The sequence below is a fragment of the Lampris incognitus genome, chromosome 5, assembly GCF_029633865.1.
Source record: "Lampris incognitus isolate fLamInc1 chromosome 5, fLamInc1.hap2, whole genome shotgun sequence".
Taxonomy (NCBI): Eukaryota; Metazoa; Chordata; class Actinopteri; order Lampriformes; family Lampridae; genus Lampris; species Lampris incognitus.
Genome location: NC_079215.1, coordinates 15,294,116 through 15,438,294, shown reverse-complemented (window position 1 = coordinate 15,438,294; position 144,179 = coordinate 15,294,116). Strand labels below are relative to the sequence as shown.

Here is a 144,179-nt window from a genome sequence, read left to right as displayed (position 1 = left end):
ACTGATAAGTGGCCTTAAACAGATGGAAAAAGTCAGCCTCAGTTAAAAAGTATCAGTAGCGCTATATAAATGTAATCCATTATTATTATTAGTACATTGGGCACTTCGATAACGTAGATGTAATAAAAAGAGGACCACAATTGTGTTTTACAAGTGTTACAGCATCTTATATTCTCTACACCCCCATGTGCTATTAGTATACTTATTTTAAACTAAAAATCAATGAGTATGCTTTCAGTTTACTTTTTAAGTACTTATCAGAGATATACTAAACAAAATTATACTAAGTATACTTACAAGTATACTACTAGTACACTGATATAAGTATACTTGGGAAATATACTTGAACTTTACTTAAGTTTACTTAATAAAATCAACTTCAAGTATACTTTTTTTTTGTAAGGGGATCTCCAACGCCACGGATAGGATTTTCCATTACACTAGGACTCTGACCGTACTGGGTAGAACACAGGGAAAGACACAGTAAACCCCGTTCAAAGGTCCCAACATACACACGTAGGTCTCTGCTGTAAACGCTGTATCCAGGTGAACTGATGCAGCCTTCTTTGATCGCTCCTGTGGTTCCCTGGTGGCGGAGCGAGTTACCAAACTCCATTCGAGCCGCTGAGTCCCTCTCCATCTTCAAGGAGAAGCTAAAGACCCAGTTCTTTCTTGAACACCTCCACACCTGATGGTGTTAATAAATAAATAAATAAACTTAGCACAAAAAGTAAGGAAGGTTTGGTAGATTATTTCTTTGTTGTAACAATGGTTCTTGGCAATAAATCTTATATCAGGCACCTGATTGTCAGCGCCTGGGGTACCAGAAGCTCAAAACAAGAGTCAATAGCAACAGCAACATAAGCTGTTTGGCATTGGCAGAGATGATTTGGCAAATTTTTCATGGGCGCAACTCACATACTCAGCTCTGCTGCTCATCCCACAGATGCATGTTCCTTACAAACGTGGCACCGTTTAAAAGGGAAATCAACAGGCTTTCCAACGGTATAAGATTTATTGCCAAGAAGCATTGTTACAACAAAGAAATAATCTACCAACCACACATTTCCTTACTTTTTGTGCATAGCATATATATATTCGCTTCTATGCACCCTATGCCTTTGTGCACTGCCTGTTGACGCCTATGTCCTATCGCACTTGAACTTAGTTTTTTGTCACTTGGGATCTCCTGACTAGATCCTTGCTTGTGTTGTATTAACTCTCAGATCTACGTCGCTTTGAATAAAAGTGTCTGCTAAAATTGTAACACAGTAATGTCGATGGGGAAAACTAGTTTTTCCTTTCTTATTGGCAATCAGAGCACGCGCACACACACACATACACACACAGAGTTCTGTATCATTAGGTCTGGTTACAAGGCAACAAGATGTACTTGAGTATGTTGAAGGCTACGCCAACACACTTTGCTGGTGCCAATAATGTAGACAGTAATATACACCCAATAACCTGATGAAATTTGAAAAATAAGATTTATTGTACTTCATAATCATACTCTTACATGTGTAACACGGTACAACAAAGGTACACTTACACCAATACGTGACGAAATTTGAAAAATAAAATTTATTGTACTTCGTAATCATACTCTTACATGTGCAGCACAGTACAACAAAAGTACACTTACATCAACAAATATACTTACACTTTCTTCTATACTACAGAACGGTCATGCTATTAACTTTGCTGGCTGTTGTATACAACATTATTGGTAAAATATTCCCTGCTCCCAACTAGTATTGGTATGTGATCACAATATATATCTATATCTATAAAAAGCAACAATTATGGCATGTGCCGATATTGTGGCCCTCTGTCATATACTTTATCAAGTCAAGGTATAACCCTTCCCTGTTCCCTGGAATGATAAAGTGCTCACAAGGAAGGCTTGTACAACAGGATGAAAACAATATGACAAGAGGCCTAGAAGAAAAGGAAATAAAAAATAGAGGATAAATCTCCATTATATTTACCCAAAATAGAATATTGCAATTGCAATAAGGATACACAATCTTATAAAAACATTGTGATATGTGCATGTCATTGCACTCAGTTCCATAAGGTTTCTTCCTTCGAAGAAAGATTGAAATATCCCGGGTACCACCTGGGACCGCCTGTGTTTTTTGGCTGTGCTCCATTTCAAAAGGAGATGGACTTTACAGAAGCTGTGTAAACAGAGAGGCATTCTATCTGGCCTCATGATGCCGTAAAACCAATTTGTCCATGGAGGTACAGGGGAAAAAAAGTGGTTCAAAATGCTGGCCTGTTTCAGCTAAGCTTGTTGCCACGCAAACCAGACAGACGGTTGGATTAAGACTGGGCGCATGTAAATGTGAGAGGGGATCGAAAAGCGTGTTCAAAGTGAGAGAGTGAGCAAGTGAGAGTAATGGAGGAAGCAGCAGAAATCAATGTAGTTAGGCGGCGCGAGGGTCTTTAGTGCTGTTCAATTATCCCACGATTTGCTGTAATGTCTATTGAACTGAAGACAGGCTCAAAGGTCCAAATGAGGCTGCAGGATTTATTTTTTTTTGGCTTATTGTGCATCTTTAATTGGCTGGTGTAAATCCGTTTCTCACCCCGTCTCTCCATGAGCAGCACAAAGGACCTACAGCCAGAGGTAAACCGTGCTAAGGTCATAGGCTTTTTCATTGAGCCATCTTCAAACCCAATGGTTCTCAGTCTAGTTCTTTGTAACCTCTGGTGCTGTTGGGTTTCTGCTCTGCCAGGTAGCTCATTACAGTCAACTGTTTGGTCAGGTAGTCCAGCCACCACAGTTTTTAGACCTTGAAAAATATGTGGACCTCAAAAAAACAAAAACAGTACTGGGGTACCCTCAGGACCAGATTGAGAACCAGAACCAGTATAACCAATCCCCAACATTGAAAAGGTTAACACAAAGGTACATTCATGAATGCTTACACACAGTTGTTAAAAATTCAAATTTTTACACCTGACAGAACCTGGAATTTGCAACCGTAGTTTTCATTGGTAGCTCATATGGTGATAGTTTAACTGATACAAGATCATGTTTGTTTCCATTAATAAACAAATTTTTCAGGTCAAATAAGCTATAGAGAGTGCATCACAATGAAAGCCTCAAGAAGCTGTATCTATCACACTCTTTTTTTCGGATTTTTTTTCTCCCTTTTTCTCCCCAATTGTATCCGGCCAATTACCCCACTCTTCTGAGGCGTCCCCGTCGCTCCTCCACCCCCTCTGCCGATCCGGGGAGGGCTGCAGACTACCACATGCCTCCTCCGATAGATGAGGAGTCACCAGCTGCTTCTTTTCACCTGACAGTGAGGAGTTTCACCAGGGGGACGTAGCATGTGGTAGGATCACGCTATTCCCCCCAGTTCCCCCTCCCCCCTGAACAGGTGCCCTGACCAACCAGAGGAGGCGCTAGTGCAGTGACCATGACACATACCCACATCCGGCTTCCCACCCACAGACACGGCCAATTGTGTCAGCAGGGACACCTGACCAAGCCAGAGGTGACACGGGGATTCGAACCGGCGATCCCCATGTTAGTAGGCAACAGAATTGACCGCTACACTACCCGGACACCCATCTATCACACTCTTGCATACAACCCCCCCCCCCCCAAAAAAAAACATCCTAACAACACAGAATGAAGATCAAGATATAAAATGTACCCTACCAAATACCAACGCTTTGGTTAGATGCTGAATCATTTGCCCATACATTGTGGCTGTTCACTAACTGACAAGAGGGCGAGTACGAGCATGTGCATGCTGTTAAACTCCAGTGCCAGCTGGCTGCACAGTGACAAAAGAGAATAAAAAACAAAGACAACAACTGGTGGAATCGCATTGGCTGCTTAATGACACACTGGCTCTGTGGGTGTGCACCTCTTCAGTGTTTCTGAAACACAACATACTAGAAGATGTGATTGGAAATATCTCAGATCAAGTATTTCAACATTACTGAACCAGTCAGCATGTTGTGAGATACTTGAGGAAACAGTATCAAGTGATGATCGATGAAAGTAAAACAGAAAGGTAAATGAACAGTAATAGAACTCATTCTTCCTTTTCTGCAACAGACAACCTAATAAACAGCCAGCATCACCAAGAGACTCAACTACCCCTCTAAATTTAATCACCCCAATGCTGTAAACATGCATGTTCATTATTTTACAAAAATAGTTTTTATTTGAAACAGATTCATTTGTTGGGCTTTTGTCAAGCCAATTCTTATATTCTTATGTTATATTCTTATATAAGAATATATAATATATTCTTATATTCAAGCCAGTGGATCATTTTTTTTACCTCCACCAAAACGAAGCCAACTCAACTCTATTAGACCATCCGATTCTTTGACGTTTTATAATCCTTAGTTAGATTCCAGTTCTTGCACAGATTCAATATCGACGTTCCTTTGAATTCTGCTAACAATTTGTTACTAAATGTGGCATCTGCTGTCTAACCTAAGGGTGGGTGACACACACTAGAACCCAGAGCATGTATGCTGGGGGTTGTATCCTGTCTAGCTCAGCTGGCACTGGTGTTATGGCAGAATATACCTTGAGCATGGCACTGATACTGCCAAAGTGGTACTAACACCAGTGAATGGTCTGTTTCACAATGGTGCAAGTATGTGAAAAACAATGACAAACTAGAAGAGTGCCCTCAGTACAGTGCAGATCCCCGCCAGCATATCTCCCCTTCTCCGGTGCTCGGATTTAGGCAAAAAAAAAAAAAAACATCTGTGGAGTTAGCACTCAATTGTGGGATATAACAGGTCTTTCAAAGGTTTTAAATAAACCACAAGAGGTCCTTGATCATACAGTCATAACTGTGCACAAAAATGACACCGCTGACAGGCCCAGTAGTGTGACAGATAGTAGGACAGACACACCACACATGGACAGAAAAACCAGTGTTTTTCCTGCCATTGTAAAACTTTACACAGCGCCCAAGTCAACTGAATGGGAAATATGGGGGGAAAAAAAGTTGTTAATATGCAGCGCTCAAGCTAAAAAAAAAAAAATCTACCGAATGAAAATATCTTGTCCGTCAGGCTGTGGATGTGCAGCCTCCTTGGCGGACCCTCGCACGAATGTGACCAAGTCTAATATGAACCTGCACTTTCCAAAAAGAAAAGGTTTGCTATGCGACCATTTTGGTATGACCCTAACCCTGTCTTTATTTTCATAGTGTAGTGACCTACTTTAGGCAGGTTAGACATTCACCGTGTTTACCAGACTGTCCCTTTAAGACGGTGGGTTCAGGGGTTAGAGAAAGGGATTGTGGGCGATGCGGTGTTGCGGGGTTTCATGTGGTTATGAGCTACCATATCAAGCAGCCCGAGTTTATGATAGTGAACTGTGCACTTTAAGTTTTGGTGGAGTAAATAAACGACCCCACGGCTGTGTGGTCGAAAGGAGAAGTGGTCTCGTCTCCTTTCTGTCATCCTCCACAATAGCATAATAAAGCTGGGTAAATCAAAAAAGAAGAAGAACTAGCCGCACAGTACACTCTCTGGAGCCTGGACTGTTCTCTCCTTGGTAGGGGTATCAGTGGTTCTTCCAGTAGCCTGTCCCCTCCACTGGCTGTTGCTGGCCCTGGTCTGACTTACACCAGCAGAAAGCCCCCCCACCCACCAGTTCATGTATTGTAACTCACCCACTTGATGTGAGGGTTGACCCAGTTGAGTGACGTGTCAGTTGAGTTTAAAAACTTTCTCGTCTTTTGCCTAGTCTTACTGATAACTGTTAGCGTTCAACTGGCTAATAGTCGTCTACGGATAGAAAAAAAGAAATACGGTCAAAGACGTCCAATTCTTTATTGCTCCGAATTGGCCTTTATCTTTCCTGTTTGTATCAAATCAAAGTTATAGTGTGTGTACTTTCACATGTGATAGTGTGTTTGACTCAGATTGGGCAGCGACAAGAATATGCAACGCACGCTTCCTGTTTTGACTGCAATCTAAAAGGAAGTTGTTCCTTTATAACTTTCGCATTTTTTGGGGTTATCAAAAACCTTTTAATCACTGATCTGAGTCAAACATAGATGTGAGTTTGCACGTGCACGGCTGACTAAGTTTGGGCAGCGCCAGAGAGCGGCGTCGGCCGAGCAAGCAAGAGAGCGAGGGAAGAGCGGGAGCAGCAGTAGCGTGGACAAACCTTTTCCCAAAGCTTTTGAATCACCACAACCATAATAGGTTCTCGATCATACAGTCATTACTTTACACATAAAATGGAGGCCGATAGGTCCAGCAGAATAGATGAGCCATGAAAACACGGCTATCCGGATGGCGGGGATAATTACAATTAGAAATCTTGGCAAAGAGAAGTAATTCACATTTTGACATGCACATTACTAATCGGGCTTTTTACCCTGTACTTTTGGGTTGGTATTTTTTCATTATTCATCTTGTTAACAGTGACCGATTCCTGTTTTTCGTTGTGATACTTGTGCTACCAGCAGCAGGCTGAAAAGGGCAGAGGGTGACATCACTTCAAAACTGCATTATAGTTGCAAGCTACGATTGTCAACAGGTGAAGACACGTTAATCTAGCTGGCATTTGGTTATTTCTTCTGTACAGCACAAGTTACAGACATATTCAAGTGGAAAGTTGAGTTGCGGTGATCTAAAACTAGTAACAAGACATTTAGAAAAATCAGTACAAGTTGTACATACGCATTTCAAAGCCTTGGTGTGAAACCACTTGGACAGATTGTACAAAAAAAACAAAACAAAACGTAGGTTTCAAGTATTCACGATATAATAACCTTAATTTGGAGTTGAAAGAATGCTGGTGAGCGTACACACCAACTGTTAACTCAAAATGCTACAACAGGCTCGATATTTACCATACATATTGATACAACAAGGTATAGAGACCTCACTATGGAATATGTTGGCAGTCATTTAAAACATCCAAAGACAATACACAAAATTTGCACAAAATTAAAGCTATAGCTTGAACTGGTTAGGCCCTGCAATTCTTATGACCAGCAGGAAAGTTTGCATTGCCAGAGTTGGGGAAATGCAAACCTTTTGTCACCTTGAAATATCCCAGACCACCAATAGTGGCTCATCTTTGTGCAGGTGTCAGCTTTAACTTATGGGGACAACAACTGGGTGTTTGACAGGATCTCTGTATTGCAGAGGAGAGCTTGTTCTGCTTTGACAGTCCTTTGACAGGGGACAGATATAGGTGTTGTGACTGGCTGTTTACTATGGCGGTCAAGCTAACCAGACAGTCAGCTGTGAAGCCAGTCACACGATAAACAAGCAAATGCAGAAAATATCTGTTGTGTGAGGAGGTATCCCGTTTTCTCAGATAGACAATTTGGATACTTGTGTTAGCTGTGGGTTGTATTGCTTGATTGCCTTTCTTTTGTAAAGCAACCTTCATCAGGGGCCACACATGTGCAAAGGTCTCTGAAAGCCCAAAATGATTCGTTCCTGTCCCATTTCCCCTATTTGTGGTGAATGCTGCCATTTATTTGTCTCTGACTCGCTCAGGATTTGACCTCGTCGTATTCCTGCTCAACAGAAAGCTCTACCTCAGACATGCCCATCTCCACGGCCACAATGAAAGACGTGTTGGAGTCACTGCTGAGTGAAGCCTGGTGCCCACCTGAGGGAGAGAAGAGATCAGTGTTCATGTGTGGTACCTAGAGATGCTGCTTGACTGATCACTGAAGGAGGTAGTATCTGACCCCATAAAATACATTTCATGGGTATTATGCATGGCACAAGTGGGTGATAATAAGGTGGTAAAATCCTGTGAAAGAAACACTTTAAACTAGGTTAATTTTTTTTGGGGTGGGGGGTAGGGGGTTAAAAGCATTTCCATTAGAGAGCCAATACCACTTCCAACAAGGAAGCAGTTTGAGAAAGATAAACACGCTGGCCTTGTATTACAGCAAGAGATCAGACATTTGAAGCTCTCTAGCTGTATGAATCCACCATTTGCTTGACTGCTGTGTGAGTGATTACTGTAATACCACTGCAGACAGCATTCATTCTCAGGCTCAGGATGTGATACAACAGGCAATCAATCACTGCCAGCCCCCTCCGCCCTCCCCTCCCAGACAGCAGCAGCAATGTTGACGGATCATCTTGTTCATTTTACACACACTGTTATAAAGTGACTGTTAGCTTATTAGTGTCACAATGAATGACAGAAAGCCCGTTTCATCTCCAGTTACTGTAGACACTGACTGACAGGGATATGATGAAAGTGAAGCATATGGTACGACTCTGTGATAGCTGCAATTGAGTATCTTTTCAGGCAAACCGGAATGTGCTAGAAGTGAATAAACAGAATCCCCACAATACTTTTTCAGTGTTGGTTTGGAGGTGACATTTTATCTACAAATGAGCTTGGGGTAGTAGGACAAAAATGCCAAAAAAAAAATTCTACTTCACCTTGTAGATCAACATTGGCGAAATGTCCTATAGCAGAACAGGAAAATAAGCGCTATCTTTCATGTCAAGAAGGTGCGCAAACAATGCAAAAAAAAGAAAGAAGCAAATACAGTTTTGGAGGGAGTATAAAGGGAGCCATTGTTGGTATGAAATCCAAACTGTAACCTTTCACAACGGGGTGACAGAGATCAAATATCTGGGGGAAGGGAGCAAGGGAGAGTGTGTCGTGGTAAGCGTTTTAGGCCGTGAGGGTAGGGTGGACCAAGGAAACAATACAACAAAAGGCAAGGGCTTGCGTTAGACATAGCCAAAAGTCTTGATGTGCGCTGATGTGACATAAAGGTGATATAAAGGGGTGCAGAAGTAAAGGAATGACTCACAGAGGGATCGAAAAGAAGACTGTAAAAGTATAAGAGACCTGGCAGCTCTCACAAGCCATCCAGATGCTCTACTGATGGCTGTCCAATGTGGGTTTGCTATGACCCACAATTGACGTTTAGCATTAGGGCCGACACACAAAAAAGACAGAAATTTGTTCCCAAATACTGCCTGTTTAGCAAACGTCATGGTTAATTTCTTTGCCGACTTGGGATGGGATTTTAATGCGCTTACAGGAAACAGGCTGAGGCAGTGTTAAAACTCCTACGAGATGGTTATGTGTTATCAGATGCTACCAAGAACAAAAACTTAAATAGTAAAATCTCATCTCCTTTTATGAACTTCATCAATGTATTTGGATTAACTAATTATTTTCTGTAAAGGGAACACTACTCTTGCTATCTTGCAGTGACCTGGATGATCTCAGTCTGAGAATACTCAAGTAGGCGGCTGCTGGCCTAGTTTGGACCAAGGCTTTTACCATTTAGGTTTGGAGTGACTGAGCTAAAGAGTGAAGTGACTGTAGGAAGCCAGCAAACTATTTTCTAGTACAGACAGAACAACTGCTGTGTCCTATTTTTGAAGTAAGCTCTCTGCTATATCCTGGTCCAGAATCTTTTTAAAGCACAAGATGCACTTGATGGAGGTCAGGCCACAGTCAGAGTTTGGTTTCACTGAAATATAAGAAAAGAGGAGAGACAGAGGGAGAGAGACAAAGAGAGAGGACTGTGGCCTTAATCAATTTAATTGATTAAAAGTCAGTTAAATTTCTTGATATAAGGCAGGCTTTTTCATATTTCTGATTTGATTCAGCATATAATGTCAAGCTGGGTTTAGGGTCCAAGGAATAACGCCTCTTTGTTTGTCATTGTATTCTCACAAAGAATTTGTTTTCTGCATTTAACCCATCCTATTGTATAGGAACAGTGGGCAGCTGCAGCGCCCGGGGACCAACTCCAGTTCTTTCCATTGCCTTGCTCAGGGGTACAGACAGGAGTATTAACCCTAACATGCATGTCTTTTTGATGGTGGGAGGAAACCGGAGCACCCAGAGGAAACCCATACAGACATGGGGAGAACATGCAAACCCCACACAGAAAGGACCTGGGACAGCCTGGGGTTTGAACCCAAGACCTTCTTGTTGTGAGGCTACAGTGCTAACCACCGGGCCACCATGCTGCCAAACTGAGGGTGTTGTATGTTGCACAGTGTGCTGATTGTAAAGTCCTTCAGGACAACCTTGTGAATTTAGGCTTTACAAATAAATTTCACTCTAGGGGAAGAATCAATTATGTCATTTATCATTTGAAATGATCATTTATTACTTCCCATTGCTTTTTTATTTTTTCTACTTGTTCAGTTTACATCCCTTAGTTTTTACTGGACTTATGTTCTTTGCTTATCTTGGCAGGTTGACGACCAAGCGTCAGGTCATCTAGCAAGAAAACAACTAACTAGTTGAAGGAACCACTTGAATTTGCTGTGATAGGCAGCAATAATATTATGCTGGCTTCAGGTGAACCCAATGACAACTATCAAACTGTGCCCGTTGACCTGAACTGCAATGAAGCTGACAAGCAGCGGCAGCATGAAATATTAAGTACAAGATGGATGGACATGCAAATGAAATCTGACCCACAGCAATAGCGGTGAGCTGAAAATAGGTAAGGACTTAATTGTATGTTGGATGAGTCTTGGTGTGTGCACACAGCCAGCCTCCAATACTCACTGCTGACAGGGTTTTGGCTCTCTCCAGCCTGAGGAACACTTAATGAGTCTTCATACAGCTGCTGCAGGTCAATGGTCCTTCCTGCTGGGTCATGGACCACTAAACTCTCATTCACTGTGATCTCACTGGCTCCAGTGATGGGGCTAGTGGGGGGATCCCCAATGGATGCCTCATAGTCTGGTATAATCTCATCTGAACAGTCAATGCTGGCCTTGAGAGACACCACACAGGTATGTTTAGATGCATTATCATAAAGGCAAACACAAACTTAGCAGAGACTGAAAGCATCTTACCGGTATACCCAAGGCTTTGAGAATGTTCGTCTTACACATGGGACACGTCCGGTGGTCTTGTAGCCATGGGTCTACACAGTGCTTATGGAAAACATGCCTGACAAATACAAACCAACACAGTAACAACCTTAACAGATAGATCACCTTTTTTTAAACTCAGACATCATTTATACCTGTACAGACTAAAATTTCACTGATCGCTTCCGTGCTGACAAAATTACCGCTTTGATAAATCTTATCACTGGGTTTCAACACAGTCCAACGGGGCAATTGCTTAGGATTTATAAAACCATGATTTATCTCCTTTCCAACAAGACAACTCTGACTTCACTGCTGATGCAAGTATCGCTGGGTGTAATTGTTGTATGTACAGTTTATTGGGCTTTTCTACGGTAGCTGAGAAATGCCATGCGTGTTGTAGGATGGATGCTCTCTTGGCCACCGTGATGGCTGGCTTCTTGGTAAGTTAATAAACGTATTGTAGAAATTCTAGCCATTCAAGCCTGATGTATAATTATCCTTCCGTGGTAACCTGCAGGTGACAGTGGCTACCCCCTCAGGCACCGGCTCCTCATCCTGTTTCCAAATCCGCAGAGCGCAGAGGAAATGTGCTATAATCAAGGCTCAGCGTTTCCGGTTTTTATTTTTCAAAGCCATCCAGCATGCCGAATTTCACCACAGGAGGACACTGTTACATAACCTCACATGAACAGGAACAACTTTTGCATCCATGGAAACATAAAACCCAGGTGAAAATCAGTTTAAACCGATCTGCTCCTTTTAAAAATCTGGGTATTTTTTCGGTGAAAATCGGTAAAAACCGAAAACACTGAGCCTTGGCTATAATGCTGCTCACGCTCGTGCGCGCTCAGTTGTGGAGCGTGCCATCAGCCTCCCCTCAAATGCTGATGGCGGTCTTTAGATGCCTCAGGGGGCAGACTTTTGTACTACCCAACAAAAGTCTGCAAGATCATCGGGACGTGTGGTGGTCTGCACAACATGGCACTGAGGATCGGCATTCCTCTTCCTCCTCCCTAGCATGAGGACCCTCACCCACAACCCCCTCCCCGACAAGTAGGCTACCAACAGGGAGCAAGGATCCGTGAGGACGTAATGCGGCGTTTGTAAAAAGGCAGCAATTAAGGTTCATATTTTGACAAGCTCTTTTAATGTAGATATGTTACATATCACAGCTCTTCTTTGTTTCAGTTCGTCTGCTATGATAGTAATTGCACCGATGGTGTCTCTTTGTGTCTGTAGGACAGCGTCAGTCAGAACCCGTCCACTTCCAGACACGCCATGCGCGCTGGTGCTGGGGACAGCTGGAAGCTCTGCGGCTACAGCCCCTTCGCTGGGAACCTCCTCGCCACCGACCGCTCCCGACTCCGGAAGAACCAAAGGACACAACACATTGGCCCACTGTGCCTTTTCACATCTCTGAATTGTTCACACAGCCATGTAATGAAAGATAAAACAGTGCTTCACCGGGGTCGTCTGTGGCTTCAGCCAGGTGCGTGCCTCCCTCCTTCTCCGACACTATGCCACGCACACTTGCTTCCTTCCCCGAGAATTGAGGCCATTTGGTTTCGCAGAGGCGTGAGCTCAGGTGTGCGCTTGCCCCTACCAGTAGCAGACATGCTCTGATGGTGGGACGCAATTGCCTCCACCTTCAGATCTGACCACTTTTTTTTTATTTCTGGTTCTGTCCCCTCTGTCGCGGTCACTGCATTAACTGCTGCAGCAACAAGTTGCCACCCGCTGCATTTTCTTTTGTTTGTGACACCACTGCTGAGGCCACCAAACAATATCTGCTTTCCGACCTCCACCTCACCCACAAGCACCTCGATTTCTGGGTCAGAACATTTTCTTTTCTTCGTCTTCCTCTCGGTTGTTGCCATGATTCACCGTAACACACCACTGATCAGCAGGCTCATTTACATGCATCAGCAGTCATGTGGTGCTTTGCGTCAGCCATATATGGTTGAATTTGGGTGTGTAGAGGGCGGGATATGAGGCTGATACAGCTGCACACATTTCCAGGTGGACTGGGATTTATAAAGGGAAGATTGCCTGCAGGTGTGCGTACGGTTTTATAAGTCCAATTTAAAAAAAAAAATTTTGCTGCCTGCCATTTCCGGCTTTTGTGCGCACGTACACTTTTAGTAAGGATCCTACGCACTGTTTTATAAATGAGACACATGCCCGAAGCTGACCAACTTTTGGTCCAATGGCCTGGCGGCCTGTCCAGGGTGTCTCCCCGCCTGCCGCCCAGTGACTGCTGGGATAGGCTCCAGGATCCCCGCGACACCGAGGGCAGGATAAGCGGTTTGGATAATGGATGGATGGATATTTAAAACTCTTGAACAGGCCCTCAAAACAAAAATAAACCCTAATCCAATCCACTGACTGCTTTGTTTGGTCTCCCCCCAACTCGGAATACACCCTCTACAATACAGCATGTCATTGCCTTTACCACTCTGTTGGCCACACGTTCCGTCCTTCTCAAATCAGAATCGGAAACACTTTGTCACTTCGTTTCATGCACTTGCACACGTGAAATGAAACGAAACATCGTTCCCCCCAGCCCACAGCAGTGCAACACAAAGACAAAAACACACATCCAAAAACTACAAGAACTACAAGAACTACAAGAACACATAAAAATCCAAATTAACACATATATCTAAACTAATCAAAAGAAAATAAATCACTGTCCAGGAGAACGAACGCCAGCCAGGATGAGTGTCAGAACTGCCGGTCTACATGGGCTAGCAGTTAGCTTAGCCTGCCCCGCTTCCGCATGTCGTCAGACCGCCCTCAGTGTTTCTTCTTCGGGCGCAGCTCCAGTCAGGGCCGTGGTCCCTGCGCCCACAGGATGCAGCAGACCAGGCTCCCTCCGCTGGTCCAACGCTAGCTTTCCCAGCCAGACACCTTCAACACACCTCCCCGCACTCCACACGACGATACTAAAAACACAGTCAAGGCTAGGCGAGGCCGCCGCCAGACCGCCCTCGGTGTTATTGGAACTGTCGGACTGCATGGGCTAGCAGTTCGCTTAGCCTGCCATGTAACTGCATCCTGTCAGACCGCCCTCGGTGTTACCTCTTCGGGTACAGCTCCAGGCAGGGCCATGGTCCCTGGGCCCACAGGACACAGCAATCCAGGTTCTCCCAGCCGATCCAGCGCCAGCTCTTCCAGCCATCAAACGAAGACAAACTTAGACGCAGACGTGGACAAAGACACTGCATGGATGGTAGTGGGTGAGGCCGCCACAAACTTGAATTTGCTCCGCCATCTTCCCACACCAAAATGTGAATTTGAGTTTGCACCGCCATCAGTTGGAGGGGAGGAAACACGCCTCCCCTCCAAACCATGGTAGGTGGTTACAGGAACTTTTACGATGAATACAACTTGAAAAATTAAGATTCTCATTGAAAGGATCTTTGAAATCCTTTACTGAAGGTGCTTCCTAAGTAGAGCTCAGTGGAGAGAGGGGGGGGGGGGACCCTCACTGTTTCTTCCCTACAGTTGTCTTTTACTTATTTCATCTCATTCCATTCACTTTTTTTCCATTTATTAGTCATTTGATTGTTTATTGCAGTTAGTCGCTATTAAATCATGTTAATTTAGTCACCCTTTTATTCCAATTTATGCTTCACTATTTATTTACTTATTTTATTCTATTTTATTTTAATTTTTGTAGCCATGACCAACATGGGGTAGTGGGAGGGAATGGGGCTTTTATTAGTAAGTTTTTTTTCTACAACAGACACCTCTGATGTCTCACAATTATTGTACAGAATATGCCATGTCTGCAAAAAGGATCAATAAAAACCAAAAAAAAAAAAAAAAGCCCAGAAAAGAGATCTCTGCCTCTCGACTTATTCTTTCACGTCAGCTTGCCACAGTATATAGATTGCAGTTAACAAAATGGGCTATCCATGTTCATGCTACATAAAAACAACAGTGACCAGGATGTCTGCCAGATGGATGAAGGTCCCCGTTGGTGTAACCAGTTACAATTATGTACAAGTATCAATATGTATAAATATCAAAAGTGCCACCTGCACCTTTTTTGTGGATTTTCCCCCTTTTTTCTCTCGGTTGTACTTGGCCAGTTTACCCCACTCTTCAGAGCCATCTCGGTCACTGCTCCACCCCCTCTGCCAACCCGGGGAGGACTGCAGACTACCACATGCTTCCTTCAATATATATGGAGTCGCCAGCCGCTTCTTTTCACCCAACAGTGAGGAGTTTCACCTGGGGGACGTAGCTTGTAGGAGGATCACGCTATTCCCCCCAGTTCCCCCTCCCTCCCAAACAGGCGTCCTGACCGACCAGAGGAGGTGCTAGTGCAGCAACCGGGACATATACCCACATCCGGCTTCCCACCCGCAGACATGGCCAATTGTGACTGTAGGGACACCTGACCAAGCCAGAGGTAACACGGGGATTGGAACTGGTGATCCCTGTGTTGGTAGGCAACGGCATAGACTGCCACGCCACCCGGACGCCCCAGCCACCTGCACTTTTGACTATTTTCCCAACAACATAGATCAAAATTTAGGTCGGGATTCAATCAGCTTGACGTGATGTCATGCAAATGGGAGGTTCGACTCTTTTTATTAACTCAAGTTTTTATGAGTCACTCACTAAAGAGAGTCCGATTTTCGAGTCACTCGAGTCAGTCATCTAGAGCCTTGGGAATCCTGCATCGCCTATAGAGCACGTGCACCAGAGACTTCTGCTGGCGCTGGCCGAGCCGGCTAACTTCCGGTTTAGCCCTTCTCCACTAATTGAATGGGGTAAAAATAATTTAATAGTGCGGCACTTTTAGACTTTCCAAATGTTATTGGTCTGATTGGATCAAATTCTGATAGTAGAACGAGTCATTTTGTGGGGGTTGTGATGCTCAATAAAATGTATCCACTATTTTATAGCCGCCTCTATGAGTGCCAAACAGAGCAGAATGAATGGGGATTAATGGGACTTTTTCATATAGCCAACTCCAGAAGAGGTCATTTTTTAATTAGCTTGGTTTTGTCGATACCACATCTTAGTGTGACGATGCATCATCGCCTCAAGTTATATCCAAAATCTAGCCAGTGGTGTCTTGAGAATCACATGTGATGGATGAATGAATGAACAAACGGAAAGATGGAGACTGATCCATAGTCCCTCACCAATTGTTGCAATCATGGGGGACAATAAAAGAAAGCCTGCAGTATTGTCATATGAATCTTCTTTTTTTAAAATGTTTATTCAGAATATTGTGAATAGGAGCAAAATCCGGTTTGATCTGGACAGATTTTTTTAGTCGACACAATACATCCCTACCTGTAAACTTTAGCACTTGTGAGAGCAGGAAGCCTTGTAGGGTAGGTTACTGGCGCGTATGTCCAGAGACTGGCATAGCTGCAGTAAAGCAAATGTTTTTGGGGAAGTGCAAAATTAAGTGATTTTAACTTGATGAAAAGATGGTTTATGACAAATTTTTAATGGAACATATCTGAAGGTACTGTGAGCATACCATATTTGATGGGTTTTGAAGACTTATACGTTTGCTCCATCAGAATGTGTTTTCAAGAGAAGAAAAATATTTATCTAGTGTAGGTTGGCTGAGCATGGATGCTCTTTTTTAGCAACGGCCTGCTTTACATTCACACCTGAGAGTTACCCAGTGCAACCGCAGTCTTCTATTGTAGGCCACTGAACACTCCCCTAGAGCAGTAAGAGTTTAAGTGTTGTGCTCAATGGCGCTTCAACAGTGATGGAGAGCATCATTCGCTTCCCATCCATCTTTAGACCACCTCTGAAGCCCAGTCAGCAGATTCAGCAAAAAGTTAAAAAGTTTCTCAATATGGAAGTGATCAGACAAGTTTTGGTCTGTACGATACTCATGATGCCTGACAATGTTTCAAAGAGGTCTAGGTTCATCCATCCATTCATTATCCAAACCGCTTATCCTGCTCTCAGGGTCGCGGGGATGCTGGAGCCTATCCCAGCAGTCATTGGGCAGCAGGCAGGGAGACACCCTGGACAGACCGCCAGGCCATCACACAGGGTCGACATACATACACACACACACACACACACACACACACACACACACACACACACACACCTAGGGGCAATTTAGTTTGGACTGTGGGAGGAAACCGGAGCCCCAAGAGGAAGCCCACGCAGACACGGGGAGAACATGCAAACTCCACACAGAGGACGAATCGGGATGACCCCCAAGGTTGGACTACCCCGGGGCTCAAACCCAGGACCTTCTTGCTGTGAGACCGCACTAACCACTGCGCCACCGTGCTGCCAGGTCCAGGTTCAGAAGGAGTGAATATATCCTTTAGGCTGGGAATCCATGTTATATTGTTATATGTTAGAGTGCAGATGTGCATAACAATTATCGTACATCATAGTTATTCTCACTGTTCTCACTTGATGCCTTTATGTGATAAACAGTTTTACACTTACTTCTGAAAATGTTTTTTCCCCATTTAAAAAGAAAAAAAATTATAAAGTTTACCTGCATGGCAACATCCGCACAACGTCACTAGGTTTATATCCTTCAATGCAAACTGCGCAGTTGTCAAAATCTGATTCAGTTTCCTACAACAGAGGACACACAAGGGACATGTATAGTCCATCATCAATTTTGTCATACGTTAAAACAAAAATGGAAATACAGTGGCTACAGCTTACTCTGGATAAATGGAAGCACTTCCTGTTTGATGACTGGACAGAATCTACTTCAAGTTACCATCCTGTAACTGGTCTTATATCCTAATAAGGGTGTTTTAACAAGCTTAACTCTCCTTCAGACCAAACTCAAGTAACTGATACGGAGGAAATACTTAACTAATCTGAATAAACGCACACGGAGGATTTGTAGCATGCCTCATTAATTCCATTTTAACCAATTTTGGGAGATCTGACCTCGTGAAAGGCATAAATCAACATTCAGGGAACAGAAGAAAAAGTTACAAGATTCAAATGTAATTTACCTTATCTCCTTTTTTGATGGTGCGTACTTGGAGCTTATTGATGGCCTTCTTAGCTGCATCTCCCAGGCGTCTCTGGAGGAGATTAAAAAAACAAAATCAAACAAAATAATGGGATAGGAACGAACCTGACAAGCCAAATGACAAAATACTGACTTCAGTTCAATCTTCCGCAACAATGAGCAGAGACAGAAAATTGTATTGTATATGAAGGAAACAGTCATTTTGTGCGGTGTGTTTATTAAGAGTTTAAAAGAAACCTACCAGCACCAATTTCTTCCAACTGTTCTTCAGCTCATACCAATATATTCAATTAACACACAGTATTATTTTTACAATATCTGTCTATTTACCGCTGCATGTTTTGGGGTTTTTCTACCATTTACACCTCACTGATTCCACTACAACACAAAGGAAGATGTAAAACACTATATCATTATCCGAACCGCTTATCCTGCTCTCAGGGTTGCGGGGATGCTGGAGGCTATCCCAGTAGTCATTGGGCGGCAGGCGGGGAGACACCCTGGACAGGTCACCAGGCCATCACACAGCCCCCCCCCCCCACACACACACACAAAATCATACCTAGGGACAATGTAGTATGGCCAAGGCTCAGCGTTTTCGGTTTTTACCAATTTTCACCGAAAAATACCCAGATTTGTAAACTGATTTTCACCCGGATTTTATGTTTCCATGGATCCAAAAGTTGTTCCTGTTCGTGTGAGGTTATGTAACAGTGTCCTCTCATGGCGAAATTCGGCATGCTGGATGGCTTTGAAAAATGAAAACTTAAAACGCTGAGCCTTGAGTATGGCCGATTCACCTGACCTATATGTCTTTGGACTGTGGGAGGAAACCAGAGCACCCGGAGGAAACCCACGCAGACACAGGGAGAACATGCAAACTCCACACAGAGGACGACGCGGGACGACCCCCAAGGTTGGACTACCCCGGGGCTCGAACCCAGAACCTTCTTGGTAAGAGGCAACCGCACTACCCACTGCACCACCATGCTGCCATAGTGATGATTTTAATATTGCAAATATTCATTTTGTCATCTAGTGTCTCATCTCTATTTGCAGCTAAAGCAAGTTTTCCCTTCCAAGAGACTGGACTGACTGACCCGGCTATACCAGCCTTACTACTCAGCAGTTTGACTGCAAGAGAACCAAAGTTAAAGCCTCAGCTTTTACATATACGTACATATACACACACACACACACACACACACACACACACACACACACACACACACACACACACACACGGGGGCAGAGAGGGGGGAGAAAGAGAGATATCGCTCTCTCGTCCTTTCAAATACACCTTTGCCCAAACAATAACTGTTACTGTTTCACCATTATGACTTTCAGTTAGGTAGAAATATTTACTTGAATAAAAATACTTTTTTCCCTATTTTGGTCAATATTCAAAAATTGAAAACATGAACAGAATTTTTTTATTTTTATTTACTGCAACACAAACGGTTCAGGCAGATCCCTTTCCTCAGCATGCAAAATGTCCACAAGGCAGTGACTCGGCATAAAGAAGGCTTATATACACCCCCCCCTTTTTCTCCCCAATTGTATCAATTACCCCACTCTTTCGAGCCACCCCGGTCGCTGCTCCACCCCCTCTGCCGATCCGGGGAGGGCTGCAGACTACCACATGCCTCCTCCGATACATGTGGGCTTGCCAGCCGCTTCTTTTCACCTGACAGTGAGGAGTTTCACCAGGGGGATGTAGCGCGTGGGAGGATCACACTATTCCCCCCAGTATCCCCCCCCCGAACAGGTGCCCCGACTGACCAGATGAGGCGCAAGTGCAGCGACCAGGACACATACCCACATCCGCCTTCCCACCCACAGACACGGCCAATTGTGTCTGTAGGGACGCCCGACCAAGCCGGAGGTAACACGGGGATTTGAACCGGCGATCCCCGTGTTGATAGGCAACAGAATACACCACTATGCTACCCGGATGCGGGCTTATATACTGTAACGTGATCAGTGTGATTAGCAGAGGGACACCCTGAATTGATACAAGACTACAAGGGTACAGAAAGAGTATAAAAATCACAATACATATATCAGTATCATTAAAAAACAAGTTATTGCAAACTCCTCATTCATGCCAGATGGTGTCAAGCTCTAATAACGTTTCCATTGGAAGTAATCCCAATCAATGACCATGAAATGGAGCTCATTAACACTGTGCTTGTAAGCATGGGGAATGATAACTGCTGTAAAGCAGGAAAGTAGTGAGATCAGTACTCTCTTCCTTGCATACCACCATGTGCACTGAGTTTTCTTTACCTCAACACCCAAAAATAAAAAGCAATTCAAGTCATAATTCTTTTTTTTTTATTTTAATTTTTTTTAAATTTACCTTTACTTTTTTTATTTTCAAGTCATAATTCAAAGCAAACTCAAAGGATAATTCTGGGTTTTTTTTTTAAATTTAACATAGAATAAGCCAATTTTCACAGAGATTGTCTAAGTTTTCTACAGACTAACAGTGCGATCACAAGATATTTGAGGATAATACAATCACATACAAATTCTACACATAGTGGCTTTAAATTGCTGTTTCAACACAATGTCAACTTACAAACTTTGCAGAGGTGGAAATGACCAAACTAATTAAATGTCCAAATTAACAGTGAAATTTTTGCCGATGCCCTAATGGGTTTTATTATATTTGGCGGTACTATATTTGTGTGATCTACTGTTGGCAGTTAAGCTGTTTAAGAGTGAAGTGTCTTCGATTAAACAGTAAGAAACACAACCATAAGAGAAGTAGTCTGTGATTAAATTCTGTTTTACTGCTCAAACAAACCAAGCCATGTCACATCTGATAGGGGTTCATTCTGTCTCGCTCTAGAAATAAACAGGGAGCAGATTTGTTCTCAGTATGGCTAAGTTCATGGCAGGGTATAGTTCAACATAACTCAAACTGAAAAAGCAAACAATGGTCTCCATGGCACCTGTTCATGAGATAGTCAGCCTGGTATGATTACAGATTGGTGATTACAGACATGGAGAATAGAGTAAAAGCGGTAAGCCATAATATTTCTCCTGGCAGCAACCAAAGACATAGCAAGAGCTGCTGTTTGCACTATAGGGTCAAAATGCCAAAAATGGTGACTTGGGTTGATGGTTCACTGGTTTGCTGTGTTTCTGCTCCCCAAGCTTTCAGGCTAATTTGGGCCTCCACACTATCCAGCCTCACAAGACTCAAACCAGATGGAAAAAGGCATGGATTAGTGTCAAGACTAAAACCACAGCATTGCATTTTCAGTGCCACTTTTAGACAGGTATGTAGACAAATCAAGTCAGAGAGATTCGTTGGTTAAACAAAGAGAGCACAGTCATACCTGGTTGCGATCTCGTGCATTAGCATAGCGGAATCTCTGGATGTAATAGAAGACGAGCCAGGCAAGCGAGATGATCATGAGAACGATGAAGGAGATGGAGACAAACACTACCGACGTTCTGCTCACATATTTCTGCAGGTTCCGAGTTCCTATGGTGATGTGCAACACAACTGAAATGTTCTGCACCAGCAAGGCCACAATCTCCTGACCTTTAGGCTCTGGGATCATGACGGCCACAATGTCGCCTGTACCTGAGGATTCATGTACAACACACAAGTGAAGAAATTTTTCACAAATAGTACCATACATCACCACATTTAATTGTCGAGGCAGGACTCTGTACAGCCTTTTGTTTTTCCAAAACACATTGACTTCTCATGATGAAATGGGTAGTTTTAGTAGTTGCGGAGTAATTTTAGAGAGAAACTAAGACCTCAATAGAATTTTTTTTAAATTAATTTTAGAAAGAAACTAAGACCTCAATAGAATTAAAAAAAATAACTTTATGAAGTTTGACTGTGTGGGACAAGCCTGGTATGTAAGTCATTGTATATTCAAGACCACAATGCTAAGTTCTGAGAAAACATTGGCAGGGCTACTGAGAGATCTGGTCTTAGTTCTCCATGTCAGTGCAAAGAAAACACCTAGAACAGATTGCTTTGCAAGGAAATTAAAAGTAAGCAACGGTGGCTCAGTTAAATGTTGCTATGCTTTGTGCGGTTAATCATAAACAGTGACTGACATAACACCTAGATGTTGGTAGATAACACTTCCTTTCTTTTTCAAAGCAAAATAAGTAGTAGATTTATGTTTGAAAATACAGCCAAAGAATGCAGACAATTACACCCTGTCCTCTCTGCTATCTGTTCATGTTTGTGGTTGTGTGTACTCATAGAATGGATCCCCTTTGTAATCACACTTAACACTCAGTAGTTTGTTTACCCTGAAATCACTGCCATGGCCTCCCAGGCAACTTGACAGATATATGGCCCTGTGGGACACGGTTACAGCTTGCACTGAACTCTGACCAGGGCCAAAGTCGTAACAATACAAAACCCTTGGGTGACTCTACCTAAGGAACACTTAAGTTGAGAGCGGCTGAAAAAGATCAGGTCCTTCACCTCCTCTGAATGCAACAGGTGCAATGCAATATTAGGATGCAATGTTCATAAATGTTTTGTAAGGGCTGCACAGCCATAATGTTCTATATGACAATGGCAAAGGCAGAACAATCAGTTCAGCTGAGACCAGTGTCAATAAAATCTATATTTACAGACCTAGGAAGAATGTGCACAATGTTGACTTTTAATATAATTGACTAAGTTCACATTGGTACAGACTACAAACAGTAAGTGGCCACAATTTTTTGTCAAACGATATATTATTTAAGGGAACGGCAATGTTGTAGTTAATGGGCTCAGCTCGAACTACAAACAGAAGAGCAATAACAGTTAAAATTAACAATGCATAGCAGGCAAGAAAACATGTAAGGTACCAGACATTATGCCAAAACATTGTCTCCCAGAATACTGAGATCCCCTTCAGTGCACAGAGTATTCCAGTCGGCAAGATTTCCATAGTAAGCATTGGGTACTTAAGCTGTCCTACTGTAATAGTGACTGCTCCTTCGCTTGTGTGTATGTCCATGCTTCTGATTAAGTCACTGTTTCAACCAAAGTACTAAAACAAGACTTATATATACTACTAGACTACCGCACAAGACAAAAGTTTATTATACACTCTGAGGATGCTTGAGGGCATTAAACAGACTTCATGTCACTAGCTGTCATATAAATTTGGTGAATCATGTTAGGCCTACCCTAATTCCACGTCGTGCAACAATTTTGAGAAGTGTGAGCATCTGATATGGTGCGCTATTTGCAATAGCTCCATAACTCATGTTTTAATGTTTATGTTTTAAGACTGATGCAAAAATGATTAATTTTTCTTCCAAAATCTTTGAATTTAATCCCCACTACTAGAAAAATTACACCGTTCAATTATGAGAATACGCAGGAAGTTCACCAGTTTTCAGTTGCGTTAGACAGATTTAAGTACACAATGCTGAGTAACACATAGTCAAGGTTTTTATGAAGTGTGGCCATCCAGATTGGTTGGGCTTTGGAAGAAGAATTACTGCCAAATAAGCATTGCCTCAGTACGTGCCGGATGGGCAAACCTCCTCACAGGGGAAGTCAAACCTTAAAAGGAAACACAACTTTTCACTGCTGCAACTACGTAGATATAGGCTAGAATGCAACTAAAACTCAGAGATAACACAAAATTTCATGTGTATGAACTACTTCATAGCAAGTAGAAATAATGGAAAGGACAAAGATGCATTAAGATATGCAAAAACCTTAACTCTTATCTCCCTTTTGCCTTTATGGTGACAAAGAGGGAACAAAAATAGCTGCTTCTAAAAAAGGAGGGTAACAGCAATCACAGCAGACCGAGGCGGAAAGACGATTTCCATATTTTCAGTCACACTTGGCAAAACAGTGCAGCACACAATGCAACTGTGCAGGTGCTTTTGTAAGGCACCAACCAGATTAATGTTGAACATTTCACTTGGTTTTCTAACCTCCAGGGCTGCAGAGACTACAGCTGAGTGGAAAATACTTAGGAACTGATTACTAAAGGGTTGGCAAACTATCACTCAACAAACCATGTGCCCAGGAGGTGAACTACAGGGGAGTCACAGGAAGCTTGGCTCTCAGCGGAAAGACAGGAGCTCCCCTGAAAATGTGAATTATGAAATTTTGGAGGGTCTCTAAATTATAAATTACCAAACTTTTTGCCACAATTTTGCCATGGGCATCTCTACACTATTTTCCATAGCAATAAATTATGTTGCACATTCATTCTTGAAATAAAAACTTGTGAGTTAAATAGGGGTAACTCATCACTGGTGGTAATAAACTATCCATAAGAGACGAATTTTCTTATTTCTAGTCGGCCCTTGCATTCAACCGATCATCTTCTTATTTGATGAGAACTGATCGTGCTTTATTCTATCTGGCTGAATTGTACGATGTTTCTTTTGATATTTGTCCGAGGCACAGATCTGCATATATATACTTGCATCATGGATGTTTCATTACAATTACCTCTCTGAGGCATGCAGCCCTAAGAAAAAGTGGTATAGTTTGCACCTTACATGTACCAACTGCTCAATTTAGCAGTTGATGACCACTTCTATTACTCAGCAAAGGTCTTTAATTCCTCTTTGCTCTTTTCTGTCCATCCATGTTATCTCTCTTAACTGTATTGTCTGGGGCAGTCTTGATTTCAAGATTTAGTAATCACAGGAGGAAGAGTAAAAAGCCTCTGAATTAGCGGCCTCTCATCTGTTTCAGTAGGTGCCAAAGTGATGAGCACTACAGTGCTCCTGGATGGCACAACAGGGTTGGCTTTAAATACGGGCTGGATACATTCCCTTGATGGTGCATATCTCAAAACTCCCTTCAACTGAGCTAACACATAACATCTTCTTTTTTTTCTTTTTTTTTTTGAGATATTTTATTGATCCCCGTGGGGAAATTACACTCTGCATGTAACCCATCCTGGCTGTGTAGCTAGGAGCAGTGGGCAGCTGCCGTGCAGCACACGGGGACCAACTCCAGTTCTTCTTGCCATGCCTCAGTCAAGGGCACAGAAAGGAGTACTAACCCTAAAATGCATGTCTTTTTGATGGTGGGGGAAACCGGAGCACCCGGAGAAAACCCACCGCAGTCACGGGGAAAACATGCAAACTCCACACAGACGACGACCTGGGATGACCCCCAAGGTTGGACAAACCCGGGGTTCGAACCCAGGACTTTCTTGCTGTGAGGCCACAGTGCTAACCACTGCGCCGCCCAAACCTATAGCTCAAATTAATCCACTATAGCATTGAGTCAAATGGCCCATGTTAAATATGAAAAGCATCATATTTTGCATGGCTTGAACACCTTTTTTCCCCAATAAAACACGAGGCTGTAAGAGCACTGACCCTGGAGAATATAACAGCGTTCCAACTTATTGCAGCGCCAAGTGAACACGTCAGCCTAGATGCCGCTGGTGTTGGGATTTTATAATGAAAAAATTGGCAGGATCCTTCTTGATGCCCTTTCACCAGCGCAGGCATCTGACCTTATCAAAAGACCAACGTGGGCCAAAAAGATTACGTTAAGTTTGAAGTAGTCTAATGGCGTTAGCAAGTAACGAAATGTGATTAGTAGGAGTGCCGACAAAGCAATGCTTTTCAGTTTTGTGAGACGTACCAAATTTTACAGCTATTGTCTACGTTTAATGGATTTAATATTCAGAGTCGAGTTTTGTAATTGTAATCGTAATAGTTTGTGAATCAGTTTTTTTCTTTTTGGCCGCTTGGCTCATGGATGCATCTACCTTTAAAGCGTTACGAAACCTTAGACCACTTTAGTGAGTTTACTGAAATGTACAGGTTAAAAACCATCTACAGGTTTAAATCATGCCGGGCTGGTGTTGGCACTCTGTGAGGTAACTATTGAAGGATAAACAGATTTTTTTGGCAGTACACTGAAAACGAAGCATCACTTTTCAAACAAAAAGACATGTTTTGAACAAGAGATGAACAAAAAGATGCAGTGCGTTGTGTTTGCACGGTGCGGTGTTATTTTTGATTAATTATGAGTTCACATCAAATGCAACATCACATTTGGTGTCACTCTTTTCTTGTGATCAAAGTCAGAATAGCATGTATAGTGTAAAAATAGTTTGGTGACATCATCAGGAAGCTTGTTTGACCAGTGGTTCCTAGCTGGCTAGTTTATGTAAGCAAGCCAGTGTTCACACATTAGCATCTTTCCTGATAAATGTATAGAGCATAACATTATGTGTCGGCTTATTCCTGTAGTTGGCAAGACAACAGCAAATAGATTTTCAACCTGAACATATGGTAAGAAATTAATGGTGGAGGCGTAATGTTTGAGGGAGAGGAACACGGCAACAATTAATTTATCCTGGGAGGGACTTTCTAGCAGCCACGGTTTAAGCTGACTGGTTATTGCCTGTTTGTTACAAGCATTTTCTACTCGAGCGAGCAACCATTTCCCTCGTTTTGCACTGCCTGGGATGAAAGAGTGAATTGTTGCGCGATATCGCCTCTTACTATTGTCTTTTCCTTGATTTGTGCTGTGCAGAAAACTTGGCATTGCATTTGTTGTGGATGCAAAGTTAGGCCTTTCGATAACTCATGGACAAGCAAAGTCAAAGGGCAGGATTCTACATGGGGTAAGGCCAATGGGGGCAATAACATTCACCCTTTTTTATATGTGTGATATGTCTCTGAACCTAGCGACCTGGACACATAAACATGTGTCCATGACTGCATGTCTAATGCAGAGCTCAGCCACCAGTGGGGCAATGATAGTATTCATGACAGGAAATGCAGACATTATCATATATACAAAGAAATGTTGAAATATTATCTATGGTTGATGGCTTTCATTTAAAAGGAAACACATTAGTGTTTGACAAAAAAAAACGTATGTTTTTTGTTTTTTTTTGTGGTATATTTACTCTTTAATATTTTAACCCATAACACAACTGGTACATTTACTCTGGTACATTTACTCTTTAACGTTGTAACCCATAACACACTGACTGATAGAAAACATTTCAAGTGGGCTTTTTTTTTTAAACATCCACTTGAAACATTTGAAATGTTTTATATCAGTAAACCTGTTTTGTGTCCCAGACAGTCTGTTTACTTGTGAAAGTTATCAGTACAATAACTCTGGTTAAGAGATGGTGTTTGTGCGAGAAGGGGGACAGCACCAGCGGGAGGGATAGCAACAATGCAATACGCAATAATGCAAATAAAGGGATGTGTCCCCTTGCAGAATGTCATTACGACAACCCCAACTTGCCACAAGCAACAGCCTCTTCTTACCTTGGTGAGGCATCGTTATGGTGTCGTTGGCGTTACTGGAACCCACGTTGTAAATAACAACCGCGGAGGCGTTGTGGCTGGCGGCGTTACGGATTTTCTCTCGAAAACTGCAATTTCCCGCAGCGACCAAGGCCACCCAAGAAGTGCTGTGGGACAGAATGGGGAATCTGACGCCTGGATCACACGCCTGTCGCTCCTGAAACATAGCCGGCATTAAGACGAGTCCCCGGGCTTCCCTCTTGGGCGAGTGCTCCCCGTAACGGCCACATTCGCTTTTCTCCGTCCTGAGTTCCGAAGTGAGCGGATCGAAATAGGTGACGTTGACGAACGCGGTGTACCATTCCTCCTTCTCCGCCACCGTGAAGTCCAGGCACAGGAAATGCACGAAACAAAACGACAGCAGCCACGTTGAGAGAGCAAGACTGCGGCAAGCTCGGTTCAGGGACGGTGCCATTATCCGAGGAGGACTGTTAACTCCTCGCTAGCCTGGGGACGGGAAAAGCTCGTTCTCGCTCCTCTTCTTCTTTCAGAGTTGGACGTGTTTTTGTTTTTTTGGAGGGGGGGGGGCTTCCGTGTTAATAGGCTGTCATCTAAACACTTCGCGTAAACCCAATACTTTACACGTCTCGGGAAAGAGCCACCAAGAGTTGAGGCATCAACGCCACTGTAGTTGTTGTCAGCTGGTTCGCGTCCCTGCTCGCGATTGGTTCGTTGGCTTGAACACATGACTCGGACGCGGCTGCTTAACAACATCATAACGTGGATATTGTCCCCATCGCTAGAACTGATCAGATCGTACTACCTGATGCACTGAAGTTAAAAATGCGTTTACTATTATCCTGTTTGCTTGTTTTTATTTTGTTTTATTTTATTTTACCAGAACGGTCGGATCCCTTGCTGGTTGTTCTTTTCTTAATCCCAGCACGGGATGAAGTCCAACATCAACAGTTAGTCGAAAGCAAGATGTAGACCTTCCCCAGTCCCATTTGTGACACCTCGTAAGAGAGCGTTTTGGCACATTCAAGTACATCATCACATGGACGTTTATTGTGGAAATGCAATTCCGTTAATTGCAATTATCGCAACTACAATTAACATTTTGTCATAAATAATGCACAAATTGAAAATTGATTATAGTCAGTGACGGACTGGTGTGTGTGTGTGTGTGTGTGGGGGGGGTGAAAATAAAAAATAAAATGAAATATAAAGTCATCGACCAGAGCATCAAATCCCACAATCTTTCCTCTCCTCATTCTTCAGAGGTCATTACGTGAAAGGTGCTGTTATAAGAGTAGCGTTGCTCCTTTAAGGAAAAGGGCCGTGCGTAATGTGTGCGTAACGCTTGTGAGAGAGCGAACGGCAGAAAAGTGACGGTGAATGACAGCGGAGCAGAGGAAAAGGTTTGCATAAAATAGTCAATCTGGCAGTATGTGTACGGTAAGGCAACAGGGTTTAACCTACCAGTAAGCGCAGCAGCAAAGCCATTTTGGGCACCACCTAAACCGAGTGAATCAACGATTAAATTACTTTTCCCACATGGTCCCCAATGAACTTCTGTAACCTATTATTTTCTTGCCTGGTGCGGGATTCGATACGAGGTGAACTGCGCCACAAGGCGACATCACTAACCGCTCGGCTAAAGGGTCAGACCCGTTAGCTAGGGGCTAACGTGTCTTATTAGTAGTTTACAGTCGTCACCCTCCCCGGAAGCGCGCCCTCGCGCTTTGTTATTCCCGCGCTCCGAAGAGACTTCTGAGGACCTGCACACTTCCGGATCCCACCGCTGCCACCAATGTAACCGGTTATTTTCTTGCCCGGTGCGGGATTCGATACGGGGTGTACTGCACCACAAGGCGACATCACTAACCGCTCGGCTAAAGGGTCAGACCCGTTAGCTAGGGGCTAACGTGTCTTATTAGTAGTTTACACTTCTTTAGCAAGTTTGGTCTTTAAATGTCTGTGAATGTTCTCATTCACCCAGGTCATGGCTATCCAAAGGAATTGAATCAAGTGCAACTGGACTTGGTATATATCCGTGAAGACATTTCGCCTCTCATCCAAGAGGCTTCATCAGTTCGTGCCTTTCTGACTAGACCAAGCTAGTCTGACTGGCTGGTGATGAAACTCAGATATTTCGCCTCTTTGGAGTCGATATCAGAGCTATTGATGTCAATGGCTCTTTTGTGCCCGATGTTTAGCAACGACGGTCGTTGGAGGTGTTAGTTTCGACTTCGTTAGTGCTCCATTCAGTGGCCATGAGTCATTGGAGCCGTTAGTGACCGACTGTTGTTCTTGGAGGCTAAGCTTCTTGAGTCTCCTGGGTAGGGATGAAAGGACAGCATTGTAAGTGGGAGATAGGTGGTGTCGCAGACCTCCTCCTCTGTTGAGGGATGGTTTTTCCAGTTTCACATAGATGGCTTCCTTCACCCCTCTTTCAAACCATCTATCTTCCCTGTTCAAAATGTGTACGTTGCTGTCCTGGAAGGAGTGTGTCTTCTCCTTTAGGTGTAGATAGACTGCTGAGTCTTGTCCTGAGGAGTTTGGCCTTCTGTGTTGGGCCATCCGTTTGTGTAGTGGTTGTTTGGTTTGTTAACAAACACCGCATCCCGGTATACTTAAAACCCAGCAACACACTCCGACAAAATCTGGTTCATCCCAAAGACCGTGTACCACACACCCAGAAAAGCAATCTGGTGTATGCTGTACAATGCAATGAGGATTGCACTGACCTATACATAGGAGAAACCAGCTTGGTCTAGTCAGAAAGGCACAAACTGATGAAGCCTCTTGGATGAGAGGCGAAACGTCTTCACGGATATATAAACAAGTCCAGTTGCACTTGATTCAATTCCTTTGGATTTGGTCTTTAAACTTTGTTTTTTGGGGGGGGGGGTTGTTTATTTATTATCTGCTCTAGCTTTTTCGACTTGGTCTAAAATTATGGGGTCTTCTTGGGGGAAGACCTACAAAGCCCCTGCCAAATACGTGCACCTAAGTCTTCCACAAACCCAGGGAAAATACTCAAATGTTAAGCTATTCTAACGTGCATGAATACGGACCGGCGTGGAATGCTCGTGGATGTGCGCTGCTTCTGAAAAAAAAAATTCTAGGGGAAACACTTACCTGTGTTGGCTGCAGTGCTTATTCTACTGAATATACCATGACAATCCTAGCAATAGGCCCAGTATTGCTTGGCTTAAGGTGCCGTTGAGGTTGGCACTGGGTTTTGAAAAAGGGCTATGGAGCACAGTATCGCAAATGCCAGGGCCGTGTTTTCAGGGGCGTGGCCAGGGGGGCCACGGCCCCCATTGGTCAGAGCACGACCCCCCACCCCCGCCCCCCTTCCCCTGTCCCGAGTGGGTAAAACAAAAGAAAAAATGCCTGCACGGAAACAGTCAAATGGAAGCTGAAATACATGCATTATTATTATTAGCCTATTATTATTAAGTCTTGTCCTTTGTCACTAAAGTTATGAGCCCAATGGGCTATTTTTCAAGGGACCACCCACTGAGCCGCACAGAATGTTCAGTGTATCAACAGCTTGGGACACAGCACGACACTCAAGCGCAGGCACTCTGACAAGCACTTGGAAGCTAGGATACCTTACCAAGGCAACAGGTGAGTTGGTGGTACATGGTACTTGAAATGATTTTTGAATTGATATGGTTATATAAAGTTATTTCCACACTTAATTTAATGTCCTAGAATGTGTCGACACTGTGGAAAATGAGCAGAGTGAGCTGAGTTTAGTTGGGCTGCAGTTAGCTTTGCAAGCTTGCAAGATAGCTAACCTCTGACTAGCAAGCTAATGGTGAATTTCCAGGTGATATCACGTACAATAGCACATACTGTCACTAATTTCCACTTGGTTAATGTTACGTAAAACTTTTCTTAAAAGATGACGCAATGAAAAGGATAATAGGGGGAGAGCGGAAAATTGATGCATTTTTTGCCAGCAACAGAAGAAGTGAGGCAACAAGTACAGCAGAAAATGATAGGGGAGCAAAGAAAACGTCTCATGTTAACGAGAGAGATAAAGTGTCAGCTGCAGTCAAAGAAACGGAAGGAGCAAGTGGAGGCTTTACTACAGATGCAGAAAGGGAAGGAGCCAGTGAGATGTCATCTACAGACACAGACTGGTCAGGAGCAAGAGACCCGTTATTAGCAGAGAGAGAGCATGAGGGGGAGAAGAGTGAGTCTGGAAGAGAGCACATGCAGCCAGAGACGAATGAAGGCACACGTGATAGAGGTTGTCCTCCAGGTACGTGCTTAATCAGAGTAGCCTAAGCTGTGCAGTGTGCAAATCATTGATCTGGATCACATGTGTCAAACTCAAGGCCCAAATTATTTTTGCATAAATTCCATGATATTATATACCAATACATCACATACTACATCTGAATAGGGGAAGAAAAACATGCACAATTTAAGCCAGGGATTTTTTTTTTTTACCCAGCCCTAGACTTGGACCCAGTTTTTAATTTTGGCCCAATGCTTGTTTGAGTTTGACACCCCTGAAATGGTTTTTAAGACATCTATGGTGCAAATATCTGAAAGTTGATGTGTTTTTCAAGAGCACATCACAATGGGAAATTAAACCAAGCAGTGGTATAACATAGGCCATTTAACTATAATAAAAGTGTATGTTTAATCAATCTGTAAAATGTTAATGATTGCATGTTTAATCTTAAAAAAGCAATATAAAACAAAATCTAATTGAAAGTGGGTAGCATTTATGTTAATAGTTGATACTAATGGAATTCTTTGGTGTGCTACAGACATTTCAAAGTCCAAGGGTGAAGCTCCAGCACAACCTCAACTTAAGCATTTCCCCAAGACACTCCAGGGAGCCCGAAACAGGAGCTTCAAGAGTTAGTGGTATTCAGTCCACCCCTGGTTAGAATACTCCATAAGTGCAGACTCTGCCTTCTGTTATGCTTGAAAGCATTTCAGTTTACCTGGCCAGGTAGAGTCAACATTTACATCAGGTTCAGGTTTCAAAAACTGGAAGAAATCTACTTATACAGATGGAGGGTTTGCTGCACATAGCAGATCTGAGCATCATAAGAATGCTATGCTAGCATGGAAAGATTAACAAATGGCAGAAAAAAAATCAGGAATCTCTAATGGGACAATTAAACAAAGAGTACAACAGAATTGCAGAAGAGAGCGGGGGGTACATCAAAACTCTTGCTGAAGTGGTTCTTCATTGTGCAACTGAGAACGTTGCTCTGCGAGGGCATCGTGAATCTGTGGACTCAAGCAGGAAAGGGAACTTCTTGGGTATGTTGAATATCAATGCAAAGCATGACCAAACAGTTTTGAAAAAAATCTATGGTCCCAGAAATGCAAAATATACAAGCCCTGACATACAAAATGAGATTTTGTCATGCTTGGCAGAGATGGTGCACACATCAATAATAAGAGAGGTCAAAGAAAGTGATGCCTTTAGCATACTTGTGGATGAGACGAAAGACAAAAAAAAATGGAACAAATGTCTTTTGTTTTGAGATACTATTACAATGGTGAGATCCATGAAAGTTTTTTGCACTTTGAGCAAGCAGAGAAGCTAGATGCAGAGAGCTTGACAAAAAAAAATCATTCACCAAGCGTATGACGGGGCTGCTGTTATGAGTGGGAAACATAGCGGTGTGCAGGCACGGATCAAGGAGGTAGCAAAGATGGCTTTCTATGTACACTGTAATGCCCATTGCCTCAATCTGGTACTTGTGGACACAGTGAAAGGAATACCAGAGGCTGAATGCTTCTTTTCCTTACTGCAAAAGCTGTACATCTTCATGTCTGGATCGGCGGTGCATCCCAGATGGTTACAGGTGCAACGGCACATGTACCCAGGTGCACCCAGAGAGGTGCAAGTGTTGAGTGACACACGGTGGGCTTCCAGATATTATGCCTGCCGTAATTTGTGGGATAGGTTGCAGGCTGTAGTGCGTGTGCTTGAGGAACTGGGTGATGAGAACAGTGGTGACAGGTCAATAGGTGCCAGGGGCCTTTTGCCTCAAATTGATCTGTAATTCATTGTATTTCTTGCCATATTTAAGAAACTTTAGGGAGATGCAAAATTACTGTCAGAGTTGCTCCAGTCTTCATCACTTGATTTGGCCAGAGCAGTAGATCTTGTGGAGGCACTAATTAGTACTTTTGAATCTTATAAGAGTCAGCAGATGTTTGATGATTTGTGGAATACTGTTTTGGATGTTGCTAAACAATGTGATATCTGTACAGACACTGCTCCAAAACGAAAGAGAGCACTTAGTTCAAAGCTAGAGGCACACCATGTTATGTCTACTGTGGGCAGCCACGCAACAGACAATAGCAAAGACTATTTCAGGGCAGGAATCTTCTACCAGGTTTTGGACAGTATGCTCAGTGAGCTCAGGGACAGATTTTCACCTCAAAATTGTGACATAATGATCGGGGTACAAGCTTTGTATCCTAACAGCAAAACCTTTTGTGACAGGGAAAGCTTATTTGCATTTGCCAAGATATATGAATGTGACCTTGAAGACCTAGAGCATGAGCTCTACCAAGCCAAAAGAGTTTTAGAGTGAAAGGTCCAACAAGGGATGCAGAGGCTGTCTACAATATTGTAGACTTGGTAGGTTTTATTGAACCATACAAGGAAGTTTTCCATGCTTTCATCAGGCTTTGCAAAATTGTGCTGGCAATACCCATCAGCACAGCTGCCTGTGAGCACAGCTTTTCCTGCCTGAAACTCATTAAACTCACCTCAGAACTACCATGGGAGAGGATAGGCTCAGTGATCTCGGGGTGTTGAGCATAGAATACAGGAGGGCAGTGACTTTAAATTTAGACAAGTTTGTGGATAAGTTTGCAAGAAATCACCACAACTGGAGAATACAGCGGTTGTAAACTGTGTTGTAACTGAGGTTAAAGGTCGTATCAGCGATAGCTGCTGGATATTGTGTTTGTTTATGTTTGTTTTTATGTTTAAATAATTTCATATTTCACCTGAGGACCCAGCAACAAGACATGCAAGAGAGACAGGCAGCTCACCCCTACATTCAGTATTATTTGAAAAAAAAGAATCCACACAATGTTTTGTTGTCGTTATGTGGAGCTAGGCCTACCTGTCCCACATGTTTTGAGTGCAGTTTACGACGCCTGGGCTGCATAAAACGACCAGATTTTTCTTTTTACAGCGCACGTAGGGAATGTAGAGCTAGCAGATCATGAGGAGATATTAGCTGAACATTATAAAAAGTGTGACGTGTTTACAAGACGCCCAGGATTTCTGATACAACCTTTAAACTGGACCGACTCTTGTCTGTGAACTATTTGGGTTTATGTGAGGTGACGTAGAGAGTGTAAATGCCATATCTGCTCACTGCACCTGTATGTATATGGGCTTTTTGGAAAGGTGTGGATGAAAGTGAAATTCTTGGTACCTAAATGTGTGTGTGTGTCTCTCTCTCTCTCTGTCTCTCTCTGTGTCTGTGTGTGTGTCTGTGTGCGTGTTATGAACTGTGTAGTGTACCATTTAGAGAATTTTGAGTTTGAATTGCTTGAATTTGAATTGTTTTGAGTTTGAGTTGTATTTTGAGTTTGAGTTTGAATTGAATGCTGTTTATCACCAATAAACGGAAATGACAAGGATCAAGTATCAAGGATTTTTATTTGTCACATACATAGAAATACTAATGCTAAACATGTAGTGACATTGCATTTTGGATGTTCAACTTTTCCTCTGCAGTGGTGAAAGAAAGAAAGATCAAGAAAGAATTTAATGAGGAGTAAAAAGTGCAGTGTGTGTAAATCTGAGTGTAAAAGCAAGAGTGTGTAAGTGCAGCATGGCAAGTCCAAGTGACGTAGTTTATTTAGTTGTGTGTGTTCAGGATATGGACATGTTGGCTTCATTGTGTACATTTTCCCTTCATGCAGTTGAAATTGCAATTGAAATACTAAATGACATTTCTGTCTTCGGTCTTTACACTTTACAATACTTAAACCATACCCACTGCAATTAACACTCGTGCATGGGACATGTAGATTAGATGAATGATACCATTCCATACCCTTTGGCAATACACAATCCATGGCATTGTTAAAAGGGCTATCGTAATCTTCGAAAGTAGTTTTAAAATATTAGTTTTGACAAGTGCCACCCTAATTAAATGGCTGGCCCAAGCGCACCCCCCTAGTAAAAAAGTCCTGGCTACGCCCTTGCGTGTTTTGATCCCAGTCCATCACCAAATATAGTCCATTGTAAACTTCCATGCAATGAAAAAAGTCGTCGATTCGATCAAATAAGGCATTGACATGCTGATAACTTCGTACTGAGGAGACCATATATTTAAATGGACTTTTAAAATAATCGTCTACATGCCCCAAGCACCACATGCCCAAGGCTGGATTACGGACCAGGCATGCTGAGCGAGTGCCCTGGGGCCCCGGACCATGAGGGGCCCCAAAAGGTCAGTGGTATTGTGTTCACGTATAGTAGGGATCCCCATCATACCCTACAAGGGATGTTTGTTCCAACCTGCCCAAGCTAGTCTCTACTGATGTGGGGGCCTCAAACTACAGTTTCTATTGATGTGGGGTCCAAGCTACAGCTTCAATTGATGTGGGGTCCAAGCTACAAAGTCTCTATTGATGCGGGGCCCCTAGCTACAGTCTCTGCTGATGTAGGGCCCCAAGCTACAAAGTCTCTATTGATGCTGTGAGCTGCTATTCTCATCTCTGTTTGTTTTGTGATTCAAAATTGTGTTGTACTTTGTAGTCACCATCCAAATCCCATGCAGATTGGCATAGCGTCGACTACCGTGTTGGGTATTTGCATTAGTTTTACATTTAACAATGTTTAGTATTGTTTGCGTAGCCTATGTGCCCCGGGTCCCTTGGTGGGTTAATCCGGCCATGCATATGCCATCATCCCACCTCATCATCGAAAAATAAAATAAAATGAGAAAATATGCTTAGCCAAATCAAAAAGTCATTGTCAAGTAGTTGGTTAACAAATGGAATGAGTCTGGTTGTCAGATAAAATAAACCAAACACGGGGCGTCCGGGTAGCGTAGCAGTCTATTCTGTTGCCTACCAACACGGGAATCGTTGGTTTGAATCCCCGTGCTACCTCTGGTCTGGTAGGGCGTCCCTACAGACACAATTGGCCGTGTCTGCGGGAAGGAAGCCGGACGTGGGTATGTGTCCAGGTCGCTGCACTAGCGCATCCTCTGGTCGGTTGGGGCACCTGTTCGGGGGGACTGGGGGGAATAGCGTGGTCCTCCCACGCGCTATGTCCCCCTGGTGAAACTCCTCACTGTCAGGTGAAAAGAAGCGGCTGGCGACACCACATGTATCGAAGGAGGCATTCGTAGGCTGCAGCCCTCCTCGGATCAGTAGAGGGGGTGGAGCAGCGACCGGGGGTGGGAAGAGTGGGACAATTGGCCAGATACAATTGTAGAGAAAGGTGTGTGTGTGGGGGGGGGGGGAATAAATAAATAACGTGATTTTAACATAGTGACTTTACCGGATAAATGACTTTAACCAAAGCCTTTCGGCTACTTGGGCTACATCTCCCGGTTTTGCCTAAAAACTGATAAAGGTCAGACTGCTGGCTTTCAATAGTGACTTGCTTGCATTCAGTCACGTTCACAAGTTAATTAGCCTACATAGGGGAAATAAAGCATCGGACAAGTTGGACGAGAGTTTATGTTGCGCGGGAGGGTCATCTATATGTGTATTTTTGACAGCACTAAACTGTTTTTGTTGGGGAGAAATATGGGGAAAATACAAACTATATGCGTTTTTGTTTTTTACGTCTGTCCATTTACATGAGCACCCACAAACATTTCACTCCTACCCAAAACGACCATGGGCGGTCAAAATGGCCGCCCATGGTTTTTAAACTCTATATTCTGTCAAGATAAATACCCAATTGAGATATTAATGCTTTACATATGTTAGTTTGTCTGTTATGAAGCTGACACAAAAATTAACATTTTAACAACTTTTAATACTATTTTTCAAACAACTTAAACTTCAGAGAGACATGGTCGAACTTGAATAGCAAAATTGAAAAAGTGAAAATATTACCTGAAAAACAAAATGGAAAACACATATTGCTAATCTAACAAACGTAACATGGCCTACGAAACGTGAAATGTAAAACAAAAAAAGAACTGAAAATAAATGTTAAAACAGTCCCAAATGACAACCGGAATTTAAAAACTACTAGAACGACTGTGGGCGGTCATTTTGACTGCCGCGGCCCCCCCTTTCTCTCCAACTGTATCCGACCAATTACCCCATTCTTTCGAGCCGTCCCGGTCGCTGCTCCACCCCCTCTGCTGATCCGGGGAAGGCTGAAGACTACCACACGCCTTCTCTGATACATGTGGAGTCGCCAGCTACTTCTTTTCACCTGACAGTGAGGAGTTTCACCAGGGGGACGTAGCGTGTGGGAGGATCACGCTATTCCCCCCAGTGCCCCCTCCCCCAGAACAGGCGCCCCGACCGATCAGAGGCGCAAGTGCAGCGACCAGGACACATCCACGTCCGGTTTCCCATCCGCAGACACAGCCACAGCCAATTGTGTCTGCAGAGACGCCCGACCAAGCCAGAGGTAACATGGGGATTCGAACCGGCGATCGCAGTGTTGGTAGGCAACGGAATGGAACCGCTTCGCTACCCGCCCGACTGACGCGGTTTTTAAACTCTTTATATTCTGTCAAGCTAAATACCCAATTGAGATATGAATGCTTTACATATGTTAGTTTGTCTGTTATGAAGCTGACACAAAAATTAACATTTTAACAACTTTGAATACTATTTTTCAAACAATTTAAAATGGCCGCTGTCCAATGCTGTAAATATTTCAACGCCTCGGTGGTAGTCATGGTGCGTATAGCCAGCGCATTCTTAGTGCCGGTCCCAAGCCCGGATAAATTGGGAGGGTTGCTTCAGGAAGGGCATCCGGCGTAAAATCTATACCAAATCACATATGCGGTTCATAAATCAGATTTGCATACCGAATCGGTTGAGGCCTGGGTTACCAACGACCGCCACCGGTTGGCCAGCAGGGTGCCGGTGGAACCTATGCTACTGTTGAGCGAAGGAGGAGAGGGGGAAGGCATAGGCAGAGGCAGTGGGAGAGGAGGGAGGGTGAGAGTGTGGAGGTGTCTCGGACCCTGGCTCACGAACATCGTCTTTTTTAAAATGCCGACTACAAATGCGGGTATGGTGGCTAATGGTGACGTTGTCCCTCCGGATAGCGACAGTCCATTTTCACCTGGTTTCTGCATCGGAGGAAAACGTTTGAAAACTAAATACTTTGATGTACTCACTGGAGGCTTGGCACAAAGGCACACACCAATGTTCAGCTGTCGTGCTATCGGTACACTGAAACTTAAACTTCTTTTTCTGAGACGGCGTCGCCATTTGACAAAACTCATACGAACGAGACGGATAGCGGAGCGGAAGTGAACAAGCTGGCAGAGATTTTACCGGACGTAGGTTAGCGCCACTGTGTGCATAGGTCATTACACATAGCATGTCTGTACTGTCTGTATATTTGAATGTTTGTCAATAAAAAAAAATTGCACGTAGCATAAAACATTTACGCCGTGAGTAATACGCATGACTCAGTCAGCACCCAAACTGTCTTCTATCAGGAGGCAGGAACTCAAAAGTAGGAACTATGGACTGCTTTTACGTTTCACCTCGAACACTATTTCAAGTCGTACCCACCCTGATCTTCTCGTTGGCGTTGTCCTGTCTCGCTGTGGGTACTGTTCCAACTGTGTCTTTTTGACCAAAAAAATATTTAAAAGACGTGTACAACATATTAGCAACCATCTCGCGTTGTTTCTGTGGTGATGGGAAGGGTTGCTATCTTGTTTCTTTTGTTGAGACGGTTGTCTGTCAATTTTGTCCGACTCAGCTAACCCTAGTTATCGGCATGACTAATTCCTCCTAGTACAACTGTCAACGGTTTGTACAGAGAAGCTAAACGTATTACCTTACTACACTAAATAAAAAGGCTTGTCATGTATTATCGTTTGTTGTCAGTGCTAAAAATGCTTTGGTGGTTAGATTTAATGTTGCCATCGGTTCAAACAAGAGGCAGGTTAATTACTTAGTGAAAGCTGTGCTGATGTTAAATCCAACTGCTAAGTTAGCTTGCTCGATGATAGCCAATCTTGTGGGCTTGTTCCGATTTGCAGGCCAAGTAACAGTACCTTAGAAGAGACAGTTACATTCGTAATGCCCAAAAAGAAAACTGGTGCCCGGAAAAAAGCCGAGAGTCGTAAAGAACGAGAGAAACAGAGTCGAGCCAACCGGGACAATGTTGATGTCGCCAAACATCCCTGCAATTCTGCAATGGTGGGTTTAAAAAAAAGCAATATGGAACTCCAGTTATAGTATATAGTATAGTATTGTTGGAATCGAATATAATTTTAAGTTCTTTTGCCATATGACAACTAGACATCAAGACCCACAAAATATTAGCAATTGATAACATGTATAACATGTTCCTATATGATACTATCCATGCTCTGTGTTAATCGTTCTGATTATTGTGCTATCTATTGATTTGCAGGAGTGTGACAAATGTCAGAGGTAAGTAAAATAGTCTTCTCAGCATTTTTTCCAAATACATGTTGATGGATATTGAGTAATGAGTTGACTGATTCGTCTAATTACCCCCCCCCCTCATCCAATTTCACCACTTTGTAGAAGGCAGAAGAACAGAGCTTTCTGCTACTTCTGTGCTTCAGTGCAGAAGCTGCCCATGTGTGCCCAGTGTGGTAAGTTATAAGTGACTGGAATGCTTGTCATGGAATGTAGACATACTTTTCTCAAGCATTTTATGCCATTTCTTATAGTTGCACATCAAGCACTTCTCTACATTCAAATTTCATTATGTTTACTTGGAGTTAAGCGTTGGCTTATGTTGAGCGCAAACATTTTGATTTAACGTTTTTGTGTGATTTCTTGTGGTTCTGTTGAAAGGCAAAACCAAATGCATGAAGTCATCAGACTGTGTCGTGAAGCACCCTGGGTTCCACAGCACTGGAATGGGCATGGTGGTAAGACATTCACATGTTTGGGCTGATACAGTTGTATTATAAAGATGAGTCGTGTGTATTCAACACAGTTATCAGGTTATAGATATTTACTTACTTCGGGTCAATAAACTCATTACACCTGTGATGAGGAATGGATTCTGAATGAGCAGGAGGAGGTGCTGCCTTAGGCTGAAGCTGTTAAACTTTTTACTGAAGTTTCCAAGCTTGTCCATAAAGTCAACATGAGGAGGACCCTCTCTCTCACACTGCATCTGCACTTTTGGGAAGTGTTCACAGTCTCCTTGGAGATCTTCCTTGAACACTTCCCGTTTCCTCTGGAAGGAGTGGACAGCTGTTATCAGATCACAAACTTAATTGTTCTTGCCATGCAGCTTTACATTGAGTTCATTAAGATGTGATGTGATGTCTACCAAAAAAAAAGCAAAAACATCCATTTTGCATTCATCTTGCAAAAAAAGGGAAAATTGTGTTGCCTTCTGACTCTGGAGCTCCCCTAAGGAAGCTGCTATCTCTTTTTGGATAGGCCAAAAGCGCTCAAACACCATGCCTTTTCTGAGCCATCATACATTGTTGTGCAGTAGTAGATTATTTGCATTTGCATCCACTTCTTTCAGGAACTCGCTCAGCAGGCAGTGCTGATGAGATGAGGATGCTCTGAGGAAGTTAATGAGTTTAATCATTGTGTTCATTACTTCAGCGTACTCGTCTGATAGAATGGCACACAGAATAGTCTGATGGATGATACAGAAAGATACAAGATACAATAATAAACTTTATTTATAAAGCACCTATAAAAACAGTTTACAAAGTGCTTGACAGACACAGCAAAAGCAGAATCCCCAGAAAGAAACATAACAGACAGCAAAATAGTAAGGCCAAACAAAAGCAAGACAGAATTAAGGTAAAATCAAGATAAAGTTAAAACAAGAAGACAAAAGATGTAAAAAACACAGTAGAGAGAAAAAAGAAGGGTGTTGAAAGATAAAGATGATAAAAGAGATAAAAAGGCAGTCAAAAAACAAATATTTAAAAAATATAAATAAATACAATTAAAAGAATAAAAGCAATAAAAAGACAACATCACATAAAAGCAAGTATATAGAAATAGGTTATAAGAAGTGATTTAAAAGAAGTCATTGATTCGGCAGGTCTTATCTCTTCAGGCAGGCCACTCTAAAGCCCAGGGGCCCTGACAGCAAAAGCACGGTCACCTTTATACTTAAGTCTCAACTTTGGAACAGTCAGAAGGGCCCTACCTGAAAATCTAATGGTGTGAACTGGCTCATATGGGGTCAGCATTTCTAATATGTTGCTTGGGGCCAGGCCCAGACCTGCTTTAAGTGATCAGTAAAATCAGTTCTAAAATGAACAGGGAGCCAAAGGAGGGAGGCCAGGATTGGGGTGATTTCATGTGATGTCATGTGTTAAAACCAGTAAGAAGCCGAGCTGCTGCATTCTGAACTAGTTGGAGGTGAGAGAGTGACTTTTGGTTTATGCCAGAAAGGAGGGAGTTACAGTATTCAAGTCTAGAGAAAATTAGAGCATGAATGGCTTTTTTTTCCAGGTGAGTCTGAGAGCATCGGCTTAATTCTGGAAATGGTTCTTGTTTGAAAGAAGCAGGACTGGACAATTTTTTAAATTGTGGTTCAAAGCTTAAATCTGAGTCATATATTACCCCCAAATTTCTTGCAACGGACTTTACATCAGCAGACAAGGGACCAAGGCCACTCTCAATGAGACTGCTGGGGTTTGGGGGACTGAACAATATGATTTCTGATTGAGTCATTGAATTGAAGATAATTTTTAATAATAATGATTACTAGAATAATAAATAAATGATAATTTACAAGATCAGGGTTGTCCTATTTCATCCGTGCCACCACTCCTCTCTTCCTACCATGGTGGGGGCTCCATCTGTGGTGACTTGAGACTACCTGTTTCAGATCTACCCGCTCTTTCTCAGCATCTCCTTCATGGCCTCGTATGTGTGTGTCTCAAGTGGAGTTATACCTAACAGGTCCTCACAGAGCTCTTTCTTCTCTGTGGAAATATCTGACTTAGACCAAAAGCTGGGCATAATCAGTTACATTTGTGGATTCATTAATAGCTAAAGATAGAGTACATACAGCACTCTGTATAGCTGCATCAAGCAGTACCAGCACATCCTCTGTTAATACTTCAGCCTTTTTTTTTTGTTGCTGTCAAAGCTGACATGGGGATTTGCTTGATCTTTTCACCCAACTCATCTTTTTATTTACTGTCAAGTAGTCACAGCAATAGCATTCATGCACTCCCTTACCACTGCCCCATCAGTAAGTGGCTTTTTGCGTTGGCCAAAATTCCATGCGGCTTCCGGGGAACAGTCATTTGCACATTGCTGGGCTGTAAATGAATGGGAAAGGATTCGGGCAGACCGGTCATATTGGGCTCTAGTGCCACTGTTTTGCGTGCCCTCACCTCTGACTTCTGCGTGTATGTTTGTTCCAAAAACTTGTTTAGTTTCGTAGTGGCGCTTCACATTGCCACTATTTACTATTGCCCCGTGTTCCGAGCATATTAGACAGAGAGGTTTGAAACTCGTTGCGGGTAGAATGGAGACATAATGCTCTGTCCATTCGTCTTTGAATTCTCGATTTTCTGCATCCACTTTTTTTTACTTTGCAGCAAGCCGTCCTCTTATCCCTCTCGCACAGTCTAGCTTTAGTGTGTGTGTCACTCTGTCTCGCTGTCTCCCTCTCTCCCCTCCCATGCTCTGTAAACAACCGCTTTGATTGGCTGAGTTCAACCGAGTCATTACCGTAAGAGCTGAAATAGCTGTGCCCAGTGTTTACAGCCACGCCCATGGAAATAAACCCACTCCTTCCTTCCACATTATTATTAATTCTCATTCATTTATCAGAAATGGGTCAGGTCTGCATAGGACCATCGCTGGGTCTGGATCCGGCCCGCAGTCCACCAGGTAGTGATACATCTATTTTGGGAATGGTGCAAATATGAGAAATTAGTTTCACCTGGAGTTGGAAAACAAATGGCCTGTTGCTTTCACAGCCAACCAAAAAAAAAAATGCAGTAAATCTCAAACCTTACATCTATACATCTAAATGTGCATAGTGAATTGCAAAGACCATTACAAATTTTAGTGATGAAGATTTTCACTGGTCTGACATTGAAAACCAAGGCTTTTGCTATGTGGTGCACACCTGCTGTGTTAAGAGCATATCAGTTGGGACATAAAGAATTTGAAGTAGCTTTCAGAAACAGTAGCTTGGTAGATGACATAAGTGGTAGATTTATGTTTAAGAATACCTGTGTTGACAGCCAAAGAACACCGAAACAATTACATGCTATCCTCTGATATCCGTTTCTGTTTGTGGTTGTGTGGAATGATAGAATGGATTCCCTTTTTAATCACACTCAACACTCAGTAGTTTGTTCACCCTGAAATCACTGCCATGACCTCCCAGACATCTTGACAGATATATGGCCCTGTGGGACACAGTCATAGCTTGCACTGAACTCTGACCAGGGCCAAAGTCATATCAATACAAAACCCTTGGGTGACCCTACCTAAGGAACACTTAAGTTGAGAGCAGCTGAGAAAGATCAGGTCCTTCACCTCCTCTGAATAACCTCATGCAACAGGTGCAATGCAATATTAGGACGCCATGCTCATAAATCCTTTATGTGGCGGGTCTTCTGTAAGAGCTGCACAGCCACAACGTTCTATATGACAATGGCAAAGGCAGATCAATCAGTTCAGCTGAGACCAGTGTCAATAAAATCTATATTTACGGACCTAGGAAGAATGTGCACAACTTTGACTTTCAATCTAATTGACCAAGTTCACATTGGTACAGACTACAAGCAGTAAGTGGCCACAACTTTTTTGTCAAAAGATGTAGTAATTATGTTTTATGGGAAAGGCAGTGTTGTAGTTCACTATGTATGGGCTCAGCACGTACTACAAACAGAAGACCAATAACAGTTAAGATTATCAATGCGTGGCAGGCAAGAAAAAATGTAAGGTACCAGGCATTATGTCAAAGCATTGTCTCCCAAAATACCTAGATTCCCTTCAGTGAACAGAGTATTCCAGTTGGTAAGATTTCCATCGTAGGCATTGGCTACTTCAGACAGTCCTTGTGACTGCTCCTTCCCCTGTGTTGATGTGCTATTTCCGTATTTCAGCCAAAGTGCCAAAACAAGACTGTTTGCCTGTCAAATTAATTCCAGTATTGGTAATACTATTAGACTACTACATAAGACAACCTATATTCACACACACACACACACACACACATATATATATATATATATATATATATAATAACTTTGTTAAAAGAAGCACTCAGCGGTATGGAAAGTGCTCAGCAAATGAGCAAAAGAATCCAGTGAGTCAAGTAATTTCTTTATGAGACAGTACAAGCCATTGCTTATGGCATGAAACAGGAGTCAAGTAAATTCTTTATGAAACAGGCTTGTACTGTCTCATAAAGAATTAGAATTTACTTGACTCACTGGATTATATATCTATATATATACACTACCGTTCAAAAGTTTGGGATCACCCAAACAATTTTGTGTTTTCCATGAAAAGTCACACTTATTCACCACCATATGTTGTGAAATGAATAGAAAATAGAGTCAAGACATTGACAAGGTTAGAAATAATGATTTGTATTTGAAATAAGATTTTTTTTACATCAAACTTTGCTTTCATCAAAGAATCCTCCATTTGCAGCAATTACAGCATTGCAGACCTTTGGCATTCTAGCTGTTAATTTGTTGAGGTAATCTGGAGAAATTGCACCCCACGCTTCCAGAAGCAGCTCCCACAAGTTGGATTGGTTGGATGGGCACTTCTTGCGTACCATACGGTCAAGCTGCTCCCACAACAGCTCAATGGGGTTCAGATCTGGTGACTGCGCTGGCCACTCCATTACCGATAGAATACCAGCTGCCTGCTTCTGCTCTAAATAGTTCTTGCACAATTTGGAGGTGTGTTTAGGGTCATTGTCCTGTTGTAGGATGAAATTGGCTCCAATCAAGCGCTGTCCACTGGGTATGGCATGGCGTTGCAAAATGGAGTGATAGCCTTCCTTATTCAGAATCCCTTTTACCCTGTACAAATCTCCCACCTTACCAGCACCAAAGCAACCCCAGACCATCACATTACCTCCACCATGCTTAACAGATGGCGTCAGGCATTCTTCCAGCATCTTTTCATTTGTTCTGCGTCTCACAAACGTTCTTCTTTGTGATCCAAACACCTCAAACTTGGATTCATCCGTCCACAACACTTTTTTCCAGTCTTCCTCTGTCCAATGTCTGTGTTCTTTTGCCCATCTTAATCTTTTTCTTTTATTGGTCAGTCTCAGATATGGCTTTTTCTTTGCCACTCTGCCCTGAAGCCCAGAATCCCGCAGCCGCCTCTTCACTGTAGATGTTGACACTGGTGTTTTGCGGGTACTATTTAATGAAGATGCCAGTTGGGGACCTGTGAGGCGTCTGTTTCTCAAACTAGAGACTCTAATGTACTTATCTTCTTGCTCAGTTGTGCAACGCGGCCTCCCACTTCTTTTTCTACTCTGGTTAGAGCCTGTTTGTGCTGTCCTCTGAAGGGAGTAGTACACACCGGTGTAGGAAATCTTCAATTTCTTAGCAATTTCTCGCATGGAATAGCCTTCATTTCTAAGAACAAGAATAGACTGTCGAGTTTCAGATGAAAGTTCTCTTTTTCTGGCCATTTTGAGCGTTTAATTGACCCCACAAATGTGATGCTCCAGAAACTCAATCTGCTCAAAGGAAGGTCAGTTTTGTAGCTTCTGTAACGAGCTAAACTGTTTTCAGATGTGTGAACATGATTGCACAAGGGTTTTCTAATCATCAATTGGCCTTCTGAGCCAATGAGCAAACACATTGTACCATTAGAACACTGGAGTGATAGTTGCTTGAAATGGGCCTCTATACACCTTTGTAGATATTGCACCAAAAACCAGACATTTGCAGCTAGAATAGTCATTTACCATATTAGCAATGTATAGAGTGTATTTCTTTAAAGTTAAGACTAGTTTAAAGTTATCTTCATTGAAAAGTACAGTGCTTTTCCTTCAAAAATATGGACATTTCAATGTGATCCCAAACTTTTGAACGGTAGTGTATATATATATATATATATAGATGTAGGTACATCTATCTTATGGTACATGCAGCTAGAAAAGCGCAATATAAAATGCAGCTTGATTGATTGATTGATTGATTGATTGATTGATTGATTGATTGATTGATCTATGCTACATCTATCTTAATATTCCACTCCTCATTTGCTGAGCACTTTTATCAACAACACCATTGATGGTTTCCAGAAAAAAAAACGCTATATATATATACTCTGAAGATGCTTGATGTGATTAAGTAGACCTCTATATGTTAGTTGTGATGTTCTTGATGTTTAAAAGGTGAATGGTGAAATGTTTTTTTGTATCTTTATCGCAATGCAAATTTATTTGTGGATGCTAAACCTAAATGTCACATATTGGTTGTGTAAATGAGATACAACTACGTCAAAGATATATCCAAAATACACATTTTATATTCTAAGGACAAATATGTCTGGGTGTGTTGTCCATGTCGTCATACTGAGCTGATGAAGAGTGGGTTAAATTAAGTAGAAAGATCGCCGTTCAGTGGGGCTATGACATTTTTTGACATTTTGACTATATTCTTTAAAGCGTTGACTTTTTCTCAACATATTTATCAGATCATGCATTTTTTATTCATTTATTTCTTTAATCAGTAAAACTCCTTACGTTATTGTATGTAGGCGTTAAGGGCTCTGTATTACACAGAAGATGTACTTGTATTAAATCAACATATAAGTTGTTGGAAAAAAGACAAAACTGGTACTGATGCCTTGTTTCTTTTTTAATTCCGTTCTCTATCACAAGGGGGCAGTGTGTGACTTCTGTGAAGCATGGGTGTGCCATGGCAGGAAATGCTTGAGCACCCATGCGTGCATGTGTCCACTGACTGATGCAGACTGCATTGAATGTGAACGCTCTGTCTGGGACCATGGTAAGACCCGCCGTTAGGTGAAATTTCTCCCATTAACAGCTGTTGTATCTGATATGAACCTACTGATTCCTTCTTTGCCTCCTAAAAAGGGGGGCGAATATTTCGCTGTTCCTTCTGTCAGAACTTCTTGTGTGAGGATGATCAGTTTGAACACCAAGCGAGCTGCCAGGTGCTTGAAGCAGAAACATTCAAATGTGAGTCAGCTAGCCTGCTTGTTGAATCTTGCTAATTGTTATTCTAGTATTTTGTGGCTTCGTAGATTTTTTTTCCTGAAGTGCAGTAAAGATGTTTATATTTACAAAGTACAATATTTTGCACTTTCACATGTTTCAGGTGTGTCCTGCAACAGACTGGGGCAACACTCCTGCCTGCGTTGCAAGGTAAGGAGAATTAGATGGCTTTGTTCCCAAAAAACAAAAGCAAAACCTCAGACCTGAGCCTGCTAATTAACCTTTGGGATTTTATGCAATTCTGCATTCTTAAATTAATGACTCATGAATGACTGTATTTCTGTAGTGCCTTTGTAGTTCTAGGACACAGAATGCTTTACACTGTAATGACTCACCATAAATGTGACACATCGTGTTATAAGCGGCTCCAGTGGGAGTTGAATCTCTAACCTTGACAGTACTGGTGCCATGCTCAAGGCATATGCTGCCATAACACCATTCTTAATACAAGCACCTACAATATGTATGAAAAACATGGTTGTAGTGCTTAGCTGCATTGAGGTGGCAAATGTATTGCCTGTCACGGTGGGGGCAGGAGTTGAGGACCTAAATGCAGACATGGTAACAGTTGAAACAAAAGGTTTACCAGTAGGAAACATGAGGGTATCACGACGAGAACATGGTAGAGATATGGTAACGTTGTGATGACACGGCACAGATGTGGAACGCTCTGACAAACCAATAAACTAAACAGCCAAACTGAAATACAGAGACACTGAATTTAATAATCAACAGCTTTGGGATAAGGTGAGAGGTGAAAATTGGACAGGACTCAGGATTGGGATGGTGTTGTCAGAGCAGGACAAGACATGGGACATGGAAACCGGGGCTAGAGTGGCCGGAACCTGGAGCGGCCATGACAGTGCCAGGGGAAAAAAGGGAATAGGTGAATTTGAATACCAGGACCACTTCAGTTGTATGCTTTCTGGAACAAAGACATCAGGAAATTTCCCCTGCTGACCCTATTAAAAATCACAAATGGAAAAAAAACCCTCGCATATTTTGATCGATTGCTGACATTTTGAGGTGTCTTTATGTTGTCCGGATCCAAATCTGGTGGTTGAGAGAGCTTGGCTCACCTGTTGGTGCACAATCAGGACATTGATTATTTATGTGGTCTAAGGGGAAGACATTAGATTACTACGGTGGAGCTGATTGTAGAATTCACCTGTCTTAGCGGTGCAAGTTGCCAGTCTCGGACACAAACTGCCACTTTACACTCAGCTGAGCTTACTTGGGAGCCATTAAGAGGGAGAAGTATAGGGTGCCCCCGTAACTGAATGGGTACAGCATATACCAGATGGTTGCAACCGTCACCGATTCGAATCCAGCTGGTGACCTCTGCTGCATGTCATACCCTTCTCTCTCCCCCCATTTCCTGTCTGTCTTCACTATTGCTGCCTAATAAGAAGTAAAGAGAAGTAAGCTGAAGTCAGCAGAAACAGCGAGGTGTCAGAATGCTGCAATGGGTTGTTCTTTTGGTTGTGTCAGTTACGTTTGTTGATGTTGGCACAGTTTCTAACAGGTCCCCCGGTTTACCAATGTTGTGTTTGTTAGGCTGCCTGAAAGGACCAAAATCCATAGGCAAAGTCAAATTCATTGAACCCCCTGGCAATGCATTTTCAATCTGGAGAGGGCTTTTATCTGAAATCTGTGCAATAACCCATTTGTTAAACATCTTTCCTAGACTTGTTATTGTGATGACCATGCCAGAAGTAAGGTATTCAAACATGAGAAAGGCAAACCACCACCATGTCCTAAGTGTGGTCATGAAACCCAGGAAACCAAAGACCTCAGCATGTCAAGTAAGTTCCCCATAAGTCGGCTCGAATAACTAGTTTTGCCTATTCAAGATAAGCAACCAAAAGGAGCAAAATGTAACAACTTAAACCAGTAGTTCTTGGTTTAGTTCTGCATGGGCATCCAAATTTTTAACCTTTCAAATAAAATTTGACCAAATACTTGGACAACACCTGCCTAGAATACTCTCGAGCTATTATTGAGAGATTAACCAAGAATAATATAAAAGACAAAGTTAATGAATAGTATTAAAAGCTCAGTTGGGAAAAAAAACTCCAACTTATTTAGAATGTCAGCGCACTTAGTCAGAATGTAGTTTATTTCTACTGATTACTTTTATTCCTGCAACCCTGAATTGGATAAAGCAAGTGTAAATGAGACCTTTTTAAATTCTTCTTATTTTTCTTATTTTTTTAACATGAAGGGAAATATGACTAACTTAAAACTCAAGCTAAAATGTATCACTGATTTTTGAGTAAGGTCTTTTGTCTGTGTACTGACCTGTAAGATTTTTAGTTCTTGGCATCAGCCTTCCCTGCAGAATTGCAACATAAATCAACCAAGTTGCACACTGACTTAAATATAAAAAGAAGGGAAAACATGAACATCGTCCTGTGGGCCCAGGGACCACAGCCCTGACCGCAGCTGCACTCGAAGAGGTGACACCAAGGGTGGTCTGACAGGACGCGGAAGCAGGGATGGCTAAGCTAACTGCTAGCCCATGCAGATCGGCAGTTCCGATGACACCAAAGGCGGTCTGGTGGCGGCCTCGCCTAGCCTTTGACTGTGTTTTAGTGTCATCGTGTGGAGTGCGGGGAGGTGTGTCGAAGGTATCTGGCTGGGAGAGCTGGCACTGAATCGACTGGGGGACCCTGGTCTGCTGCGTCCTGTATGCCCAAGGACCACGGCCCTGCCCAGTGCGGAGCCAAAAGCAGAAACACCGAGTGCGGTCTGACAGGACGCAGAAGTGGGGCAGACTAAACTAACTGCTAGCCCATGCAGGCCGGCAGTTCCAACAGTCATCCTTTCTGGCATTCGTTCTCTAGACCAGCGTTTCCCAACCCCAGTCCTCGAGGAACCCCTATCCTGCAGATTTTCATCGTAACCTTGCATAGGCAGCCCTGCTTGTACTTACTCAACCAATCATCTCACAGCACTTAATTATGCAAGGTGTGCAACATCTGACATAATTCATTGCTGATTGGTTGAATAACTACCAACAGGTACCTATTCAGGGTTGCAAAAAAAAGAATCTGCAGGATAGGGGTTCCTTGAGGACTGGGTTGGGAAACACTGCTCTAGAAAGTGGAATCTTTGGATTGTGTTCCACTGAGTGGACTGTATTTTTAACTGTGGGTTATTGTTTTCTTTTATTATTTTTTTTGTGCGTTGTTCTCTCTGTTTTTGTATGTTTTTGGTGGTGTTGTTTTGGGAAATTTTGGATGTGTGGTTTTGTCTCTTTTGTCGCAATGCTGCGGGCTTGGGAAACAGAATTTTGTTTCTTGTGTGTATACAAGTACATGAAAGAAATGACAAATTGTTCCTGATTGTTCCTGAACATGAGAAAAACCAACTGAAATGAACTCTTGTGCAAGGCACGGCATTAAGGCCTGAAGGAGTGGCAAAAAATGCAAGTCTAATGCTATAGATGGCAATATAAAATAATTCTAATATTTTGTACACCAAATAACTGCTAACAAACAAGATGACTAAAAATCTTGCGGCAAAGGGTACTAGTAACTGTGACAACCATGTTGAACTAGAACCCGAAATCTTTTTTTTTCTGATAAACTTTTTTATATATCCAAGATAAATAATGATTTACTAATCTCAGAGCATATATAGTTTCCCATTAGCTGACTATGACAAAACTTTAATAGCATGCAGTGTATGCAAAATAAAAAGGTTGGCTTGCTGTAGCAGTATCAAATGATTGCACAACTAATGCAAGTTCACCTGTGTGTTTGTTTTCTGCAGCTCGCACCGTGAAATTTGGCCGACAAAGTGGCACTGATGAGGAAAGTTACGGCTATGGAGCGTCGGGGTACGACTCGTACTGGAAAAATGCAGCATCTGAATGCAGAGAGGAAGGGGAAGACTATGGTGTTGATGACTATGAAGATGATGAGGATGAGGAGGATGATGACGAGGATGATGATGATGAAGAGGGGGAGGAAGAAGAGGACGAAGGAGAGACAGCTGCTGATTCCCTGGCTGGTCTTAAAATGGATGAGACCCGAGCTTGAGGTTTTAAGAGAGAGTAACTCTCTCGCATCTCTTTGCCCAGAAAGGAAGAATACATCATTACGCAAAAGACTGTAAATGTTCTCATTTACTTGTACTTAAGGTCAGGTCAGGAATTGATTTAAATAATTGATTTTAATAATTAAAGAAATTTATTTTCAATGAACCTGTTATGAATTTTGCCATCTTGTGTAATGATGCAACTTAAAACATGGGACAAATCTGTAACAATTAAATCATGGTTCCCCCATCATATGATCATTATTATTCTATTGAGGAATTAAAAGCCTTGATTTTAATTCCCACATACTTCATACTCATTTGACTTTTTATAGGTACAGCCGATTGAGGTTTAAATGCAACGAAAACGCGCACAGTGCTTTGATATCTAAAGATGCTGTACAACTTGATAATTATGTTCTTATTTTTCCACACAAATTCCTGTTGAGAATTTGCATAGATATTTGGCCAAGTGAGTTTGCACAAAGAATTTCACATAGTTGGGTGTCAAACACGAGACGGCATAGGACATGATGTAAACACAATACGGTATGATCACAGAAAGTTGAATCAGATTCTTCAGCTTTTTTGTGATTTTCTCACCTGGATTACTTGAGCATGCACAAGACGGTGTGGCGCATGATGTGAAATATCCAATTTGATTAGAAAAAGGGGGAAAAAAAGATTTACACGGCATCACAAAAGCTCACGAATAATATCCAAACTGTGGGCCCCTGCAATATTCATGCATGGGGGGGGATTCTTTCTTTTTTATTCTTAGTTTATTTGAATAGGGACAGTGCATATTAATTAACATTGGTATCGCAGATACACATGTAAACATGCTGGATAGTAGCAATTTACATCCGTTGTCCCTAGGCAGGTCAAAGCAAAAAAAAACAACAAAAAAAACAAGCGACAACACAATACAATAGCACTAAAACACAACAATGCATACACTACAACATTATACACCCCACAAAACCTTACACCACAGTACAATACAACATAATACTATACAATACAACACAACACAACATAATACAATACAACACAACATAATACAATACAACACAACATAATACAATACAACGCAACATAATACAATACAATACAACATAATACAATACAACACAACATTATACAATACAACATAATACAATACAATACAACATAATGCAATGAAACACACAACACACAAGTGACTGATATAATCAGCTGGACTGAAAGAAATCGCACTATGACCAGAAGTTCAACACAAATATTAAATCTGAGTGTATAGGTGGACGTCAATGCTCGGATCGATTTCTGTCTCACTGTCCCGGAACCGTTTCCTCACAACTGACACTCGACGAAATGGCTTGGAAGCAAGGTTGCAATTTGGAGACGGGCCAAGAAATCTACTGTAGCTTCAGCGTTAGTTACAATGACGAATATTAAGGGGGAGTAGGCCTAAGTCCGTAAATGTGTTCAGGGCGTTAAGAAACGTTCACTGTAAGAGCAATGTGTGGATCCGCACCCGCGTTCCCAAACCTTCGGCTCGGACACTGACAGGGCACGAAGACGCCACGGGTGCAATGCGAGGATGTGATATAGGCGCCTGGCCTCGCTGGCTGCAGACAGACTCTCTGTCCAGCACAGAGCGGCGAGCGGTGAGTTGCTTTTTCTTTATTTCTTAAAAAACTTTTTAAATTATCCAATCGCACTGCCTATACGCGCTCCATTAGCACTTAGTTGAGATGTTCAGAACTTCAAGTCGCTGTTTATTGTACTTATTGATTTGCCCCAGCAAAATAGAAACGTGTAAGAATGGCGGTAGACGCGCGTAGACTGGGCGGATGCTGGCTCTTAAATTCCGGTCATCGAGGTGCGAAGTACAGCTGGGCTTGTGTACTCTGCCACCCTCACCTGCTGCTCCGTGTCGACTACAGTCCCCGACACACAGGTGCAGCACTTCGCATATGAGAAAACGTGGTCGTTTTCGGCTACCGAGTTCGGGCTGCTGTGGGGCCCGCTCTGAATTGCATATATTTAAAAAAGCAGTCACTTTCTTTCGCGTCCACGGCATACTTTCACTTTCACTTGCCGCCCGCTCCAGTACAGCGGGGACGAGGCAGTGGGTGCTGACCCCCCCCCTGCGTGACGTAAAAGCTGCGTCGTAAACAAGACGACAACGCGCAGAACGTGTGGCAAAACATGGCAAAGAAACAACGCGCGTACCTATGAGAGTCACGGGTGAAAGCGTATGAAACGTAAAACTAAACGGAGAGGGATTCCGGCAGTGGCGAGGCCACGGGGAGGGGGGGCACTTTTGCCAAAAGATTGTCCTCGAGATTCCTTCAAACCCGAAGAGAAAACGCCCGGGTATAGGTTGAGTAGGGTAAGAAATTTTTCGGAGAAATGCTGGAAGAAGATTACGTAAGTGAATTACGTGATGGCCATTTATAGTGAAAGTGCTCCTTTTATTCAAGGTCATTGCAATTGTGATGTGATGTGGTGTAATTTGGTGAGGTCATACATCAGTATTGGGTTGCTTTCATCACACACACATTGGAAGCAATGGAAGGTATTCAAATTTTAATCCACAAAATGAGGTGAATTAATTAACATAATCTACTACTACTACTTTCGGCTGCCCCCGTTAGGGGTCGCCACAGCGGATCATCCGTTTCCATTTCTTCCTGTCTTCTGCGTCTTCCTCTGTCACACCAGCCACATGCATGCCCTCCCTCACCACATCCATAAACCTCCTCTTTGGCCTTCCTCTTCTCCTCTTCCCTGGCAGCTCCATATTCAGCATCCTTCTCCCAATATACTCAGCATCTCTCCTCCACACATGTCCAAGCCATCTCAATCTTGCCTCTCTTGCTTTGTCTCCAAACTGTCCAACCTGAGCGGTCCCTCTAATATAATCGTTCCTAATCCTGTCCTTCTTCGTTACTCACAGTGAAAATCTTAACATCTTCAACTCTGCCACCTCCAGCTCTGCCTCCTGTCTTTTTGTCAGTGCCACTGTCTCCAAACCATATAACATAGCTGGTCTCACAACCATCTTGTAAACCTTACCTTTAACTCTTGCTGGTACCCTTCTGTCGCAAATCACTCCTGACACACTTCTCCACCCACTCCAACCTGCCTGCACTCTCTTCTTCACCTCTCTACTGCACTCGCTGTTACTTTGGACAGTTTTGACCCCAAGTATTTAAACTCAAATGCCTTTGTCACTTCCACTCCTTGCATCCTGACCATTCCACTGTCCTCCCTCTCATTCACACATAGGTATTACATCTTGCTCCTACTGACTTTCATTCCTCTTCTCTCCAGTGCATACCTCCACCTCTCCAGGCTCTCCTCAACCTGCACCCTACTCTCGCTACAGATCACAATGTCATCCGCGAACATCATCGTCCATGGAGACTCCTGCCTGATCTTGTCCGTCAACCTGTCCATCACCATTGCAAACAAGAAAGGGCTCAGAGCCGATCCTTGATGTAATCCCACCTCCACCTTGAACCCATCTGTCATTCCAACCGCACACCTCACCATTGTCACACTTCCCTCATACGTATCCTGCACCACTCCCACATACTTCTCTGCAACTCCTGACTTCCTCGTACAATACCACACCTCCTCTCTCGGCACCCTGTCGTATGCTTTCTCTAAATCTACAAAGACACAATGCAACTCTTTCTGGCCTTCTCTATACTTCTCAATCAACATTCTCAAAGCAAACATTGCATCTGTGGTGCTCTTTCGTGGCATGAAACCATACTGATGCTCGCTCATCATCACCTCTCCTCTTAACCTAGCTTCTATTACTCTTTCCCAAATCTTCATGCTGTGGCTGATCAACTTTATACCTCTGTAGTTGTTACAGTTCTGCACATTGCCCTTGTTCTTGAAAATCGGTACCAGTATGCTTCTTCTCCACTCCTCAGGCATCCTCTCACTTTCCAGGATTGTGTTAAACAATCTAGTTAAAAACTCCACTGCCATCTCTCCTAAACATCTCCATGCCTCCACATGTATGTCATCAGGACCAAGTGCCTTTCCACTCTTTATCCTCTTCATAGCAGCCCTCACTTCCTCCTTGTTAATCCACTGAACTTCCTGATTCACTATCCCTACATCATCCAACCTTCTCTCTCTCTCATTTTCTTCATTCATCAGCCCCTCAAAGTATTCCTTCCACCTTCTTAGCACACTCTCCTCGCTTGTCAGCACATTTCCATCTCTGTCCAGCCAATCGGTACAAGTCCTTTTCTCCTTCCTTAGTGTCTAACCTGTCATACAACTCACCATACGCCTTTTCCTTTGCCTTTGCCACCTCTCTCTTTGCTTTACACTGCATCTCCTTGTACTCCTGTCTTCTTTCATCATCTCTCTTACTATCCCACTTCTTCTTTGCCAACCTTTTCCTCTGTATACTTTGCTGTACTTCCTCATTCCACCACCAAGTCTCCTTGTCTTCCTTCCTCTGTCCTGATGACACACCAAGTACCTTCATAGCTGTCTGTCTCCCTCACTGTTTCTTCAGTGGTTGCCCAGCCATCTGGCAACTCTTCACTACCACCCAGTGCCTGTTTTAACTCCTGCCTGAGCTCCACACAACAGTCTTCCTTCTTCAACTTCCACCATTTGATCTTCGGCTGTGTCTTCACTCTCTTCTGCTTCTTGGTCTCCAAAGTCATCCTACAGACCACCATCCGATGCTGCCTAGCTACGTTCTCCCCTGTCACCACCTTGCAGTCTCCAATCCCTTTTAGATCGTGCCTTCTACATAAGATATAGTCCACCTGTGTGCACTTTCCTCCACTCTTGTACATCACCCTGTGTTCCTCCCTCTTCTTGAAATATGTATTCACCACAGCCATTTCCATCCTTTTCGCAAAATCGACCACCATCTGTCCTTCCACATTTCTCTTCTTGACTCCATACCTTCCCATCACCTCCTCATCACCTCTGTTCCCTTCACCAACATGTCCATTGAAGTCCGCTCCAATCACCACTCTCTCCTCCTTGGGTACCCTCTCCACCATGTCGTCCAACTCACTCCAGAATTCTTCTTTTTCATCCATCTCACACCCAACTTGCGGGGCATATGCGCTGATAACATTCAGCAATAAACCTTCAATTTCCAGCTTCATACTCATCACTCTGTCTGACACTCTCTTCACCTCCAGCACGCTCTTGACATACTCTTCCTTCAGAATCACCCCTACCCCATTACTCCTCCCATTCACACCATGGTAGAAGAGTTTGAACCCACCTCCGATACTCCTGGCCTTACTCCCCTTCCACCTGGTCTCTTGCACACACAGTATATCTACCTTTCTTCTTTCCATCATGTCAGCCAGCTCTCTCCCTTTACCAGTCATAGTGCCAACATTCAAAGTTCCAACTCTCACCTCCACATGCCTACCCTTCCTCCTCTCTAGCTGCCTCTGGACATGCTTTCCCCTTCTCCTTCTCCTTCGCCCAACAGTAGCATAGTTTCCACCGACACCCTGCTGGTTAACAGTACCGGTGGCGGTCGTTGGTAACCCGGGCATCGACCAATCCGGTATGTAAATCTTATTTATGATCTGCATATTTGATTTGGCAAAGATTTTATGCCGGATGCCCTTCCTGACGCAACCCTCCCCATTTGTCCGGGCTTGGGACCAGCACTAAGGATGCACTGGCTTGTGCATCCTCAGTGGCTTGGTTGAATTAATTAACATAATGAGGTACTTTATTTGTAATGTATTGGACTTATGTTAATGCGCATGCTCTCTGGTTAGTCTTTGATGGAGGGGCTCTCGCGAGGCGAGACTAGGAAGCAATGTTAAGTATGAGCCGAACTGGAGGGAACGCAGATGTAGCTTGATGGCTGAGTATCCTAACTTTGCTAAGTTCTAAGTAAAGAGTCCGTTACAACCAATGTCTCTCTCGTCTCTAAGTCGAATCCTACACTGTCGATGAAGCGGATCCAAACTCCAACAGTTCTGAACAGTTTATTGATGGAAATCAGCAACCTCCGATATTCTACTACAGCTTTGAGGAATCTGTGAGTAGCCTAACGACATCACCATGACTACGCTGGGTCACATAGAAGAGTTTGATGAAAGCTCCGGCAATGCCATTGAGGAGTATATTGAAAGACTGTATTGCTTTTTCCTGGCAAATGGAGTAGATGGGGAGGAGAAGAAACGCGCTATTTTGCTTAGCGTCTGTGGTGCGGCAACGTATTCTACACTACGTTTGGTGGTCACTCCCGTCCTTCCTACGGCCGTCACCTATGAAAACTTAGTATTGGCCTTGAAGCGCCACTCCAGTCCTAAAATGGGACAAAAGGGACTGCTGGGGGGGGGGAAAGAGGGAAAAAGAAGGAAAAAACATACAATATATCCATTTCTTCTCTACTCGTTTATCCTTTTAACATTGTTTTCACACACTTCCGCACTTATTGCAAGGGATATCATCACTTTTATTTTCACATCTCTTGCGGGATTCGAACGTGTTTTGTGGCGAGAGCAGCCGACACGAGTTTGAAGGAAGCTGGTGTTACGACTATCTCCTTCCTGTGGAAACGTGAGCCAGGGGAGTTATTCGACAAGAGTTCCGGCCATATGCCATTGGGTTAATCGGGTGGGATAAGGGGAAAAACTAGAAATAAATAAAAAAATAATATATATATATTTAAATAACAGTAGAACTGATGAGGATTATGTCCACAAAAGCAATTTAGTGGTCTTTGAAAACAGCAAATATAGCCAGAGGTGGGAGATATGCGTGTGTCCAACTCACGCTCTTGTCTGAGGTGAAATGACGTCTCGTGACAAGCAAAAAACCTCACGTTAATGCACGAGCGCTCACCGGCCACCTTTCATAGCAACCGCCCTAGCAACGCTGCCACTGAAAATTTTAACCCATACCTATTGTATTTAGAAATCACGTCAGGACACAGCGCTGTCGCTCGACACAACCTCTCCGTTGCATTCTTTATTTAGACTGACACAGCATCATAGGCAGACCCGAACAAACAACCCAGAGCCCGCAGGCATCACCAATCGATCCCAGCACAATAGAACAGCACCAAATCAAATGCAGCACTGTCGATGTGTGCAGACATAACACCCCCCCCCCCCCCCGGCAGGATTTCAAACATGAAAGGTTGACACAAAGTCCTCTAGGTGGCCAGGGCGTAAACGTGTGCGAACAGGTCGCGGGGCGGCCTGAGGCTGGGCAGGCCGAGGTGGGGAGGGAGAAGGCAGGGGAAGCTGAGGCCCAGGAATGTCTGGGGCCCGTGTAGGAGTTGCATGAAGCTCCGGGGCGTCTCGCCATGCTGAGGGAATGGCTAAGGTTGTGTCACCAGCTGTGTGTGGCGGAGCTGACACCTTCCGTAGATGACTGGAGTGCCACCGAGTGCCATCGCTGAGGAGGTAAGTGGCTGGGCCCAGCTGACGGGTGACTTGGAGAGGAGAGGACCAGTATGAAGCCATTTTATTGTCCCTGTGGGGCCTGCGGACCCTGACCCAGTCTGACACATTGATGTTTGGCACCCTGGTTCGTTTTGACTGGTCAAACCGTTGCTTCATCCGCGTCTGCTGACGAGTGACTGAGGCTCTGACCCCAGAGGGAGGTGCCCTGGGTGTGGAGGGGCGGAGCCTGTCAAGGGGCATGCACAGTTCCCGGCCTAGCATGAGAGAGGCTGGGGAGACGCCTGTGGTCGAGTGCTGTGTGGCCCGATAGTGCAGCAGAGTGCGACGGATGGCCTGCGTTAAAGAGCACCCTTGGGCCATGTGTGCTCTGAGGCCGTTCTTCAGTGACTGGTGAAAACGTTCAACGCCGCCATTGGCCTGGGGGTGGTAGTACACAGTGCGTATATGACGGATGCCCTTGCTTTCGAGATAAGCAGTGAACTCAGCAGAGACCAGCTGAGGGCCGTTGTCAGTGGTGATGGTCTTTGGGAGGCCCCAGCGAGAGAAAAGAGAGTCCAGGAAGTCGATGATGATCTGTGAGGTCACAGTGCCGGAAGTGGTGAGTTCAGGCCATTTTGAGTGTAGATCGTAGGCGACCACCATGAAGCGTTGGTGGTGGGGAACTCCATGGATCTCACCACAAATGTCCAACTGCAGGTGTTCCCAGGGCTGAGAGGGCCAGGCGAGAGGTTGCAGGGGTGGGGGAGCCTGGTGGCCAGTCTTGCCACTCACAAGGCAGGCAGAACAGTCCTTCACCAGAGCCTCAATATCTCTGTCTATCCCCGGCCACCACACCAGGTCTCGGCAGCGCTGTTTCAGTTTCACAATGCCCAGGTGGCCTTCATGTGCCGTATTCAAAACACGTGCACGAAGAGCAGCTGGGACCACTGTGCAAAACCCACGTGCCACGCAGGTGTCGTTCCAGCAGGAGAGCTCCTGTCTGACTCGGGCGAACGCAGCCAGCTCCTCTGGGACCTTGTGAGGCCAGCCGTTCTGGATGTAGGTGCGGAGCTGGGAGAGGACAAGGTCTTGTTCGGAGGCTGCCCTCAGCTCCTGCAGAGAGACAGTGGCCTGAAGGGGTGTGTGTAGCATTTGGACAATGTCCTTTTCCACACAGTCAGTGTCCGTCTGTGGAGCTGGGGTGGAGACAGAGCGAGAGAGCAGGTCGGCGACAACATTGTCTCTGCCTGGGGTGAACTGCAGGCTGAAGTTGTAATGAATGAAAGGTCACGTGTTTAACTTGACCTACTCACGGGTGTACGTGCAGTGCGTGTGACGTATACAGGAAGTTAGAAGCGCATGATGAAGGTTGTATGTCGGATGAACGCTAGTAAAAGCTACACAGTTAAGAACCTACGAAGTCGGCTCGTTCTTGAATTATTCTTATGTCAGTAAGACAAGGCGTCTACGGACATTACATGGTGTCAGAATAGTCTGTGTATCTGAACACGAGCGGTCATGCCGAAGTTTAATCCGCCGAGTGAATTCAAGTTTGACTGCCCCGTTGAATGGCCGGAGTGGAAACAACGGTTTTCGCGCTTCAGGCTCGCGTCAAAGCTGGATAAAGACGACGGGGAGATTCAAGTGAGTTCGCTGATTTATGCAATGGGCAGCGAGGCTGAAAAGATATTCAGCTCGTTTGACTTCGCGGCGGAGGGTGATAAAGTGGACTATGATATCGTACTGAAAAAGTTCGACGGCTACTTTATTCCCCGCCGTAACATCATACATGAGAGGGCGTGCTTCTATCAACGTAGCCAGCAGCCAGGAGAGACAGCGGAGATGTACATCCGGACATTGTATGAGTTGTCTGAACACTGCGAGTTTGGGGACAAGAGGGATGAACATATCAGAGATCGTCTGGTAGTGGGCATAAAAGACAAGGTGCTCTCCCGTCAGTTCCAGCTCACAGCGGACCTTACTCTGGTGAAAGTCATTGAACAAGTGCGCCAGGCGGAGGCAATAACAAAGCAGCTCAGCCTCCAAGCTAACCAACCAGAGGCCCAGCTGGCTAACGTCAATGTTGTCCGACGGCGGGACGGACGCCAAAACAAAAAGGGCGGACAGCGTCATGGTGGCAGCAGACCTGCAACCAACAAAGTAGATGAATGCGGGAGGTGCGGCAAGACGCAGCACACCGATGAGCGGAAGTGTCCTGCAACGAACAGTAAGTGCAACAAGTGTCATAAAAAGGGACATTGGGAGCGTGTATGTCACTCTAAAGCGGTGAGAGAAGTCACTGAAGAGGTTAAACAGCTGTACTTTCTGGGAGAAGTTGGCAAAGAGAGCAGTCAGGAAGATTGGACTGTTAGTTTAACAATAAGTGATGTACCAATAACCTTCAAAATTGACACGGGGGCTGACGCTACTGTTATCAACCAAGGGACATTTAAAAAGCTGAAGCCAAACATAAAACTGGGACCTCCTGACACATGCTTCATAAGCCCAGGTGGAAACATCAGCTGCATAGGACAGTTTCAAGCCACAACCAACTACAAGGAGAAACAATACTCCTTTCCAGTGTATGTGATCAAGGGGAGAGGCAGCTGTCTGCTGAGTCGTCCAGAGGCAGTGGAGATGGGTCTAGTGAAGCGGATGAATGAGGTCAGTGGAGTTTTCGGTTCAAGTGGACTGCTGAAAACAGACCCAGTGAAAATAGCTCTGGTGGAGGGTGCCCAGCCATACGCGGTGCATACAGCCAGACGGATACCGCTGCCACTTGTACCACTGGTTAAGAAAGAACTGCAGCGCATGGAAAATGAGGGCATTATTGAAAAAGTGACTCAGCCCACAGAATGGTGCGCCGCTATGGTGCCGGTGCTGAAACCGAACAAGAAAGAGGTTCGCTGCTGCGCTGACCTCAGGAGGCTGAATCGAGCGGTGAAACGTGAGAAATACGTGCTGCCCACTATGGAGGAAATAATGCCAAGGCTCGCAGGGTCAAAGTTCTTCACAACGTTGGATGCAGCAAGTGGGTTTTACCAGATCCCCTTGCATGAAGACAGCAGGGGGCTCACCACTTTCATCACCCCATTTGGGAGGTATGCTTTCTGCCGCCTTCCATTTGGTATAACGAGTGCTCCAGAGATTTTCCAGAGAAAGATGGCGGAAACTCTGACCGGGCTAGAGGGCACAGAGGTGTACATGGACGACATCCTTATACATGGAGAGACTGAGGAAATCCATGACCGGCGCCTAGCAGAGGCGCTGGGGGTCATTGAAACAGCAGGTCTCAAACTGAACCAAGCGAAATGCAAGTTCAAACAGAAACAAGTCCGCTTCCTTGGTCATATCATCAACGAGGCAGGCATCAGACCTGACCCGGACAAAGTGGCCGGAATAGAGAACTTTCCTCAGCCCCAGAACGTGACGGAACTCAAGAGGTTCCTCGGGATGGTGAACTATTTGGCAAAATACGTCCCAGAGCTGTCCACTGTAGGTCAGCCGCTTTATGGACTGCTTAAAGCAACGACAGAGTGGCTGTGGGGACCTGCACAGAACACAGCATTCCAAGACCTTAAAGCAGCACTCGCCACCGCCCCGGTACTCACCTTTTATGACGTCACTAAGGCTACGGTGGTGTCAGCAGATGCCAGCAGCTACGGGCTGGGAGGCGTTCTGCTCCAGCAGCACGGGGAACACTGGAAGCCCGTGGCCTACTGCTCCCGACGGCTGAGTGACGCAGAGACAAGGTACGCACAGATCGAGAAAGAGTGCTTAGCCAGCGTCTGGGCATGTGAAAGGTTCGAGAAGTACTTGTTTGGGCTTGACAATTTCAGACTTGTCACCGATCATAAACCACTAGTGCCTCTCATGAACAGCAAGGACTTGGATAATGTACCCATTAGGTGCCAGAGACTGTTAATGAGGCTGATGCGTTTCAATGCAGTGGCTGAATACGCACCAGGCAAAACTTTAGCTGTGGCTGATGCACTCTCCAGAGGCCCAGAGCAGTGCTACGGAGATGGTGCTTCTCATGATGATGTTGCAGCGCACATTGATGCCATCGTGTGCCAGGTGCCTGCCACACCTCAAAGGATGCAGGAGATAAAACAGAGCACGGATGGGGATCTGCAGCTCCAGACAGTGTTGGGCTTCATCAGACACGGCTGGCCTGAGTATGTCGATAAAGTGCCGGAGACAGTCAGAGACTTTTATCAGGTGAGAGGGGAGTTATCTGCGGTAGATGGTTTAGTCATCAGAGGCAGTCGTATTGTCATTCCCACAGAGATGAGGGAGGTGATCTTAGACAGAATACACGACGGGCACCAGAGGATAGTTAAGTGCAGAGAGAGAGCTAGCCAGTCAGTGTGGTGGCCCAAAATGACAGAGCACATTACAACAAAGATACAGCAATGTCAATTCTGCAGAGAACACAAGAACACACAGAGAAAAGAGCCTTTAATGTCAAGTGAGCTCCCATCCAGACCATGGCAGAAAGTTGGCATAGACCTGTGTGAGTACAAAAAGCAAAACTACTTGATAGTGTCTGACTATTATTCCAGGTTTTTGGAGATCCTAAATCTACCAACAACTACTAGCAGTCAGGTTGTAGCTAGGCTGAAGGCTACATTTGCACGTTTTGGTATCCCTGAAATTGTAGTTAGCGATAATGGGCCACAGCTAGTTTCAGAAGAGATGAGGAGGTTCAGTGAGGATTATGATTTCATCCAGGTGACTTCAAGCCCACACTACCCCCAGAGTAATGGACAGGCAGAGAGGGCTGTTCAGATAGCCAAAAGCATATTAAGGCAGGAAGACCCTCTCCTCGCCCTGTTGACATACAGAGCTACACCCTCTTCTTCCACTGGAGCCAGTCCAGCGGAATTGCTCATGGGTAGGAGACTCAGAACCACCTTACCCACATTGCAGCATAACCTGAAACCGGCCTGGCCTAAAGAGGAACTGATCAAAACCGCTGACGCCGCAGCCAAATCGAGGCAGGCTTTCTACTACAACCGCAGGAACGGCGTGCGGACACTGCGCCCACTGAACTCGGGTGACGCAGTACTCACCAAACCTGATGGACAGAAAACATGGACAATGCCAGCAGTTGTTCACAGTCAGAGCTCCACTCCCAGATCCTACATAGTGGAGACAGCTCAAGGTGAACATTACAGAAGGAACAGGCGCCACCTGTTGGCCACACCTAAAACACTCACCTTTGTCAGCAGGGATCCTGACCATGTCACTCCAGGGGAGAGTGGAAACACGGATGAGTCCCGAGCAGCAGAAATGCCAACTTCCACACCATATGTTACTCGCTCTGGCAGGGTGAGCAAGACTGCAATCCGGCTGGATTTGTGAGGCGTATGGACTTGTGTATTGTGGGGGATTTTTTATTTTTTGTGTGAAAAGGGGGGTGATATACAGGTTAGAAAATCATCTTAGAGGGGGAGATGTAATGAATGAAAGGTCACGTGTTTAACTTGACCTACTCACGGGTGTACGTGGAGTGCGTGTGACGTATACAGGAAGTTAGAAGCGCATGATGAAGGTTGTATGTCGGATGAACGCTAGTAAAAGCTACACAGTTAAGAACCTACGAAGTCGGCTTGTTCTTGAATTATTCTTATGTCAGTAAGTCAAGGCGTCTACGGACATTACAGAAGTTGTACTGGCGGAGGCGGTCAGACCAGCGGTGCAGCCTGAGGGGTTTGTGGCCTATTCCAGATGTGGACAGCAGCGCTGTCAGGGCCTGGTGATCTGTCCTGAGGGTGAAGGAGCGGCCATAGAGGTAGAGGTGCCACCTTTCACAAGCCCAGATACAGGCTAACGCCTCACGCTCACCCACGGAGTACCGCTGCTCGGTCAGGTTGAGGGCACGGGAGGCGAAGGCGATGGGCTTCTCCACACCGTTCTGGGTTTGAGACAGCACAGCCCCTATCGCTGTGGCTGATGCGTCACAGGTCACAAAGGTGGAACTGGAGATGTCGAAGTGAGCCAACACTGGTGGTGAAGTCAGTTGAGTTCAGGAGAGACACACCTGCACCGGTGTCCAACAGCAGGGGGATGCACACATCATTAATGTTGACTGTGCATGATTTGAATGACACTGGCCCAGAGCTCACCTTGTGAATGACGGCGGTTGAAGACTGGGGGGTGTGGCCCTCTGACCCAGCCGGGGAAGATCGACAGAAGTTGGCAAAGTGATTGTGCTTACGGCAGCTACGGCATGTCTGGCCACGGGCAGGGCAGTTCTGAGCCCTTTAAACATGAGACCGAGATCCACAGTTACCACAGGACTGTTGAGGGCGGGGCCGAGAACGCTGTCGTTGCAGTTGCAAGACGTCCCCAGTGGAGTCGGCGCCCGCCTCGCTCTGGCTGGGTTGCGTCCCGAGGGGCAGCGTGAGTAGAGGGAGGAGTCGTTGGCAGCTTGACTGGAGGTGGCCACTTGCTGTGTATTTAGCATAGCAGCACACTCAGCTGCTCCCTCAACCTGTAGTGCGATGGTAATTGCTCTGGACAGCAGCAGATCGTCTTTTTCCAGCAGGAGAGTCTCACGCACCTTTGCGTTGTTGGTGTGTTCGATTAGCTGGTCGCGAACCATCTCGTCCTGAAGCGCGCCAAACTTGCATGAGCTAGCTAGCCCTCGCAACTTAGCTACATACTGCTGCACAGACTCATCAGGCAGTTGGTGTCGCTGACGGAATATAAATCGCCGAAGGAGGGCACTCTGTGGAGCAGCGAAATGGGTGCTCATAAGTCCCACAGCTTCGTCAAAGTTTGTGACGTTCCCCAGAGTCCCGAGCACACGATGATCCTCTGCTCCCAAGCAGTGTAGCAACAGAGCCGTCTTCCTAGCCTGGCTCACGTCGTCGAGCCCTGAGGCGATGATGTAATTTTCAAAACTATGTAGCCAGCGAGTCCATGGTACCGGAGGCTCGCCAGGTAATGCCAGGAAGGGGGCAGGTGGTGGGAGAGAGATATCAGCCATCCTCGTCGCCAATATTGTATTTAGAAATCACGTCAGGACACAGCGCTGTCGCTCGACACAACTTCTCCGTTGCATTCTTTATTTAGACTGACACAGCATCACAGGCAGACCCGATCAAACAACCCAGAGTCCGCAGGCATCACCAATCGATCCCAGCACAATAGAACAGCACCAAATCAAATGCAGCACTGTCGATGTGTGCAGACATAACAATAGCGAACTCTACCGAACAGCTGATTAGAACGCCATTGTCGCGTCATCCGGAAATTTTCACCGGCCCCATTTTCCGGCCGGACCAAATTTACTACGACAGTTCCACCATTTTCCGCAATATGGACTTTATATCACGTGACTTGTTCGGAGCGATGTTCGGACCTCATTTGGAACTGTTTGATCTCGTCCGGAATGTGTTAGGATTTGTTTGGACCTTGTTCGGATCTATTGTGACTTGTTCGGACCTTTTTTTGTTTGTTTTACCCAGCGGTTTCTGGACTGCCTCCGAGGTGCTAACGTTTAACAATAGATCCGAACAAGGTCCAAACCAGGCCCAACCCATCCGGACGAGATCAAACCCCTCCGAGGTGCTAACATTTAACAATAGATCCGAACAAGGTCCAAACCAGGTCCAACCCATCCGGACGAGATCAAACCCCTCCGAGGTGCTAACATTTAACAATAGATCCGAACAAGGTCCAAACCAGGCCCAACCCATCCGGACGAGAACCTCATTTGGAACGGTTTGATCTCGTCCGGAAACCGCTGGGTAAAACTAGCTCCGTCTCGTCCATTCTGCTTTTCACTTCCTGCCCTCCATCTGAATCTCGCGCGTCATCAGAATAACGTGACTGCAAGCTATATCTTAACATAATGAGAACATTCACAGACATCTTAACATAGTCTTCCCCATTTAATTTACGCAGTACCACGTGACACATTTGTTGTGTTCTATGCATACGCCAGTAAGCGGCACCAATGTTATGAATGCACTGTTGCGTGTAACGTAAGAGAGAAGAGAATAAGAAACGCTTGACAGCGGCCAACCTACCATAACATTTTGAATACTGTGGTGGACACGTATTGGGGACAGAATTCAACCCAGGAACTAAGGGTTAAGTCATGGTTGCCCTGGCAGGTTAACGCAGGGTTAAGTTATGGTTGTCCAGCCAGTTTTCTGGTTATTCTTGCCGCCTTCGCTCAGTCGAGCTGTGGTTTTGTTGTCTCTCTGATTTACCGTGGATTAAAGAAAGTTGCCTACACGGCTAAAGTGTGAACCTACGGTCTTCTCCGTTCCTTCGGCTCTACACTGGTGACCCCGACGTCGGTTTTCGGATAAGTTTTCTGAAACCACACACATTATGGCTACGAACGCCGTTGCAATGAAACTGCCGGAGTTTTGGGAGTCTTCCGCGGCTACGTGGTTCGCGCAGGCTGAGGCACAGTTCGCGCCGCTCAGAGACATAACAGCAGACGAGACCAGGTACTACTACGTAGTGGCAGCGCTGGGGGGCGCTACGGCTTCCAGGATAAGCGGTTTCATAACCAACCCACCGGCCGATGGTAAATACGCCGCACTTAAACATCTCCTCCTTGAAACTTTTGAACTGTCAACAACGGAGAGAGCACGTCGCCTCTTCGCAATTCAGGGCTTGGGAGATGGCAAACCATCGGAGCTAATGAGCAGGATGTTAAACCTACTGGGTCAAGAAAAGCCATGTTTCCTGTTTATGGAGCTGTTTCTGCGCAACATGCCGCCCCACGTCCAGACTGCGCTCGCTAACTCCACCATCACTGATCCCCGTGAGCTGGCAAAGGAGGCTGACCGATTCTTCGTCGCTACACAACGTTCCTCCCATGCCGGGGTGCTGGCTCCTACCTTCACTGGCCCCCCGCCGACATCGCGGGCGTGGCCCGACGGTGGCGCCACAGCGTCAGACCGCTACAAGCCCTCTGTACTCTATGTACCACGCTCGATTTGGTGCGAAAGCTAAACGGTGCCGTTCCCCCTGCAACTACAGGCCGACGGGAAACGAGAGGGCCAACACTCAGTAGTGGCCATGAGTGTTGGCGATACGAGCAGGCTACTCTTCATCCTCGACACCATCTCCGGTCGGCGATTTCTCTGTGACACGGGCGCACAGAGAAGCGTGCTCGCTGCTACTGACGTCGACATCATGGGCGGGGAGCGGGGCCCCCAGTTGGCGACGGCTGACGGCAGCCCTATCCACACCTACGGCGTGCGGTCTGTAGAACTGTGTTTTGGTGGACAACGTTTCACGTGGAAGTTCGTCATGGCCAATGTAACGCTTCCCCTCCTCGGAGCTGATTTTTTGTGCGCTTACGGTTTGCTAGTGGACATTCAGAACAGCCGTCTGGTCGATGCCTTAACCTTCTCCTCCTTCGCATGTACGCGGAGGGAAGCGGCCTATGCAGGTCTAGCCAACTCTCTCTCAGAGGCAGACAAGTTCAACCGCCTCCTCGGCGGGGGAGAACAGTCCATGGTTGGGGTGGGTGGGATCTCTGCTGATGCTCAGACCCCTTCAAAGGCAGCGTTTGTGATAAATGTCTTTTATGGCTGGGAGCTGGGTACCGGTGATATGCTGGGCCGCCTTGACGACCCGCTGCAGAGCTTTCTGGTCTACTGAGGTGCAGTTGCCGTACCACACTGAGATGCAGATGGTCAGGATGCTCTCTATGGTGCAGTGGTAGAAGTTGGTGAGAATTTTGGGGGGTAGACGGGCGCTCCTCAGGAAATGCAGGCGTTGTTGGGCCTTTTTCACAAGGGCCTGGGTGTTTAATGTCCACGAAAGGTCCTTAAAAGGATTTAAAAGTAGCTAGCGTTGGAGCAAGTCTCAAATCTTCTGGAAGTTTATTCCAGCGATTTGTTGCATAGTTGCTAAAACGACATCAAAATACATGCATGTTGGGGCCAACACTCTCCCGCCCGTGCCCCTGGCCAAGGCAGGGCAAGGCAACTTTATCAATATAGCACATCGCCGCAACAAGGTAATTCAAAATGCTCCACCCAAAACACAAAAGGCATCAAGAGAAGCAACATAAGGCAACAAATAAAAAAAAAAAACCCTCAAAAACCAGTAAAAGATTCAAGACTCTTTATTTGTTACGTCTCATTATACAAGTACAAGAGAGTAAAATTCTTGTGTTTCGGGTCCTCAACACTGCAGCAACAATAGTAATAAATAACAACAAAACAGAACCAAAAAAGCAGTAATAATAATAAATAGTGTGTGATGTATGTAAGGTGCTGTGTGTGTGTGTGTGTGTGTGTGTGTGTGTATAAGCCCAGCCTTAATAAATGTGCATGTGTATGTAGTTGTTTGTATATTTGTGTGTATTTGTGTATGACAAGCTACATCTGTGTGTGTGTGTGTGTGTAACCTGATGATCTGCTGAAGACCATAGGTCAGTACCAGTCAGTCCAGCACCAGGCTTAGTGTCTTCAATGTTCTTTGTTAAAAAGCCTGGTTGCTTGGTGGAAAAAGCTGTTCTGGCACCTATTGGTCTGGGCTTTGAGGTTGTGGTACCGCTTGCCTGACAGTAGCAGCTGGAACAGTCCATAGTCGGGGTGGCTGGGGTCTTTTATAATCCTACAGGCTTTGCTGACACAACATCCATTGTGTATGTCCTGGATGGAGGAAAGCTCGCATCCACTGGGCCGTCTGCACAACCCTCTGCACTGTTTTGCGGTTGTGGGCAGTACAGTTCCCATGCCAGGCGGTGATGCATCCAGTCAGAATGCTGTCGGTTGTACCTCTGTAGAAGGCCCGTAGAATCTTGGGCCCCAAGCCAAACCTCTTCAGTCGCTTGAGGTGAAAGGCGTTGCTGTGCCTTTTTCACCACATGACGAGTGTGTTCATCCCAGGTGAGGTCCTCAGTAATGTGGACACCGAGGAACTTGAAGCGTTGATGGTGATGGGGTCCAGCCTCCCCCCTCTCTTCCTGGAGTCCACAATCAGCTCCTTGGTTTTGTCGACGCTGAAGGAGCGGTTATTCTCCTGGCACCACTTTGTTAGATTGTTGACCTCTCTCCTGTACGTCGTCTCGTCATCACCGGGGATCAGGCCCATCACCGTTGTGTCGTCAGCCAACTGTATCACAAAGTTGGCGCTATGTGTGGTCACGCAATCATGGGTGTAAAGGGAGGAGAGGAGGGGACTCAGGACACAGCCCTGGGGGGCTCCTGTGTAGAGGGGCAGAGGTGTTGGAGCCCATCCTAACCACCTGACGTCGGCTCGACGGGAAGTTCAGGATCCAGCTAGACAGGCTGGCGTTGAGTCCTAAGTCCCTGAGCTTGGTGTAGAGTCTGGAGGGGACTATGGTGTTGAATGCTGAGCTGTAGCCTACAAACAACATTTTCACATAGGAGTTCCTTTTCTCCAGGTGGGTGAGGGCGGTATGGAGTATAGTGGCTATTGCATCGTCTGTGGATCGATTTTGTCGGTAGGCAAATTGGGGGAGGTCAAGGGTGGGCGGTAACATGCTACAGATTAGTGCCTTATAAAGCTTCTCAAAGCATTTACTCACTACGGGAGTGAGAGCAACAGGACGCCAATCATTCAAGCACGTCACCTTGGCATCGGCACAATGACGGACGATTTCAAGCTGGAAGGGACTACACAGAGGGAAAGGGAGAGGTTGAAAATATCCGTAAAGACAGCCGCCAGCTGCGCTGCGGACCCTCTGATCACCCGGCTTGGAATGCTGTCCGGGCCGGCCGCTTTGCGGGTGTTCATGCACATGAATGACCTGCGCACGTAGGACTCAGCGATGGCCAGCGTGCTGTTCATGGGGGCTTCTCCTGGAAGGGTGGTGTCAACAATCTCAAACAGAACAAAAAGAGAGTATAAGTTACAGTGCAGCGCAAGGTGCAAATCAAAAGCTTCAAGCCTTATTCAACAAAAGGCAGCAGCAAAGAGGAAAGTCTCCAGTCTAGATTTAAAAGAACTGAGAGTTGTAGCTGTAAAATTTTGAAATAACAACTCAAATATCAGGAAGCTGCGTTTTGGAATCTTTAGTGGTACTTCTGCAGAACCACAACGGTACATCTGCTTTGTGTACCTGCTATCCATGACTGCTAACACGCCTCCCTTACTCTCCTACTTCCGGGCTTAACACTTAACTTAGAGCACCCCCTAGAGCGCCCTCTTGTGACTAGAATAAACATCAAAAACCAACAACAGAAACATTACTAAACATGTTACATTACAACCCTCATGGAAATTACAGTAGCAGACCTGCAGTTTTCAGGGAGTTTGTTCCAGATATGTGGGGCATAAAAACTGAAAGCTGCCTCTCCATGTTTAGTTTTGACTCTGGGGACAGAAAGCAGACCTGTCTCAGATGATCTGAGCCGTCTGGGTGGTTCATAGTGTAGCAGTAGGGCAGAAATATATTTTGGCCCTAAACCATTCAGTGCTTTATAAACCAACAGCAGAGTTTTAAAATCAATTCTTTGACGGACAGTGGGAGCCAATGAAGCGATCTCCTCAGGACTGGAGTGATGTGATCTACTCTTTTAATCTTAGTAAGGACTCAAGCAGCAGCATTCTGAATCAGCTGCAGCTGTTTGATCAAATTTTTAGAAAGATCTGCAGAGACACCGTTACAGTAGTCGACTACTGTAATGGTGTCTTAGAGGACAGACGTCCAAAGAGTTACCTGTCCATTGGTCTAAACTGGAGACCCAATGCTTGATTTTCAGCATGCTGGCGTTGAGCTGCAGAGGAATGATCAGTTAAATTCGCAAGACTGAAGTACTTGCAGACAACAACATATACAGTGAGCGCCATAATTCATTGGACAGCGACACATTTTTTGTTATTTTGGTTCCGTGCTCTAGCTGTACTCTTGCCTTTCAGTTCTTCAGGCTTATCAGTGGTTTGCATCTTGTAGTGTACCCTCTGTAGTCCTGCTGGTGTAGTCTTCTACGTATAGTAGACTTGGACACATCTGCATCCAGGAGAGTGTTTTCGATCCGTTGGGGTGTTGTCAGGGGGGTTTTCTTCACCATAGAGAGTATTCTCCGGTCATCCACTACAGTGGTCTTCCTCGGTTTACCGGGTCTTTAGAAATAATTGAGTTCACCAGTTGTTGTTTTTTTTCTTCTCAATGATAAACCAAACTGTTGACTTGGGGAATGTTTCTGGTTGACTGATTTTCAATTCTGACCCTTATGACGGCCAGTTTAATATGCATCGACACTGCTGTCTTCCTCATGTTGTCACACTCGAACAACAATCTCCAAAGGCAATTGCAAAGTCTAGAATCAAGACTAGACATCAGCAGTTCTCTTCTGTATTTACTAATGACATAAATTAATTCACCTACCTAACGAAACACATCTGTGAAGCCAATTCAACAAATACTTGTAGTACCTTAAAACGGGGGGACCATATACAAAAGGTGCTGTCGTTTCTAAACGGTTCATCTGGTATGGATGAAAATACATTCAAATTAAAGTGGACAGTCAGCACTTCAACCTCATTGTCACAGTATCCTTTCAAACTCAAAGTGCCACAGCACAGAACCAAAATAAAAAAAAATGTGTCACTGTCTAATGAATTATGGTGCTCACTGTATGTGGAGAGTGAGGTAGAACCCCCCCCCCCCTGTAACAATATTAAAGAGACTTTCACAAACTTCATCTCATTGACAAACTCCTTCCCTTGGTCTGTGATGATTTTCCTGACCATGCCAAACATGTACAACTTCGAAATTATTGTTGCAGACACCTCAGTTGCTGCTTTAGATTGCAGAGGCTCTGCAATCACCCACTTTGTGTAGCGGTCTGTCGTAGCAAGGAAATATCTGTTGTTGCATGCTGTTTCTGGCAGTCGTCCAATCAAATCCAAACCAAGCGCCTCCCATGCTTCTTTTACCTGTCCACAAGCTTGTGAGTAGCATGTTGATCCACATTAGTCTTCACTAAGCTAAAACATTATAGGCAGTACCTTAATGGAATGTAACACTGGCGCAACAGTCTTGATGGGCTCATTCAACTGGCAGCAGTGACACCATCTGACCTGAAAGACAAGTTAATAATACATTTTTGAAACAAAATTGATGTCTAACATATTGAAAGGCCAGTTGATGCAAGTTGATGAGGACAATAAAAGCAACTTCTAAATCAAGTAGGTCTCTGACAAGGTATCTAGCAATATCCCACCCTACAAATGTTCAACCCGTAAGACACCAATTGCAAATTGGGAAATTGTGTGGCCGTTTCATTTTATACAACATCACAAAAAGCCAAAAGTCATGTCCAAGTCTAAACAAATCTGCAGATGTGTCAAGTAACAGGCATATATCATTACCTGATCTTGAACATCCTGTATCAGTGTAGGCCAGTAGTAGCCAGCAATAAGCCTGTTTCTGGTGCCTCTGATGCCATTGTGATTTCCAGTACCAGGGTCGCTGTGGCACTCCATCAGAACAGATCGCTTGTCTTCCACTGACAGCATGACTAGCTGCATGTACTGCCTGCTGGGGCCGGTGTAGAAGAGTCTGTTGTCTGTTTTAAGAGAGAGAGAAAAAAGGCTGTTCAAAAGAAAGAAAGTTGCAGTTCAAATTAAAAGGAAATGACTATATATCTGATTGAGATTAAACTACATTAAACACAAATCACTTGTGCACTGCTTCTCCTACTCAGGTACAGGAGTTGAACAGGTACAGTTAACTTTTAAATGCTGTTGGGAAGCATTATATTTTGAACAAATTGCATTTGTGTATTGAACACATGACCAAAAATTCATTGACCAGAAAGTCCCAGTTTTTTAAGCCTCCATACGTAATAATGTGTAAACTAAATCCTTTTTGAGAACTTTATGAACTTATAAGTGAAATATGTAACATTTATTTTTTCAGTAAGTAATGATCATATTAGAGGGACAGCTCAGGTTGGACGGTTTGGAGACAAAGCAAGAGAGGCAAGATTGAGATGGCTTGGACATGTGTGGAGGAGAGATGCTGGGTATATTGGGAGAAGGATGCTGAATATGGAGCCGCCAGGGAAGAGGAAAAGAGGAAGGCCTAAGAGGAGGTTTATGAATGTGGTGAGAGAGGACATGCAGGTGGCTGGTGTGACAGAGGAAGATGCAGAGGACAGGAAGAAATGGAAACGGATGATTCGCTGTGGCGACCCCTAATGGGACCAAGCCGAAAGTAGTAGTAGTAGTAGAGTATGTTTACAGCAAGAACTGAGAGCAGAAGAGGAGGAAAACCCAGAGCACAACACAGAGAGTGAGGACCTTGGTGAAGCAAACCCCCCCCCATTATATTTTTAAAACATCCCTCACTGATTTCAACGAGTAGCCAGAACAGCATCATAATGGGAAAACACGTCTACCGTCTCTCTGTAGTTTCCTGTATTATCGGAATTTTCACTTTCATCATGCTCCCTAAATGCTGCTCCTGATGACCCAATAATGACACCGAATCAATCAACCTTTTCAGAATGTCACGGTCTTTCTGGACCGTGTCGTTTTGCTTTGCCAACTGGAAACGCTTGCCTTCATCAATCAGAGTATCAATACTCACATTTCCCAACAGGCTTAATTGCACGGCTGCACTGACATGCTCCTTTTATTTTTCATGAAGCTTAACAGATCTGTCAACATTTTGTAGATCCTCAAATCCATCTCTTGCAAACTTTGGAAAACACCCATCTCCTGCAGCAGCACACTGAAAAATCACGCAAGGCCATCAATACAAGCGGTTTGTTAGCACACTCCACCTTGTCATACCTAGAACACTTAAAACTCCGACTTATCGAGCCCACTCTCTGCACCAGCTTGATGGGGGCTTTGGTCCCCCACATGCCTTCACTCCTAGTTTTTCCTCATAAGAGAAAGTGTGGAAAGATTCCCGTAGGATCCGGTCCGTGATGTTTGCATCCATCACAATACTTCTTTGCAAAATTTGCACAAGACAGGACAGGAGCTAGCTAAACTAGCAGCTCGCTAGCTAAGCTGGTTAGAACAACTAATGTTAGCCTACAGAACAGGGCTACTGCATGAGGTCAAGATCAAAAATGCAAATATAAAGATGAATAAAGATCTGAAGATTAGTTAATTATCATAATATTTAATATATATACGTACATACACACACACACACACACACACACACACAAGAACCACCAAAAACTACTATAGTAATCACTTATCTATCTTAGGTTAATCTTTTTCTTATCTTTCACCACGCTTCAGATACCAAAAGGTATGATGAAGATTGGAGAACGGCTGAACTGGTGTAAATCATTTTCAGGTCGAGGAAAGACTAGATGAAGCACTGCTTCACTGGGTGGGCATTAAAACATGTCATAAACCATAACTGTCCAATCAACAACGTGTAAAGTACTACGTCAACTTAAATTCACTAACATTGGGTTAGTGAAGTAGAACACTGCCCTGTGTCACCTGAGGAGAGCGCCGTGTGGCACAATACCCACAACACATTTTTTTAAGTGACACTTCTTTGTTTGATTCACAGAGGAAATAGTCATTCTAATGAAATGTTGGCATCTGAAATGTTGGCATGTTTTATGTGATATGTGTTAGTTTTTTTGTTTGTTTTTTGGTGACCTGTTGTCTTATAGAAACCTCCTCTGCAGGGAAGAGGAAAAGAGGAAGGCCAAAGGGGAGGTTTATGGATGTGGTGAGGGAGGACATGCGGGTGGCAGGTGTGACAGAGGAAGATGCAGAGGACAGGAAGAGATGGAAATGGATGATCCGCTGTGGCGACCCCTAACGGGAGCAGCCGAACGTAGTAGTAGTAGTAGTAGTTTTTCAGTAAGTCAGGCATGTCTGGATAACTAGTGTTACTTTTACTTTTCTTTGTTTCTTTTTAAATTCAGGAACAATTTATTTCATTTCTTTCATGTACTTGCATACACAAAAGAAACGAAATTTTGTTCCTCCCAGCCCACAGCAGTGCAACACAAAAGACAAAAACACACATCCAAAATTTCCCAAAAACGACACCACCAAAAACATACAAAAACAGAAACTAAGCAAACAAAACAAAACAAAAAACAAACACAGAGAGTTAACAACATAGTCCATTCAGTGCAACACAGTCCAAAAATTCCACTGCCCAGACAACGAACCCCAGCCAGGATGACGGTCGGAACTGCCGGTCTGCATGGGCTAGCAGTTAGCTTAGCCTGCCCCACTTCCGCGTCCTGTTAAACCGCCCTCGGTGTTTCCTCTTCGGGCGCAGCTCCGGGCAGGGTCGTGGTCCTTGGGCCCACCGGATGCAGCAGACCAGGCTCCCTCAGCCGATCCGACACTAGCGCTCCCAGCCAGACACCTTCGACACACCTCCCCACAAACGCAGATGCAGACAAAAACACTGCACTGCACTGTCGACGCGAGGCGAGGCCGCCGCCAGACTGCCTCGGTGTTTCCTCTCTGTAATGTTTCGTACTGCCAGATGAAGAGGCGATTACTACATTACCCATAATGCACTGACCGGATGTAGCGGAAGTGGTTCGTTTAACGGGACCATGCAGTTTATCGCGAGCGTGTGTGTAAGTAGCAGGACGAAATAAACGAGCAGATGAATCAAACTCCCAGACAACTGAGTGTACCGGGCATTATTCTTTATTAGACAGTCACAGCATGGTGTCAGTATATGTAATTAAACTACAGACCCACTTGACAAAAAGAAAAGAACGAAGAAGGTGGAAGCTTTCGGGAATCGTCCAACCTACCTGATGCGTGGCGGCGAGTCACGCCGAGCTCATGTTTACGAGCCGGTTCAGAAGAAAAACGGAGGAGGAAAAATGCAGTTTTCTCCTGCTGTGAATCGGGGACAAAGGGACATAAGTAATACTTGGGCATTAACGGAGGACGATGCAAGTGACAAACATGTACTACGACAGGTTTTCAGCATACCTCACGCCGAAAGCTAACCCCATCTTCGCCAGGTACAAGTTCCACGAGAAGACGCAGGGGAGTGGTGAGTCATTTGAGCGCTTTGTAACAGAGCTCAAACTGTTTGTTAAAGGACCGTGACGATGCAAATAGTATTCGCTACTAACTCACCTAGAGTGCGCGGGAAATTGCATAGTCAGGGACATGGGATAAGTCAAAATCAGGAACAGTGAAAAATATCAGCAGGCCAAGCGAAGGCCAGAAGATGTATAACAAAGCCTGTGCGTGTGGTGGTGCGTGAGGAGGGCACCACAGCAAGCAAACCGAATGCCCAGCAAATGGCTTAAAATGCAGAAAATTGAACCACTTTGCAAGAGTATGTAAATCCAACACTCGCACTCCAAATAGAGCAGGGCCCCGAAATTTACACACGGTTGAGGAAGATGATGAGTACTTTGACTCAGAACTGTTTGTAGATGTCATGATGAGCTAGACGAATGTTTTGGGTAATGGCGTTTCTTAACAATCAAACATACAAATAAACCAGTCACCGGAGCTAACTAAGTGCGACTGCCTCTGTGCAACAATATAACATTCAATTTCGCATTGAGTGAGTGACGTCACAGGTAAGGGTGCCGCGCAAGACCAATCAATCCCTGATAGACCAGGATGATAACCGCTAGACTTCACCACATCTCCCTCTTTCCCAAAGAGCAAATCATGAATGTTCTATCAGTCTCTCCAGCTAACATCTCCTCGGGACTGTTGAACACAAAACAACCCTGCATTTTCAAACGCATTAACTCTTCCACTTTTAAAAAAAAATATCTTAACAGTCAGTTTTAAACTAGGACATTGGGGTACACTGCCCTCCGTCCACAGCAACATGGGGATCATTCTCCCCACAAACAGTTGCTGTTCCTAGAGCTATTTTTGTTGTTGTTATGTCCTCTTCTAGGTGTCTTTGAACCTGAGAGGGGTTTTAACCGCTTTACCTCTCAAGGTCAGTCTCACAGCCCTAGGGGTTGTAGGCTGTTCAGTAGACATTGGTGAAGTGCTTGTTGTTAGCTGGATTATACGCTGGTTGGTCCAGGAACTCCTCTGTTATGCCGGTCCGGTGTCCCGGAAGAAGGTGACTCTGGGACAGCCTGACGATGTGTCCTATTCTGATGAGTGACTGTTCCAGTGTCTGTTCTGATCACATAGGATCTCGGCTCAAGAGATTTACCAATGACTTTGGCTGGTGTTTTCCAACCCTTCTCTCCATCCAGTTTGACTCTCACGCTCTGACCAGGGTGTAGATCAGGCAGAGCATGTACTGAATGTCAGCGGTTATAGAAGAACTGGTAGGCTTTTTTAGCTTTTTTTGTCCCTCTGAAGCACTTGTTCATGGCTGATGTGCTTAGGCTGCAGCTTCTCATCCAGCATAGGGAGTGTCGTTCGGATCTGACGTCCAGTCATGAGATGTGCTGGACTTGCTCCGGTTGCAGTAATGGGGGTTGTACGAGAACACATCAGAGCGAAATGAGGATCTGGTTGCTTGAGAATGCGCTTGGCTGTTTGTTCAGCTCTCTCAGCAGCCCCATTCGCTTGAGAATAATGAGGACTTGAGGTGGTATGGGTAAAACCTTATTGCTTTCTGAACTCCTGGAATTCAGTTGATGTGAACTTCATAGCACTGTCAATCACCAGCTCAAAGAGGATGTCCCATCTCACAAACATAGACTTTAGTCGTGTGATGACTTGTTGGCTTGTGGTAGTAGATAGGTGGGCTCTTTCAATGTCTCTGGAATTATAGTCCACTACAATGAGGTATTTCCTGCCCTCATGCTCACACAGGTTGGCTGCGACCTTTTGCCATTGACCCTTAGGTAAGGGGGTTGTTTTGAGTGGTTCTCTTTTCTGTGTTGGCCTATGCTCCACACAAAATGTGCATGTCTTTACTATCTTTGCAATGTCTGTACTTACGGCTGGCCACCAGACTGACATCCTGGCTCTTTCCCTGCATTTTATCAGCCCGTGGTGACCCTCATGTATCTTTTGCAGTATTTCTGCTGTTTGTATGGCTGGGATGACAATCCTGTCTTGATGCTGTATGAGGCCATCTGACTCAGATAGATGTGCTCTCACCATGTAGAATCCCTGTAGTGACGGTAACTGCATTTTTCTGTAGGCAGCCTGCCCTAATGAAATTAATGACCATCTGGAGATCTGTATCGTTGTGTGTAGCCTTTCTGATGTCATCCAGTCTGTATGCTGACATCGGTCTGCTTGTCACCACAGCCTTCACAAATGCCTTAATGTCCTGCTTTGTGTCATACATCGTCCCATCTCAGTGGGTTTCTACCGTATGTGTCAGCCACTATCAGTTGCTTACCTGGCACATGCATGGCCTTCACATTGAAGTGCATGAGGTTCATCAGCAAACACTGACCTGAGGGGTGCTTTATCCAGGCTTGTGATCTGTTTGTAAACAGAAACTGTCCATAGCTTGCAAGTAGTGAGAAAAACGCTCACACGCCCATACTCCTGCCAGGCACTCCTTTTCGATTTGAGCGCATCTTTTCTCAGCGTCTGTTAATGTGTGTGAACAAAAGGCAACAGGCCTAAGCTCACCTTTGTGTACCTGTGGTAGTGTGGCTCATAGACCGTAGCTGCTTGCATTAGCACTGACGACTGTCGGTTTGCTGGCATCATAGTATGCCAGTACTGGTGCTGATACTAACATAGCCTTAACCCTGATGAATGCCTGCTCTTGAGGCTCACCCCAGATCCAAGCATCCTCCTGCTTTAACAGCTCTGTGATCGGGTGCAGTGTGGTTGACAGGCCAGGTAAGAATTTGCCCAGGTAATTGATGAGTCCCAGCACTTGGCTTTCACTTTGCTGGTGTCTGGCTTTATCCCATCCTGTCTGATGATGTGTCCAAAGTACTGTATCTCTGATTTTCCAAACTGACCCTTTCCTTGTTCAGCTTTAAACCTTAGTCTTTAGTCTTTGATGGTCTGTAGCACTGCACTCAGGTGGCAGTTGTGTTCCTCCTCATTCTGTCCATAGACTAGCATGTCATCCATCACGGCAAAAGTACCCTCACGGTTCTTCAGGAGTGCGCTCATCTCCTGCTGGAAGATCTCGGGAGCTGATGTAATGCCGAACAGGAGACGGTGGAAACAGAATCCTCCTACTGGCGTGATAAATGTGGTCACTTTTCTACAACTGGCTTCCAGTGGAATTTGCCCGAATCCACTGGAGGTGTCCAACGTGGAGAAGACCCTCGCCCCAACCAGCTTGGGGGCTATGTCCTCCAAGATCGGCAAGATGAACCTCTCCTGCTTCACTGCTTCTATAAGTCCTCACATATTCTCACTTCCCATTGAAGGAGGAACTTGTGGCTGAAAGGCAGTCACAAAGAATAAAGAATCTATTCCAAAAGAAATGTTGGGAACCATCTAAAACACAAAAGAAAAAGGCAGGTATAAAAAGAAAGACTCAAGATGCCTCTTCATCAGAAGAAGATATGTGGCTGTGCCTTGTTTGTGTGGAGCCATTTATGAACAGCTGTCCAAGAGAGACTTGAGTCCAGTGCGTGAACTGCAAACAGTGGGCTTTAGTAACACACTTCCAAACAGTTTGTGAAAACGGTTAGCTGGAATAATGTTGACCTGAGCACCTGTATCTAACTTAATTTAACTCTGTGCTTTTCAACCTCAGCAATGGCCTGCTCTCTGTCTGTGCATTTCTGCTCTTTTGTAACTGTGTCAATGTACAGTTCATCCAGTTCCTCTATATCACTGCCCTCTACTGTATGAACTGGCCTGGGCCTGCATGGCTGCTGGGACCTACATACCTTGGCGAAGTGATTGAAGTTTTTGCACTTGTTGCATTGCCGTGCTTTTGCTGGGCATTACTGTCGTTCACTGTGCTCCCTTGCACAATTCCCACACATTTTGTAACGTTTGACACTGTCTCTGCTGCTTTTGAAAGTTTTTCCATGACCGTTGTTATTCCGAGCGTCTCTTGTGTGTCTTGCCACACCTCACTGCATGGACTGCATGGCTAGCTGATGGCGTGCAATTATTCACCATAACTTTCATCTGCTCTCGTGCTAGCTCATGTGAACGCGCGATGTTCAATGCTTTTGCTAAGTGTAGTGTAGCTCCATGGCTAAGCAGTTTCTCTCGGACTTTAGGCAAGTTTGTTGCGAAAACAATACAGTCCCTAACCATTTCGTCTGCGTTGATGAATGCTGTCAGTTGGCGGGAACCTTCAGCAATGAACCCCTGATGATATGCCTTTCCCTGGTCCAGGATTGAAAACCAGCTATACTCACCAAGAGTATCTGTGAGGTCCTGGACGTGGGGCAAGGGGTGTCTATCAGGTACAATTTTTGATTCAACTGCCAGTAATTGATACAAAGTCGGGGTGTACTGTCCTTCTTTCGAAAGCATACCACTGGCGTGGAATATAGGAATTTAGATTTGACAATCCAGCCCCTGGCCAGCAGATCTTGGATGTATTCCTTCACCTCTTTGTACACAGGTTTTGGCACCGAGGTGTATGATTTCTAAACTGGAATATCATCTTTGAGGGTGATAGACATCTGTAAGCTGGGAATGCATCCCATGTCATCTTCATCTCAAGCAAAGGCCAGTGACTCCTCATGGAGTACTTCTTGACAGACCTTTGCTGTTTGTCATCAAGATGACTTGCATCACCGGGTGGGTCCCATTTTACGGATGAATTGTCCCTGCTACTGCTTAGATCAATAAGTGGCTCGACACTCTTTACTTCAACCCTTTCTGGTTGTCTAGACATTTCAGTCTGGTCAGTTTCTATTATTTTTGCAATAAGCTGAATGTGTCATCATGTCATGCTTAATGTGGTTCCCGATGGGGACTGTGACAAAAGCAGCTCCTTTGTTTCAGACTTCAAACCATCCCTGTAGTATACTATAGTGCCCTGCACTGATACTAATATGGAAGTTGATGAAGTGGAGGTGGAGTAACTCAGTTTGTGATTCGTCTGGCCATGCATTTAGTATATGTGTATGCAGCACGGGTTGTCGTTAATAAAGTAATCTCATGCAGTCAAAGTCAAGTCTCTGTATATTCATTAGCTAAGTCAAATCTTCCGGTCATGTAAAACCATAACAATCACCCATATCGAGTTGTTGTAGTCGGACATCACCTTGGCTGGGTTCAAACAACAAGACTGGCTCGGTGAGGTCTAGGTTAGCTGGAACCATGCATTTGACACGTGTAACTTGACCTGCATGAATGACAATGTCCTGGAGCCCAACTTTGACCAAGGCATGACCAACTTCAACAACAGTCTGTGTCTGAATGAAGTTCACTATTGTCAAGTCAAGTAGGATTTATCCGTCCCCAGAGGGGCAATTGTTGGGTAGCAGTGGCAACATTTAAACACACAAACACCCCACAGAGCACATAAGGCAAATAAATACAAATAAATACAACATGTAGTCAACAAGCCAACAAAAAGCAATGCAACAGTAAATGTTAACAGGGTTTATCAAGGTGGAGCTGGTATTACCTCTTACTGTTGGAGTTTAGCAGTGAAATAGCTGAGGGAATGAAGGAGTGTTTGTATCTATTGGTTTTGACTACTGGGTATTTGAAGCGGGAACCAGAAGGCAAGGTGTGAAACTCTAGGTGCAGGAGGTGGTTGCTTTCATACAGGATGGATTCTGCTTTCCTAAACATCTGGTTGTTATATCAAACAGGTTTTCTGTTGGGTACCTGTGATACTACTGCAGACCCTGATCACCTTTGTTAGTGCATTTTTCTGTTTACGATTGAGAGAGGCATACCAACCGATAAAAGAAAAAGTATTAACTGACTCAATAAGAGATCTGTAGAAAAAAGTCAACGAGGACCTGTCGACACCGAACTTAGCCGGCTTCCTCAAACAAAAAAGGAGCCGCTGGCTTTTTTTGCATTGCAAATTGGTATTATAATCAAAGTTCAGCTTATTATCAATTATAGTGCCCAAGTACTTGTATGACTCAACAGTTTCAACCTCATGGCCATTAATCTTAGTGTTGACTGCGTTGGAGGGATTATGTCTAAAGTCAGTATACATGTCTTTGGTTTTAGTCACATTTAATTCCAAAAAGGCTTCCTGACACCATTTGGAGAAATAGTCTATGACAGGACCATGAGACATTTCATTCTCCTTCAGCAGGCTCACTATAACCGTGTCATCTGCAAATTTCACAATGTGATGATTTTTGAACTCACTGCGGTAGTCATTAGTGTACAGGATGTATAGGAGAGGAGAGAGGACACAGCCCTAAGGGGAGCTGGTTGATGTGGAATTCAAGCCAGAAAAATGTCCATTCACTCTCACTGTCTTGAGATCTGTTGGTGAGGAAGTCCAAAATCCATCCAACAATGTTGGTGTCCAACCCAAAACGTTCCACATGGTTCTGCACTAGCAGGTGAGGCTGTATGGTATTGAAGGCTGATGAGAAGTCTACGAACAACAGTCTGGCATGGTTCTTACTACCCTCTAAGTCAGTGGTTCCCAACCTTTTTTCTTTGGAAACCCCCCCCCCCCACTTGTTTCTAAGAAAAGCTGAGCCCCCCTTGCCCCCCCCACATACACCAAGAGAAAAGTGATTCATTCCAGATATTTATTTGCAAAAATTAACATCAATTGTAGTTTTTTCCACGTTTATCGTCATTAAATGTCTCATTTCCATCCTCAGAAAATCTGTGTTTAAATGTCTCAGAATCAGAATCAGAATACTTTATTCATCCCTGATGGGAAATTGGGTAATTTGGTCTCTTGTCTTGTATAAGCTTAACATTTTTTTTTAAACAACTCAACAGAGTAGGCCTGTTGCCATCTGACTCAGGCTCATTGAAACATCAGCATAATTTTCATCTGACTCAGGTTCACTGAATTGTCATATCTGTACTCTGACTCATTGAAACAACAACAAATGAGTATTGTTGTAATCTGATATCCACATGCACGTCATGTAAAGTTGTGAACGCTGGTTTTAACAGTAACCTTTTTACTGAGTCTACCATCCTGTTCATTCATAAACTAATAACACTTTTTTTTGACAGGCAGTATGTGTTATTTTGCTCACACAGTCACCATAACAATAACTTCTTCCTTACATTTTTTACTGAGTCTGTACTATCCTGTTCATTCATATACCAATAACACTGTTTGTTTGTTTCTGTTTTTGTTTTTGACCGGCAGTGTGTGTTATTTTGGCACACACAATAACAATAACTTCTTCCTTACATTTTTTTACTGAGTCTTGTGCCATCCTGTTCATTCAGAAACTAATGGCCACCTTGGGCTTGCATACCGTTGACCAGGGATGGAATGTCAGGTGCGATGCTTGTGACAGCCAGCCTAAAGTCCTGGTATACATCGAGTCTGTTGCGGGCTTTTGTTTGTATTGTTATAAGGGCAACTGAAGGCTGTCTCAGACGGATACGTTATGTAATGCTGAATGGGAGAATAACCCTTGTTTCTGCGTGTTTGGCCAGTCTGGGTGCAACAGCGTGTCGTTTGACTATCCAAAACTTTTTGTATCCGTTCTCCTGGAAGTATTTCTTTGACATCGAGTCAGCTTGAAGGTCAGCAAGCTCTTCATGGCTGCAGCCCCACCCGTGCAGTATGCAACAAGGTTCTCGTAGGGCAGATTGTTGGGTCCACAGCCATAAAAATATCCTGGCCTGCTGTTGTTGTGGTTAGATTGGTAGACATAGGAATGTCTTGTTTCAAGTCATCACCGTCAACATATTGAACATAAATGATGAGCACAGACTCGTCTGATACTGTTGTCGTTTCATCCAACTGAATGGCAAAGGGAACATTCCTAAGCTTCTCGTGCAGCTGGTTCTGACAATCTCCAGCCATTTTATCAATTCTGTCTTTGACGGTGTTAGAGTGGGGCGGTTTTCACTTTATCAACTGTGCGTGGGCCACACAGCCTCTACAATGTTTAGACAGGCGGGTTTGATAAGCTGCTCTCCAATAGTGTGTGGCTTTTTAGCCTTGACAATTAATAGCCAACACTCAAATGACACCTCCGTGGCTCTGTGCAAATCACTGCCTCCTTGTTCAAATACTTTTCTGATGTTGGTGGATCTTCTTGATAGCGTCAACTGCTTTTTCTTCTCAAAAAATTCCTGACTTTCACCAATAGTCTCTTGATGTTTTGTCTCTTGGTGTCATTTCATTTTGCTTGGCTTCATGCTGTCATTAGCTAGTTTCTCACCACACATGACACATTCTGGCTGAGACTTGTCCTGTCCTTCCATAAAACCAAAGTTAAGGTAGTTCTTGAAATAAAGCCTTACTTTCTTTTTTGACGCTGAGTCATCCGCACTTTTATGTTTCTCAGCCATGTTTCATTCATAAAGTGCTACTGCTGACTGCAGGAAAAAATGAAGAAGAGCAAACATTAGCTACCTGACAACACTGCCTGCTCACAGTTTGATAGTGCAGATTGACGTGTCACAGAGGTGTGCTACTAGGTGTAGCCTAACTACATTTTAGAAGGGGGGGGGCAAAGATGTATTTTTAAATATTTTTATATGCAGACTTTTGTATAAAATAAATTAACCAGTAAGTGAGTTATTATGCTTTTATTTAAAATGTGCACTTTGACAACCTCAGAGCAGAAAAGCCTCGCACACCCCCTGTGATCTTTGGTGCCCCCCCAGAGCAGACAAAGTTGGGAACCACTGCTCTAAGTGACTGTGAATGAAGTTAAGCAGAGTTATGGTTGCATCCTGAAACCCCCTGTTGGTTCGATATGCAAACTGTAATGGGTCGTGAAGATGTGCCATCCTGTCAAGAAATTCCTTTTTAATCAGTTTTAATCAAATGACTTCATAACAAGAGAGGTTAAAGCTACAGGCCTTTAGTCATTCAAAGTCTGAGGATGGCTCTTTTTTGCAATGGGAACTATTGTAGATTGTTTCCATAGATTGGGGACCGTTTGATAACAGAGTGAAATATTAAAAATATGATTGAAAATAGGGCCTATTTGAACCAGCACAGTAGAAGAGCAGATGGCTACCAATTTTACCAGGGCCAGGGCTTGTTCGAACTTTACAGTGTTTAAAAGTATTCACAACACTCTGTACAGAAAAGAAAGAGACAAGTTGACTAGAGTTCAGTAGGTTCTGTGTTTTAAAACAGCAGTTTCATTATTAAAATCATGCACATCAAATCTTGAGTAAACTTATTAAACTCCTGTGCTAGAGCCAGATCTGATGAAAAGCCATCTAAAGCCATCTTTTTCTTTGTTTGTCATTTACACCAAGAATTGTCCTGACACTGTCCCAAGCTGAGCCTAAATTGTTATTGCTCAGTTTGTACTCCACCTTTTGTTTGTATCCCAATTTAGCCTTCTTAATTTCCCATTTAATTTCCTTTTGTAGAACAGTCAACTCAGAAAGGTTACCTTGCTTGAATGCACGTTTTTCTTCTGCTTAAATAGTACTTTAAGGTTTTTGGTCACTCAGGGTTTACTATTAGGATAAATCTTGACTACCTTCCCAGGGATAACAATGTCCTCACAGTATAATACCCATGAGCTGATAACTTCTGTGAGTTCATTAATGTCCCGCGATGATTCGATGAACTCATCCCATGCTGTGCGGTCCAGACACTATTGTGGTGGCTTTGTCACCCTTAATTTCCATCGCACCACTCAACAGGCTCGCAATACTAGAGAAGATCTCAGTCCCATTCTTTTCTCCTTTGATCAGCTGCTCAGTCATGTTGAACCCTAGAAGCGGATATTCTAGTGATATACTTCCGGCCAGGAATGGCACTTGGATTGACAGGTTAGGATTGCTGTTGCCGGGGAGGTTCACAGTCACCTCGACTCATGAGTCATAGGACATGGGAGCTCCGTTAACTGCGAGGATGTTGAGAGGCTTGGTTCCTAACAGTTTGTTCAGTGGCCGGATCCTGTGGTCAGGTAAATATGTTTGTCTCCATTTGTGATCCAGGATGCGGACCTGTGCACTAGTGTCAAGTAGTGAAGTAACAGCAAAGCCATTCATATAACATTTGAGCAGGCACTTATTTCCCACTAGAGCTGCCACTTTGTCATGTGCAGCTTGGATCCCACTAGGCACCTGAGGGGAGACTGTACGGTTGGTGTCGATGTTGTTCACTCCAGGTTGTCTCGGCTTGGTCCCAGATTGCACTCAGCAATGTACTCATCCACCTCCAGGGAAAACCAATATTAACGCGGACACACTCTCTCACTGTCCCCTGGAGGTGTATGAGTACATTGCTGAGTGCACAGAAGAGCTGCCTCAGGAGGTTGTCAATGCTACATGGGAGGGAAGCAGAGCAGCAAAGATGCAAGAGGTTGCATGGGTTGCAGTCATGTATATGAGGCAAGACAGTTCACCTGAAGGCAGTGTCCCAAGCCCTATGCCTGCGATCGACCACAACGTACTGGTGAAAGCTCAAAGGTCCGACCCAGCCTTTGGAACGATAATGAAGCTCAAAGAGACAAGTAACACACTTACCAAGCAGATGAGACAAGGAGGCAGTGATGCAGTCAAAAAACTGATGCATGAGTGGAGCAAGCTCCACATTGAAAATTGACTTTTACACCAGATGGCCAGACACTGATGTCAGTTTGTCTTACCTGCCCTGTATAAACCAATGGTTCTCAAGCAGCTGCACAATGAGATGGGTCACGTTGGTACGGAGAGAGTTCTGAGCTTGGCAAGAGAATGCTTTTACTGGCCTTTTATGAAACATGATGTGGAAGTCTATGTCACTAGACGTCTGTGCATAAAGCAAAAAAAAAACACAAAAAAAACAAACAGCTGTACATGTAAAAGCACCGGTGAGCAGTATCACTACCTCACCACCTCACCACTTGAGCTTGATCCATCGACTACTTACATCTGGAGCCTTGTAAGGGTGGCTACGAGTATATTCTTGTGGTTGTCGACCACTTCACCAGATACTCCTGAGCTTATGCGACTAAGAACAAGTTGGGAAAGACAGCTGCAGAAAGAATATTCAATGACTTTGTCCCAAGGTTTGGCTATCCTGCAAAATTACACCATGACCAAGGCCACGAGTTCGGAAATGAACTTTTCATCATGCAAAATTTGAGCGGGACTGGGCACTCTAGACCAGTGTTTCTCAACCGGGGGTCCGCGGACCCCTAGTGGTCCGTGGTGTAATTGCAAGGGGTCCGTGAAAATAAAATATCTTTAAAAAAAAGATCCTATGACATTTATAGAAATAGGATTATTTTACTCAAATGTGACTGAGACCTTTATCTACCTAAACTATAAAGGGTAACAGGACTTTTTTCTCTAATTACATCTGTTTCACAAGTGTAATTTATTGTATTTTAATAAGAGATCTCGCTCCCGTTTGCATTGTTAAGTTACTGCATAAAAATTCTGTTGTTACATATATCTGAAAGTTACTGAATACATATTCTGTTTTGTTACATATATCTGAAAGTTACTGCATAAGAATTCTGTTTTGTTACATATATCTGAAAGTTACTGCATAAGAATTCTGTTTTGTTAACTATATCTAAGTTACAACTGAAAGCTCTTATTTTTGCCCCAAAGAGTGAATAAATGCTATAATGCACTTTAAAATGCAGTTTTACTGTTTCTATCAAATTGCAACCCCCCTCCCCCAAGATCAGGTGGAGGGGTCCTCAGGGTAGATGTGGATTGTCAGCGCCGCCTTTTTTTCCTCTCTTTAAGTTTCCTGGGTACATCTACATGTGCCACTGCTGCTCCCTCCAAGTGTGCTAAGACACATGTGCTGCAGCTGTGTCTGAAGAAAATGAAACATATTTTTGAGGTGGGTTTAGTTATAAAATACATTCAGATGTTTGATCGTGTTCTTTCCACTACAAATCACAGTTGAAAAAAATGACTAAGGAGAAAATAATTTATTTTCACAATGTAACACTTGTAATATTTCCCATTTAACCCTCGAAATCCCACACCCATTTTTTGTCGCATGAAAATTAAGCCGTGATCCGACTACCAAAGGAGAGCCCAAATAATATATTTCTAACAAAAATTTTGAAAATCTGTCATTCCCATAAGTAGTCATGAAGAAGTGTTAAACATTTCATGTCTGGGTAGGGTAGCGCTCTGTTCCATTGCCTACCAACCCAGGGCTTGCTGGTTCAAATCCCCGTGTTACTGCTGGTATAACAGACCAAGATATACCCCCTGGCCAGACTATACCTGGGGTTAAAGTGGGCTAGCCTGTTTTATACCTAGGGTATATTATGGGCTAGTGCGGTTTATACCCCAGGGTATTGTTTAGGCTAGGCTATCATACCCCCCTAGGCCAGATTATACCCCCCACACTCAGACCCGGGTCAGGTGTCCCTACAGACGCAATTGGCCATGTCTGCGGGTGGGAAGCCGGATGTGGGTATGTGTCCTGGTCGCTGCACTAGCGCCTCATCTGGTCAGTCAGGGCGCTTGTTCAGGGGGAGGGGGAACTGGGGGTAATAGCGTGATCCTCCCACGCGCTATGTCCCCCTGGCTAAAATCCTGTCAGGTGAAAAGAAGCGGCTGGCAACGCCACATGTATCAGAGGAGGCATGTGGTAGTCTGCAACCCTCCCCAAATCAGCAGATGGGGTGGAACTGTGACCGGGACACCTTGTAGAAGAGTGGGGTAAAAAAAAATGTCATGTTGGGCTTTACGTGATGCAAATGAGGTATTTTTTATTATTATGTTTTAAAGGCTACAAAAAACCCATGAAAAAAAATTTCATTGTATATAATACTATTTTTGTTTGTTTGTTTTAGAAACAGTTTAAGAAAGATTCAAACATTGACAACTACCATGTAAATATTGGAATACATAAACTTAAGAATGGCACAGTGGTTGGCGCGGTCGCCTCACAGCAAGAAGGTCCTGGGTTCGAGCCCCAGGGTAGTCCAACCTTGGAGGGTAATCCTGGGTTGTCCTCTGTGGGGAGTTTGCATGTTCTCCCCGTGTCTGCATGGGTTTCCTCCAACAGTCCAAAGACATGTAGGTCAGGTGAATTGGCTGTACTAAATTGTCCCTAGGAATGAATGGGTGTGTGTGTGTGTCGGCCCTGTGATGGCCTGGTGGCCTGTCGCCTATTGACTGCTGGAATAGGCTCCAGCATCCCCACGACCTTGAGAGCAGGATAAGCGGTTAAGACAGTGGGTGGATGGATGGATGGATAAACTTAAGAAACACTGTTAATAAGTATGTGAAAATTAAAAATGCATTATGAGAACGTGTGTGTGTGTGTCTGTGAAAGAGGGAGAGACAGACAGAGATGGACAGAGAGACAGACAGTTGAATAAGTAAAATTTATTATGAGGAATTGTGTGTGTGCGTGCATGCATATGAGAGTGAGTACATGGGTGCTCGTGAGTGTGATTAACCGTGGTGGAAGGAGTACTGAAAAGCTGTACTCAAGTAGAAATACTTTTACATTACTGAAATATTACTCAACTACAAGTAAAACAACAAAGTATTAGTCTCAAAAACTTCTAGTATTACTAGTCATCATCATTGGTGGTCACTCGGGGTAGAGTATGGCTGTCCTCCTTCTGGGTCCCTCTGGATCCTCAGGTGGGCGTAGAGGCCGATCCTGGAGCCGCATAATGGGAGGAGGACTGTGCGTGACAGCTTTTTACGTGGAGTGGCTGATGCACCTGCAACCACCACACAGTCCTTGGCATGGGGTGGCCAGAGTCCAATGACATGCAGAACCAAGACGATTGGGACCCCCTTCTGTTGCAGCCTTCATCCGCCTCCACTGTCTTTGTGACCTGGAGACATCTCCCACCGTTGAAGTATTTGTTGGATCACGCTTCGTCTGGACCCTCCCCCTTGACCTATCCACCTCGGTTGACCCTAGCAGGAGCCAAGCTCCGGACAGCATAGCTCTTGGGATCATTAGTACATGCAAGCTTCTCAGCCCCGGCAAGGTGGCGAGTATTGCTAGTATTACTACTAGTATTAGTCACTTTTAACCGTTGATGATTAATGCATTATCAGGAATCAGGAACACCAAGGAACACCCTACTTGTCATTTATTTCACTTCGTGTACTTGTGCACATGAAACGAAGCGAAATATAATTTCCCCCAGCCCACAGCAGTGCAACACAAAGACAAAAACACTTATCCAAAAACTACAAGAACACATATATCCAAACTAGAACACATATATCCAACTAAGCAACAAAAAATCACTGTCCAAGAGAACGAACGCCAGCCAGGATGACTGTCACAACTGCCGGTCTGCATGGGCTAGCAGCTAGCCCAGCCTGCCCCACCCTGCCTTCGTGTCCCACCAGACTGCCCACGGTGTTCCCCCTTCAGGTGCAGCTCCAGCAGGGCCACGGTCCCTGGGCCCACCGGTAGCAGCAGACTAGGCTCCCCCAGCTGATCCAGCACCAGCTCCCCCAGCCGCACACCCCTGACACACCTCCCCGCACTCCACACAATGACACCAAAAACACAGTCAGTGCTAGGTATGGCCGCCGCCAGACCGCCCTCGGTGTTATTGGAACTGCCGGTCTGGATGGGCTAGCAGTTAGCTTAGCCTGCCCTGATTCCACATCCTGTCAAACCGCCCTCGGTGTCTCCTCTTCGGGTGCAGCTCCGGGGTCCCTGGGCCCACAGGATGCAGCAGACCAAGCTCTCCCAGCTGATCCAGTGCCAGCTCTCCCAGACATCAGATGACGACACAAACTTAGACGTGGACAAAGATACTGCATGGACGGTACTGGGTGAGGCCGCTGCAAATGTAAATTCGCACCGCCATCATCCCACACTAGTACTGGGTGAGGCCGCTGCAAACATGAGTTCGCGCCGCCATCTTCGCACACTGGAAGCAGATCAATAGCAGGCATTCAATTGAAAGGTGAGATCCATGTAGAAAATATCTACTTTCAGCAAAGCACATTTCTCTGATAAATGACAGGATGTAGGCCTGTGCAGGGTGTCTCGCTGCCTGCCGCCCAATGACTGCTGGGATAGGCTCCAGCATCCCCGCGACACTGACAGCAGGATAAGCGGTTTGGATAATGGATGGATGGATGGATGATAGGATGTGTAATAGATGGATCAAACTAAGGCAATTTGTTTTCCAAAAAAAATATACGGATAAAGCAGGAATTTTGTCTGTTAAAAGCATACTAAAAATGTGTTTGAACCTGCATAGAACACAAACTTCTCCCAATGCACTGCAAGAAAACAGCTAGCCAAGGGCCTAATGGGAGTGTTGAAACTCTTGGACATGCTAGCACATCTTGCACAATTGACTTTCTGAACCTTTTTGTTCAGTTTCAGCAGCAGCTGATTTTCCAGTTTAACAGAGTCTATCTGGCTGCATTTGGATGTGAAGAGTTGACCAGCACAGCTAAAAAGCCCTTCACATACAGCAGAGGCAGGCAGAGCTGTGTTCAGCTTGAGAGAGAGCCTTTCTATGGCTGGGAAGGATCGAAGCAGCCCCATGCTGTCTGTGGTACAAACAAGAAAACCATCAAGCTCAGCTTGACTTTGTGACTTTCTGGGGAAGAAATCGTAGTCATTTGATGACTCACTTTCTTTTGCTCAATCTTGAGCTCCGTCGTTTCAAGATGCCGTTTCACAAACATTAAGCCTGTAATTGCAAGTAGACGATACAATCTTGGTGCTTTAGCAAATTTTGTTATTTCAGTGAATATTCCTGAACACACACACACACTAGGACCGGATGGCTTGTAGCAATTGCCCTGGTACCCCATACTCCCGCAGTACCCCCACACAGATGGCCCTGGGGTACACAATCGTAAGCCTTCTCCAAGTCCACAGAACACATGTAGACTGGCTGGGCAAACTTCCATGCCTCCCTCAGCACTTTTTTTTAGTTTCTACTGACTTCTGAGTCAATGTCTACAGTGCTGTTTTTTTTTTTCTTGTCCTTTTGTATCTGTTTAAGTTGGAGAGTACTGCTGGCATTGTGTGTAGCTGCTGCTTCTCCCTCTCGTAGCCCCCCTTCCCATCCACCCCTGTATGTCTGTGTTATGTTTATCTGTTGTCTTGTTTCACCCCGTTTATTGTAAAGCGACTTTGAGTGTTAGAAAAGTGCTATATAAGTCTGATTTATTATTATTATGAAAGAGTTGGTCCATTGTTCCACAGCCAGGACGGAATCCGCATTGTTCCTCCTAGAGCCAAGGTTCGACAATCGGTCGGAGCCTCTATTCCAGCACCCTAGAGTAGACTTTACCAGGGAGGCTGATCAGTGTGATATCCCGATAATTAGAGCACACCCTCCGGTCCACACCATAGCACCTTATCGCCTCTTATTTCGCCTGTATATGTCAATCCTTGTGTATATATCTGAAGATTGTGTAGTTGTAGTGTTGTTGTTCTATGTTAAGTACACTGACAGAGCCACGAAACTGGAATCAAATTCTAACCTACATGGCCTATAAACTTGATTCTGATTCTGATATTCTACCTGGATAATCTTTTACTCCGGGCCAAGCCCTATGTTGAATAGCTTAATTGTGCCATCTAATAACAGAGATAATGTAGGCTATTTTGTCCTTCACCTTTTCTCACTCCTGCTTGGACTCAATAATAAAAGTGCTTCATCATTGACTCTGTGTCCTTGTTCCAACATTATTTTGCAGAAAGACGTGCGATTCCATCTGTCTTCCATCCATTACCAACGGCGTCACAATTTCGAGGTCTGGTTTGCTTTCTTAATTCTGAGGTAGGCCCAGGATAAATATAGTAACATGTTTATAGACTGTATCATGCAGTATTACTTACACTAGTAATGCAATGCACAAACTTAAAGGCGTTGATATGTAACTTGTTAGAAAAGAAACATCAGATCAGATGAAGCCTCATTATTTTCTTTCGGAAATACAGTTTTACCAGGGACTTGAAGGATAATTGAAACTGATGCAGTAAGAGTTTGATTATGTTGGTTAATGAAAATGCCTGGGTTAATCATTTCTCATGGCTTAGTACGTGAGCATGCTGTAAACGGAAGAAACGCCAATTTTCCAAAGGTTTCTGTCTGAATGTCCAATATTGATGACATTGCCTTTAAATCAAAGCAGTCTGTTAGCAGTCACGTGTATTATTTTACACAATACAAGCATACGTTCTAGATAGAGCCCAATATCAAAAATGTTGTGTCACTACAGTTGTGAGTCAGTGATGTGGATTGTCAGCGCTGCCTTTTTTTCCTCTCTTTAAGCTTCCTGGGTACATCTACATGTGCCACTGCTGCTCCCTCCAAGTCTTATAAAACACACGTGCTGCAGCTGTGTCTGAAGAAAATGAAACATATTTTTGAGGTGGGTTTAGTTATAAAATGCGTTCAAATGTTTGATCATGTTCTTTCCACTACAAATCACAGTTGAAAAAAATGACAATTTAAGGAGAAAAATGTTACACTTGTAATATTTTCCATATTAACCCTCTAAATCCCACACCCATTTTTGTCATGATCCGACCAACCAATAACATATTTCTAGCCTGGGAACCAGACAAGTCTGCAAGCCAATGTTGTACATTTGCTCTGGCACATTGGCCGCCCTCCCGTTCATACACATTTCCAGCTGACCTGGCCCAGGTCGGGCCAATCACAACCGTTTATCTAATTGGGGGCGGGTTTGATATGATGACGTACAGCCATTTTTTTTTCACCGCCTTCCGGAAACTCTGCTTCTGATTGGCTAGTACTTGTTGCCGCCGCTGATTAGTTTGGTTAGGGTGGGGTCAGCCAATCAGAGCCAGAGTAGGGGTGGGTCTTCCCGGAATGCGGGTGGGGAAAAAATACAGAGGAGCGCCGTTGGCCACCACTGATGTATAACAGCATGTTGAATCTGCTATCATGACATTATTAAGTGAACTGGACCGTATATTTTCTCTAAAAGAATAACAAACTACTGCACTTAAAGCTTTTGTTTATAGGAAAGATGTGTTTGCCGTACTTCTGACAGGATTTGGTAAAGTTTAAGTGCTGGTCACCCGTTTCGTTGCTCTAATTGGTTGTAAGTCTATCCAGTTGCATCCACAGGCGTTTTGGTCAGCATCTCTTTGTAGAGGGATAATTTCCCTTGGAAACTGAAACTGAACAGAGAGGAACCAGACAAATTAGCATTTGCGAATTCGTATGGTCCCCAGGCTAACATATTTCTAAAAAAAATGTTGAAAATCTGTCATTCCCATAAAGTGTTGAAAATGGCATGTTGGGTTTTACGTGATTCAAATGATGTTGAATGATTTTCATTATGGTTTTAAGGCTACAAAAACCTGTGAAAAGAATTTTCATTGTATATAATAATCTTTTGGCCCTGTGATGGTCTGGCGGCCTCCCGTCTGCCGCCCAGTGACTGCTGAGATAGGCTCCAGCATCCCGCGACCCGAATTAGCGGTTTGGATAATGGATGGATGAATAATAATCTTTTATTTTTTTGTCTTAGAAACAGTTTAAGAACAGATTCAAACATTGATTACTACCACGTTAATGTTGGAATCTTCATAAATTGTAAGAATAACAGTTAATAGGTATGTTGAAATGTATTATGAGGAATTGTCTGTGTGTGCATGGGTGTTCATGAGTGTGCTCAAGGTCATTCTTTGGCCCTGGTTGAGAACAAGGGCACATTGCTTTTACGTTTGCAGTTTTTTTCCCCCTCCAAATAAAGCCATAGATTAGCCATAGCCATTTCATCCGAGGATACTCAACCTGATGATGGTGATGATGATGAAAGCCATAGAATGCAATTTGCCTCTTCCTCCCCTGTTTACAGTGCAATTTACACAGGCATGTGTAAATGAAATTAAAAAATAAAATAGGCTACAATCACTTTCCAACCGGTTGGACTTGGCCTATATGTCCCCACTTGTAGTTTGGATGCAGATTAGGTCACAGCCTTTTCAACGCAGCGAGTATCATCAAATTTGGCATTTTCAATGGATTTTAGCTCAGGTGACTTTCCCTCAATGCCCAATGTGACATTTTTAACACAATACATTTTCGAAGGTTACACCTCCAGAATGATAAAATACTGCATTTTTCATGCGTTAAATTTCAGAAAGTAGTCCTTAAAATAGGAAAAGAAAAAAAAACATCAGGAAGAGGGTACACTATGCATTTTCTGCCATTTGATGGATGTAACCTCACTGACCTGTCACTCTTCATAGTTTTTTAAACCAGAACATGTCACATTTGTTAGACAGAATCACCACTAATGAATAAAGTTCTTTTTAACCATCGATAACATACACTTTACTCAAGCTAGCTTTGTGGCCTTGTTCTGTTAGATGTTTTAGCAATGCAATGGTACCAATCGAATCATCAACATACTGTCTCAGCATGCTCCCTGCTGGACGATGTAAACTCTCCAGACTTGCATGCAAAACCTGCGAGTCGATTGCTGGGGACTCCACATAACCTTGTGGCGTCCTGGTCCACATATATGTTTCACCCTGGAATGTGAAAGCAAACCAATACAGAGAGTCTGGGTGCACACAGACACTGCTGCATTTACTGCCTGTAAATCTCGCATGAATCGCCACTCTGCTGGCTGATTCTGCCCCCTTATCTTTTTCTTTTTTTAAACTGGAAAGACAGGCCTCCTCACTGGTGAATGAACACATGGGATAATGACTCCTGCTGCCAGCAAACTGTTAAACACTGGTGTTATACCGATTACTGCCTCTGGTTTGGGCAGATGTTGTGCCTGACATGGACGGTATGTGCTCTTGGATGTCACATGGAGGGGTTCAGCCCCTTTAACTAATCCCCACATCGTAATTATCTGTAGCCCATAAAAATTTGTGGCACTTTTGCAACTCTGGTGAGTCAGTGGTTAATTGGGGGACATTTCTCCACCCCCTCGAGTTGAATTTACTGCTCTGTGCTAAATCCACAGTCCTTTTTCCATGAAAGTGCTCTGAAATGGGCATCTATATGCTTACATTTGGGGTGAGTATTGTACTCCTCCTCCCCGTGTCTCCCACATGTGGTCTTGTGAACACTGAGTGACCCACGGCCTTAAATCCTCCCACCGGGTGTCAATTGTTTTGACCAGAGGCACATGTGGTGTCGAGTTACACACCCAGTGGAGCTGGGTTACGGCGGAGGTCGGCACAACCGTCAATGCTAACATATGATCATCCCAATACATCCCATCACTAGTCATAAGATCACTTTCTTTTCCTTGCCCGAACCAAACTTTCTCAAATCCCTCATCAACTCCTTCACTTACATTGGCTGTGACATGCAAATCAGAATCTACCATGAATGTGTGCTGTGGTGACATGCGAATATGTGCCAATTTAAGCAAATCGGAGGTTACTGATCTCGGCCCCGATGGTGACATATCGCATTGGTGTGTGTACAATGGCTTGCCATGCCCTAATTGTATATACTGACCTGGGATGTCTGATATTCTAGTGACGTTAATTCCTTCCTCTGTACAATGCAATACCAAGCCCAACGCACACATCCCATCTCTGGCTAACAAATTTGCAGGGCAACATTTGGAAAAGAGAAAGGAGCATTTTATTCTGTCACCGTCTTCTGTGACGACCGACAATGGCGTGTCATAATTCTCTCACTGTAACACCTGATGCCCTACAGTGTCAATATATCTACCACTCAATTTCGGGGGCACTTGAAATTCATTTCGTTTTATTATTAAAACCTTAGCTCCAGAGTCAGCCAAAACATATTATGTTTTTTTTCCCCTGCCATTTCTAAAATAATTTCAGGTAAATTCGAAATTGTGCTCACTTTTGTCATATTGAATACGCTCTGGCTGTCGTGTTAATGTGTGTGTTGGTCTGCGTATGTGTATGTAGTGTCGAAGGTGCATTCACCAGACTCCGGAATCTCCCCCGTCCCCGCCGCCAGTTGTGCTTCATCTTCAGTGTACAGACCGCGTGTGTCCAGTGGGTTCCAGTCTCTTTCTTGGTTCAGTACAGTCTTTTGCCCAAGGATCAGGGGCCCCACAGTTCCAACACCCCTCGTCTCGAGGGCCTGCTATGCGGGGGTCCTCTTCACGGAGCTCGACTCTGCTCCGAGGGGGACCGCCATGCCCTCCGTTTCCCCTTCTGCCCCTATTGGAGCTCTGCTGAGTCTGGAACTGTGCCAGCTGTGCCATTTGAAGTTTATCAGTCAACCAGGCCTTGGCTGGTTGTGCTTTTGCCTGAGAGTTTCATATTATTTTCAACATGAATGGCATGCTCTTGAACAGCAGCCAAACGTCCTCTCTCTCAGCCCACACAGTGTTCGCGCACCTGAAGGCGGATTTCTTGCTCCATGCCATCCAGGAAACGGATCTTGAAATGCCGTTCATACCGGGAGTCATTTCGTTCGTTCGGCGGCGCTGGTGGTGCTAGAGCGCGGTTTTCCCTGAAAACTTTAGTCAATCTGACTAAAAAGTCAGACAGTCTCCCCAGGCTGCTGTCTACAGACCTTTATTGTCCCCCATCTCATGGTGTCTCTCATTCTGCCACATAGTCCCTCTGCATGGCATCAATAATCGGCATTGTCTGCCAGTTATAACGGTCAGTTTCATCCCGGCTGTACCCGCGTGGTGTGGAGGCGGGGTGGTCGCTGGGCTCCGCTGCTGCAGCGAGCCGTTCTCGGGCCTCTTGTCTATAGACGGGCAGGCTGCCGATGGTCTGCGGCAGGTCGCTGCTGATCTACAAGTCTCTGATGAGTGGCTGAGACGGGGAGGAGATCCAGGTCCTTCTGTGAAAGCTGAGGACAGTGATTGTCCCCCCCCCCCCTTATATCTCTTCTCACTACTCTTTTGCCTGCTTTTCTCGGTTTCCTCTTTCCACAATTTCAACGCTTAAGATCACTTTACCTGTTCTTTTTTTTTTCTTACTTTGATATTTCCCATCTCATCCTTATCCTGCAGTTTTTTGCAGCTGGTTTACAGTAAAGCTAAATTTCTTTCTCCACATTGAAAGCTGATTACAGGAGTCATCACCATGTCTTTCACTTGCTTTGATTTTTTTTCCCCATTCTTCTAATCCGCAGTCACTCTTACCCGGAATTTCCTATCATGACCATTTAATTGACATTATTCATTATTTCCTTTGCCAATGGGTCGTCACCCCTAAGTGAATGTCATTACCTTCTGTTACGTTCCCCGTTAAAAGGTCCAGGGTATGAGGGGAAGTAACAAAGAAAATAAAATTGTCCCAGGGGAATAAGAACGATGGGAGGTGGAACCAGGTGTAAAACCAAACATTTATTAACAAAAATTACCCCTAAGTCAATATATACAATAAAAAGGGCAACTAAAGAAGCTGGCTCTTAACTAACCAGGCTTAGATAACAAAACAAACTCCGATCAAAAAAACCAAACAAACAAAGAAACAAGAACGTTAACACAGGTTTCACCCTCCTTCTCAAGGAGTATAGCGTACCGACACAAGAGCTCGCTCTCTGGTTGACAGCAATGGCCCACTGGTCGTTTCTCTCTCACTGCCAACAATGGCCCACTGGCACTGTGGGTGTCTCTCTCCAAGGTATATACCCAGCTGATGAGCGGTTGGGGTCACTTGGGCTCAGTCAGCAGTTCCACAGGAGGTGGGGCATTACCTGGAGAGGGAAAATTACAGACACGCGGCACTAGGGCCATAACACCTTCAGATGTCTCCATGTGGTCTTCAATACTGTATCCTCATTTAAATAAAAAGCCGTGTCATACAATTCCTCCCCCCACAATCGCACAACCATCTCTGCTCAACCCCGGGAGTCGACTACGAGCTGTCCTCAGGGGAGGTAGACTTCCTGGGTCTTAGGCGATTTTTCAATCCCTTCACCTGACTAGCCAGCCAGATTCCATGCAGAGTGGATCAAGGAGGAATATGAGTTAGGCTTCCTGGGCGAGCCCCCAAACTGTCGTGGCAATTATTTAATTCCACTCTGACATTACATGAGGAACAAGACAAAAATCTCTTGCAGTATTGCCACACGATTTTAATATATGTTCAATGAACAGACACATTCAAACCCAGGTGCTTGAATGCACGCCGATCAATACAGTACAGTCTCTCTTGTAGGGCAGTTGTCTGTTCTTCCCCTCCTTACCTCATGTCTTCCAGCTCTCATCCACCAAGGCCACTTCTGAAATTAGTGTGCATCTTGTCCTGCATGCACGTAACCCTGTGCAATCGGACAAGCAGCTAAACACCTTCTCCCATCAATCACTGGAGACTGGGATCGTCTTGCGTCAGTTTATTGACAGAAAAAGGGTGAAACGAGAAGGCTACCAAAGGCACGCAAAGTAGAAGCTTGAAGTGGATTTGAAAAGGGCAAATGGAGACAAAAACCATGAGGCTGTTCTGCTCACAATCAACTTCCTGAGTCACATGATACAAGGTCGCATGCTTAAATGCATAAACTGATGTTAGACAAGGAACTGCCAGCAGGGGAAGATAAACCAAACTAAAAAAAAAAAAAAGGTCCTGATGGGGACAGAACAGTGTCCAGACTTGCTACATTCAGTGAGTCCCCCATATAATTCCTCTGCTCTGACAACAGTTAACAGTAGGCCTTTATTTGTGCACCTGGAGAAGACACTTTATACGACTACCTTTGTTCTATTACACATGGACTTTAAGCATCTATCTAAGCAACGTAAAGTCATGGTGAAAGATTAAAAGCAAGCAAACATCAAATATGAATTGCCCTCACAGACCTCAGTAAGGCTCTTGTGGCTGAATGTGAGTTAGTCCTCACAGTCATGTTCCAAAATCTAGTGGAAAGCCTTTCCATATTACTGCCCATGGTTTTGAAAAGAGATGTTCAACAAGCAAGTGTCCAAATACTTTTGGTCATATAGTATATGTCACACCAGTTATTAACAGCATTAAATTTACCTTTATATAGTTGATGCCACATTTACTTATATTTGCTTTTAATTTTTTTTTTTGGAAAAATCAAATTTGTCTAAATATTCTCCGTTTTCTGTTTTCAGAAATCTGATGCTTTGTTGTATTCTCCGTCTATTGACGACATTCCGGTAAGTTGCCGTGCTACACTACGTACTGATTTTGTGTCTATCTTGTTGAAAATGTTTCGTCGTATTCCACCTTGTAGGAAATTTGAAATTGTCTGGTCATCAACATTGCTTCAAATTCCATGAGTTTATAAAAGGGGACTACAGCTTCACAAGACTGGCCAGTCTTGTGAATTAATCCCATTCATCTCTTTTGGAGATTGGTTCTCACCACCTCTAATTGAGAGCATTATCAAAGAGGTGGGGCTGTCCAAAATATGGACCGGCATGAACTGACCAAAGGGGGCTATGTTGTTGAGCTGCAAATTGTTGGAGCCCTAATGCAATCTATGGCACCAACGATACAAATGTATGCCCAACATGTTATAAAAGCCCTGCCTTACTGCAGTTTGTTCCTGCACGGCATAGGGAGTTAATGATAACCTCTAAGACGGGTGGCTAACCATGTGCCGTGGAGAGCCATGTGTATGCAGGTTTTCATTCCAGCCAGACCCCACACCAGGTGATTTCACTGATTAACAACCCTTCAACCAAAGAGGAAGAACGTATCAGTGAAATCACCTGGTGTGGAGTCGGTTTGGAATGAAAACCTGCATACACATGGCTCTCCATGGCACATGGTTAGCCACCACTACTCTAAGAAAAAGCTTGTTGATGGCTTTTGGTACATTAGGGTTGGCACAGCTCAGGTATGAATGAATTAATGATTTGTTTTGAACGTGTGAATAAGCAGGACATAACATACAGATAAGCCATTGCCAATAATCTGAGGTGATCAACAAATCCACACATCAAATTCAGCGAACTGCTCTCCATATGGGTGGCACGGTGGTGCAGTGGTTAGCACGGTCACCGCATAACAAGAAGGTCCTGGGTTCGAGCCCCGGGGTAGTCTAACCTTGGTGGGTCATCCCGGGTCGTCCTCTGTGTGGAATTTGCATGTTGTCCCCGTGTTTGCATGGGTTTCCTCCCACAGTCCAAAGACACGTAGGTCAGGTGAATTGGCTGTACTAAATTGTCCCTAGGAATGAATGTGTGTGTGTGTGTATGGCGGCCTGTCCAGGGTGTCTCCCCGCCTGCCGCCCAATGACTGCTGGAATAGGCTCCAGCATCCCTGAGAGCAGGATAAGCGGTTAAGATAATGGATGGATAGATGCTCTCTGTATGTGTGATTATTTGTTACATGTTCGAAAAGGAGTAAGAGGAAGTATAAACTTATTTTTTCCCACCCCTTCTCACCTACTCTTAAGTTAAGATACTGGTGCTATTGTTAGTGAGTAAAAAGACCAACTGTTAGAGTACAGTAACGGGATATGGGGTCATTGTGCAAATATTACAATTCTGGCTCAAACCTGTTAAAGTTACAATTGAATAAAACTTATTTGGGGGCATCCAGGTAGTGTGGCAGTCAATTCTGTTGCCTACCAGCATGGGGATCGCCGGTTCAAATCCCAGTGTTACCTCTGGCTTGGTCGGCTGTCCCTACAGACACAATTGGCCGAATGTGGGTATGTGTCCTGGGCGCCGCACTAACACCTCCTCTGGTTGGTCAGGGCGCCTGTTCAGGTGGGAGGGGGAACTGGAGGGAATAGCATGATCCTCCCATGTGGTACGTCCCCCCGGTGAAACTCCTCACTGTCAGGTGAAAAGAAGCAGCTGGCGACCCCACATGTATCGGAGGAGGCATGTGGTAGTCTGCAGCCCTACTTGGATCGGCAGAGGGGCTGAAGCAGTGACCGGGACAGCTTGGAAGCGTAGGGGAATTGGCTGGATACAGCTGGGGAGAAAGGGGGGGGGGGACTTATTTGGATATGAAAGCTAAAACTGTCATCTTAATCTGTTTGGAAGCAATTTTCAGTGGAGCTGATCGATGTTTATTCTGTTTAATGGTAGAACAAATTGGAGCCTTGGTTTTGTGATCCCCAATGTATTTTATTTTTTGATTTTTCTAATCCTAATCCTAATATTTAATGTGGTCTCAGCCACCATTATTGCATGGCTGTCTAATATCACAATAATAATGGGTGTGTGTCCTGTTTTAATGTTGAGTATCATATTAACTGTCCATTCTAAGGCATTTCTTTTCCTTATAGGAGAACTGTGGAATTATGTCCCTGAAATGTTATATTTTGGAGTTGGTAGTGGTCTTATATGAAGAGGACTTATTGAAAAGTGACGATGCAGAGTGTATCTTTCATTTCAATGCCACCCTGTCTTCTCAAGCCAGCTCTGTAAGTCCTGCTTATCTTTTTTTTTTTTAATCTGTTGCATTTATTCTGATAGCAATCCTAGAGTTAGGTACCTGTGGCGGTAGATGGATTGAGAAAAAGATAGATTTAGAATAGAGGGAAGTGAAGTCCCTGTATAATAACCCTCAATTTTAACCACAACACAGCCTCGACAAAATAGCACGCAGACTCCCCTCTTGGCCTTAAGTGGTGCCTGCGAAATTTGTTGAGTGCGGTGGCCAAAGAGGGGCCGGTAACATTTGACCCCTCCCCACAAATATCTGTGGGGTGGCCAAAGAGGGGTCAAATATCACCGGCCCCTCTTTGGCCAGCCCACAAATATCAAATATTTGTGGGCTGGCCGAAGAGGGGCCAATATCAAATATTTGTGGGCTGGCCAAAGAGGGGCCGGTGATATTTGACCCCTCTTTGGCCAGCCCACAAATATTTGATATTTGTGATGACAAAGCAAGCTTTCATTTCATTGGTCAGGCAACACGGTGTCCACCAGTTGGCGAGTTGTTTCAAAATCATTTGCTGTTCTGCCAAAAATTTAGGAGGAGGAGACGGGCCCGTGGTCTCATGAAATTTTATTTTTCTCGTTGATAACACAGCACAAACATAAGCAGGCAAAAATGATCCACAAAACTTTTAATACCACTAAGATACGTATCACCCAAGTACATTCACAAAGTTCCATGTCTTCATTTTTGTCCCAGTGGAGCTTAAAGGTAAATTGTTGTATTATTTTTAACCTAAGGCCCATTTTCCTATTATCAAGAGTCAAACTGAGCTCAGACTGAATGTTATGAGAGGAGTCTGAAGAGCCCTAGCCAAAATCATCATGGAGTTCTGGGGCGTCTGGGTAGCGTGGCGGTCTATTCTGTTGCCTACCAACACGGGGATCACCGGTTTGAATCCCCCGCGTTACCTCCGGCTTGGTTGGGCATCCCTACAGACACAATTGGCCCTGTCTGCGGGTGGAAAGCTGGACGTGGGAGTGCGTCCTGGTCGCTGCACTAGCGCCTCCTCTGGTCAGTCGGGGCGTGTGTTTGGGGGGGGGGGGGATAGCATGATCCTCCCATGTGCTACGTCCCCCTGGCAACTCCATGTATCAGAGGAGGCATGTGGTGGTCTGCAGCCCTCCCCGGATCAGCAGAGGGGGTGGAGCAGCGACTGGGATGGCTTGGAAGAGTGAGGTAATTGGATGGGCACAATTAGGGGGGAAAAAAGGGGGGGGGTCAACAAAAAAAAATATCACGGAGCTATCAGTCCATTCCTAACCTGCAACAGAAGTCTCACTCTGCCGTCCCTTAAGGAGCGAGTTGTTGCAGGAAGACAACAGTGGAAGCATGAGGAGTTGGAGAGAAGTGCTTAAAAAAGGGTCTATCACTGCGCTGGCTGACTATACCGGGATCGTCTTTTCATCGTGGAAGGTGTTTTCAGATACTCCTCAAAACACTCTGAGCCACTTAGTGACAAAAAGAGCTCTTTCAGTAGAAGTTATTTGGCGAGCACTATTGCCCGCTGATGCAAACTTCCTCGGCACTGAATCAGTTGAAAAGGTTTTCCTACCCATCACTCAGTTTGACTCCTCACGATAGAAAAATAGGATTTAAAGGACATAAAAACACCGGCGTCTCCCTTTTAACGTTTGCAGGAGTAAAGCACTGTAGGCGGGATAATTAGTGTAACTACAACCTCCTTGGTGTATTCATTTGGAAGATTTTTTATACACAGTACCGGTCATTGTACCTTTTCTGTCTTTAGGTCAGCTGTCCATCATGTGAGACGCAAACTTTAAAAAGCGCAACAATATTCCTGGAGAGGATGGTAATCCTTTTGCAGAGTCTGCAATGATCGAACAGTGGAATTTAGATGACGTAACAGCACGCTGTAAATAATGTACATATGCATGAGTAAAGTCCTTTTTAAATTTGATGTTTTTTTTCCTCTTTTACATTGTAAATATACAAATGTCATACTTAAGCAGTCCATCTCATCCTAATTCCCAAGTTTTTTTTTAAAAAAAAATAAACTTTGCATGTATTTTCTTTGAGTGAATACATCATGATATATATGCATCATATGCCAGTTAGGAAGGAAATGGCAATGTACTCTATATTGCAACATGTGAATTTATATATGCTATAATAGTATGAAAACACCATGGTAAACACTGGACAAGCTGTTACAGACAATATGATGCACTGTCCCTCCTGTCAGCGGGCTATTGACAATCCAACTATTCGGCTACTGATTTTGCAATTTTAAGCATAGGTGTGTGTGTATAAGAAACAAAATTGAAAAGAACAACACTATAACCAAAGGTCATCACTAGCCCTCAGTGTCTTCCCTTCCTTACCTCTTTATGTGATGAGGGGTAGTCAATGGGAAGAGGAAAGGAGCAATAATGCAGAAAATCAGATGCATCCTTTGTGTTGCCAACATTCAGGGAGACACTTTTTTCAACAACAGCCAAACGAATTAAGAGGAATAAAGAAACCAAAATGGTCAAAAATTATACAGTAACACAGAACAGGTGATGGAAAGAAAAAAAGGGGGGTGACAAGACACAGCTAGGTAAATATCCACTGGAAGTTCATTAATTTAACAAATATACATGTGACCTGGATGGCTCAAATATGCCTATCAGTGTCTAGGCCATATTTTCCAAATCCCTTTGAGGTTCTCAAGTGGAATGTAGGTGAGTTTAGGGCGTCCGGGTAGTGTGGCGGTCCATTCCATTGCCTACCAACACGGGGATCGCCGGATTGAATCCCCGTGTTACCTCTGGCTTGGTCGGGCATCCCTACAGACACATTGGCTGTGTCTGCGGGTGGGAAGCCAGATGTGGGTATGCGTCCTGGTCACTGCACTAGCACCTGCTCTGGTCGGTCGGGGCACCTGTTCGGGGGGGGGGGGGGGAACAGCATGATCCTCCCACGTGCTACGTCCCCCTGGCGAAACCCCTCACTGTCAGGTGAAAAGAAGTGGCTGGCGACTGCACATGTATCAGAAGAGGCATGTGGTAGTCTGCAGCCCTTCCCGGATCGGCAGAGGGAGTGGAGCAGCGACCGGGATGACTCAGAAGAGTGGGGTAATTGGCCACGTACAATTGGGGAGAAAAAGGGGGAGAATTCCAAAAAGAAAAAAAGAATATGTTAGTTTGTCTAGTGGTAATACCTGTGACCAAACTTCAAATTGTGGGGGCATTATTGGAAGTTCACCTTTCCATGCTGTGTAAGATAATATTGTGACCAGCTTTATTCATGTTGCACAAATCTGCTGCCAAAAGACACTATGACGATGACACTGTAAATGGTAACCGAGGTACATGAAGATCTTGTCCTTCACCTCAGTACAAAATTCCTGAATCAGGACCGCTCCAAAACATAAAGGGTCTTGATAAACTAATTGACACACCTAACAATAGATTAATCTCAAGTAGCTGATAGGGTGCAGGGCCACTCTTCGCCTTCAGAACATTGTCACTCCTTGAGATGCTTCCATACAAATCTTGAACTGTGCATAGTGCAATATTGGATCCTTCTTTGAGAGGAATAGCTACCTGTTCTTGGCGGAGGTGGAAATCTGCTTCACAATCTATGGTCCAGGTCTTAATGAAAACCACTTTTAGCAGTGGGTATGGGGGCACCATCATCTTGGAATATGGGAACATCACGAGAGAACAGTATTTGCTCAATAGGATGCACCTGATAAAATGGCCTCTTTCCTTGGCTGTTATACCACCATGCAGTGCAATCATTGGACATAATGACTCCCATGAGATGGCTGCCCAAACCATTATGTATCCACTACCATGTTTAGCAGTTGGCAACACACAGTGGCTTGAAGGTATCCTTCGTTCTCTTTTCCAAACATAAACCCGTCCAGGTGTTAAAAAAAGAAAAAAGAAAAAAGGGTGAAATGACAATCTGATCATCATCGCACAACATTGCTTTATCAGTTGCTCAGGGTTCCAGGTTTTGCATCATTGTTCATTGGCCTTGGATACAGGCAGTTTTCAGATGGCAGCCCTGCCATAAGTTTAGGCTGTGAATCTCAAGACACATGGAGAGTGGGGCGCAGAGGTGGTGATTCAATTCTGGATGTTTTTCCGACTTCCTTTTGCAGGTGTTTAGCAAATATCCTGTTAAATGTGCATCTCCGTCTGTAAGCTTTGCATTACAGCCACTGTTCCTCTTTACCAATGCAGTGTCTGAAGTTCAGCATATGTTGTCATGATTTTTGAGACTGTTCCCCATGACATATTTAATAGTTTTGCTGTTTTGTGACTGATGCACCTGCAATTCCAGTGCCTCTTTGAAACCGTTAGTTGCCTCACATTGCTTCGAAAACTCAGATATTAAAAGTACAGATTCTGGGCGGTACAGTGGCCCAGTAGTTAGCACTGTTGCCTCACAGGAAGAAGGTCCTGGGTTCGAACCCCGGGCCGGCCCAGGTCCTTTCTGTGTGGAGTTGGCATGTTCTCCCCGTGTCTGCGTGGGTTTCCTCCCACCATCAAAAAGACATGCATGTTAGGGTTAATACTCCTGTCTGTGTGCTTGACCAAGGCAATGGAAAGAAGAACTAGAGTTGGAGCTGCCCACTGCTCCTATACAATAGGATGGGTTAAATGCAGAGAACAAATTTAATTGAAGCCTACAATGACAAAATAAAGTGACTTTCTTACAGCAGACACATACTGCTAATGGGCATTCAACTTAATATGACTCAACTGTGCAGCTGGCTTTGTAACTGTGGTTTACTTCCTACAATGTTGAAGTCCTTTTTCATGTGGTGTTTCTGTTATTTTGTCCACATCTTGCATGCACATAAGCCCCCACTTGTGATTTCTAACTTGGACACTGTGAAGTACCCACAACCTGTTGGCCTTTCGGTAGCAACATATAATGCATCCATAGAAGGATTTTACATTGGCCGTCCTTAAGTGTTACTATAGAGAATTCGTTGTGTTTTCCACTATCAACTTCCATCCATTTAGCTCTATATTTTCACCCAAATGTGTTAAGATCAACACTGAATATGTCCAGTTGAGTGTCCTGAATTACAGCACAAGTGCAAATATGAATTTGAGTAATATGCCGTATCCTATATGTAGATTAATGGAAGAACAGTGCAGAGGTTTCAAATATATTCCTTGGAATTGCTCATGTATTGAAGAAAAATAAGGCACTTTCCTTTAACAAAACATAAAAACGATTTCCTAAATTAGCCAATATTATGAATTCTGTATAATTATTGCATTAAACGTTGTAACTTGAGGTCTGTATGTTGTTGAAAAAAAATGATTTGATCTGGAGACAGATTGCAGGGTATAAAAATAAAGTAAAGTGCTAATTAGATGTAGGTAGAACCTCCAGTTCAAACCCACTGAAATTCAGTTCACAATTGCAACTATTTTTAACCATGGAAAAATAACTGGAACAGCTCTTACAGAATAACATTAAGTACACCTTAATTTGCTGCAGATTGTGGGTCTGTGCAGCATTATTCAAAATCAGAGGAAGACAATCAGATATAAATCCAGTGTTGGACAATTATGTAAGCAGAATGTACATTGAATAAAACAAAACTTTTGCAGATTCAAGCTCTGTGTGTGTGTGTCTGTGCGTGATTCTGTCACACAAAATGCAAAAATGTCCCTTCCAGTGTTCTAATCAAACGTTATTGATTATATCAACCAAAATTAATCAAATCTTGCTGGCACAGATGTCTTATTTTTCATGCGTTTGATGCCAACTACCCATTCTCAGCCACACAGTGAAACCTAACAGTGTTTGACAGGAACATTTATCTCCCACCTCACTGACTGAGTATACATTTAACCCTACAGGATAGGGCACATTTGGATAACAAAACTCAGGCATACGTATGTCTGTTTGAAAAAAGTCTATTCAAGTTTAAATGTTGTTCAACCAATCACTGGTAAAATATTAACATTACTAACACATTTTTAAAGGGGTAATCACCTAAAACACCCTTCTCTACATATTGCCCAACACCTACAGGTACAATTTTAGGTATAGTTTTTGAACAGAATAAACAGAAAAGCATTTTAGAAAACAACTTTTTTAAAATACTATTCCATTTTGGTGTTCTTATTTTACATACAGCGAATATTCCTTTTCTTTGTATCTGCTTTATGTTGCATCACAGTCTTCCAAGTACCAAAAAAAAAAAAGGTTGGCTGATCAGAATTTAAACAAGAGGCTTCACTTTTCTTCAACTGTTATCCAAGTTTCTCTCTGCAGCAGGTAATGTTGAAAGCATGCAAGTAAAGTTACAGTTACAAAGGGCTTTACACTCAATACACAAAATACGAATACTTTGAGAGGCTGATGAATGAAGAAAATGAGAGAGAGAGAAGGTTGGATGATGTGGGGATAGTGAATCAGGAAGTGCGGTGGATTAACAAGGAGGAAGGTGAGGGCAGCTATGAAGAGGATGAAGAGTGGAAAGATGGTCCAGATGACACACCTGTGGAGGCATAGGAGAGATGGTAGTGGAGTTTTTAACTAGATTGTTTAACACAATCTTGGAAAGTGAGAGGATGCCTGAGGAGTGGAGAAGAAGCATACTGGTACCAATTTTCAAGAGTAAGGGTGATGTGTAGAACTGTAGCAACTACAGAGGTATAAAGTTGATCAGCCACAGCATGAAGATATGGGGAAGAGTAATAGAAGCTAGGTTAAGAGGAGAGGTGACGAGTAGCGAGCAGCAGTATGGTTTCATGCCACAAACGAGCACTACAGATATATTTGTTTTGAGGATGTTGATTGAGAAGTATAGAGAAGGCCAGAAGGAGTTACACTGTGTCTTTGTGGATTTAGAGAAAGCATACGACAGGGTATCGAGAAAGGAGGTGTGGTATTGTATGAGGAAGTCGGGAGTTGCAGAGAAGTGTGTAGGAGTGGTGCAGGATATGTATGAGGGGAGTGTGACAATGGTGAGGTGTGCGGTTGGAATGACAGATGAGTTCAAGGTGGAGGTGGGATTACATCAAGGATCGGCTCTGAGCCTTATCTTGTTTGCAATGGTGATGGACAAGTTGATGGACGAGATCAGACAGGAGTCTCCGTGGACTATGATGTTTGCGGATGACATTGTGATCTGTAGCAAGAGTAGGGTGCAGGTTGAAGAGAGCCTGGAGAGGTGGAGGTATGCACTGGAGAGAAGAGGAATGAAAGTCAGTCAGAGCAAGACGGAATATATATGTGTGAATGAGAGGGAGGACAGTGGAATTGAGGATGCAAGGAGTAGAGGTGACAAAGGCATATGAATTTAAATACTTGGGGTCAACTGTCCAAAGTAACCGAGAGTACAGAAGAGAGGTGAAGAAGAGAGTGCAGGCAGGGTGGAGAAGAGTGTCAGGAGTGATTTGCAACAGAAGGGTACCAGCAAGAGTTAAAGGGAAGGTTTACAAGATGGTTGTGAGACCAGCTACAGTGCATCCGGAAAGTATTCACACCCCTTCACTTTCCCCACATTTTGTTATGTTACAGCATTATTCCAAAATGGATTAAATTCCTTTTTTTTTCTCATCAATCTACACACAATACCCCATAACGACAAAGTGAAAAAGGTTTTGTAGAAATTTTTGCAAATTTATTGAAAACAAAAAACTGAAATATTGCATGTACATAAGTATTCACACCCTTTGCTATGACACTCAAAATTGAGCTCAGGTTCATCCTGTTTCCACAGATCATCCTTGAGATGTTTCTACATCTTGATTGGAGTCCACCTGTAGTAAATTCAATTGATCGGACATGATTTGGAAAGGCACACAACTGTCTATATAAGGTCCCATTGTTAACAGTGCATGTCAGAGCAGAAACCAAGCCATGAAGTCAAAGGAATTGTCTGTGGACCTCCGAGACAGGATTGTATCGAGGCACAGATCTTGGGAAGGGTACAAAAAAAATTTCTACAGCTTTGAAGGTCCCGAAGAGCACAGTGGTCTCCATCATTCGTAAATGGAAGAAGTTTGGATCCACCAGGACTCTTCCTAGAGCTGGCCGCCCAGCCAAACTGAGTAATCGGGGGAGAAGGGCCTTGGTCAGGGAGGCGACCAAGAACCCGATGGTCACTCTGACAGAGCTCCAGCATTCCTCTGTGGAGATGGGAGAACCTTCCAGAAGGACAACCATCTCTGCAGCACTCCACCAATCAGGCCTTTATGATAGAGTGGCCAGACAGAAGCCTCTGCTCAGTAAAAGGCACATGACAGCCCGCTTGGAGTTTGCCAGAAAGCACCTAAAGGACTCTCAGACCATGAGAAACAAGATTCTCTGGTCTGACCAAACCAAGATTGAACTCTGGCCTGAATGTCAAACGTCACGTCTGGAAGACACCAGGCACCTCTTATCACCTTGCTAATACCATCCCTACAGTGAAGCAACGTGGTGGCAACATCATGCTGTGGGGATGTTTTTCAGCGGCAGGAACTGGGAGACTAGTCAGGATCGAGGGAAAGATGAATGGAGCAAAGTACAGAGAGATCCTTGATGTAAACCTGCTCCAGAGCTCTCAGGACCTCAGACTGGGGCGAAGGTTTACCTTTCAACACGACAACGACCCTAAGCACACAGCCAAGACAACGAAGGAGTGGCTTCGGGACAAGTCTGTGAATGTCCTTGAGTGGCCCAGCCAGAGCCCAGACTTGAACCCCATTGAACATCTCTGGAAAGACCTGAAAATAGCTGTGCAGCAACGCTCCCCATCTAACCTTACAGAGCTCGAGAGGATCTGCAGAGGAGAATGGGAGAAATATCCCAAATATAGGTGTGCCAAGCTTGTAGCTTCATACCCAAGAAGACTTGAGGCTGTAATCGCTGCCAAGGGTGCCTCAACCAAGTACTGAGTAAAGGGTGTGAATACTTATGTACATGCAATATTTCAGTTTTTTATTTTTAATAAATTTGCAAAAATTTCTACAAAACCTTTTTCTCTTTGTCATTATGGGGTATTGTATGTAGATTGATGAGAAAAAAAGGAATTTAATCCATTTTGGGATAAGGCTGTAACATAACAAAATGTGGGGAAAGTGAAGGGGTGTGAATACTTTCCGGATGTACTGTATGTTATATGGTTAGGAGACAATGGCACTGACAAAAAGACAGGAGGCGGAGCTGGAGGTGGCAGAGTTGAAGATGCTACGATTTTCATTGGGGGTGACAAAGAACGACAAGATTAGGAATGATTATATTAGAGGGACAGCTCAGGTTGGACGGTTTGGAGACAAAGTAAGAGAGGCAAGATTAAGATGGCCTGGATGTGTGGAGGGGAGATGCTGGGTATGTTGTGTTACAGCCTCCTCTTCCTGCCTGCTGGCTTTTTTTCTGTCTCAGTTTCAGGTTGGCCGGTTTCGCGCTTTGTTGTTCCCGTGCTCCGGGGAGGCTTCCGGGGGCTCTGCATGCTTCATGAGACTTCTGGATTCCACCGCTTCCTTGCTCCGACCAGCACATTGTTTTTTTTAACTTTATTCATCATTTTTTGTATTATTAAATATTTTGATTACTATTGCCACCCTCGATTTGTCTCCCTTCTTTTGTTACGTCCCTTGAGCCGGGGTTGTAACAATTGGGAGAAGGATGCTGAATATAGAGCTGCCCGGGAAGATGAAAAGAAGAAGGTCAAAGAGGAGCTTTATGGATATGGTGAGAGAGGACATGCAGGTGGCTGGAGTGACAGAGGAAGATGCAGAGGACAGGAAGAAATGGATGGAAACAAATGATCTGCTGTGGAGACCCCTAACAGGAGCAGTCAAAAGTAGTAGTGGTAGTAGTAGAATTAGTAGTCAATTTTATTTGTATGGCCCGATATCACAAATAACAAAATTTGCTTCAAGGGGATTTACAGCAGTACAACATCCTGTCCCACTGCAAAGGCGCGGTCACCTTTTGTTTTGCAGTTGGAGTGAGGGATGGATAAAAGACAAAGTCAAAGTCAGAGTGTCTTTATTGTCCCTTAGAGGGAAATTAGTTTGCAGCCAGTATAAAACTCTCACACAAAAACAAAACATACAAACACCAAGGCAGAACTAACAACAGGACATAGTGGGCAAAGTGAACTAAAGGAGTTTAAATATACAGACCAAGGAAACAAGCGATCTGCAGACAACAGATGAATACTATCTATCATTTAACAATTGGATGGTAGTGGGGACAAAGGAAGTCTTGTATCTCTTAGTCCTAATACAGGGCATCCTCAACTGACGACCTGAGGGTAACAGCTCAAACTCTGGCCGAAGGGGGTGACCTTGGCACTCCAGAAGGGAAGTAGCCTTTCTGAACACCTTCCTATAATAAAGGTCAGTAAGCTGGGCTTGGCTTCTCCCTGAAATCTTGCTAGCCCATTTGATGAGTCTATCAAGCCATTTTTTATTGGCCAGAGTCAAGTTACCAAACCAAGCAACAATACAGTACATTAAAACTGTTTCAGTAAAACTTCTATAAAAGAGAGTCATCATCTGGGAGGAGACATTAAATGTACACATTTTCCTCAGGAAAAAAAAAGTCTTTGTTTGACCCTCTTTGTAGTGAAAGCAACGCGAGTTTTAAAGCATAATTTTTTTGTCCAGAACAACCCCAGATATTTGTAGCTGTCCACAAGGTCAGTGTCAGCACCTTTATTGCTGGTTGATACAGGACTAGGAGGAGTCTTTCTAAAACTGATCATCATGTCTATAGTGTTAGACACATTTAAGAGGAGAAAGGACTCATCACACCAAGATACAAAATCATTGACCACAGGTCCATGTTGTTCCTCCGCCCCTTCAAGAAGACTTACAATCACTGCATCACACACAAATTTGAATATGTGTCTATTTGTATGGTTGCTGCGACAGTCATTAGTGTACAAGATGTAGCGTAACGGGGAGAGACAACAGCCCTAAGGGGAACCAGTTGAAGAGTACAGTTGAAAAAGAGCCATTAACCCTCACACACTGGGACCTATCAGTCAAGAAGTCCAGTATCCAGCCAACTAGATTAAGATCCAGTTTGAAAAGATGAATTAGCCTTTCTGCTAACAGATGTGGCTGGATTGTGTTAAAGGCTGAGGAGAAATCTATAAACAACAGCCTGGCATGAGCATTTGTCCCCTCAAGATGGCAGTACAGAAAATTCAAGCGTTATCATGGCATCTTGCACACCCCTATCAGGCCTGTATGCAAATTGCAGTGGATCAAGGGATTTCTCAACCTCTATCAGATCACAATGTAATTTATTTATCTATACACTTGAAAAACAGACCAAAAAGTACACTATGGAGACTAAATATCAGTATCTAAAACAATGAGTCGGTAGTAAAGGAGATCTAGAAAGAAATTAGAGACAGTATAAAAGATAACATAACTGGCCAAGTAGACCCAACTATCTTATGGGATACGATCAAAGCAATAATGAGAGGGAGACTAATTTGAAGAACGGCACACTTAAATAAGATGAAGAGGATAAAATATGATGAATTGGAGAAAACGTGGGAGGCAGTGGCGCAGTGGTTAGCACGGTCGCCTCAGCAAGAAGGTCCTTGGTTCGAGCCCCGGGGTAGTCCAACCTTGGTGGGTCATCCCGGGTCATCCTCTGTGTGGAATTTGCATGTTCTCCCCGTGTCTGTGTGGGTTTCCTCCGAGGGCTGCGGTTTCCTCCCACAGTCCAAAGACATGTAAACTCAGGTGACATGGCCGTACTAAATTGTCCCTAGGAATGAATGGGTGTGTGTGTGTGTGTGTGTAGGCTCCAGCATCCCCACGACCCTGAGAGCAGGATAAGCGGTTCAGATAATGGATGGAGAAAACGCTTAAAAACTAGAGAAACAAAAAGAGACAAGAGACTGGCAAACCAGATAAAAGAACTTAAAAACCAAATAGAGTATCTTAAATGACGAAGCGGAAAAGAAATTGAGATTCACAAAATAAACCTTTTATGAATCGGGCCCGAAAGCAAAAAAAAAAAATTCAGCAAGACAGCTCAGGGCACAACAAATTATGAATTCAATACATAAAATTAGAGACCCTTTAACTAATGGAATAACCCATGAACCAGAAGAAATTCATAAAATCTTAAAAGATTACTATAGAACCTTATACTCACAACCTAAGACTGTCCATGAAGATATCATTAAATACCTGTTAACGTTAGACCTCCTCTCTATAGGAAAAATACAAAATGACTAATTAACAACCCATCACAAAAACATAAGGAAAAGAAGAATAGGACATGGCGATTAGTAAATTGAAAACAAATAAATGTCCAGGGAGTGGCAGGTTTCCAAATGAATGGTATAAAATCTTTAAAGATGATCTCACCCCTGTATTGCTAGAATCCTTAAATTGGACATTCAAGAATGCTGTGGCCCCACCATCCTGGAAAGAGGCTGTGATATCAGTCATCCCAAAAGAAGGTAAAAAGAATGTTGTGAATCTTATCGTCCAATTTCTATACTGAACACAGACTATAAATTGTTCACATTGATAATCTCAAAAAGAGCTGAACACGTCCCGATTTGATAAACGAAGATCAGACAGAGTTCATAAAGGGCTGGCAAACACAGGTTAACATCAGACGAACCTTACACGTTATAGAACAGGCTAATAAACAACATCTAAGTGCAGCTCTGGTCAGTCTCGATGTGGAAAAAGCATTCGACAGAGTTAGCTGGCCTTTTCTATATAGCGTGCTAGAGAGGCTGCGTTTTAATAACCAATTCATTAAGTGCATAGAATCTCTATATAGAGACCCAACCACCAGAATAAAGATCAATGGCCACCTGACAGGCAGTTTTAACCTGTATAGAGGCACTCGTTAAGGCTCCTGCCTTAGCCCTGCCTTCTTCACAATATTCACAGAGCCTTTGACTGAAGAGATTCGACAAAATAGAGAGCTGAAAGGAATCAACATAGCAAAAGAGGAACATATTACAGGTCTTTTTGCAGATATTACCTTTCTCCACAATTCAAACTCGACTCTCCCCAAACTTATGACAACTCTGCATAACTACGGTCTGATGTCAGGATACAAGCTGAACATTGCAAAAACACAAGTACTCTCTCTTAACTACATACCAAGTAAGGCAATCAGACAAAAATATAAATGGAAGTGGGAAGCAAAATCGATAAAATACCTGGGAGTGCTAATCACCCAGGAATTGAACAGAATTCATGAACTACAACATAATAAACAACAGGATACTGAAGATATGACGAAATGGTCAACACTAGTATTGGACTTTAGCTCCAGAATTGAGGTGGTGAAAATGAATGTGCTGCCACGGTTGTTATACCTTTACTTGTCATTACCAGTCAGCATCACAGAATCACTGTTCACAGCATGGGATGAACAGATATATCTCTGTTTATCTGGGCAGGAGCAAGGCCAAGGGTTAAATTTAAAAGACACTCTTAATTGACAAGGAAAGTGGAGGCCTGGCACTACCGAATCTCAGAGAATACTATTACGCTTCCCAAATGAGATATATTGTCTATTGGTGCTCCCCAGAGTATTAAGCTCGGTGGAGGCCTATTGAACTAAATCTGGGCCAATCACCTCAAGCCAGGCTAGGTGGTTAAGAATATACAGATAAAAGGGGAGGGAACACCATTGTAGAAGATACATTCAGGGTGCGAACTACGGGGGAGCCAGGGAAAGCTTAGTTCCCCTCAATAGTGCGGTATGCTATGTAAAAAAAACAGCTCCCGTAGGATTTTTGTGCCAAAATTGATTTTTTTGCTGTTTTGGCTTCTATAGGGACCAAACTAACAGAAAATGAAGAGTGCCAAATTTTCTGACCCCCACCCCCAATTCTGGGGGGGCATCCATTTTGGGACCTCCCAGAACAGTAAAATAGAAGTCCGCCTGGGACTACTCTTACTAAAATGGCTGTAGAATTGTTATGCTTCAGTTGTATAACACCAAATTTGGAGGAGATGCAGTTGAGAAGTTGTAGAACAGATCCAAATATCTGTGGCCTGCTGGTAAATGGTATTACTGAAGTTATTCACACTCAAACTGTAAGTTTTGTTTAGGCGAACCTAAAAAATTGAATTTCTGCTGTAGTTTATCTGCAGTCTTTCTGTCCTGGTGGCTGGTACAACTAAACTTCCACTTGAAGTACATTTTTCCAGGTGTTACCTATACATAGACACCAGAATTGTGCATCTGGGCCCTGTACTTGCGGAGCTATTACTGAATTATTTTGGGCATGTAATTTCAGGTGAAAATTCAAAAAAATTGCCTGGGGCTGAAGTGGTTTTTAATGTCCATTTTTTATAATATTATAGTTGTTTTGTAGGTTTTAAAATATTCTGAGTTGATTTATAACACTATTAAAAAAGCTAGAAGAGTATTTGTCTGACTTTTGGTTCCTCACCTGGGACACCCCAGACTGACCCTTGTGCCTATCCCATTCATCATTACTCTCCTCTTTCCACTCCTGCTCTTTTCTTGGCCAATATAACTTTTACAATTATTTTTCATGGGCATCCAGTGACAATTAATACTTTACTAAAGGTGTTGACCATTCTGAAAGGCATTCCTGTTCTGACTCTGAAAAAATAAGGGTTGAAATGTGGCCATTGTAGCATAATCCTTGTTAATTTGGTTCATTTCAAACAGGTGAGATCATAATTAAAGCACAGCTGTGTTTGTAGCTGACTGAAAACAAAAAAGAACAGTACTCAAGATAAAATAAAATAAAAATAGGCCAATACTAAAACAACAACAACAACAACAAAACAAACAAACACCAAAATAGATTTGAATTAATGTTTTTATTTTATTTTGGTTGATTATGAAATATCACCAAATCCTGTCTGTGTGCTGTTATTTGTGTTTACTACATTTTATTTTATGTCATTATTTACTTTTATGTATGTTTTATAACGACCGTCATATACTTGTACTTTCGCTTTAAGAGAGAGGTCTTGTGGGTACACGGAAGAGGGAACGCGGGAGAGGCCATTTTTGTTTTGTGGGAGGAGTCTCAAGCAGCGATCGAGCCGAGCCACGCGTGTTTCTTACCGTAGCACAGTTTTGCTGGTTGAGGAGAACTTTGGGTTTGCGAAGCGAACCCTAGTTATATGAACAACGACAAAATGGCTGAGAGGGTTATTGCATTGTGACATCATCCACAATAGCTCGCTGGAAAAAAGAAAAACGATGGAGGTGCATTCCCCGTGCCAATCCCGGACAATATGACCCCCTGTGGTCATATGTCCTCCCACCGACCCCGTATTGGCACGCCCACCGGAAGCGCTGTTCCTCTTTGTAAGTCGAACCATCTCCAACTAAATGAGCACCACACCTGTGGCCCAGGTAGGAGGAGAACGGCTCTATTCTCAGCCATTTTGTCGTTGTTCATATAACTAGGGTTCGCTTCGCGAACCCAAAGTTACATTTTACATACTCCAAAATGGCTGAGAGGATTATTGCATTGAACAACGACAGGATTCGTGCCTCCGTTCCCTAGCCGTCCAATGAACCCTTCAAACCCCTGGTGGGAAGGGGTACGCGTTCTGATGAGAGCATCCTAAGAGGCCTGCTCCAGAACAGCGTCGGCAACCGACCGCACCTTAACGTGCCGGTAATAATGCCGTAAGAAAGTGGTCTCACCACTCCAAACCGCCGCCTGGCGGATGACCTCCCAGTCGATACCTGACAACACAGCTATCGACGTAGCAGTCCCTCGGGTAGAATGCGCCTTCAACTTAGGAGCTGTTTTACCCGCTTTGGTATACGCCTCCGTAATACCATCCACCAGCCAGTGTGCTAGCCTCTGGGTGGAAAGGGCATAACCTGGTTTGCTCACTCTGTAGGTCAACAGCAGCCTGTCAGACCTACGAATATCTGCTGTGCGCCGCATGTAAATGCGTAAAGCCCGTACAGGACACGAGAGGTGCAAGCGTTTCTCATCCCTAGTCACCGGTGACGGATGAAATGCGTCTATCACCACCGGGGCCCTGCTCGTCAAGACAGACACAGTTTTGGGCACGAAGCTGGGGTCTGTAAAGAGCGTGACCATCAGATCACCAGAAAACACCATCCCCTTGATGGTGAGTGCAGTGAGCTCACAACCCCTCACTGCGGTGGTAAGTGCCAAGAGCACAGCCAGCTTAGCCGAGACATAACGCATGTCTGCCGTAGACATGGGTTCAAAGGGATCTTTCTCTAGTGTGCGCAGAACAAGGGAAGCATCCCAAGTTTCAGCTCTCGTAAGCTCCTTAGCTGAGAGCTTCTTAGCACCCAACAGGTACTGCGTCATGAGCGGGTGCGTGAAAACCGTGCTACCCTCGATCTTCCCCCGGAAGAACGTGAGAGCCGATACACAGACTTTGACCGAGGAGAAAGACCATAGTCTATCACTCCTACAGACCTCCACAAAAGTCAGTATAGGGCCAATCCCTACTGACAAAGGGTCCATGTCGCGTTCAGCGCAAAATTGGTCAAATCGATTCCAGTACCCCTGGTACCTGGAATGCGTGGAGTCTTTACGCCCCGCTAAGATGACACGAATCACTTGCGCACTAAGTCCCATAGCTAAGAGCCTGGCTTTGTAAGCATCCACGCCGCTAATCGGGAGCCTCCTATCCAGGGGCCCTCCCGTAGCAGCCCTCCTGCTTGCGTGAGCGCGTCCGCCCACTCCGGGACGTCAAACCGCTCGCCTACTATCCAGGGCACTATTCGCGGAAACCACGGGGTGCTCGGTTCGTACGGGGCCACGAGAACTAACCGACCCCCTGTGCACTCGAACTTGACCACCAGGTCTAGGAGGCACCTGCGCGGGGGGAATGCGTAAAGCATCTCCTCGGGCCATGGATCTAGTCCAAGCGCGTTGACCCCCAACGGCGCTAGGTCGGACGGGAGCATCGAGTACCAACGAGGGCACTTGTAATTGAGTTTCGATGCGAACAGATCCACTTGAGCTACCCCGAACCTCTCCCAGATCATAGCCACTATGGCTGGGTTGAGGCTCCAATTGTCCGCATGCGGGCCGCCTCTCGAGAGGATGTCCGCTGCTTCATTGTCCTTCCCAGGAACATGAAGCGCCCTGATTGATAGCGCGTTGCTGTTGACCCAAATCCAAATTTGCATGGCCAACTCTCTGCAACGCTTGGACTTCATACCGCCTTGGCGGTTGATGTAGGCCTTGGCCGTCATGCTGTCTGTCATTATCAGTATGTGACGGCCTACGAGATCCTGAGCGAAATGCTGGATAGCCAGCCAAATCGTCTCTGTCTCGCGCGCGTTGATGTGTACCTTCTCCCCAGACGGCCACACTCCTCGCACTGTTTTGTAGCCAAGGATGGCAGCCCCCCAACCCGAGAGGGACGCATCCGTATAAATCGTTACCTCGGGTCCCCTGGGGCCCATAGGGACCCCAGACATGTCCACGCAGGCTCTGTTCCAGTGGTCTAGGTCCTGCGCTACCACGCGCGGGACCAGGATAAGATGGTTGTTGTACCGGCGTTCGTTGCCGTATTTCAAGAAGTGAACTGCGAACCACAATTGCAGTCTCCTCATGAACAACAGACCTAAAGGAACAACTTGGTGAGCCGATGCCAGAAGGCCCAGCAGCCTCCTGATCATCCGATAAGTGACATATGTCCCCGGGACGAAATGTGCTAACGTGGTCCTGGTGGAATGCCATCTCTCTTGCGTAAGGGTTGCGCGCATGGATACCGTATCCAAACTCAGACCCAGATACGTTGCCTGGCACGAAGGCCATGGCGCGCTCTTCTTTATGTTGATAGTGAAACCCATGTACTCCATGAATTCCATCAACTCCTGAGTATGGAGTATTGCTTGTTCCGGCGACCGGGCCAACACCAACAGGTCGTCTAGGAACCATGCCAAGCGCATACCTTTGCGCATCAACACTCCGAGCGCTGCTTTCACACACCTTGTGAATGTCAGAGGAGAGAGGCGATATCTGAACGGGAGGCATGTGTACTGGTAACACTGACCCCGGTAACAGAACCGAAGATACTTTCTGTGTCTTTCCGCAATCGGACAATGATAGAAAGCATCTTTTAGGTCGACCGAAGTTAGCCAATCGGACTGTGTCACTATTGACAGCAGAACCGGTGTGCGTAGCATTTTGAAACTGACCTTCTCTACATACTTGTTGAAGGGTTTCAAATCTAGGATTGGGCGCATGCCCCCATCCTTCTTCGGGACCAGAAAGTAACGGCTGTAAAACCCGTCTTCTCTTTCTAGGGGAAGAACCACCGTGATTGCCCCTTTCGAGAGTAACTCTGTGAGTTCGTTGTCTAGGATTTGTGCTTCGGCCACCGACCCCGGTTCCGTATGCACTATTCCCAAGTACGGGGGTACAATACCGTTCTCGAAAAGGATTTGGTGTCCGTGGGCTATCTGATCCAAAACAGAAGCCGACGGGACTAATTCCTTCCACCTGTGTAACATGCGTGACAGAGGTCCCGTTGCCTCCTGTACCTTGCTGTTCAGGTAGCGCGCGTAAGTTGCGCGTAAAGGGTCTGGGGAAGCCCCGCCCGCCATGCCCTGCATCCATGGGGGGGCTTCGTCCTTGTAAAGGAGACCCAGATGGGGGAAATTGGCGTTTTGAACCTTTCCAAATTACCATTTGACCCATCAGAGAGACTAAACATTGTCGCATCATAGTCGCCTCCCAGGGGCTCATTTGCGCTCATGTCATTATCCAATATTTCCAGCAGGGATGTTATTACATTGTTATCATCATCTTTACCTAAAGATTCAGACAGACAATTAGACTTGCGTTTCAAACCTTTTAAAACGCAATCACCATCATAAAAACTTTTATTCACATTCACAACCTTTGGAATAGAACAAGTAGACTGCGCATCAGAAACCAAAATAAAAGGCGCAGTGTTTAGCCCTGCGTACGCTGTGTCCCCTGAACAAGCGTCTATATCGCCGGAGACGGCTCTGGAATCAGTCTGTTGGTGTGGGTCGTAACATCCTGCCGAAACACGTCACTTGGCAGCTCCCTTCTTGGAAGTGTCTGTGCTGCCCGGCTTGGCCGCCTTGGCCGCTGGATCTGTGGAAGACTGGGAGTTTGGACGTGAGCCCTGTCCACGCCCGCGCCCCACTTTACCACCTCTTTTTGGATAAGTCTCTCTCCATTTCTGCTTGCGCGCAGGCTTGTCCCCCTGCCCTGTGCCCACCGCGGGCTTAGGGGTAGGCGGGTTCTTCATCATCGGGAGAAGCTCCTTGTGCAAGGTTTCGCGCTCGGCCTGGGCGGCCTTGTATTTGCTGATAATGTCCGGGGTCGTTCCAAACAGGCCCTGGTTCCCTGCGCAGGAGTGGGCCATCCACTCCTTGCAGAATTCCTCTTTTACCCCGGCTGTCTCTAGCCAGAGACGTCTGCGCGAAAGGGTGGAGGCAGCTGCGCTAGAACCGCACTCTAGAGCGATGGAATACAGCAGCGATCCCAGGGAGTCAGCTATGCGTTCCATTTCCAAGATGTACTCACAACCTGCTTCGCTGCCCACTACGTCACCGAACTCGGCCCCGTCGATACCTGCTGTAGCGATGGCAACCCCCTTCTGACTGAACTTTGAGAACGATTTAAGTAGGGGATCCGCCTCCGCCCGCTTAAACGCTCGTTCGATGTGAGGATAAGGTGGTAGAGTGGAGTCCCTGACCCTCTCTGCCATTCGTGGAAAATCGGCTACCACCGGATCTTGAGGATTGCCCGGCTCGGTAACGATGTCGGCAGACTTGACCGCTCGCGCGAACAGATCGCGGAAACTGGCGAGGAATGTTTCGGACCCACGTTGCATGGCGTCGCCATCTTTGTTTGGTTGAGACGAACTTGGCTGGTCGTCTTCCACGCCCTGATCGTCTACTTCCTCAGGCAGTGAATCCTCGGGTTCCGCACCCGCCGAATAACATGCCACGGATTCACCAGGGAGAGATAGGATCTCATTGATCCAGTCCTCTCTAACTATCCCGGATGGTGGGATAGCCTCTGGCTCCGGAGGGATGCTAATGCTAGCCGCCGTCCCGTGACTGTAGCTAGGAAGCATCGGAGGGACGTTGCTAGCCTCCGCCCCATGGCTATAGCTAGGTAGCACCATGCTAGCCAGCTCGTTAGCAGGTGCGAAGGGATCTGCAAGTCCCCATCCTTGACGGTACAGGGCAGCCCACCTTTGGCGCCCCGATCCTCTGATGGTTTTACAGAAATTGCAGTCGATCTCATTACGGTCTATATCCCTCAAGTAGCCCGTGTAGTGAACATGCGGGATATGGGAGACACAGTCTGGATGGGGGTCCCATCGGAGCGTCGCCGGTTTAACACACCCGCACCAAGCGTAGAATCCGGCCACATCGACCGGATTAACGAACATCTTGGCGATAAAAGGTAAGCTAACTATAAGTTAGTATCTAATATACCAGTATATCACTAGATTACTTGCGTATTTGCAGTTTTCCTCTTAGTCCCAGCGAGAGAGAAACAGCCATCGACCGATCTCATTTAGTTGGAGATGGAAAGAGGAATAGCGCTTCCGGTGGGCGTGCCAATACGGGGTCGGTGGGAGGACATATGACCACAGGGGGTCATATTGTCCGGGATTGGCACGGGGAATGCACCTCCATCGTTTTTCTTTTTTCCAGCGAGCTATTGTGGATGATGTCACAATGCAATAACCCTCTCCGCCATTTTGGAGTACGTGAAATGTAACGTAACCTTGAGTATCCCTGTAAGAAGATACTGCAAGCTGTGGGATAAAATACTTGTTTATCCTTTCTTACATCGGAGTCCCATGGACGGTTTCTCCTTCTAACGCACACGAGTGAAGTCCGGGCAGTGGTTGAGCTTCGACCCCCACGTCCGTAAGAAACACCGCTCCAGCTGGAGGACTGGACGTTTGTCGAAGGGTTTGAAACCAAAATAAATGGCAAGGTGGGCCAAATAGAGTCCTGTGTGTCCCCCCTCCTTCTTTGGTCATGATGATGATGATGAGAGACTGAGGGCCCCCCACAACACCTGGGGCCCCACCCAAAATAGAACACAACGCAGAGCTAATGATGAGAGTGACGGGCGTGCAGCAGGCTGACCAGCATAGAACAGCATAGGACTGCCCCCGTTACATAAGTGATACTTTTATTTTAATTTTTTATCATTCAGGTGAAATTTAAAACAAGCCTGAAAGATTTATAAGCCAATGTTTACACATATATTTACATTGTTTCCCCATTATTAGGTCTAATCTTTCAGTCTGACATGCCCTGATCCAACAATTTTGGACTGCTAACAGTAAGCTAAGGTGGGCTAAATTTAAACCATGCCCGCTAGATTTAAAAGCCAACATTTGCACATATTTATATTTACATTGTTTTCCCATCATTAGGTTTCATCTGTCTGGCATGCACGGATCCGACAACCTACAACAACGAACTAGAAAGCTAAGCTAAACAGTAAGCTAAGGTGGGCTGAGAATGATCTGGTAAATGTGTCATATTTTTCTGATGAAATTTAAACCAAGCCTTCTAATTCAAATATATATTTACATGGTTTCCCCATCATTAGATTTCATCTGTCTGGCATCCAACAAATTGGACAACTTGTGAGCTAAGGTGGGATGAGATCTGGTCAATATGGCAGAGGAATTGCGCAACATTTGCGTGATCTGCAAAGAAGGTGCCACCCCTGGCAAGCGACTAGTTAAAAATCCAGCCATGATTGATGACCTACTGCAGGCTTGCAGGGACAGAGTTTCTTTAGGTCAAAGTGATTTTGAGGAACTTCCCGACTACTTATCTGGCCTAAATGAAGGGGAACTGAAATTGGTTCACTATCATAGTGAGTGTCGAAAATCTGTTATAAACAAGAATAAAATTGACCGTCTCAGGGCTAACCAATCCCGACCTCAGTCACCTGTCTGTTCTAGAAGAGGACCTGGGCACCCTTCAATTACTACAGGATCTGTTAGACCTAAACGGTCGAAATCTGTCCCAAAGGAGCAAGTGTGTTTATTCTCACCTTGTGACTTTTGTTCCAAGGGTGATTCAGAGCCACTGCACTGTGTTCTTTCTGATGCAATGGGTGAAACGCTTCTTGAAATAAAGCAGCAGACCCAAGATGACCAAGTAAGAATCTGTGTAGCAGACCTAGTGGATGCCGGTGACGCTTCAGCTCTTGAAAAGTACTATCACAGGGATTGCTTGCGGAATGCAAAACGTACCACAACAATAAAGAAAGATCATGATAATGAATCACTCATTCGCTCTTTATGTGACGAACAGTTAATCCTCACCATTCAAAATACCATCACAGACGATGTTACTCTTGACATGGCTCAGGTCAATGATGCTTACTTGTTGATCCTGAAAAGATATCATATGGATGTCGATGAGACTACAAACTATCGCAAGCATCTGAAAAAGATCATTGGTGAGCGACTTCCAGATGTCCAGTTTGTAAGCTCACTGCAACGAAATGAGCCAGACAAGCTTGTTAAATCAACTGTAGTTAGCAAAGCTATTGATTGCAGTATTTCCACTATGAATGATGGTCAGGTTATTGGCAACCTGAGGAAAGTTGCTAACCTACTGCGGGCAGAGATCATGCAAAAAGCACAGCTGGTCATTTGCCGGGATATTTGATAACTTTAAGAATCCCTCTTTACTCCAATTCTTCCTAAGTCACCTCCTCTTTGGCAGTCATGTTGTCAAAGTGTTTGGAATGCGGGATGAAGAAGTAGACAAAACTTTTGATGTTGCATGCCAGTTTCTAGTAGAGAACACTCGCACTGATCGTCAGGTGAAACATCAGCCAAGGAAAGACGATGCCTTTCGGCAAAATGTCCAAACACCCCTCTCAATCGGACTGCCCCTTGCTATCCACTCTAGAGTGCGTGACAAAATACTTGTCCAGAACCTCTCAGATGTCTACATTGGAAGTGACTACTTGAAGATCCTTGACTTAGAAAAAAGTGTGGAGCAGTCTGTTCTTCAACGAATGAAGGATACTGGCGGATTTTGTCTCCCTGACTTGTGAAGAAGGGTGTGAACATCTGGTTTGCTATTGACAATATTGATCTTTTGGAAGACACAGCCACTGGGCAAGAAACCTTCCATGGCACAGTGGTTGTAATCAACCAGCAGGATGAAGATGGAGACCTGATGAACCAACCACTTGTTATAACAGAAAAACCTCTCACGGCATCACCTCTGGCATTTGATACAAACTTGCTGCAGGAGCCAATGATCAAAACCACTCCATTGAGATTTGAGTCTGTGATAGGAAACCGAAACAATCTCATTTCCTAAGACTTCACTCACACCTGGGCATTCACAAACTACCTTGCAACTGATGATAACAGGGGGGCAACCTCAACTGAACGCAGCTGGCAAGCAAACAGACCCAGAACAGTGAAGAAGAGAGAAGCCATGCTGAATCTAATTACAACAGAAATCAAGATGACTCTATTGTGTCAATCAAAGAACAAAGGCGTAAATCAGTGAAATTGAAGAAGGATGATGTGATGCCAACTTGGGCTGCAACTAAATCTCTATTGTTATCTCAGTCCTCTAACAGTTGCACCTCAACAAACACAGGGGTGATTGCTCCACTGTTTAAGACCTCGCCAACAGATTATGCTACCCTCTATACCGCTTTGAAGTTAACCCAGGGTATCTCTGCCTCTGTCATTGGCCCTCACAGAAAAACACTGATAACCCTAGATCTTGACCTTTACTCCCGTGCATTGAAGATTCAGCACTCAGTTGGAAACACCAACTGGATCCTAAGAGCTGGAACTCTTCACATTGCATTTGCTGTGTTGCGTGGTCTAGGTAAAACAGTTGATGGAAGTGGCCTTGACATATGTGCTATTGAAAGTGGTGCATACACATCAGCAGCTCTTCGTGGTATCTTTGGTGGCAAAGCTTACAAACGAGGCCTTGAGTACCACATCACTACGAGCCTTGCAATTTTGATGTTGCGATTTGATGCCATCTTGTCAAAACTTCCAAATTGTCCAATTCAGATGCAATGCATTGCTCTCAAGGACAAACTCCATGAACGTAACCCACTGATGGTAGAGATCTTTGAAGAAATCCAATCCTGGTACACAGAAAACGTCAAGCCACTCGAAGATGAAAAAGACATTGGTGAGTTCACTCAATTCTTAACCCAGTATCTTCACCAGGTAGAGAATCTTCTTAATCTCATCAGCTCTTGCCGCTCAGGTGACTGGGAGGGATACTTGTCTTCATTAGAGAATCTCATCAAGTATTTCTTTGCTCGTGATCTCAACTATGCCCGCTTGATGCCAGTCAATCTTGCTCAAATGAATGCTCTTGAAAAAGATGACCCAGAAACATGGGGTGCACTGAAGTCTGGTGCATTTGTGGTGGCAAAGTCAGAGATCACTCATCTCTTCACTGATCAAGCCCTCGAGCAGGAAATCAAGAAGCTAAAGGGACATGGTGGGATGGTAGGACTCAGAGATGAAGCAGCTCTGGATCGGCTGATCATTGCCACACCTCATCTTGCTGATCTAGTGAATCAGTACCTCAAGAGCTTCCCAAAAGCTTCCAGATCTACTTCAAGGACAGAGCATTATCATCTCTCAGGAGAGATTGCATTGAGGTCAAGAACAAATGCACTGAAGTTACACGACTTGATTGAGTTGCACTGTAGAGGCAATCCATTCAAAGAAAAAACACCATTAAAGAGTCTTGTTTCATCAGCGCTTGTGACAGATGCAGCAAAGCATGATATTCTCCAGTTTGCGGAAAAGGGTCAGAAGCGCTTTGAGGAGTTTGTTTCTGAACGTTTGATCGCTACGTCAACACTCTCAGTGTGGGACAAAATGAAGAAACTCAAGTTGAAGACCTTTTCAAACTGGACGGAGAAAACAAAGGTACGTGTTGGAGACAAGGTCATCAAGTTGCGTAAGGAACGTGAACTGCTTGGAAGATTTCTCATCATCCAAGGCAGTCGACCAAGTCTAGTTCCCAAACTTGAGGAGACAATTGGAGACTATGAAATGTCAATGGTTCCCCGCTCTCTGTGTGCTGTGAATGGAACCTTGCACATCCCTACAGACAAAGCTAGTCTCATGCATGCAATTGAAGATGCCAAGGCAGAGCACCTTGAAGCTGTCCCAAAGCCTGATCCAATGCAAGAAGATCCTCCAGGTGTCCCTATCAAAGTTCTAATAGTTGATGCCATGGGTGTGCTTCAGAGCATGAAAAAGACACCAACCATGCGGAAGCTGTCAGACCTTCAGGACCATCAAAACAATGATGGCTGGCTATCATGAGGGTCGAGTTGTCTTTGATCGATATATGGATGAGTCATTAAAGAAGAAAACTCGACAGAAGAGAGCAACTACTTCTGTAGAATACAAAATCCATCCAGAGATGAAGCTCACTATGTCGATCAAGGATCTCCTCTCTGCATCACTGACCAAGAAGAAGCTGACATGTGAGTTGGGCCAGGGACTGCTAGAGTATTTCTCAAAGGACAGTTCTTTCCTACTGGTTGTCATCTATGACACCTTCATCAAGGGATGTGATTTTGTGGAGGCACACACACATGAAGAGGCTGATACCCTAATACCTCATCAAGTCCTTGCCTCTGCTGCCAATGGTGCCTCACGAGACATATGTGTTTGGTCACCCGACACTGATGTCCTCTTACTGCTACTTGATTTAGTATCATGTGAATGCATTGCAACTCCAACTTCTCTGACATTTTCAACAGGCAAAGGTGCAAAGAAACGGGAAATAAATGTTTTTGAGCGTGTTCAAGTTATTGGACGTCAGAAATGTCAGGGATTACTTGGCCTGCACAATTTTTCTGGTGCTGACTGGGAAGGAAAATTTGTTGGAATCTCCAAAAAGACGTGGATCAACGCATACCTGAAGCTTGATGATGATGATCCTGCCATTGACTGCTTCAAGGACCTTGGCAAGGGTTCCATTCCCCCTGAGCTTATCAATGGTGAGCTCCCATCACTGGTGAAGGCATTAGAGAATTTTGTGTGCTGTGTTTACAGCTCATAAGATCCAACAACCCTGCCATCACTCAGATTTGAACTATTCCGATCAAAGAACCTGGAGGGTGAGATGCTACCTCCAACTCATGCTGCATTGCTACCCCATATTCTACGTTCCAATTATGTCACAATGCGAGATAAGTCATACAAGACGAATTGCCCTGAGCTTCCACCAATCGAACAGAATGGATGGAGTTCAGTGAGTGGCGGATGTGTTCCAGTCAGGTGTCTTGCCCTCCCTGCACCACAGGCAGTACTTGAGCTAATCAAATGTGGCTGCAAAGTAGGTTGCAAGGGACAGTGCAGCTGCTCAAAGAATCACCTGCCTTGCACTCCTCTCTGCAAATGTTATGGTGGAGACTGTGCAAACACAACAAGTGAGTACATTCCAGAAGATGACAATGCTGATGAATAGATCATCAAGTATTATTTAAATTCCTTTATCATCACCTGTATTTGTTTTGTTTTGTTGTAGATGTTTTTGGGGAATTTAGCAGCTTTTTCTTACTCTCCATTTACCTACTGGCGCAACATAGAGTAACTTTTTTTTTTTTCAATTGGATACTAAATGCAACTTTTTACTTCTGCTTGTCATCATGTATATGCTGCTATAAACAACATACAGTATGCTTAACTGAAAGATAAACCTGTCTTACTGGATTACTCGACTACTGTGTGGTTATTTACATAATAGAAACATGTTTAATAAATTTCTTCCATTTTTCACATTAAATATGACAGTTATTATGTTCCCTTTCACACAAAAAAGGCAAATTTGTTGTTTTTAACTAATTTAGTACAATGGGACATCGCCGTAGGATGGACACCATCTTGGATTTGACAATAAATAAGTAAATGATGGAAATTTCGCTGATTCAGTTGAATTCCTTGAGCCCAAAAACCTAAGATTAGACACCAAAATCAGCTTTCTAGCTTGAATAGAAACTGAGATATAGCCGTTTTAAGCTCCTGGCAGCCATATTGGATGCCATCTTGAAAATTATGCATTTCCAGGAAGTAGATTTTCCTAGATTTTTAGTATGTTCTTAAGCATGCCTAGAGGTAACAGAATCAATAGAAAAAACTATGCTATCTATTTTCTTGGGATTAAGTTTTTTTTTCTTCACATATTGAACCTTCTATTTTGGATAGGGGGCGCTCAGAAAGGGGGTGGGGGGTCTGAAAATTTGGCACCCATCATTTTCTGACAGTTTGGTCCCTATAGAAGCCAAAACAGCAAAAAAATCAATTTTGGCACAAAAATCCTACGGGAGTACATACCATACTGCACTATAATAAGACATGAGCTCCCCTGAAAACATGACTTGTGAAATTTGTTTATTTTGGGGGGGGGTGTCTCTAAAATGCTGACAATATACCATACATCACGCATAAAATTAGGCTATTATTGATGTATGATTCATACATGGGGATCACTAATTCACTTTTAATAATGATACAGGCATGCATGCAATTCTTGTCCTCACCATCGAAAAATGGCGGCGCAATCAGAAAAAAAAAAAAACTGGAAAAAACCCCCCCCCCAAACTCTTAGTCCCACTCAGTCTGTGCGCCGAATCGCCATTATTCATTTCTATTTTGTAGTCAGTATACAGATTATGTCAAAAAGAAAACAAGGGAGCTTAGTCACAAATTTTGGATTTACTAAAAAAAATCTAAGCAACTAGAGCAAGAGGCATCTTCCACAACCGACGCTGTTGCTACACCTTCTGGGATTGCCTTCAGCACAAACCCTCTGAAGGGAGTAGTACACACCGGTGTAGGAAATCTTCAATTTCTTAGCAATTTCTCGCATGGAATAGCCTTCATTTCTAAGAACAAGAATAGACTGTCGAGTTTCAGGTGAAAATTCTCTTTTTCTGGCCATTTTGAGCGTTTAATTGACCCCACAAATGTGATGCTCCAGAAACTCAATCTGCTCAAAGAAGTGCCCATCCAACCAATCCAACTTGTGGGAGCTGCTTCTGGAAGCGTGGGGTGCAATTTCTCCAGATTACCTCAACAAATTAACAGCTAGAATGCCAAAGGTCTGCAATGCTGTAATTGCTGCAAATGGAGGATTCTTTGACGAAAGCAAAGTTTGATGTAAAAAAAATCTTATTTCAAATACAAATCATTATTTCTAACCTTGTCAATGTCTTGACTCTATTTTCTATTCATTTCACAACATATGGTGGTGAATAAGTGTGACTTTTCATGGAAAACACAAAATTGTTTGGGTGATCCCAAACTTTTGAACGGTAGTGTATATATATATATATGGCCTCGATTCAAAAGTATCTAGTTGATCGTTGCAGAGTAAAAGGCGTTGATATGTTGTCAATATTTCTACAGTAAGGTTTTTGTATAACAGTCGAATCCACATCTAAGGAGAACATTAAAATCTCATTCTATCCTGTCAAATGCTTCACGGGTATCTATTGATAACATTGCTGTATCTTTTGCATTATGTCTTTTATGTAGCACATTCAGCACTCTAATATAATGAAATCCCTGTCTTTTTATTACAACCCCGTTTTGATCATTGCTGACCAATTTAGGGACATATTATTCTAATCTACTTGATAATGCTTTGCAGAGTTTTTGTGTCACACCCCGTCAGGCTTATGGGTTGATGAGCATTCGGTTGCTGGGTTGTCTGATTTTCATATTAAGGTTATCACAGCCAGTCTTAATGAGGAAGGAAGCATTCCTCAAACATATCCATGAGAGTTTCAGTAAATGTCAATTTTAATGGTTTGCAATAAGGTCTGATTTTATCACTATTGCACCATCTGGTGACAGTCCATGAATACTGGGGTGGCATCCAGCGTTTTACCCTTGCCCCCGTCCATAGGGTTAATGGTTGTGTCAGGAAGAGCATCTGACATAACATTTTGCCAAATCTTTATGTGGATTGACAAGACCATTTCGGATCGGTCAAGGCTCACTACCGGATCGCTCAAAGCCCCGGTTAACAATGGCTGCCATTGGTGCTTGCCCTCACAGAGTACTAATGCAAAGTATAAAATCCACTTTTTTCTGCAGAACGGGAACCGAACAGTTAAGGATAACCACTGCTGAGTCTTGTTAAGATCACGGCAGGGATGGAGTTGCAGAACCTCGTAGATGACATTTTGCCAAAGAAGAACACAGTTCTCAAGCTAAGTAACGGCCCAGTGACGGGGTTCCGTAGACACCCATCTGAAGGTGAAAAGGAGTACTGCATTGCCCTCTTTGATCAGTGATCTGAAGCTGACCAGGTAGTTTGTGGCGCACCTGATATCTCGCCAGCCACATCAACTCCTACCTCAGCAATCCTCTCAACCTCACCTCACCTAGGTCGTCCATCAGGATGCCCCAAATCCTCTCAAAGGCTTCAAAGAAAACACCCACTTCGGTTGCACTGAATTTGGGTATTAGCCTCAGACAGCTAGTGGGATCAAAGCAGCTTTGTGGGACCTGCTGTAAAGCAGGGTCCTGAGACAGCACTTTGTCTCTTTCTAGTGCCAGGCAGGCTTGCTCAGGCTTTTGTGCCTCCTCTTTTAATTTAATCCGGAGTTTCTCTTTTTCTAGCTCAATTCTCTCCGTTTCCACCTTACTATTATCATCTTCCCGCTTGAAGATGGTACTCGAGATCAATTCGATCAGGTAGATCCAGGCGATCCCCAGTAAGCTGCACAGCCTCACTCACTTTTGTTCTAGACCCAGTGACTATCTCATAACATTGGGATACAGTCCCCAACTGTTCCTTCTTCAACCTGAGGATCTCAACACGGCTAGTAAGCCTACTGCAATATTCTTCCACATCAAAGGTGTCCATTTTGCAAAGCGTTTGAAATACACAAATGAGACCAACACATACACAAATTAGCTATATAGCAAATACTATAAATTAATAATAGTGCCACAATGATTAACTGAAATACACTAGGCAAATACAGCGACCCTTTCAGGAATCACTCACAACGATGTCTACTACAGCACAACGCAACAAACAGCTCCGTCCTCGGATGCCATGTTTCCCACGTGTATACAGAATAATTCAAAATAACGGACAACATCTAGCTTATCTGGTGACACAATGTGTAGCTAGCCAAGTTAGCTGCCAACAACAAGCAAAGCAACCTGCTTTTACCAATATAATGTAATCTGTTGCAAACCACAGCAACGCAACACAACAAACAGAGCAAATTACACCATACTATGATGGTATTGTAGCGAATTCGGGGAACAACGCAACCACAGGAACTGCCGCGGCCGGGAAGCGAACCCGTATCGCCCGCACCCCAATTGTTACGGTACAGCCGCGGCAAGCACACAACCGGAACTTGCCGCTGCAGTAGCACAACGTGAAATGAAAAGAGAAAACCAAACACAGAGCTGATGTGAACACAGAGGCGAGTAAACTGGCCGCCATGCTTACCGTCACTGCAGCTATAAGCTGGTTCAGGACCCCCCGCGAGGACGTCTCCTCTCAGTGGTCCGAAGAATGCAGTCCGAGCTCCCGTGCGCAGCCAGTCCTGTTCGTCGGAGATGGTGTTCAAGTTTTGTTTGTGGTGGAGTGAGAAAGAGGTGTGTAGAAACGCTGTTCCTCCCCCTGACTCGGTGCCATACAGTCCCCGAACCATCTCGAACCAAGCGTGCCGGCCGGCCGCGACTTTTATCAATCAGCCATTCCCGCCAAACGAATGGGCAGGACGTGACGTCACACCCAGACCACCTGCTGCACTGGGATTTGTAGTTTTTCTTTTGCCTTTTGCGTCTCCCTGGGGGTCACACAGCATACAACGCATAGTAATAAGCATAGCTGTGGCATGTCATGTTTACAATCAGCACTGCACAAAAGATAGAACGGGAGGGGAAAGAAAGCCCCCAAAACATATCCGTAACAAAATCATATTTCATCTCGAGGATCTGGGGTTGTGGGGTGGGTAGGGAGAGAGTGGGGGGGGGGATTTACTCTGTAAAATCATTTAATGTTCGATTTGCACACATGTTAAAAATGTAAATTTCGGGGCGTTCGGGTAGCGTAGCAGTCTATTCCGCTGCCTACCAACGCGGGGATCGCCGGTTTAAATCCCCATGTTACCTCCGGCATGGTCGGGTGTCCCTACAGACACAATTGGCCGTGGGTATGTGTCCTTGTCGCGGCAGCAGCACCTCCTCTGGTCAGTCGGGGCGCCTGTTCGGGGAGGAGGGGGAACTGGGGGGAATAGCATGATCCTCCCACGTGCTACGTCCCCCTGACGAACCTTCTCACTGTCAGGTGAAAAGAAGCGGCTGGCGACTCCACGTGTATTGGAGGAGACGTGGTAGACTGCAGCCCTCCCCGGGTCGGCAGTGGGTGGGGAGCAGCGACTGAGACGGCTCGGAAGAGCGGTGTAATTGGCCGGATACAACTGGGGAGGGGGAAGAACATTTCAATAAACAGATTCTCAAAAAAATTATTTCCAGCATAGACTCTGTGATGAGCAGGCATGCTCGATGAGCTGGTTTAGAGCCGGGTGGCATCAGGTCAAGCCATCCTGTAACTTATTAACCTTGCTGCAAAGGGTATCTATGTGTGCTTGAGCAGGTGGAGGCGAACAGAAATGACACCTCTTCTTAAAATATGTATTTCTGATTTTTCCCTTTTTCTCCCAATTTAGTGGCCAATCGATCCCTATTTTAGTTCAAACACCCACCCTCGTACTGCGTGCGTTCGCCAACTGCACCTCTCCGGCCGGCAGTCTCGAAGGAGTCGCCTCGCCACTTCCGTGACAAGGCGACTCCAGGCCGAACCACTGCTTTTTCCGACACACACAGAGACGCATTCATGTGACGAACACAAGCCGACTCCGCCCCCTCCCGAAGACAGCGTTGCCAATTATTGCTGCTTCATCGAGTCCGGCCAAAGTCGGATCTGACGAGACCGAGGCGCGAACCCCGGTCCCCAGTGGGCAACTGCAATGACACCTCTTCTGAATAGTGTTTGGTCCAGGAGAAACATTTGAAAACTACTGACCTTTATGTGTTTTTATTACACATTTCATGTTTCATAGATCTTTAAGTGACAAAGGGCTCTGGTTTCCAGCATGAGTCGTCATTGAAACACAAGCATGCTTTATCTGCTGCAAAAACAGCGTATCTCTCACTCAATCAATATTAATAAACATAACCCCAGATTTCTCTTTGACACCGTATCTAAACTTACTAAAAAGCAGCCGTCTATTAGCTGCTCACCATTTATGGTCCATGAATTTCTAGATTTTTTCTGCAATAAGGTTGATGAGATCTTAAACAAAATTAGTTCTTCAACTCCAGCCACTCCTGCAGATCCTGTCTTACCAAATTCATATCTATACAACGAGTCACTGACAGTCTCAGTTATTACAGCTTTTGAAACTATCTCTCTTGATACTTTAAGTTTGTGTCAGCTTCTAAACCATCTGCTTGCCTACTTGACCCCTTACCAGCAAAACCTTTTAAAGACCTCTGGCCTTTTCTGGGACCTACAATGCTAGACATTGTTAATTTATCTCTTACTACTGGCATTGTTCCCAGCAGTTTTAAGACAGCTGTGGTTAAACCTCTACTTTAAAAACCACACCTCGATCCAGGGTCTCTTAATAACTATTGACCAGTGTCTGATCTTCCACCCTTTTCTAAAGTTCTAGAGAGAGTTGTATATCAACAACTTTCGACCCGTATAGAAGAAAACCATCTATATGAACCCTTTCAATCGGCTTTCAGGCCCTGTCACTCCACTGAAACTGCTCTGACCAGAATGGTGAACAATCTTTTACTAGCTATGGACTCTGATTCCACTTCTGTGCTTCTACTACTGGACCTCAGTGCAGCCTTTGACACAATTGATCACTGTATACTATTAGATAGATTAAATTGTAATTTTGGTGTCTCTGGTTTAGCCCTCTCTTGGTTTAAGTCCTACTTATCTGGAAGAACACATTGTGTCTGCTATAGTAACATTATATCAAAATTCTCTGACGTTAAATATGGTTTGCCTCAGGGCTCAGTTCTTGGCCCTCTACTTTTCTCTCTTTACATTTCACCTTTTGGCCAAATTATACGCAGTTATGGAATAAATTTCCATTGCTATGCTGATGATACTCAGCTCTATGTGCCTATAAGGGCTGATGATCATACTCAAATGACTAACTTAGAGGCCTGCTTGGCTACTGTGAAAAACTGGATGTCACTTAACGTTCTGCTTTTAAATTCGGATAAAACTGAGATGCTGGTCATTGGCCCTGCTAGACACAGACACCAGTTTGATCAAGTAACGATAACAATCGACAACTCTGTGGTGTCACAAAATGTGGCAGCCAAAAATCTTGGTGCTACGTTTGAGCCCAGCCTTTCCTTTGATAAACACATTAAAGAAATCACCAAAACTGCCTTTTTTCACTTACGCAACATAGCTAAACTCGGTCTTTTCTCTCCATGGCTGACACAGAGACTCTAATACATGCATTTGTTTCATCCAGACTTGATTACTGCAATGTTCTGTTTTCAGGTCTGCCACATGCTAGTATGAAAAGTCTTCAGATGGTTCAGAATGCTGCTGCTAGAATCCTAACTAAATCCAGGAAATTTTTCCATATTACACCAATTCTTGCCTCCCTTCATTGGCTTCTTATCCATGTTAGATCAGAATACAAGGTGCTTCTGCTGACTTATAAAATCCTAAATGGGCTTGTCCCATATTACCTGTCTGATCTCCTTAAACCGTACATTTTATCTCGAGCTTTTCACTCTCAAAATACAGGGCTCCTGTGTGTACCCAAAGTTAAAAAGAGGTCAGCTGGTGGCAGGGCCTTTTCCCATCGGGCTCCATTTTTGTGGAATAACCTGCCTGCTGCCATCAGACAATCGGAGTCTGTTGAGTCCTTTAAATCCAAACTTAAAACTCATCTTTTTGCCTTAGTTTACAATTAGTTGCCTTTAAGTTGAGTGCTTCACAACCTGTACTGCATGGTGGGTCGGTTTTCTGTCTCAGTGAATCTACCAAACACTGTTCTGCCGACGAGATTATAGCATATAGATGACTGACTAATTGATGACTTAATTGGTTATGACTAATGACTATTGAAAACTGATCTCTTCTCTCACATGTCTTTTCTCTCTCTCTGAATGATGTCTTCTCCTTTCTCTTTTTCTATGTGTGAATGGTGTCATGTGAGTCTCCCTTGTGTGCATGTGCAGTCGGTTCTCCTCCCAGGTCTCCGTGGTGATGGTGGTCGCCACTTGGACGCTGCCTGCCATTCCCCTCATCATATTTTCTTTTTATAAATCCACATCATTTTTTTTTCTTCTTACATGATGATGCTGGTCGCGTGGCTTGGGTCCTGGACTGTTCCGATGGTGTCTGGACACTGCTTGGCATCCTGCACATCATATTCTTCATATATTTTACAAGTCCATTATAATTCTTTTTATCCTCTTTCAGTATTGTATTGTGTAAATTGCACATTATCTGTCTTGGGAGAGAGCTCCCTCCTCTTGCTCTCCCTGAGGTTTCTTCCTATTTTTTCTCCCTGTTAAAGGTTTTTTTTTATTTTTAGGGAGTTGTTCCTTATCCGATGAGAGGGTCTAAGGACAGGATGTTGTGTTGCTGTTAAGCCCACTGAGGCAAATTTGTAATTTGTGGTATTGGGCTATACAAATAAAATTGACTTGACTTGACTAAGGTGCACTAAGCATAAACTTGTCCAAAAAACACACACGCAACACCTTTGTGTATGTTATGTTGCGAATAATTTACCTAATGACTACTGTCCTAAACATTTTTAATCACAAAACAAAAAATCTGCATGTGTGTCATTGTCTTCCAACATAAAACAGTCGATATGCATCATTACACATAGAAAACAACATGGTGACAGGGATTTCAAAATTTCAATTAGCCCCATTCTACCTGAAAGGACAAACTGATTGCCTAGGCTAATTGATCTGTGGTCACAACTGTTTAAGGTAACCTGCTGTGTTCATAGAACGTGCAGGAAAGCGAGAAAGACACCGGTGAGAATGAAGACAACGTTAAATGGTAGCCTGTCAAATCATGTTTGCATGTTGTCTCATCTCATTGGAATTGGTGTTAATGTCTGTTGTATGTGCACTTGGCAACTCTGCACCTCTCGAACAAGGACATCAATTCCCCCCCCCCCCCCCCGCGACCCTGAGAGCAGGATAAGCGGTTTGGATAATGGATGGATGGATGGAACTTGGGCACATCTGTGAAAGTTGTCTTGCTCATGAAGGAGGGCTAGGTTTTCTCCATTGCCACCTTGTTAGCTCCCTCTCCCTGGTTAGGTGTTGCCTATCTTATATATGTATGTATAGACTCAGGCACACACCAGGCAGGCAATCAGTATATACTGGGTGTTTGCAAAAGGTGATCCAACAGTGCTGAGTTAAAGCCCGGGCTTCGATGTCTGTGTGGTGCACATGGGGGTGTTTACATATATGTCCTGTGGTGCTAGTTGAAGTTGGATTTCTTGACAAAAAGCAAAGTGCGAAGGCTTTTGTTAGCTTCTGTTGGACCACAGGCCAGTGTGTTTCAGATGGCAGTGGTAAGAGCCTATGGACACTATACGATTCTGGACAGTGCATGAGGTGATCCAAGATCAAATTTGTAATATAGACTATTCAATTATTGCTCCTGTGAAAAGGATTAAGTGACTCAGTGCCAACCCTGCTTGCATTCTGTTTATTAAATCATACTGTGTGCCATAACACTTCCAATTCAGTGCAGAAATTTTATCACATATGACTATCCATGTGTGAGGGCAATTCATATTTGATGTTTGCTTACTTTTAATCTTTCACCATGACCTTACATTGCTTAGATAGATGCTTAACGTCCATGTGTAGTAGAACAAAGGTAGTCTTATAAAGTGTCTTCTCCAGGTTTCCAAATAAGGGCCTATTGTTAACTGTTGGCGGCACAGTGGCGCAATGGTTAGCGCGGTCGCCTCACAGCAAGAAGGTCCTGGGTTCGAGCCCCGGGATAGTCCAACCTTGGTGGGTCGTCCCGGGTCGTCCTCTGTGTGGAGTTAGCATGTTCTCCCCGTGTCTGCGTGGGTTTCCTCCGGGTGCTCCGGTTTCCTCCCATAGTCCAGAGACAGGTCAGGGGAATCGGCCGTACTAAATCGTCCCTAGGTATGAATGTGTGCGTGTGTGTGTGTGTGTGGGCCCTGTGATGGCCTGTCGGCCTGTCCAGGGTGTCTCCCTGCCTGCCGCCCAATGACTGCTAAGATAGGCTCCAGCATCCCCGCGACCCTGAGAGCAGGATAAGCGGTTCAGATAATGGATGGATGGATGGATGTTACCTGCTGGCTGTATGGGAGACTCACTGAGTGTAGCAAGTGTGCACACACTAATTTCAGAAGCGGGCTTGGTGGACGAGAGCTGGAAGACATGAGATAAGGAGGGGAAGAACAGACAACTGCCCTATAAGGGAGACTGTGCTGTATTGATCGGCGCGCATTCAAGCACCTGGGCTTGAATGCATCTGTTCATTGAACATATTAAAATCGTGTGACAATACTGCAAGAGATTTTGGTCTCGTTCCTCATGTGATGTCAGAGTGGAATTAAATAACTGCACGTACTCGCATGTCATCACAGCACACGTTCATGGAAGATTGTGATTTGCATGTCACAGCCAATGTAATTGAAGGAGTTGATGAGGGATTTGAGAAAGTTTGGTTCGGGCAAGGAAAAGAAAGTGATCTTATGACTAGTGATGGGATGTGATCATATGTTAGCACTGACGGTTGTGCCGACCCCCACCGTGACTCAGCTCCAATGGGTGTATAACTCGACGCCACATGTGCCTTTGGTTAAAATAGATGACACCCAGTGGGAGGATTTAGGGCCGTGGGTCACTCAGTGTTCACAAGACCACATGTGGGGGACAAGGGGAGAAGGAATACAATACCCACCCATGTAAGCATATAGAAGCCCATTTCAGAGCACTTTCTTGAGGATGACAGGCTACTGTAGACAGCGGATCTGTGGTTACATGTGACTACATGTGGATGTGTGACTCTTCTGTGTGTGTGGAGGCTCCACTGACAACGCGACGTAGACAGAGGCTGCTGATGCAGCTTTCGTTTGACTGAAACAGACTCGGACTACCACGCCCACGTTGGGACAGACCGTTCACACAGACTGTGGATGCTTCATGACTTCTGTATTAAGACTGTACTTGATACTGTACAAGCTCAACATGTTCCCGATCCCTGGGTTCCACCATATAATCGTGATGATAAGGATTTCCAGCAAGTGTCTACAGTCACTCCATTTAATAGGGTAGTTCCCCAAGATCCTGTCCTTCATTTAGAGTTATTGGTTTCGTTTCCTTTCCTTATGTTAATGCTTAGTTAGTTAATTTGTAACCAATCCACATGTGTGTTGTATCTCTCATTTATTGTTTCATCATTTATTCATTGTTTGATGCTACTGGGGACTGTTTTTCCCAAATGTCAACACTGGGGTTTTTCCTTGCGACGTGTCTGCTCAGATTAGTGTAAGGAACTTCTCGAGTCTTTTACTCATTTCTAGTCAAGAGTGAAGTGAGATGTTTGATTCGAGAGGACATGGGAAGATTGAGACTTCCCCAGGATGTAGAACCACTGTTATGCTTTCTTTGATGATTTATTTAGGCGATTTGTTGTTGACTGGAAAACACAGCCACCGAGGATGCACAAGCCGGTGCATTCTCAGTGCCGGTCCCAAGCCCGGATAAATGGGGAGGGTTGCGTCAGGAAGGGCATCCAGCATAAAATCTTTGCCAAATCAAATATGCGGATCTACGCCGGATATGGAGCTGTCAGGAAAGAGGAAAAGAGGGGGGGCAAAGAGGAGGCTTATGGATGTGGTGACGGAGGACATGCAAGTGGCTGGTGTGACAGAGGAGGATGCAGAGGACAGGAAGAAATGGAAACGGATCTGCTGTGGCGACCCTTAACGGAAGCAGCCGGAAGTAGTAGAAGTACTGTTGTTGATTAATCAAAAAGGGGGGGGGGTTGTGAGGGCAATTCATATTTGATGTTTGCTTACTTTTAATCTTTCAGCATGACTGAGTGGAGCAAGTGTGCACACACTAATTTCAGAAGTGGCCTTGGTGGATGAGAGCTGGAAGACATGAGATAAGGAGGGGAAGAACAGACAACTGCCCTATAAGGGAGACTGTGCTGTATTGATCGGCGCGCATTCAAACACCTGGGCTTGAATGCATCTGTTCATTGAACATATTAAAATCATGTGACAATACTGCAAGAGATTTTTGTCTCGTTCCTCATGTGATGTCAGAGTGGAATTAAACAACTGCCACGACACCATGTCAAACAAGTATCATTGATATCAGCAATACATTTGCGCCGTATAATGCAACAGAATAAACATGCAGTTTGAACAAATTAAATTTTCCTTACAATAAAAACAATAGGTCATTTGTCATTATTTTCTAGTTTTGAACTATACATTAGATGGTTCTCTTGGACTGTAAAAACAAAGTGTTGTGCAAAAAGGAACTACACACTGATAAGCCGAAGCATGAGGTGAACTGCATGACGTTGCTCATCTCCAAACAAGGGTACATGTCCAGTTCTGGGTAGATTAGATGGTAAGCACACAACCAGGTCTTGTAGACAACGTGTTGGACGGAGGAGAAATGGACAGGCGTAAAGACCAGAGCGACTCTGACAAGGGCTAAATTGTTATGGCCAGATGAATAGGTCAGACAGAGCATCTCTGAAACTGCAAGGCTTGTGGGGTGCTCCTGGTCAGCAGTGGTGAGAACCTACCGACAGTGGTCCGAGGAGGCACTAACTGGCGACAGGGTGTTGGGTGCCCAAGGCTCATCGATGCACGAGGGCAACAAATGCTATCCGGTCTGGTCCGAACCAACAGAAGGTCTACTGTGGCACAACTCAGTACATTTTAATGATGTTTACGGGAGGAATAGGTCACAACACAGTGCATTGCACCCTGCTGCCCGTGCGGCTGCATAGCTGCAGACCGGTCAGAGCGTTCATGATGACCCCTGCCCATCATCATAAGCACCTACAATGGGCACGCCAGCATCAGAACTGGACCTTGCAGCAATGGAAGAAGGTCGCCTGGTCCAGCGAGTCCCATTTTCTTTTTAGATCATGTGGATGGCCGTGTATGTGTGTGTCGTTTACCTGGGGAAGCGATGACACCAAGATGCACTGTGGGAAGACCCAGAGCCGTTGGAGGAAGTGTGACGCTCTTGGCAATGTTCTGCTGGGAAACCCTGGGTCCGGCCACTCATATGGACGTCAAATTGATATGTGCCACCTACCCAAACTTCGTTGCAGACCAGGTACACCACTTGATGGCAATGGTATGATGGCAGTGGCCTCTTCCAGCAGGATAATGTGACCTGCCACACTGCACACATTGTTCAGGAATGATTTGAGGAACACGATGAGGTGTTCAAGGTGTTGTGCTGGCCTCCAAATTCTCCAGATCTCAATCCGATTGAACATCTGAGGGATTTGCTGGACCAACAAGTGCAATCCATCGCGGTTCCACCTCACAACTTACAGGACTTGAAGGATCTGCTGCTAATATTTTGGTGCCAGATACCACCAGATACCCTTCAGGGGTCTTGCAGAGTCCATGCTTTGGTGGGTCGGTGCTGTTTTGGCAGCACACGGAGGACAAACCGCATATTATGCAGGTGGTCATAGCTTCGGCTCATCAGCGTACAGCTGAATGGAGATGAGCCGATATTACTGTGGTTAACTTTTTAAAAGGAAATACCACAAAATTTGCTGCTTGAAATTTACATTTCCTATGCATCAACAGCTGGTCCATTTTAACAAACATGGTGTATAATGTCTCCTGTGGCTAAAATTTCAACCAGCTATACAGTTACAGTGGTGAGTATGACATTTACAATGGTCTGGGCAGTTCCTCACCCAAAATAACTGTTGCCGTAATGGGATCACATATCTTCATGTCATGACAGAGTCTCTTGTATTTCTTAGATAGGAGAGATTTGTTTAAGCACAGTAACACTGACTGGACAGTCTGAGGCCGTGAGCAAACTCTACACACACAGACATACAGGGGCAATTTCAGCCAGACTTGAAACTTTACAGTCGTATTGGTTTTCATTGCTTCAGTTGTGATGTATAAATGAGGCAAATACTGAAAGTGCATTCGCTTTATATGGTAACATGTTTGGCAAATCCATCTCTTAGTTCAGTTACAATCGTTGGAGTGTACACACACACAGACACGCACCAATATGCACAGAGCAACTAAAAAAGCAGCTATAATAAAATATCCAGCATAATATACTTAAAACAATATATTTCACCAGTCATGTATGTGCAAGGTACATAATTTTACATCCTGACTCTGGCTCCTCAGCCACTGTATTTATTTGGTGATGATATGGAGTCACTGGTTTTACATGTATTTTCTTCCTCAAGAGTCAACTTTCCCATAGGTCCCTTCTGGTGGTCGGTAGCACTTTGGAAAGGTCATCAGCTGCAACATGTTGAAGGCATATTTCCTGCACCTAATATTCTTTTGTACGTTCTCAATCCGACATCCTTCTCTGATGATCAAATGAGGCGAGGGAGGGAGGGAGGGAGGAGCGAGGAGACAAGAAAAAAGGGAAACAAAAAGCAAATGTGAGACACTGTTCAAAATGATGTATGTCTTATGAACTCAAATCTTTAAATGGGAATTTCACAAAAAAAAATATATGTACCTGTGCTGTATTTTGTCTCTACATTGGATATAATTAGTTCTCCAAGCGGGATATTTCCGTCACTTTTTTTTTTATTTATCTTGGAACACATATTGGACTGAACGATGAGCTACGAGAAACTAAAGATTATCACAGCACATTTTGATACTGGTGGTGAGATCTTCAACCGTATAGTCTACCCTGCCGTGTGCTTTATTTGTAAGGCATGAAGTAAGGCAGCTTTGTGTTACAGCGGCGTACCCCTGAAGAAAGTGGA

At 44.4% G+C, this 144,179-nt stretch overlaps 4 protein-coding genes across 11 annotated transcripts in view; 2 read left to right on the top strand and 2 right to left on the bottom strand.

Moving 5' to 3' along the window:
- Positions 1 to 6,980: 6,980 nt before the first annotated feature.
- Positions 6,981 to 27,662, bottom strand: rnf150a (ring finger protein 150a). The gene is made up of 7 exons (XM_056280725.1): positions 27,122 to 27,662; positions 21,205 to 21,455; positions 17,835 to 17,906; positions 17,357 to 17,439; positions 10,828 to 10,924; positions 10,535 to 10,745; positions 6,981 to 7,633 (listed from the first exon to the last, which is right to left on the bottom strand). Exons 1-7 carry the CDS (start codon positions 27,573 to 27,575, stop codon positions 7,515 to 7,517), a joined length of 1,287 nt encoding a protein of 428 aa, XP_056136700.1. The 5' UTR covers positions 27,576 to 27,662; the 3' UTR covers positions 6,981 to 7,514.
- An 11,197-nt stretch (positions 27,663 to 38,859) lies between these two features.
- On the top strand, positions 38,860 to 51,839 carry znf330 (zinc finger protein 330). 2 transcript variants are annotated; one of them, XM_056280517.1, is made up of 10 exons: positions 38,860 to 38,888; positions 39,331 to 39,490; positions 39,708 to 39,727; positions 39,845 to 39,915; positions 40,121 to 40,197; positions 47,145 to 47,271; positions 47,361 to 47,465; positions 47,605 to 47,651; positions 49,189 to 49,306; positions 51,279 to 51,839. In XM_056280517.1, exons 2-10 carry the CDS (start codon positions 39,371 to 39,373, stop codon positions 51,545 to 51,547), a joined length of 954 nt encoding a protein of 317 aa, XP_056136492.1. In that variant the 5' UTR covers positions 38,860 to 38,888; positions 39,331 to 39,370; the 3' UTR covers positions 51,548 to 51,839. The 2 variants fall into 2 exon arrangements, with proteins under 2 accessions (XP_056136492.1, XP_056136491.1); XM_056280516.1 differs by lacking the exon at positions 38,860 to 38,888 and adding an exon at positions 38,895 to 39,097.
- Positions 51,840 to 52,901: 1,062 nt separating this feature from the next.
- Positions 52,902 to 105,222, top strand: il15 (interleukin 15). 7 transcript variants are annotated; one of them, XM_056280709.1, is made up of 7 exons: positions 53,087 to 53,197; positions 88,595 to 88,694; positions 93,524 to 93,606; positions 94,102 to 94,201; positions 100,856 to 100,900; positions 102,991 to 103,128; positions 104,896 to 105,222. In XM_056280709.1, exons 2-7 carry the CDS (start codon positions 88,677 to 88,679, stop codon positions 104,983 to 104,985), a joined length of 474 nt encoding a protein of 157 aa, XP_056136684.1. In that variant the 5' UTR covers positions 53,087 to 53,197; positions 88,595 to 88,676; the 3' UTR covers positions 104,986 to 105,222. The 7 variants fall into 7 exon arrangements, with proteins under 7 accessions (XP_056136683.1, XP_056136684.1, XP_056136689.1 ...); XM_056280710.1 differs by lacking the exon at positions 53,087 to 53,197 and adding an exon at positions 53,875 to 53,925; XM_056280708.1 differs by lacking the exon at positions 88,595 to 88,694 and having other exon boundaries at positions 52,902 to 53,197.
- A 38,148-nt stretch (positions 105,223 to 143,370) lies between these two features.
- inpp4b (inositol polyphosphate-4-phosphatase type II B) overlaps positions 143,371 to 144,179 on the bottom strand; it is a 221,129-nt gene continuing 220,320 nt past the window's right edge. Inside the window, exon 22 of the mRNA XM_056279773.1 lies at positions 143,371 to 143,767. Coding sequence (XP_056135748.1) covers positions 143,635 to 143,767 — 133 coding nt within the window. The 3' untranslated portion in view covers positions 143,371 to 143,634. The remainder of the gene's footprint in view (positions 143,768 to 144,179) is intronic.

Bases quoted from the DNA above. Each gene is read 5' to 3' on its own strand.
- rnf150a (XM_056280725.1), bottom strand. From the start codon at position 27,575: ATGGCACCGTCCCTGAACCGAGCTTGCCGCAGTCTTGCTCTCTCAACG. The intron at 17,440-17,834 runs GTAAATTACATT...CCTCTGTTGTAG, and splicing joins CCATCAAAAAAGGAGATAAG to GAAACTGAATCAGATTTTGA. The intron at 7,634-10,534 runs GTGAGTATTGGA...TCTCTCCCTCAG, and splicing joins GAGCCAAAACCCTGTCAGCA to GTGGGCACCAGGCTTCACTC.
- znf330 (XM_056280517.1), top strand. From the start codon at position 39,371: ATGCCCAAAAAGAAAACTGGTGCCCGGAAAAAAGCCGAGAGTCGTAAA. The intron at 39,728-39,844 runs GTAAGTAAAATA...ACCACTTTGTAG, and splicing joins GAGTGTGACAAATGTCAGAG to AAGGCAGAAGAACAGAGCTT. The intron at 39,916-40,120 runs GTAAGTTATAAG...TTCTGTTGAAAG, and splicing joins GCCCATGTGTGCCCAGTGTG to GCAAAACCAAATGCATGAAG.
- il15 (XM_056280707.1), top strand. From the start codon at position 53,791: ATGAAACGTAAAACTAAACGGAGAGGGATTCCGGCAGTGGCGAGGCCA. The intron at 53,964-93,523 runs GTAAGTGAATTA...ATTATTTTGCAG, and splicing joins AAATGCTGGAAGAAGATTAC to AAAGACGTGCGATTCCATCT. The intron at 93,581-94,101 runs GTCTGGTTTGCT...CCTCTCTTTAAG, and splicing joins AACGGCGTCACAATTTCGAG to CTTCCTGGGTACATCTACAT.